Source organism: Aulonocara sp. 'chitande type north' Nkhata Bay, linkage group LG3 (assembly GCF_057382095.1).
Source record: "Aulonocara sp. 'chitande type north' Nkhata Bay isolate Kocher_YH1m ecotype deep benthic linkage group LG3, A_spYH_male_GT1.1, whole genome shotgun sequence".
NCBI classification, from domain to species: domain Eukaryota; kingdom Metazoa; phylum Chordata; class Actinopteri; order Cichliformes; family Cichlidae; genus Aulonocara; species Aulonocara sp. 'chitande type north' Nkhata Bay.
The window spans coordinates 1,449,270-1,572,709 of NC_141346.1; the positions used below are offsets into that span (position 1 = coordinate 1,449,270).

General features: G+C 42.9%; 6 protein-coding genes, 2 long non-coding RNA genes and 1 pseudogene across 8 annotated transcripts; 6 read left to right on the forward strand and 3 right to left on the reverse strand.

The window, feature by feature from the left end:
• The first annotated feature begins 9,581 nt into the window (after nt 1-9,581).
• Nucleotides 9,582-27,314, forward strand: LOC147333436 (protein NLRC3-like). The gene is made up of 9 exons (XM_086267132.1): nt 9,582-9,948; nt 12,144-12,222; nt 12,380-12,572; nt 12,691-14,470; nt 16,495-16,665; nt 18,149-18,322; nt 20,476-20,652; nt 26,163-26,336; nt 26,843-27,314. The coding sequence occupies exons 1-9, from the start codon at nt 9,830-9,832 to the stop codon at nt 26,856-26,858; spliced, it is 2,883 nt and encodes a 960-aa protein (XP_086123258.1). The 5' UTR covers nt 9,582-9,829; the 3' UTR covers nt 26,859-27,314.
• Nucleotides 27,315-41,787: 14,473 nt separating this feature from the next.
• Nucleotides 41,788-46,054, forward strand: LOC147333437 (uncharacterized). Its single transcript, XM_086267260.1, has 2 exons — nt 41,788-42,869; nt 44,914-46,054. The coding sequence occupies exons 1-2, from the start codon at nt 41,788-41,790 to the stop codon at nt 45,971-45,973; spliced, it is 2,142 nt and encodes a 713-aa protein (XP_086123386.1). The 3' UTR covers nt 45,974-46,054.
• An 8,857-nt stretch (nt 46,055-54,911) lies between these two features.
• LOC147333438 (uncharacterized) lies at nt 54,912-56,403 on the forward strand (annotated as a pseudogene).
• Nucleotides 56,404-78,599: 22,196 nt separating this feature from the next.
• Nucleotides 78,600-82,162, reverse strand: LOC147333439 (single-strand DNA endonuclease ASTE1-like). Its single transcript, XM_086267249.1, has 4 exons — nt 80,942-82,162; nt 80,649-80,853; nt 80,256-80,418; nt 78,600-80,175 (listed from the first exon to the last, which is right to left on the reverse strand). Exons 1-4 carry the CDS (start codon nt 82,142-82,144, stop codon nt 79,464-79,466), a joined length of 2,283 nt encoding a protein of 760 aa, XP_086123375.1. The 5' UTR covers nt 82,145-82,162; the 3' UTR covers nt 78,600-79,463.
• Nucleotides 82,163-88,651: 6,489 nt separating this feature from the next.
• LOC147333440 (uncharacterized) lies at nt 88,652-90,130 on the reverse strand. Its single transcript, XM_086267649.1, has 2 exons — nt 89,708-90,130; nt 88,652-88,861 (listed from the first exon to the last, which is right to left on the reverse strand). The coding sequence occupies exons 1-2, from the start codon at nt 90,089-90,091 to the stop codon at nt 88,652-88,654; spliced, it is 594 nt and encodes a 197-aa protein (XP_086123775.1). The 5' UTR covers nt 90,092-90,130.
• A 2,917-nt stretch (nt 90,131-93,047) lies between these two features.
• Nucleotides 93,048-94,332, reverse strand: LOC147333441 (uncharacterized). The gene is made up of 2 exons (XR_015125529.1): nt 94,241-94,332; nt 93,048-93,316 (listed from the first exon to the last, which is right to left on the reverse strand). It is a non-coding gene; the product is annotated as an uncharacterized LOC147333441 (long non-coding RNA).
• A 3,943-nt stretch (nt 94,333-98,275) lies between these two features.
• On the forward strand, nt 98,276-99,716 carry LOC147333442 (uncharacterized). Its single transcript, XR_015125527.1, has 3 exons — nt 98,276-98,413; nt 99,253-99,322; nt 99,473-99,716. It is a non-coding gene; the product is annotated as an uncharacterized LOC147333442 (long non-coding RNA).
• A 3,545-nt stretch (nt 99,717-103,261) lies between these two features.
• On the forward strand, nt 103,262-106,918 carry LOC147333443 (chymotrypsin-like protease CTRL-1). Its single transcript, XM_086267389.1, has 6 exons — nt 103,262-103,338; nt 103,879-103,899; nt 104,148-104,352; nt 105,257-105,513; nt 105,598-105,716; nt 106,177-106,918. Exons 1-6 carry the CDS (start codon nt 103,281-103,283, stop codon nt 106,615-106,617), a joined length of 1,101 nt encoding a protein of 366 aa, XP_086123515.1. The 5' UTR covers nt 103,262-103,280; the 3' UTR covers nt 106,618-106,918.
• Nucleotides 106,919-107,063: 145 nt separating this feature from the next.
• Nucleotides 107,064-109,123, forward strand: LOC147333444 (uncharacterized). Its single transcript, XM_086267375.1, has one exon. It carries the CDS (start codon nt 107,933-107,935, stop codon nt 109,082-109,084), a length of 1,152 nt encoding a protein of 383 aa, XP_086123501.1. The 5' UTR covers nt 107,064-107,932; the 3' UTR covers nt 109,085-109,123.
• The last annotated feature ends 14,317 nt before the right edge of the window (nt 109,124-123,440 follow it).

Here is a 123,440-nt window from a genome sequence, read left to right on the forward strand (position 1 = left end):
CGGATTTGGTGTGTGGTAGTAACAGGTAAATGAACATTTTTTAAAAATTATTTGAATATATATGAGTGCCTATGTATAAATACACAAACAATACACATATGCTTTCAACTGTGTAATTTAAGTGATCTAGTAGCTCTGTTTTGGAAGTTCAGTTAACGCTAGAAATGTGTTTTGGAGTTTGTACGTGCTTTGTCTCTGGGGGCCACCGCATATATTTATATATAAACATATAAATAAAACCACATTTTTTACATTAGTAATTCCTTTTGTGCATAATTTTATATTATTGTTAATAATAAATAAATTAAAGCTGGTACGGAGCCGAAAGAGCCGGTTCCCTAAAAAGAGCCGGAAATCCCATCATTAATGACATGGGGTAAAGGAGAGAGAGGGAGAGTTAGCTATGGTGTGTTGGGGGAGGGGTGACACAGGCTGCAGCTCTGGGAAAAAGCTGCTCTTTAGTCTGTTTGTGTGGGTTCTGATTGGCCTGTATCTCTTCCCTGATGGGAGGGGTACAAAAAGTCTGTGACCTGGATGGGTTGGGCCCTTGATGATGCAGCTAGCTGGCTTCTGCAAACAGCTAGCATAGACCGTGTGGAGCAGGGGTGCCCAATCCAGGTCCTCGAGAGCTACCGTCCTGCAGCTTTTAGATGCATCCCTACTCCAACACAGCTGAATCAAATGGTTTGATCTCTTCAGCATGCCATCATGTTTGGCAAAGGCCTGATAACAAGCCATTCATTTGATTCAGCTGTGTGGGAACAAGGATGCATCTAAAAGCTGCAGGACGGTAGCTCTCGAGGACCGGGATTGGGCACCCCTGATGTGGAGATTCGGGAGTTTGGTTCCAATGATCTCCTGGGCAGTTTGACGGTCTGGGTCAGAGTTCGACGGTTTCCTGCAGTGCAGCTGAAGCACCACACTGTGATGCAGTGACAGAGGATGCTTTCTGCTGTGCTCCTGTAATAGTTTACTAAGAGCCTGGTCGGCACATTTTCTTTTTTAAGTTTCCTTAGGAAGAAAAGTCTCTGCTGTGCTTTCTTCACTGAGTGGGATGTGTTAATAGTCCATGTGAGATCTTTTGTTATGTGTAGGCCCAGGAATTTAATGCCATTCATCCTCAACTTCCTCACCAAGTATGTGGAGGGGTGGTCGTGTTGTTTTCTTGGCTCTTCTGTCTCTACAACCATCTCCTTTGTTTCGGCAGTGTTCAGAACCAGCTCGTTGTTTCCACACCCTCTGATTAGATGTTGGACGTCCTCTCTGCAGTGAGACTCGCTGTTGTCTGATATCCTTCCCACTATTGTAGTGTCATCAGCAAACTTCACTGTGGTGTTAGAAGAGGAGTGGATGGGTTTGAATAGAGTGAAAAGAGCTGGACTGAGAACGCAGCCCTGCGGGACTCCTGTGTTCATGGTGATAGCAGATGATGTAAGGCTGCCCACCCTGACCTTCTGTGGCCTGTTTGTGAGGAAATCCAAGATCCATGAGCAGAGTGTGGTGGTTAGTCCCAGGTCATTCAGCTCGTTTACAAGTTTGTGTGGCACAATGGTAAATGGTAATGGTAAATGGACTGGTTCTTATATAGCGCTTTTCCACTCTTCTGAGCACTCAAAGCGCTTTACACAACTTGTGCATTCACCCATTCGCACAACCACAACTGACATTCATACACATTCATACTCCGATGAATGCATCGGAGAGCAATTTCGGGTTAGTATCTTGCCCAAGGATATTTGGCATGCAGACTAGGGGAAGCCGGGAATCGAACCACCAACCTTCCGATCAGTAGATGACCTACCACCTGAGCTACAGCCACCCATGGTGGTGTTAAATGGCGAGCTGAAGTCTACAAATAGCATCCTAACATATGTATTGGGATGCTCCAGATGAGTCAGGCTGGTGTGAAGTGTGATTGAGACTGCATCCTCTGTTGATCTGTTCCTGCAGTAAACTGTAGGCTGTCCAGGTCAGCAGGGATGTTGGTGTGTGGAAGAACGAGTCTCTCAAACACTTCATGGTCATTGGTGTCAGAGCGACCGGGCGACAGTCATTCAGACATTTTACTGACTGTCTTTTGGGCACAGGAATGATGGTAGTTGATGTGAGGCATGTTGGGACTACAGCCTGCTGCAGAGACAGATTGAAGATGTTGGTGAACACCCCGGCAGCTGGTGGGCACATGACTTCAGCGTGCGTCCTGAACCCTGTCTAGTCCTTTCATCATCTGTTCTTCTTTAAACAGCTGACTCTTGTTGAGATGAAATTATTTGAAATGCTTCAGTTCTCTGCTTTATATGAACTAAAATGCCACGTAACCATATATTGTAGTATTAAGTGGACACGGCCCTGAAAATAAAGGCATCAGGCTACGTGTCCTTGGGGGCTAGAAGGCTGTAGACTCTCGCTTGCCTGGGAGAAAGTAGATAACAGGGAGCATCTTCTAGTGGAAAGTTACTGGGACACTGTTGTTTAGACTAGAATGAGCTGGGAATAAAGACTGTTAGGGGTGTGTCACCATGCAGGACGCATCTCCCTTCCAGAAGTAACTTTGTGAGAGAATAAAGTGTGAAAGGGTCGACTGAGCAGTGTTTTGTCTTCCATCGGCTGAAGGATCAGAAGAACTCTGTGAAGTGTTGATATTTAACACTCTACATTAAATCTAACAATAAAATATCTGCATTTAAGAGGAACCATTTTCAGCAGAAACAGTGTGTTAATACGTGGAGATCCTGAATGCTGCTCTAACAATGATCAGATTAGATGTTCAGTTCTCTTCCAAACCCCTGCTGTCTATTGCCAGTTTGATTGTCCACTCAAATAAAAATCAAAGCCTTCTAACATCTGTTTGTTTGTATTCAGGCATACATGTGGAACAGGCTTTCTGTGCTATTACTGCCACAAATGTCAGTGCACTGGGGGAAACAGCGCCCCCTGTTGGTGTGGCCGGTTAGTCGAGGCTGGCTGCAGAAATGACTGTCAGTCTGCTGAAGCTACACCAGAGTGTGCTATGTGGAGTGGTGAAGCCATTTGTACTGAGCCCACACTGTTATATTTCCACTCAGGAAATAAATCTGCACAGATTCCTTGTGTTCTTTCCCCGTCGTGGGATCAATAAAGTCTTATCTTATCTCTTCTTTAAAAATGCAACACAACGCAGAGCTGAGGAGTTTATTTGGGCCTGTTACAGTCGGCTGAAGCACAAACTGCTTACACATGTGACCATTGTTTTGTGTGAACCTTTGAAGTACAGACTAGTGTAACTGAATATTGAGAAAGAGCCGCGTCAGTAAATCCAGAAGCTTTTTACCATCTAAAGAAGTCTTTGTGCTGCTGCAGATGTCAGTAAATCTGACCCTGAATGTTTCTAACTCAAAGCTGATGTTTCCCAGGCTGCTCTCCTTTGAATGAGCTGCAGAGATCAGCAGGGGGACAACATGTGCTGAAAGAAGATTCACTGAAGAGGTTACTGATAGAAGACACGAGGTTCAAATGCAGCCTGTGTTTGAAGCACAAAGGAGACGCCTGCTGGAGCAGCTGGAGTCCTGCACACACTCTTCACTATACAAACACCTCCTACAACAGGGGTGTCAAACTCCAGGCCTCCAGGCCGGTGTCCTGCAGGTTTTAGATAACATCCTGGGTCAACACACCTGAATCAAATGATCAGTTCATTGACAGGCCTCTGGAGAACTTCATCACATGTTGAGGGCGTAATTTAGCCTTTAAATCAGCTGTGTTGGATCAAGGACACATCTAAAACCTGCAGGACACCGGCCCTCGAGGCCTGGAGTTCCACACCTGTGTCCTACAACATCCACTCTGACTGCTGTGTTTGTGGAAACACTCCAACACACACCGCTTCACATATGAACGTGTGTGTGAAACACTGCTGACATTAAACACGAGGGAGGATTGATTCACAAACACACAACAACATTTACACACACGTGACCTCTGCAGGACGACACACGCCTGATTGAATGATTTTCATTCACTGCTGTTTCTGTACAAAGCAACACTTTGTTTCTATTCTGAGTCACTTTGTTTGTTGGATTTCAGTCGCTTTCTGCTTTAATTCATGTTAGAATCAAATGTTTTTCACTTCCTGTTTGCTGAAGTGGATTTTCAGCTGGTTCCAAACCAAAGGCTTGTTTTAAAGAGACAGTTTCACTGGGATTGAGGGGACGACGTGTTTGCAGTTTCTAAAGAGTTCATGTTGCTAACAGCTCAGCGCTCTGCAGCAGACGCAGGCTGGACTTTAAAATGAACGGGACCATCTGCAGACCAGGTCCAGCAGGGCTTCCACAGATCCTGTTAGAAAACGTGCTTTTCATTTGCTGCAGCCACAGAAGCTGATGAAGATTTCAAATATCATCCCAAAGAAAACTCCAAACTAGTCCAGTCATTCACAGTGTGCAGGAATATTGATGGTCCTACTGGGAGCAGCACCAGTATAAATGTCCCACATGTTTTATAGGATAAAGGAATTCCTCTGGGTCAGTGGAAGAGAAGGCAGCAGATGGAGCTGCTTACAGCTCAGATACCAAACACATGGTCTCCATCATTAGATAGATTTAGAGTATATTAGGTGAACTTTATTTATCCCTCGGGTGGTTTAAAGGGAGTTTTCCCTTCCCACTGTCGCCAGAGTGCTGCTCATAGGGGGCATATGATTGTTGGGTTTTTCTCTGTATCTACTGTAAAATATAAAGCGCCTTGAAGCGACTGCTGCTGTGATTTGGCAATATCCAAATAAAATTGAATTGAATACTGAACATGTCACACCTTAAACACCATGGGATCCACTCTCAGTGTTGTGATTTCCATCCACAAATAAAGATGCTGCCGGCTGAGTTGGTTTGAGCTGTGACTCGTCCCCAATAAGCCAAACTGAGCCTACTTGTGTTTGTGTGTTTATTTCAAAACACAAGTAAACTTTTCACTTTCATTCAAACCAAAAAGCACATCTGGTCCTCTCCTAAACTTCTCCCGAACAAATACAGGCGTAGTCGGAAACTAGTGATGGCCCGCTTGAAGCTGGCGCTCCGGAGCGTGTGCTGAAAAAAACAACACACTGGTTCAGAAGCACTGTGTCGAGGCTTGCTTCGTTTGGCAAAAGTCACGTGACCAGTGACGTCCGAAGCTTCATTACGCACGTAACTGCTTCGGTACCTGATTCAAACGGATATAAGGAAGTGAATCATCCACGGGATTCGTGGAGTGTGTTGATGGTGACAGAGAGCGAAGAGGTGATCATTCCACTGACAGATATGGAGCCAGCGAGGAAGAGAGGACGTTCTGGCGTGTGGGAATATTTTGAGTTGATTTTGCTCAATTCATTTTATCTGCCGAAGTGAAAAACCTGAAATGTCCAAAATCATGTTTTCATAATGTAAATATCATTACAGCATATGACTTTAGGAACACTTCCATGTGAATTAAAGCTGATGAAGACTACAAAAATGTATTTGACACTATACGTACATTACATTGCTACAGTTTAGAAAATCATTTTGTTTATTGTTTTTAGGTGATAGTCTGCAGGACCCAGGAATACCTGCATATCTACCAGCTTGCAGTGTAGTTCCTGCACTCCACAGCCTCTTCTGTTCCATGCAAGTGGATTTTCTCCAGGGCAGGAGAAACTATTTCTAAGAAAAGAAACAGACTCAGCCAGCGCACAGTAACACTAATCCTCTTTTTAAATGTAAATAACAAAAGGGCTAGCTTACATAGATCATGTTTTTACTTTGCAAGTTCTTGATTAGGGGTGGGTTTTGATTATCGCTTTTCTGATTACAATCCATGCTAAATTTCATAACTCTCTGTTTACATCTCTAATTAAGTCTCACATGTGTCAGCTTTCTCTTAATAGATACGAAATTATGGATATATACTGATACATGACCAGAATTGTAATATTTCTGACTGAGGCAAAACTTTCCAGATTCCAATCAAATTGAATCCTGTATCGAATCAAAATGATTCTACAAATCAGTGACGATGCAGCCGTACTCAGCTTCCTAAGCATTTTCCCTTTCCAGTTCACAATCAATCCCACCCCTAGGTCAAAAATATGTATAGGACAATTGGCCTCATCTAATATTTTGTATGAACCTGTCCAGCTGTCCAGTGATTAAACGACAAGTAGATGGAGGCAGGACTCCACAGCAGGGGCATACTCCATAATGTGCTGTGCGTTATCATATGTATATTATATATATTGCTCACTTATTGTATTTACCAACATAAAGGAGTTATGAGCAAAGAAAGGCCACCATAGTGCATGTTTAAATAGGGAAAGTTTATTGATCAAAATGTATTACGCAAATACGCATTACATTTTTTTCAGCCCCCCAATCGAGAAAACAAAACCAATTACATGTTCAAAGCAACGGAACGGTGGCCCAATATCAGAGAGAACTCCACTCTTGAGTGAGCAGCGATGATTGAGCAGTCCGTTTTATTTTGCAGATTCAAGCTGCTCTTCTAAATATTCACCACCAGATGTCACCGGAGAGGACTGTGTTGAAAAGCTTCGAGTAATGAACCGTTTTTCAATACAAGCTTCAGTGCTTCGGAAAGCTTCATTTGGCCATCACTATCGGAAAGCATTCAGTGTGGATAATTTATTTATTCTGCCGGCTTCCCAGGTGCACAAAAAGTTATTTACAAAGAAAATAGAACTGACTTAAGTCAGCACAACAAACATCTATATACAAAACACAGTCTGCATGTTACCCTCTCTGTAACAGCTCACTGGAAAAAAGACAACAGGTGGGCCCTGACCGCCTTCTCTTATACCCCATAGCCCCTCCCACTAGGCGTAATAGTCATCTCTTTATTATTTCTTTTATCAAACCGTCTTTCCCCCTCAGCTTATTTCCCGCTGTATTCCTACAATACATATATGTATATACAGACATTTATGGCCACTTCCAGGCAGCCTACAGTGTTTCACAATAACACCAAACAAACCAAAAGAATAATGCAGTTCACGTGACCCTTCAAGCGGAACACCATACCATCGGCTTGCATAACCCCCGTATAATCGGCGATCACAGCGAGTCTCCGCTACCGGCTTTATTGAAGGTAAGTGGGAAAATATGCTGGCCACCCTCTGCGCTGCTCAAAATATACCTCTCACCCCTTTTTGTTTATCTGCCCGGTCGCCGCAGCCACGGTAATTGTAAAAACTAATGGTGGTGGTGCGTGTATGCGCCCAGATCAGCTGTCGGCGGCTCGGGACGGTGTAACTCCGTCACAGCATCTATGAACTTATATCATTTGAGAATAGGACCACGCCCTCATGCAATCACCTGAGGTGCAGGGAAATCTAAACACCTACGCTACCACTACAAAGACACAAAAGATTCACTTTGGCTCTCACACTCAGTCTGCCCTTTTTATTCATTACTTCAACAGGTTGAAATGAGCTTTGAAGAAACATCAGTTTAGTGCTGAAACATTCAAATGCTGCAGGAAGAAGAACAACAAAGTGATGACATATGTTTGTGTTTTAAACGGGAAAACTAAATCACGACCTGCAAGAGGTTTAGGAATTTCCGAGGTTTATCTGAACGCAGCACAGCGTTTCGATGCTTCCGACTGTCCGCAAACGCCGCATTAGGCTCAAAGTTTACTTTCACTTCCTGAACTTCGTGGAGTGGCGCTTGTTGTTGGTGTGAAGAAACTGTAAGTTTGCTTCATTTCCTCCTTTAACAGTTTGTCTTTAGGAACTTTACTGTTTGTTCAGCTCATGTTGGATTTATTCACACAACAAACTGTGTGTGTTTCAAATCAAATCAAATCACTTTTATTGTCACATCACATGTGCAGGTACATTGGTACAGCACATGTGAGTGAAATTCTTGTGTGCGAGCTTCACAAGCAACAGAGTTGTGCAAAATACAATAACGTAAACAAGCAAAATACAAGAATGGCTACATCTGAAACTAATAAATATATGTACAATATATAATAGTATATGCATTTCTGGATGTGTATACTAAATGTTTTTCTACGTGTGTGTGTGTGTGTGTGTGTGTGTATACACATTTTTACAAATTAAATAGAGTAAACAATAATAATTATATAAAATATACAGAGTGAGACATGTGCAAAACAGTGGCATTACTGTACAGTATGGAGTGCATAATGTTGAAGTTCCAGTAGTGAAGCTGAGGTGTCTATGAAGTGTTCAGCAGTCTGATGGCCTGATGGAAGAAGCTGTCTCTCAGTCTGCTGGTACGGGACCGGATGCTGCAGAACCTCCTTCCTGATGGAAGCAGTCTGAACAGTTTATGGCTGGGGTGACTGGAGTCCTTGATGATCCTCCCCGCTTTCCTCAGGCAGCGCTTCCTGTAGATGTCTTGGAGGGAGGGAAGCTCACCTCCAATTATCCGTTCAGAGCACCGCACTACTCGCTGGAGAGCTTTGCAGTTGTAGGCGGTGCTGTTGCCATACCAGGTGGTCATGCATCCAGTGAGGATGCTCTCAATGGCACAGTGATAGAAGGTCCTGAGGATGCGGGGGCTCATGCCGAATCTTTTCAGTCTCCTGAGAAAGAAGTTTGTATTGTTTGTATTAAAGTCAGTGTGGGATGTTTTCCTGGCTAACATTAGCTGTGTACTTGTGTCAAGCCAGCCTCCAATTCGAGACTTGCAGTCAAGCCAGCCTCCAGTTTGTTTTACGTTCCCTGTGTATTCAAAGTATTACGGGAATGGATGTGGAAACCGGATTTCAAAATAAAAGCCAACTTCGAGTGAATTAACAGATATGTTAAGAACATAATAACATATAATTTAGGCTTCTTTTTTTTTTTTTACAAACTCTAATGTTAGATCTATATGACACAGCCTTGTACCCTAATTGTGCCCTGTCATTATCAACGCCATCTTATTTTGGATTTCAAAGTAAAAGCCCTGTGAATCTTCATTTTTGAACTACTCTTTCAATGACTTCATAATGCTCTTAAACATGTTTGGGGTTTGTACAGTAAAAAATATCACATTTTGCCTAATCGGATTTTATGTTTTTTTGTCTGATTTTATATCAGTTGTGCCAGTACAGTTAGTCAAAATGAAAAACTAACTGTAAATTCAAACACTTTATGTTGTGCTGAAAAAAAAAGATACTAAACAAGGCAAAGCAAACAGTTTTTAAAGGTGAAATATAGAGGTCAAATCAAAAGTAGGTAAAAATGGCCAGTTATACCCTGGACCCCAGAGGGTTAAAGCTGAGTAAATGCTGACACCAGACCAGCACCATGATAAACTGAAAGGCTACTGAAATTGAACAGGTCACAAAGTGATGAGCAGTCAGGCTAATTACTTTTTGAGCAATGACCAACACCGATTACAACCAAGAGGAAATACATCTAACATGAACAAACATTGACCCACAACATGCAGTTATTTTGCACAATTGTCTTTCATATGCTGCTCAGTGATGGTTGTCACTGTCAAAGCAGAGCTAGTGAGAGTCAGTAAAACCCACTATTGATCATGTGCCTCATCACAAGTGGGTCAGCGCCCCTCTCTTTCCCTTGAGGGTTTAAATATCTGGGACTCTCCACCATTTGGTTTTAGAACTGCAGAAGCTTCTCAGATGAAACATCTTCAAGAAACTTAAAGAAGTCTCTTTTCGTTTCAAGCTCCTTAGATAACCATGACCTGGATGACTGAGAACCTACAGACATGTTGACCTGGTTTCTAGGTTACATGACAGGTCAGAGGTCACTGACTGTAACTCAGTTACTCCTGTTAATGTCAACTCACTGAGTGTTTGTGGTTTACCTCTCAGACCGACTGAAGTCCACAAGAAGATGATGATGAAGGAAGAGGAGGACAGAGCAGAGTCTGCAGGATCCAGTTGTCCCTCTGTGAGGAGTGACCAGTCCAAAGATAGCAATCCATACTTCAGTGCTGAACCTGGACCAACGAGGTCAGAGAACTGTGATGACTCCTTTACATGTTTTTGTTTTCCTGCATAAACGTGACCTGAAACATCCCGAGATTTTCACAAAGAAAACAATGAAAGAGAAAAGATCCAAATGTTCGACTTGGTCATTTGCTGTTTGGGGACAGTGATGATCATATCTGTGGGGAAAGTGTGACCTGAGTGGGTTCATGTTTGCCTTTAAAGAACAGAGGTGCTCATCTTGAATAGACAGGTTGTTGAGAGACATCAGCTAGAAAAAGCAGAGGAAAGAATATCAAGATTTATTTTCTTGATATTCTGAAAAGAAATAGTGTGAGCGTTCTTGATTATGGAAAAAGTCATTTGGACATTAAAAGAAAGAAGCAGGTGATCAGAGAATGGTAGTTTGTCAGCTGTGCAGTTGGAAGGAGTAAGTCCTGTTATGGGAGTTTTCCATCTAAATAAAGCCTGCAGACAAACAGTGAAGAAGAAGAAGAAGAAGAAAGCGTACTTTATTGTGAGTGGTAGCTAAGATCCTTTAATAAAAAAAGAAAACCCCGAAACCCAAGCTTGATGCGCAGAGAAAAGCCATCGCAGGGCAGATGATCGGCGAAATCCCTCACTGAGCCTAGCGTGGCCCTCAGTTAAATACCTCTTACAGTAACAATAGGCAATAGACAGCTGTTTTCACACCTTTGATCTTCCAGATGTGAAAAGTCGTTGGGCTGTTGCCACGTCTCCGGCAAATAGAAAAAGTAAAACTGACGGTCTTTTAGGAGATCCTGGACAAGATGACCTTTGTTCATGAGCGAACGGATGTTAAGCAGGCCGAAGTTGACGCAAGTACTGTCAGACTGTGTGAGAGTGCTAGGCGACCTGGTCAGGTTAGCCAAAACATTGTGGTCAACAGCCCTGCCAGGGTTCTGTGAAGGGTGGCAAGAGGTGGACCAGAGAGATTGTAGTTGCTTAGAATTATCTTGATTAAAATACCATGGATGTAACTTCGGCAAGAGAGGAAAACAATATCCGCATGGAGGTGAAGAACAGCAGGCGGTGGAGCAGCCAGGGAAAAGCAGAGTCGAAGGAGCTCATCAGCTGTGTATTGATGGATTTCAGTACAGGGTTGAAGGATCGATGACACAAGGATCCAGGCCCACACAGACAGTGCATAAATCCTGGGAGGCCACATCATGAACAGGAGCAGAGACACAGATGGGCCGTATGGACACGAATAGAACAGGAATCCATTGGAGGGAGTAGCTGGGATGCCGGGAGAGGATAGCAGTGAGTGGTGATAACAGTAACAGGAGAAAAGGGTAGCAAAACCAAGGGGGCAAGTAGCAGGTAACAAGGTACAAGTAGCAGGAGTAAAGAGCACCAATAGCAATAAAAGTAGCGACATGGTTAGCGATGAATAGTGGGAGCAACTCGCACGAGCATTCACTCGACCAAAACCAGAACACACATACTAAACATGAACTGAAGGTGAGTGGAAATACACCTAAACTCTGGAGTTGGCTCCAACTAAAACACTAACACAATGCACCACGCTCAGGGGCTAAGAAATTAAATTAACTCACTATGACGGGCAAAAACTTCAAAATTACTAGATACTATACCAGAATATTACTGTAGTATGCTGTGAACAAAAGCAGAACTGTGAAGCACTAATCTCGACTACAACAATTTCAGTAAAAGTCACATAACATGAAAACCTGAGTCACACTAGGAGTGTGGCAGCAGAGTCCAAAGGAAGAAAGGGGGAAGCAAGAGGCATTAATCTTAATTTTACAGGTGGAAGATAGGCATGGGGGGAAGTAAGGTCCGTGTGAGGCTAAACCAGACCAAGTTCTCTCACTGTAAAGAACCTGGCAGGGAGGCAGGCAGGTGAGTTACGCCAAACCCAACAAGCAGAGTAGGTTAAAGTTACGACCATCCATCACCTCCCTAAGAGTAGGGTGTCTGGAGATCTTCAAGTCTATAATGTACTCTCTGTGAAGGTGCAATAAAACCTGGGGCCTACTTGTGATAACATTCGACATGCATGCATACAATTGGTGTCAGAAGTATCTTGCTATACTAAAATGATATGATACATGGGATTAAAAAGTCTGCCCCCACAGTCCATAAAAAACTAACAACTAAAATTTGAACTAAAAAAAAAAAACATTAAATTTTTTTTTTAAAAATTCCAGAAATTCTTCATCATTTCTCCACAGAGTGGACCAGCAGAGCTCAGAGGTTCCCAGTGGTCAGTCTGCCCAGCAGCATCAAACAGACCTGAACTCCATATTTATGGTCTGTACATGTACAACAACTACTTTTACATCTATTCACAGTCGTCTCCATGCTGCTCTTTGTAGACCAGTGGATCGTCAGTGTGTCCAACATGGATCTGATGTTTGGCTCCATGATTTCAGTCTGATTGGGTCGCTCATAAAGTATTCTGTTCCAGCTGCTGGAGGACAACATCATCACTTTTGTGAAGGACGAGCTGAAGAAGATCCAGAAGGTTCTGAGTCCAGATTACCCAGAATGCTTAGAGAGTCACAGGGATGATGATGAGGAGAAGAGGAGCAGCAGAGAGGCATTTGTGAAGATCACAGTGGACTTCCTGGGGAGAATGAAGCAGGAAGAGATGGCTGACAGTAAAACAATTTCTAAAAATATGTAATATGATGGATAATATTTACTAATGTCTCCATGTGTTAAGTAATTTCTTATCATGCGTATTGTGTAAAACACAAACTTTTTTTTTCCATTTAGGACTTTCTGCTGCCGCTCATCATCGTAGCCTTAAATATAGGCTGAAGAAGAAGTTCCAGTGTGTGTTTGAGGGCATCGCTAAAGCAGGAAACCCAACCCTTCTGAATCAGATCTACACAGAGCTCTACATCACAGAGGGAGGGACTGCAGAGGTCAATGATGAACATGAGGTCAGACAGATTGAAACAGCCTCCAGGAAACCACACAGACCAGAAACAACAATCAGACAAGAAGACATCTTTAAAGGCTCACCTGGAATGGATGAACCAATCAGAACAGTGCTGACAAAGGGAGTGGCTGGCATTGGGAAAACAGTCTTAACACAGAAATACAGCCTGGACTGGGCTGAAGACAAAGCCAACCAGGACATCCAGTTCATATTTCCATTCACTTTCAGAGAGCTGAATGTGCTGAAAGAGGAAAAGTTCAGCTTGGTGGGACTTGTTCATCACTTCTTTACTGAAACCAAAGAAGCAGGAATCTGCAGCTTTGAAGACTTCCAGGTTGTGTTCATCTTTGATGGTCTGGATAAGTGTCAACTTCCTCTGGACTTCCACAAAACTACAATCCTAACTGACCCTAGAAAGTCCACCTCATTGGATGCGCTGCTGATAAACCTCATCAGGGGGAACCTGCTTCCCTCTGCTCGCCTCTGGATAACCACACGACCTGCAGCAGCCAATCAGATCCCTTCTGACTGTGTTGGCATGGTGACAGAGGTCCGAGGCTTCACTGACCCACAGAAGGAGGAGTACTTCAAGAAGAAAGTGAGCGACGAGAAGCAGGCCAGCAGGATCATCTCTCACATCAAGACATCACGAAGCCTCCACATCATGTGCCACATCCCAGTCTTCTGCTGGATCACTGCTACAGTTCTGGAGGATGTGCTGGAAACCAGAGAGGGAGGACAGCTGCCCAAGACCCTGACTGAGATGTTCATCCACTTCCTGGTGGTTCAGGCCAAAGTGAAGAAGGTCAAGTATGATGGAGGAGCTGAGACAGATCCACACTGGAGTCCAGAGAGCAGGAAGATGATGGAGTCTCTGGGAAAACTGGCTTTTCATCAGCTGCAGAAAGGAAACCCAATCTTCTATGAATCAGACCTGACAGAGTGTGGCATCGATATCAGAGCAGCCTCAGTGTACTCAGGAGTGTTCACACAGATCTTTAAAGAGGAGAGAGGACTGTACCAGGACAAGGTGTTCTGCTTCATCCATCTGAGTGTTCAGGAGTTTCTGGCTGCTCTTCATGCCCATCTGACCTTCATCAACTCTGGACTCAATCTGCTGGAAGAACAACAAACAACCTCCTGGTGGTTTAAACCATCTCTCCACCAGAGTGCTGTGAACAAGGCCTTACAGAGTCCAAATGGACACCTGGACTTGTTCCTTCGCTTCCTCCTGGGTCTTTCACTGCAGACCAATCAGACTCTCCTACAAGGCCTGCTGACACAGACAGGAAGTAACTCACAGACCAATCAGGAAACAGTCCAGTACATCAAGAAGAAGCTCAGTGAGAATCTGTCTGCAGAGAAAAGCATCAATCTGTTCCACTGTCTGAATGAACTGAATGATCATTCTCTAGTGGAGGAGATCCAACAGTCCCTGAGATCAGGAAGTCTCTCAACAGATAAACTGTCTCCTGCTCAGTGGTCAGCTCTGGTCTTCATCTTAATGTCATCAGAAAAAGATCTGGATGTGTTTGACCTGAAGAAATACTCTGCTTCAGAGGAGGCTCTTCTGAGGCTGCTGCCAGTTGTCAAAGCCTCCAACAAGGCTCTGTAAGTACATTTGCACTCTTGTGTTTAATTTATTGGTGAAATAAATTTAGTAATTCTTTCTATCTTTCTATGAATTCATATCCTAAAGTCTTGAAATTTTTTCCAATACAACTGAAACCTCTTTGATGGCTCAAGAACTCATCAGTGTGCTCAAGACGTTGAATCCTACATAAACTGTGATCATCACTGCTGCTGTTGTGTTATCAGTCTTTGTTTAAACACCAGGGCTGTACGTGCCTAATGTTACAATACTTTATATTCACATACATGCTCCTAGATACATTTCTACTGCAGGTCTATTTTTAGTCGTAAATGTTAGGGAAACTCTTGCTTTTACATGCGTGGTGGATTTCATTAAACAAAGCATTTGAATTACTCAGGGATTCATTGCAGCCATAGAAATATCCTTATGTGACCAATGGTAAATGGTCTGTATTTGTATAGCGCTTTTCTAGTCCCTAAGGACCCCAAAGCACTTTACACTACATTCAGTCATCCACCCATTCACACACTGGTGATGGCAGCTACATTGTAGCCACAGCCACCCTGGGGCGCACTGACAGAGGCGAGGCTGCCGGACACTGGCGCCACCGGGCCCTCTGACCACCACCAGTAGGCAACGGGTGAAGTGTCTTGCCCAAAGGACACAACGACCGAGACTGTCCAAGCTGGGGCTCAAACCAGCAACCTTCCAATTACAAGGCGAACTCCCATCTCTTGAGCCACGATCGCCCCAAGTGGTCGGCGGGGTTATAAACAAAGTAATAAAATGACAACGCCACTCTAGGAAATACAAAATCGTTTAGAAATGAAATGTAATTTAAAAAACAACAACATTTGCACAGGTTCAGAAATGCACACTGAGGTCCGCTCAAATATTAACACAATTTTATTTATTAATATAAAATAAGATGAAAAATCAACAATGACAGAGCACTGAATGCAGTGTCATCTAAAACTGTGTCCCAAATTAAAATTAAAATAAACAGACAACTGGGCCTTACCAGCAGAAGGGACCAAAAAGAAAACCACACAAAAGACCCCCCACTACAGTCTATTCACCCGGTGCTTTACAACAAAGGAAGTGTTGAAAACGACCCACCATCTGAGGTCCCACGGCCGCCGGCAGATCCTCAGTTCACTGAAATAAAAGCACAAGACATGGGAAAAGAAGGGAAATGGGCATTTCAAAAATGGATACATTTGAAAACTGTGCTTTCGCGTCAGTGTGGACAGCGAAAAGGGAGACTTTCTAAAATGATGACGCATGTTAGTCATATGATGCAGTCATGTGACCAATTAAACTAAGATAGTGGAGGGCATTATACAGCAGTCTTTTTGTTTCCTCTCAATTCTGACAACCCTATTAAAGATAAATATCAGTCTATAGATGCTCCAGATAGCTTTTCTTAAAATTCTTTAACTCTCACTCGCTTTTGCAACTTTGTACTTTTTCATTCACTCATTGTTAGTCCATTTAAAAAACGTAGTGCTTTTCCTTGACATTTCCTCAACCACGACATTTTAAAAGAGCCAGAAAGTGAATAAGTGAACGAAAACACCATTCTCAAATCTATCCAGGATAGTGTGGATGTAGCCACAACCTGCAGCACAGTAGTACAAAGTATGGATGGCTGGATGGCTGCAACAACCAGAGTTTTACCTACCTTTGGTATTTCTTGATGGCACGATAGTAATATTTACTGAACACAGGCATCTTCTTATATCTTTTCTGCTGTGAATGTCCCTGCTGTCCACACTTACATTTCAATATCAGGCTCTAAAATGTACAAATGGCTCTGAGAAGATTACATTTCCCATCAATAATGTTTCTACTACATTTACAGTGTGTTTTCATGTCTTCTGAAACAGAAGGTGGAGCAGGTGGAGCTTACAAAGAGTAAATGCTGATATAGAGGGATAGTTGTGTTTTTGTGAAGCTATTTAGATAACCATTAATTGTATTGCTGGGTTTTAAAAAAATGTTTCATTTGACTGATTTAATCAATTCATTTGTTTTTCAGACTGAGTCACTGTTACCTCTCAGAGAGAAGCTGTGATGCTCTGTCCTCAGTTCTCAACTCACACTCCTATCTGAAAGATCTGGACCTGAGTAACAACAACCTGCAGGATTCAGGCATGAAGCTTCTGTCTGCTGCACTGCGGAGTCCACATTGTATACTGGAAACTCTCAGGTCAGCATCCAAACGTTCCCACTGCTGATCATTTAAAGTCCGAATAATATTATTCTATAAACAACCACCTTTCTGGAATTTGCAAGTGAGTATGTTTGTGAAGGTTCTCAGTCATCCAGGTCATCGTAGTCTAAGGAGCCTTGAAAGAAAGGCTTCTGGACTTCTTTAAGTTGCTTGAAGACGTTTCACCTCTCATCCGAGAAGCTTCTTCACTTCTAAGGTCAAATGGCGGTGGGGGCTAGATTTAAACCCAGCGGGAGTAACCCCCCAAAGAGGGACAAAAGGACCCCCTGAAGATCCTCTACCTAATCACATGAGCCAAGGTGTGAAAACGGGTGTGGGTCACAATCAGTCAGGGTTTCGGGTGAGCACATTGTGAAACCTGGCCCCACCCTATCATGCGATTTCCTGAGGTCAGATGGCCCAGGATTTGAGTGGGCGTTAAGGCGTCTGGGAAGGGATCTCAAAACTGGATTATAGATGGCAGAGAGTTGGTGTCATAAGCCACCGCCTCTGTTCAAAGGTGGTCGCTCACAGAGGACATAAATGGCTTCTTTCACTCTTTCAAACCATCTGTCCTCTCTGTCCAAAATGTGAACATTGGCATCCTCGAAAGAGTGACCTTTATCCTTAAGATGCAGATGGACTGCTGCTGCTCCATTGAAAGAGGAGTGTTTGTGACAAAAGAATTTCCCTTGGGATAAATACAGTTCATCTTATCTTATCTTATCTTATCTTATCTTATCTTAAAATGCCCTTAACAATCAGGGTTATCCTGTTGATCAAAGTCCATCACTGAGTTTGTAAAAACACATTTGTCAATCATTATCTTTGGTATATAAGGAAAATGACAACATTTAATCAAATTTCCTCATCACCCTCTTTTGTCTGACCATTTGAATCCCATTTGAATTTCCAATAAAGGACTCCACAGAGTTTGGTAAAAATAATGACAATAGATGTTTGTGTGAAAGTGCGGGAAGCAAATTTGTATGTGATGTTCTTTCAGTGTAGCACTCTGTAGACGGTCCCTGAGCACTGGTCTCACAGCCAGCTGCACATGACGACCAGTGTTGTTAGTCTAGGTCAGAAAATGACTCGTTGGACTGACAATGAGCTTGTAGTTTGTCTGTTTTAATAATGTGACTGGAAAAAGGTGTGGTTGGACTTCGAATATGTCTATTCCTTTCCAACTTCACCTTTAAAAGTGAATCTATGAGGCTTCTGGAATGTAAAACAAATTTTTTCAAGTCTTTTTCATATTTGTATGATAAAAGTACAACTTTAATGTCAAACATTCGGAGTTTTTTCCCTTGTTGTGTTTGTTTGAAGCTGCTTCCTGTTGGCTTCAGCTGTTTTAAGTTTCCATTTTCTAAACTTCTACATTCTGAACCTTCTTCAGCTCTTAGTGGTTTGTGAAACACTGAATGATTTCAAGAACACACTTTGTCTAATAAAATTACATCTTTCATTCTTTATACAGATTGGGGAGCTGTCGGTTGTCAGACATCAGCTGTGATTATCTGGCAGCAGCGCTAAAGTACAACCCCTACCTTATGAGACTCCTGGACCTGAGCTTCAACAAGCTGCGGGATATAGGAGTGAAGCAGCTGTGTGTTCTTCTGGAGAATCCGCGATGCCGATTTGGAACTCTGAGGTCAGTCACCATGCTTTAGTTGTGCTGCGATGAATATGATGTGAAAGTTGTCCCGACACTGCCGATCATAGGTCCACAGAGCCTTATACAGGAAGTCTTGATCCATTCTTTGTAGACTTTTTATCTCTGATCCTCTAAGTCTTACTCAGTAGTTAATGCAGAGTTCTGGGCTGATATGGGTGAGGGGACTCAGGCAGCCTGATAGACTGTCCAGATGTCCATGGCTTCCCTGCTTGTCCTGATACAAATAAACATAAGTAGCCTTTTTTGAATTTTTGTGGAGGAATAAAACCCATTACGTTGAAACATCTCAGCTTGTGAAGGAATACAATAAAGGTGGTTCAAAACTCCAGAATTAGAATTTATGGTTGGCACCCTTAGAATTAAATGGTTAAAATCTGAGATAATGAGATATACCCACAACTTCTCCCCATAATTAAACCTTATGGAATCATAGGGTAATTACACTCAATCAAAAATCAATTTTCAAGAGCGACTGGTTTAAACAAAAAGATTATATTTGTCGTGGTCCTGGGTTGGTTCGACCCAGCATTTTGAGTTTCTTATGTTTTGGTTTATTTTTGCATTATGGATTATTTCTTATTCTCTGGCGATACTGTTTTGATTATAATTATGTTCTGATTCTTTAGCTATCTGATGATGATGATGATGATGATTATTATTATTATTATTATTATTTCTGGTTTAGGTTTTGTTATCTTGCCCTCATGTTTAGTTTAGGTTTTTCCTGTACTTAGCCTCCTCTGCCCGTATGTCCCTCTGTCTGTCCATGGTGTCTCGTCTGGTCCTCTATGTCTGTTAGTTTCCTGTTTTATTCTGAAGGTCCTTGTCTTATGTGAGTGTGTTCAATTTACGTTTCCCCCTGCCTCATCAGTTGTGATTTCCCCTAGGTGTGTTCCCCTCCTGTCTCTCATCCCTTGATTACTGCCTCAGTGTATTTAAGCCCAGTGTGTCTTTGTGTCAGTGTCGCGTCGTTAACGTCTGTTCACCCTCTTACCTTCCCGTGTGTTCTGTTTGCCTGCATGCCAGTTTAGTTATTTTCCAGTATAGTTAGTTTTCTGTTCAGTCACCCCTGCAATAAAGCTGGTTATTCTGGGTCCTTCCTCTCTGCCTGCCTGCACACAGCCGAACCATGACAATATTCATAACAGATTTGTTGATGATAACGGTGTCATTCTGAGTTAGACATACTTTTCGGAAAAATATTGTCTAAACTGTTCTCAAAGAGAATATAACAAATTTTGTGAACTGGTCCCACTGCCTCTGCTTCATTTGATTAAAAATGTTATGATATACAATAATTTCTCATCAGCGCTCCCAAATTTATTGCCAGGGAAATGTCAGCTGTGTGATGAAAATGCAATAATAGATTTATTAGTAGTTTCTTCAAAGACAAAATATGTCATAGTTACAACAGTATGGTTACATTGAGTAAATATCACATCCATTGTGCTAAATGGAGGAACGCTAAGCCTTCTCTTCCTGGTTTTAATAATGATTTTAAGATATTTTCTTTCTTTGCTAAAAAAGACAAAAAGCACATATCCCAAAAAAACAAGAATAATTCCATCTGCTATTCTAAATTTTGACTTATGCTGAGGCTTATATATTGTTAAGTAATGCAGCTGCTTCACTTAGGCTCCTAGCAGGTTGCTGAGTAGACATCTGTGTAGTGGTTTGTTTGAAATCTACCACTTTTTCCTTCAGTTTCCTTGTCAAGAAACAACTTCCTGTTCAACTGAAATGCCTTTCTGTTCAACTGAAATGCCTTGGTTTCTCAGTAATGTGTGTGAGAGCGTTTCAGTAATAACGTCCCTTACGGCATCTCATAGTCGGCCTCCTGAATTTGTTTTCTTTGTTTTGTACTCTGTTTGTTTTTTAATTTCATGCATTAAAGCTTAATCACTCTTCATGTTTTTATGATAAATGTACAACTTTAATGTGAAAAATTCAGATTTTTTTTCTCTTGTGTTTGTTTGAAGCTGCTTACAGTTGACTTAAATTGTTTGGAGTTTCCTTTTTCTAAACTTCTACATCTGAACCTTCTTCAGCTCTGAACAGATTATGAAATACTGAATGGCTTCAAGCACACACTTTGTCTAAAAAACGTAAATCTTTCCTTCTTTGTACAGATTGATGAGCTGTGGTTTGTCAGACATCAGCTGTGATTGTCTGGCAGCAGCGCTGAAGTCCAACCCCTCTAATCTAAGAGAGCTGGACCTGAGTGAGAACAACAAGCTGCAGGATTCAGGAGTGAAGCAGCTGTGTGGTTTTCTGGAGAGACCAGGATGTGGACTTGAAACTCTGAGGTCATTCACCATGTTTTACTTGTGCTGAGATGAATATGATGTGAAAGTTGTGCTGACACTAAACTGCAGACATAAGGCTGATACTGATCCACACTGAGGATCTTCATGGTAACGTCTGTCTTCTTCTTCTCTGGTTTAGTCCATTGACTGCAGCAGAACAATGTTCACATTTCAAACCTTCTGAGAACAAGAAAAATCCTCCACTGGATAATTCACTGCGAAACTCTAAAACTCTTCATTCCACCTTAAAGTCTGAGTGACACTGAAATCCAAACCAAAATGGCAATTTGCTTTACAAACAGCAGTCCAACACAAACATACACACATCATCCAAAACACAATCCAAAATCCAAATCTCCTCCAATGCCAGCATGAATGATGGGAAAAGAGAAGGAGGAGCACTCTGACATTCAGGGTTAGAATGAGTTTCATAAGGCAGACTGTGACGATCAAAGCTGCATTAGATAGCTTACATAACTTAATGAATGAGTGGACAGAGATCATCTGAAGCACTTCAAAGGCTTTAAATCAGCACATTTCTCTTTATTCTTTATCAACTCTGTTAGATTCTCTCAGTTTTCTGTGGAATGAAGTTAACAGCAGGCTAATAATATGCTGACCAATAAGTTTCTATTAAATGTTGTAATTTGTATATTAAAAAGTGCCAGTGCTTTGGCTTAGCACGGCTCAGCTTACAGTTAGAATACAGCTGCTGGATGTGATTACCATGTCATAGTTATCTACCAAACTGCTAACTGGGGAATTTCAGGCCACAAATCCATCCATCCATCCATTCGCTTCCGCTTATCCTTTTCAGGGTTGCGGGGGGCGCTGGAGCCTATCCCAGCTGTCACAGGGCGAGAGGCGGGGTACACCCTGGACAGGTCGCCAGTCTGTCGCAGGGCCAAAACACAGGGACAGACAACCATTCGCACTCACATTCACTCGCACATTCACACCTAGTGGCAATGTGGATTATCCAATTAACCTATCCCCACAAGCTGCATGTCTTTGGACGGTGGGAGGAAGCCGGAGTACCCGGAGAGAACCCACGCAAACACGGGGAGAACATGCAAACTGCACACAGAAAGACCCCGGCCTGATGGTAGAATTGAACTCAGGACCTTCTTGCTGTGCAGCAACAGTGCTAACCACCGTGCCACCGTGCTGCCTAGAGCCTGTGCTCTAGCTGTCATCGGGCAAGATGCGTGGTCCACCTACGCAGGGGAGCAGTCCATCACAGGGCAAACAGAGAGAGACAGAGAAGCACTCTCTCACATCCACACCTACAGCCAATGTAGAAGCACCAATGAACCTAAGCAGCGTTTCACTGGACTGACGGGAAACATCCAACCTCCAAAGAAAGGCCAACAAGCTTCAACCTACAACCTTCTTGCTCTGCCACTTTTCGCCATTTCAATTCAATTCAATTTTATTTATATAGCGCCAAATCACAACAAAAGTCGCCTCAAGGCGCTTCATAGATACAGAGAAAAACCCAACAATCATATGACCCCCTATGAGCAAGCACTTTGGCGACAGTGGGAAGGAAAAACTCCCTTTTAACAGGAAGAAACCTCCGGCAGAACCAGGCTCAGGGAGGGGCAGCCATCTGCTGCGACCGGTTGGGGTCAGAGAAGGAAGACAGGATAAAGACATGCTGTGGAAGAGAGACAGAGGTTAATAACAGATATGAGTCAATGCAGAGAGGTCTATTAATACATAGTGAGTGAGAAAGGTGACTGGAAAGGAAAAACTCAATGCATCATGGGAATCCCCTGGCAGACTACATCTATTGCAGCATAACTAAGGGAGGATTCAGGGTCACCTGGTCCAGCCCTAACTATATGCTTTAGCAAAAAGGAAAGTTTTAAGCCTGATCTTGAAAGTAGAGATAGTGTCTGTCTCCTGAATCCAAACTGGAAGCTGGTTCCACAGAAGAGGGGCCTGAAAACTGAAGGCTCTCCCTCCCATTCTACTTTTAAATACTCTAGGAACAACAAGTAGGCCTGCAGAGCAAGAGCGGAGCGCTCTAATAGGGTGATATGGTACTACAAGGTCATTAAGATAAGATGGGGCCTGATTATTTAAGACCTTGTATGTGAGGAGCAGGATTTTGAATTCAATTCTGGATTTAACAGGAAGCCAATGAAGGGAAGCCAAAACAGGAGAAATATGCTCTCTCTTTCTAGTCCCTGTCAGGACTCTTGCTGCAGCATTTTGGATTAGCTGAAGGCTTTTCAGGGAGTTTTTTGGACATCCTGATAATAATGAATTACAGTAGTCCAGCCTGGAAGTAATAAATGCATGAACTAGTTTTTCAGCGTCACTCTGAGACAGGATATTTCTAACTTTAGAGATGTTGCACAAATGGAAGAAAGCAGTCTTACATATTTGTTTAATATGTGCGTTGAAGGACATGTCCTGGTCAAAAATGACTCCAAGGTTCCTCACCGCGTTACTGGAGGCCAAGGTAATGCCATCCAGAGTAAGAATCTGATTAGATACCATATTTCTAAGATTTTCAGGGCCGAGTACAATAACCTCAGTTTTATCTGAATTAAGAAGCAGAAAGTTAGCGGCCATCCAGGTCTTTATGTCTTTAAGACATTCCTGCAGTTTAACTAATTGGTGTGTGTTATCTGGCTTCATGGACAGATAGAGCTGGGTGTCATCTGCATAGCAGTGAAAATGTATGCTATGTCTTCTAATGATGCTGCCTAAGGGAAGCATGTATAATGTAAACAGAATTGGTCCTACCACTGAACCCTGTGGAACTCCATAATTAACCTCAGTGTGTGAAGAGGACTCTCCATTTACATGCACAAACTGGAGTCTATTAGATAGATATGATACAAACCACTGCAGTGCAGTACCTGTAATACCTACAGCATGTTCTAATCGCTCTAATAGGATATTATGGTCAACAGTATCGAACGCTGCACTGAGGTCTAGCAGGACAAGCACAGAGATGAGTCCACTGTCAGAGGCCATAAGAAGATCATTTGTAACCTTCACTAAAGCTGTTTCTGTGCTGTGATGAGCTCTGAAACCTGACTGAAACTCTTCAAATAAACCATTCCTCTGCAGATGATCTGTTAGCTGTTTGACAACTACTCTTTCAAGGATTTTTGATATGAAAGGAAGGTTGGAGATTGGCCTATAATTAGCTAAGACTGCTGGGTCTAGAGATGGCTTTTTGAGTAAAGGTTTAACTACAGCCAGCTTGAAGGCCTGTGGTACATAGCCGATTATTAGAGATAGGTTGATCATATTTAAGATCGAAGAATTAATTAATGGCAGGACTTCTTTGAGCAGTTTTGTAGGAATGGGGTCTAAAAGACACGTTGATGGTTTGGAGGAAGTAATTATTGAAGTTAACTCAGAAAGATCAATTGGAGAAAAAGAGTCTAACTTAACATCAATGGTACTAAGAGTAACTGTAGATAATATTACATCTGTGGGATGATTATTGGTCATTTTTTCTCTAATGATAAAAATTTTATTTGTGAAGAAGTTCATGAAGTCATTACTAGTTAAGGTTAAAGGGATGGTTGGCTCAAAAGAGCTCTGACTTTTTGTCAGCCTGGCTACAATGCTGAAGAGAAACCTGGGGTTGTTCTTATTTTCTTCAATCAGTGATGAATAGTAAGATGTTCTGGCTTTGCGGAGGGCTTTCTTATAAAGCAGCAAACTATTTCTCCAGGCTAAATGATGATCCTCTAAATTTGTGACACGCCATTTCCTCTCCAGATTACCAGTCATCTGCTTTAGGCTACGTGTTTGAGAATTATACCACGGAGTCAGGTACTTCTGATTTGAGGCCTTAGTTTTCACAGGAGCTACAGTATCCAGAGTCGTACGTAGTGAGGAGGTGAAATTATTAACAAGATAATCGACCTCTGTTGGGGTAGCGTTCAGATAGCTGCTCTGCTCTGTGTTGGTACAGGGCATTGGAGATGATAACAGTGGGTGGATTATATTCTTAAACTTAGTTACAGTGCTTTCAGAAAGACATCTACTTTGATAAAGTCTACTCTTCACCGCTGTGTAATCAATTATTGTAAAAGTAAATGTTATCAGGAAATGATCAGACAGGAGAGGGTTTTCAGGAAACACTGTTAAATGTTCAGTTTCTATGCCATATGTTAGAACAAGATCTAGAGTGTGATTAAAGTGGTGGGTGGGTTCTTTTACATTTTGAGAGAAACCAATTGAGTCTAATAACAGATTAAATGCCATGTTGAGGCTGTCATTTTTAGCATCTACATGGATGTTAAAATCACCCACAATAATTATTTTATCTGAGCTCAGAACTAAATTAGATATAAAGTCTGAGAAATCAGACAGAAACTCTGTGTAAAGCCCAGGTGGATAATAGATGATAACAAGTAAGACTGGTTTCTGAGTTTCACAGCTGGGGTGGACAATGCTAAGCATCAGGCTTTCGAATGAATTAAAAGTCTGTCTTGGTCTTTCATTAATTAATAGGCTGGTGTGAAAAATTGCTGCCACACCGCCCCCTCGGCCTGTGCTTCGGGATTTCTGGTAGTTAGAATGGCTCGGGGGTGTTGATTCATTTAAACTAACATAATCATCCTGCTGCAACCAGGTTTCTGTAAGGCAGAGTAAATCAATTTGTTGATCAATTATTAAGTCATGTACTAACCGAGACTTGGAGGAGAGAGACCTAATATTTAATAATCCACATTTCACTGTTTTACTCTTTGGTTCAGATGTGGATACTGTATTGTTCTTTCTTTGTGATTGTTTATGTTTAAGTTGTTTGTTGCTGGTTTTTAGTTTGTTTTTTGTCATTTCAGCCCAAATCCTGCATTTTCCTGTTTTTGACTACAGACCAGCTACACTAGCACTTTCTCATCAGACACTGCCACCTAGTGGAGGAAGTCTTAGTTCCATTTGAAGCTTCAGATTACAGTTAGTTCCTTTCAAAAGAGGTGGAGGTGGTGGGGCCACAGCACCATCATCACTGAATGCCATAAGACACTAAACCTTTGTTTCCATATGATTAGGACTTCCTGTTGTTCCAAGGAGGAGTGGAACATGTGTAAAAATCTCCCAGTCAGTTTCAGACAATCTCGGGTCAAGTCTAGAACCACTGTGTGCCCAGTTTGAGCTCTCTTCAGTACTGTGATCTGACAGACCCAGAGCGGCCAACACATCACATTTAGAAGCTCCCAAGATGGAGCCACAACACATGTCCAACACTTAGTCTGTCTTGTGGGACCGACTGGAAGAAATGATTCAAGGACTTAGTCACAGAACAGAGATTCAAATCTCCAAAATCCAACTGGCTGCATTGGGGCATATGGTCTGAAAACTCTGCACAGTTTCTTGTTTGAAGCTGTTTCCTGCTGGCTTCAGCTGTTTGGAGTTTCCATTTTATTACACTTCTACATTCTGAACCTTCTTCAGCTCTGAACAGATTATGAAACACTGAATGATTTCAAGCACTTTGTCTAATAAACTTTCTTTAATTCTTTATGCAGATTGTGGAACTGTGGTTTGTCAAAGATAAGCTGTGATTATCTGGCAGCAGCGCTAAAGTCCAACCCCTCCCATCTGAGAGACCTGGACCTGAGAGGAAACAACCTGAAGGATCCAGACGTGAAGCAGCTGTGTGATCTTAAGGAGAGTCCAGACTACAGATTGGAGACTCTGAGGTCAGTAGAGTGATGGAGTGAGTGGGTGGTGCTGTCAGCAGTATTGTACTAAACACAGTCAGTATGAAACAAAGATGCAGTGTTTCCTGTAAAGCTGCAGCTTCTCAGTGAAGCTGTGGGAGGAGAATGGTGACAGCCTTCAGGATTGGACACAAACACTTCCTGTTTCTGCCTTTTGTGCAGAGCAGATGTTTGGCTGGTATTCCACCAGTTAACAGCTGGAACCATCCATCTGGATTGTTGGGGTTCCTACAGAGCTCAGAGTGGAAACACCAAGGTTCTTCTAATGAATGAAAGTCCAAACTCAAACTAGGAGTCAAAAACATTTTCATCAACTTCAATAAAAATCCAAAGATTAGAAAAAGTGAAGCAACAATGAGTCCTAGTACAGTCCCAGCACTGACGTCCCTGCTGCTCTTTATACTGGATGTGCTGCATCACTGACAGCTGATGAAGAGTCTCTGGAAACACTCGTTTATCTCCTCTGCTCTTCCTTCTCTCTGCAGGTGGAGCTGGTTGTAAATAGGATGGTGTGTTGCTGAGAGAGGAGCAGCTGTGTCCTGATGATCCAGAGAGGTTGAAGCAGCAGCAGCAGCTTGTGTGTAGAGACGCTCTGACTGGGCCATGTTACTGGGAGGAGGAGAGGAGAGCTTCATCCAGCAGTGATTGAAAGAGGAATGAAGTGCAGATGACTGTCAGTGCTGCAGAGTGAACTGCTCTGAGAACAGCTCCACTGTCAGACACAATGTAGACTCCAGCATCAGCCCTGTGTGTCCCTCTGGATCTGACAGGATCATCAGTGTATCTGGACTGCTCTGCTGCTGCTCTGTCCTTCTACAGTCTCTGCACAGTCTCTGTCTCACTCTGGCTTCAGACCCTCCTGGATCAAACTCACCTGGAAAGGCTTCCAAACACCTTTGAATAATAAACATCATGTTTTATAAGATAAATATCATGTTTTCATGGATATGTGCAGTTTGAGCCTTAGTGGATGAATCAGTGCTTAATTTTTAATGTGGCTACTAATGATCAATAAATGTGCTGACTGGAATCAAATGAATGACTTGGACTGTATCTGTTCCTGCTTTTCTCTCTTGTGGATCTGATCCAGACCTTTAAAGCAGCCTCAGAAATACCTGGAAACACGGATCGGAGAAGTGAGGTGAGATGAAGAACAGCTGGGAGAAAAGACAACACGAGCTTCTCGTCTGTGACTGAAACCTTTGACTCATTTTTAATCTTTGCTGTTTAACTGGGCAGTGAGGCGGCTTTTAACACAGGAGACTCACATTTGACCTTTAAATGAACCCGTGATCTTTGCTCCAGCACCACTCTGTCCACAAACAGCTTGTGATTGATTAACTGAACTGATCAATAGTCCTGAAGTTTCACAGACTTGATGCTGCACTCTGATTAAAAAGAGCTTTTATTTTATCAAGCAGGGTATAGGTCACTTCCTGTCACTCCTAGCGTGACATTAAGACACATCAAAAATGTCCTGAACAGTGAAATAAGTCCAAATGCGCTCAGTGATCAGATGAAGACAAAAACAACAATGAAGGTGATCCCTGCAGTTCTTCTGACATCCAGCAGAGGCAGCAGTGACTCAGTCCCCATAGACTCAAACTGGTTTGGTCTCTACAGATAATTTCTTCCTTCATGTGTTTTGTATTAATGAGGAGGTCAAAGTCCCATGACCTCATTGTTGCTTCCTGCTTAGAGCACACTGGACTCCCCAGGTGTGTGTTTGTGACATCATCACAACCACAGTGTGTGTGTGTGCGCTGTTGTCAGGATTTGGGACTAAAAGTCATGGACGGGGATTGTGGAGACCGGCCTTCTGGGACATGTATTCGTAAGAGTTTCTCTTTCAGGAGGAGAACATTTCAAAATGTGAATTTCTCGTGTTTGCAGCATGAAATGTGCTGTAAAGTGTTGTAAACTGGTTTTGGGCTGTACTTCATGTAATGCCAGTTTGTACCAGAAGAGGAAGCAGTGAGTCAGTGTAACCTTTATTTAATTAGGCAAAGACCACATTCGTATTCACAGTGGCAGCAAAGAATCTTAAAGCGCTGCTTTCACATCCCTGCATATGTTTCCTGTTGCCCAATCTATTCTCCCTTATCTGATCATCAACATCCTGTACACAAAACTGTCGCTGTTGCAAGTGCCTCTGACCTAAAGTCACCTTTCACAAGAAAATCACAAGAAAATCATTATAAGCGCCTATTCTACTAAAAGATCAGAGAGAAAACAACCATTTTAATCAATTAAGTTTAAACATATAAGCAATTACTCATGCGTAAATTTTATCATAGCCAAAAGCTGCCTAAAAACAACTCCTGTGTGTTTGTCACAGGCTGGGTCTCTGACCCAGCGCTCTGAGTTCATTTTGTATTTGTCTCATTTTAGATATGTGATTAGTTTGTGTCATTCCTATTTAGCTTTAGTTAAGGAAAGGCAGTTATTATTTATTGTTTCCTTGGTTTCTATGTTTGAGTTCTTGTATCGTTCATCACATGTTAGGTCTGTTAAGCTTGTGTTGTCATGTCTAGTTTCAGTGTTTCCTGTTTTATTTTGAAGGAGTCGTGTGTTCTTTGTTCATTGTATTTAGTTTCACTTCCCCTGTCCTGTCATTAAGCTCATGTCAGTCAGCTGTTCCTCCATGTGCTCCCACTTCCCCTAATCACCTCCTGTGTATTTAAGTCCTGTGTTTTCAGTGTGTCATTGTCAGATCGTCTGCTGTGTTTGCAAGCCAAGAAGTTGCGGCAAGTCTCCTCATGGCAAGTCTCCTCATGGCAAGTCTCCTCATGGCAAGTCTCCTCATGGCAAGTCTCCTCATGGCAAGTCTCCTCATGGCAAGTCTCCTCATGGCAAGTCTCCTCATGGCAAGTCTCCTCATGTCAAGTCCATGTTCCTGTAGGTTTTTAAGTTAATTTGGCTCACCCAGTTTAGTTTATTGTTAGCCTTGCATTTTGCCTTTTGTTTACAGTTATTTTGCCAGCCTCAATAAACGGCTCGTTTTCTGTTATTCAAGTCATGTTTCACATTTTGTTTCCGTCTGCATTTGGGTCCACCCTTCGCTCTACACACAGTCAGCCCTGCTGATTGTGACAGTGTTAACACTAACTTCATTTTAAAACTCACATTTCCTGTGTCATAACCCTTTTTTTGATATAGCATTTTTATTTCATTTTGCTCCTTTTCATTATACTTTATCAGACTTAACCAAAATATATGCTTTCCTTCCTTAGGTCCTTCTTTAAAGCAAGAAACTCCTATTCAGTTCCTCTTTCCTGTCACTTGTTGCTAGACCAGCTCAAATTCAGTTATAAGCTAAATGAATGTCAGGCCTTTGGCCTTGCAAGTTTATAGATCCTATGTGTTTGTAAGCATGTGCGGCCTTCTATGCTCTAAGTCTCTTACACAATAGATTGTCTGGACATTGCGCCAAACAAAGCTTAAGACCCTCTGTAGACCAAGCAACAACTCTAAATGAGCACAATCGCAATGTGTATACAAAATCATTTTTACGTATATAATCTTCAGTGTTATTCATTTGGGTCAGCGACACTTGTAACATTCTCATAACAAGCTCTCTCCTCTACCCTAGAAATAAATCTATGTAATATCTGTATGTGTAAGCCTACATTATAACCACTTCTTCTAGAAATCAAAAAGAAATCAAACATTTTCTACTCCTACAATCTTCACTAGTTTTCCTCAAAGCATATCTTTTATTCCCACAGTTTCCCTTTAAGTTTTGTAAACAGCTTCTTATGAACACCAGCATTTTATCTTCTAAACAGGATTCAGTTCACTTTAATCCTTTAACCTTAACATAAAAATAACAATTTCTGCCTCAGTTTTACCATATCTAAATTATCAAAACCCCCAAAAGTTATAACATAATCCTAAAACCCATTAAACCTTAAATCCCTCTCTTTGACACATCTCATGCGTCAAACTCAAAATGCTTCACCCAAGCTTAGGAAATTAAAAGAAAAAGTTTAGTCACATCATCTCTCAAAACAGCTCAGCCATCCTCCTCTCAGGTATATCTGCTCCGACCCTGCAAACCTGTGTTTAAGGAATGAAATCAATTTAAAGGATTAAATTCAGCGTCTCTGCCGTTCTCTTTACCACTACACTCTCTGTCTCGGCAGTGTCTTATTCTAAGTGGGCGAGGAACGAGACATGTTCACTTACCTGTGTGTGAGAGAACTCCCTCAGTGTCCGTGTAGTACTGGTGTAGCACAAGTAGTGGCCTTGTTAGACCTGCTAGTGCTACTTCGTGCCTTCTTTGCATGTGGTATAGGCAGTGTAGTTACCTTTAACCACAGTCTGAGGACAGATGGGAAATATACAAAACATTCCACCACAAAAGAAGATTTCAAAGATTTTAATAGATTAGTTTAAGAATTTGAGCAAACAACAGAAATAAGTGTGTGATAACAACATCTCACTCCTCAGAATTATGTAAGAAGGCTTCATTTCATAATGACAGTAAAGCAAATACAGACAGATGTGTAGAGAAAATAATCACATAAAAATAATAACTGTGCTAATAAGAAAACCCTCCTGATGTCCATAAATACGGTGAAATCAAAGGTTCCTAAAGTTATAAAGTAACATGTCAGGTAAAGTTCTTCATGTTTGAACTTGAACTTGAGTAAATGTGTTTATCTAGTTTCCAACAGTTGCAGCAAACACATGGAGCAACACAACGAGAACACACAGTGAGGTGAAGTGAGTGAAGTGGATCAGGTTTTCACCACTTCAAAACACACCCACACATGTCGGGGAAGTGGGAGGAGCGGTGGGAGGAGCGGTGGGAGGAGCGGTGGGAGGAGCAGTGGTTTGTAATGAACTGTCTGGGGAGGGGAAGGTAACTGTGTCGCTGATCCATTGCTGGTACTGGGACACAGGAGTGTAGGTTGTAGGACGTGCAGAGCATCCAACAAAAATGAAAACTCCACTCTGCAGCCAGACGGATCCACTCTGAGTCCTCAGTGGTGCCCCAACACTAAACTGTGGAAAGACAGTGATGAAAGTTATCAGGACAGATGTGTAACTGTTAGAGGTCGACCTTTGTCACCCACTAAAGTTTGAACTTTGTTGGTAGTTTTGTTACAAACTGCTGAAATAAATTAAGTAACAAATAAATTGATCGTCCCAGTATAACACAGTCAGTAACACTTCATGGATATCAGTCTGTCCACTTAGGAAACATGAACCACTGTGAATCCACTTCAGCTGCTTTGGTGCAATGAAAGTGACGATTCCACAGACAGAAAGTTTCAGGCAGCTCGTTTAAAGGAATCAGTTTCATCAAATAAATTAGAGGCTTTAGAAAAAACAACCTTTGATAAACATGAATATGAATATTTATGGTCAATTACAGCAAAACAAGTAAACCAAAGTGTGACTAAAGGTGAGATTATCTCAGTGACTGTCAACAACAGATTATAAGAAATAAACTTGTGCTCACCAAACATGAAGCTGTCTCTCTAGTACAGATGATGCTGTCTGGGACCCATGGATATCTGGCTTTGCACTCACTGTTTCCCACTATTGGTACGTTTGCCTCCTGCAGGTTATTGCTAGTTGTAGAGAATTTAAACATCAGGCTTTTCTAAAGACTCCAACACAATGCTGTAAAATACAATAAATATTTTATGATTTACCATCAAAGCCGATGGCCCAGCTGCTGGTCTCATTGTTGAAGGTGCTGTTTTGTGAGGCTACGCAGATCGGCCGAATGTAGTCTGTGAAATTGACAGGAGCCGACAGCTTCAGAAGACAAATGTCGTTCTCACGAGTCGACGAGTTGAAGCCAGGATGGCAGGTGATGTTTACCACTGTGCGATTCACTTCATTTGGGTTTGGACCTGAGCGGCTGTTGCGGCCCAGATAGACCACCCTGCTACTGAAATCCCTTCACACTTGATTGGCTGGAATCTAAAGTGTGTCACAGCTCAGGGAAAAGAAAAGCACTGAAATAAAGCACCGAAATGTGCGCTGCTTTTCGGTCTGGTTACTACCGTTTATGTCAGAACCCCCTGACCCAATTCTAACAGAGGAACACGGGTGATGTAGCAGAGACTTGTCCTTCATTAGACTGTGACACTGTGTAACAACTAAAACACACTTCAGTGTTTAAATTCAGTTTGTGAACTCAAACGTGCAGCTGCCACATTCTGAACAGCAGCAGCTGTCAAACTGCTCTCTATGTTTGCAGCTACAGCTTTTAAATAGCTGCTATAAATGTTCATTTTCAGATCTCTGATTGGAGGAGAAGGCAGCGCTCAGTCGGTCATATTGTGATGAAAGAAACATGAAACAGCCCTTTAACATGAGCACTCACTCAGAACCTCAAGCACAAAGATCAGCTTAACAGAGAAAGCCTGCTGTGTGTTTCCTCCACAAAGGAAGTATGTCCACTCGTAACCAGTAACCATAGTTACTTCATAAGTTACACAGGTGACACAGACTCCACACTTCCTGCATCTCTTTCAAAGTAAAAGCGCTGCGTGCTTTTAGTGGTCTTATTGTGAAACATCTGCAGCAACATTGTGTGTAAGAGGTGATGTTGAACTCCAACCACTGAGCCTCTCTCCTTTATTCTACACACATGCAGGTCTGTGGACTGTGAGAGGAAGCTGGAGAACCCGGGAGAACCCACATGGACACGAGGGGAACCAACTGGGGTTCAAACCAGGAAACAGAGACGGGAAGAACATGACTCCACCTTCCATCTACTCACCTGCAGGAACAGTCAGTGCAGACAGCAGCAGCACACACACACCTGCAACAGTACAGAAGTCACTGAGGATCACTAAAGGTCAGAGGTCATGATGAGGACAGACAGGTGTAGGAACATCAGCTCACCTACAGCAGTCAGCAGAAACAGGCCTGAAACTGAAGAACACACTGGCTGTGTCCCAATTCAGGGTCTGCACGCTTGAAGTACGCATTTCAAGTGCGGTTACGTCACCGCCACGCAATGACGGCTGTCCCAATTCGAAGTATACTTCAAATGCATACTCCAAATGCGCCGTCGATTTCCCCAAATATCAAGCGTGGTCCGGTGCACGCTTCGTGGTCCCATATATCCCACAATTCATAGCGCGGCGGTGGATGTGGATAATTTTGCCGCAAAATACGGCAGAAGGGAGCGGCCGAAGAGGTTTTTTTCCCAAATTTTATTGAACTTATAAAGCGAACAGTCAGTCATTCCACTTCAGTTTGTACAGTAGACATACAAGGCAAATAAGGGTAACAATATACAGTGCAATGAAATAAGAAGGATAAATAAATAAAGGATAAAAAAAGAAAAAAAAGGGGGGGGGGGATGTGAAAGACTTCATAAAAACTTTGTACTTGAAAGTTGTGACAGCTCATTCCTTAAACATTTCTGAATGAACTTCAATCAATGATAAACCTTTTTTATTGGAAGTTAATTTAAGAGAGTTTAAGTAATATTCAATTTCAATCAAAAACAAATTAAATGATGGGATTGAGTTTTGGAATTTTTTGGAATATATATATATATATATATATATATAAAAGATCCATAGAGGCTGGGGTCTATCACACCAGGCAAGACCCCAGGTGCAGGCTGTGTAAAGATGCCCCAGAGACAATCCAGCACATAACAGCAGGGTGCAAGATGCTAGCAGGCAAGGCATACATGGAACGCCATAACCAAGTGGCCGGCATAGTGTACAGGAACATCTGTGCCGAGTATAACCTAGAAGTCCCGAGGTCAAAATGGGAGATGCCCCCAAGGGTGGTGGAGAATGACCGAGCTAAGATCCTGTGGGACTTCCAGATACAGACGGACAAAATGGTGGTGGCTAACCAACCGGACATAGTGGTGGTAGACAAACAGAAGAAGACGGCCGTAGTGATCGATGTAGCGGTTCCGAATGACAGCAATATCAGGAAGAAGGAACACGAGAAGCTGGAGAAATACCAAGGGCTCAGAGAAGAGCTCGAGAGGATGTGGAGGGTGAAGGTAACGGTGGTCCCCGTGGTAATCGGAGCACTAGGTGCGGTGACTCCCAAGCTAGGCGAGTGGCTCCAGCAGATCCCGGGAATAACATCGGAGATCTCTGTCCAGAAGAGCGCAGTCCTGGGAACAGCTAAGATACTGCGCAGGACCCTCAAGCTCCCAGGCCTCTGGTAGAGGACCCGAGCTTGAAGGATAAACTGCCCGCAGGGGCGTGCTGGGTGTTATATATATATATATATATATATATATATATATATATATATATCACTGGGTCCTAAGGCTAGACCCCCTATGCTAAGCAAGCCTACCGCAGACATGAGCGAGACAGATAAATATGAAGGCATGCCGGCTCGGACGTCGCCCGGATGAACAAGGTCCGCGTCAGGTGTTGAGGAACCAGGGCACCCTGACGAAAAGTGGGCTACTGGAACAAGAAGGCATTGGTGGGCAAGAGACGAAAACAGGGCGTTGTTGGAATGCTACTACGCAAGTAACCCCGGCGGAAGGGGCTACATGAATAGGATGACGGACCTATGGATTCTTCGATACCCAACATCCACAATGACGGCGAAACAACTAGTAGCTCAGTGTTCCAACATTCGAAAGAAGGGACTGCTCTCACAGCTAGAGATTGACGAGGTACAACACAAATGCTACGGCAAGGAGGAGTCAGGACGCCAGGTCAGGGGGGAGATATCATCACCCCCACCCGAGATTGGGTACATAGCCCCAAGTGCGATAGGAGAAGGATCGTTGAGTGCGAGAGGAACTGACCTGAAAAATAGGATCATGGCCAAGCTTGAAACCTGGATCCCCCGCAGCCGGTTACCAAGATTACGTGAAGTACCCTCAGAAGGTCTGCTAGATGATGTTAATGCAGCACTACGGACAATACCTACAACCACGATTACCGACACTAACAAGCTGATCTACAATACGGCAGCAGTGATCAGTGAGATGCTTGGCTACAAGTTGAACAGCCACAAGGGGCAGTACCCTCCATGGAGAAGGAGGCTAGAGGGCAAGATCAAAGTAGCACGGAGGGAGGTTAGCCAACTAACGGAGTTGCAGAAAGGTGCGACAAAGAAGGTGCATAAGAAATACAGCAAGCTGTCCATACCTGAGGCCTTGGAAACTGCCAAGCAAAGACTCACAGCCTTGGCCAGCCGCTTGAGGAGGTACACCAGAGAGATAGAAGGCAGGAAAATAAACCAGCTGTTCTCCACAGAACCAGCAAAGGTGTACTCTCAGTGGCAAGGGAACAATAATAATAAGAGAACAGCACCACCAAGGCTGGAGACGGAGCAATACTGGAAGAGCATATGGGAGAAGGACGCAACCCATAACGGCAATGCTCAGTGGCTAGTGGATCTGAGGGCAGACCACAGCGACCTCCCTGAACAGGGTCCAGTAACCATCACAGTGGCAGATATCCAAGAAAGGGTCTCCAGTATGAAGAGTTGGACAGCACCAGGGCCCGACATGGTTCACGCCTACTGGCTAAAGAAACTGACTGCACTCCACGAGCGTCTGGCAGCACAAATGAACCAGCTGCTAGTTAACGACAGACACCCGGAATGGCTAATCGAAGGTCGAACGGTCCTGATCCCCAAGAACCCTAAGAAGGGACCGGTCCCCTCCAACTACCGACCAATAACCTGCCTCAGTACCGCATGGAAGCTCCTGTCAGGCATCATATCGGCTAAGATGAACAGGCACATGGGTCAATACATGAGCGGGACACAGAAAGGAATTGGCAAGAATACCAGAGGCGCAAAACACCAGCTACTGGTAGACAGAACAGTCAGCCGAGACTGCAAGACCAGACTGACCAACCTGTGCACTGCCTGGATTGATTACAAGAAGGAAGGAAGGGGGCTGGGGACTGGTGAGTGTCAGCACCACAGTCCAGGATGAGACAACGAACATCCAAGAATACATTGGGAAGATGGCCCCAACTGACCGAGTGCTCAGTGAATACCTCAGGCAGCAGAAACCCAAGAAAGAGGGAGACGAGGAACCATCATGGAAGGACAGGCCCCTGCACGGTATGTACCACCGGCAGATAGAGGAGGTGGCTGATATCCAGAAATCCTACCAGTGGCTGGACAAAGCTGGACTGAAAGACAGCACAGAGGCACTAATCATGGCAGCACAAGAACAAGCTCTGGCCAACACCAGTAGGCGGAAGGGTAAAGTGTCTTGCCCAAGGACACAACGACCAGGACAGAGAGCCCGGGGATTGAACCGGCGACCTTCCGATTACAGATACGCTTCCCAACCCCCTGAACCACAGTCATCCCCAGTGTACAGGAACATCTGTGCCGAGTATAACCTGGAAGTCCCGAGGTCAAAATGGGAGATGCCCCCAAGGGTGGTGGAGAATGACCGAGCTAAGATCCTGTGGGACTTCCAGATACAGACGGACAAAATGGTGGTGGCTAACCAACCGGACATAGTGGTGGTAGACAAACAGAAGAAGACGGCCGTAGGGATCGATGTAGCGGTTCCGAATGACAGCAATATCAGGAAGAAGGAACACGAGAAGCTGGAGAAATACCAAGGGCTCAGAGAAGAGCTCGAGAGGATGTGGAGGGTGAAGGTAACGGTGGTCCCCGTGGTAATCGGAGCACTAGGTGCGGTGACTCCCAAGCTAGGCGAGTGGCTCCAGCAGATCCCGGGAACAACATCGGAGATCTCTGTCCAGAAGAGCGCAGTCCTGGGAACAGCTAAGATACTGCGCAGGACCCTCAAGCTCCCAGGCCTCTGGTAGAGGACCCGAGCTTGAAGGATAAACCGCCCGCAGGGGCGTGCTGGGTGTTTTTTTTATATATATATATATATATATATATATATATATATATATATATATCATAATAATCTGACAATACATATAATATTGGCCATACTATATTTACATTACCACAGTGAGATGACTTTAGTCTCATGAACAACATTAATTGTTATTTACTAACTAATCTTAAATGACTGTTCAGCACAGACATGAAGCCCAACAATCATGTTTACAGTCCCGTGGTCTCAGCCTCAGATACTCAACTAATCAAAGTGATGTCATGACAAAAATGAATGACCAACAAATCATTTTTCTCCTTCATTTCTGTCACACAAAGCTGTATGTAACGTGTCTCGCGGTTAGTATCATGGTTGCTAGGCAACCTGAACAGCGCGACGAAGCGTATACCGTCCCATTTCACGAGCCTCTCACTTCCGCACTTCTCGTACTTATAGTACGCACCGTACGTAGTACGCGTAGTGCGCGTACTTCAAGCATGCAGACCCTGAATTGGGACACAGCCACTGATCAGAGATCAAATGGTCACATGACCAAAGAGAAGCATTTAGACTGCAGTGATTGGTTACTGTTCCCACACATCAATAACCCACAGCGCCCTCCAGTAGTGGAAACACAGATAATACATGTGGAGAAACATGAAGGAGACTCACAGCAGAGGCAGACGCTCCGTCTCAGACAGCCGTCACCTCCACAGCTCCACAGGTCTGCTCCCCGACCTCCTACATGACACAAAGCACACATCAGCACAGGAGGAGCTCCTCATCAACTTCAGAGAAAACAACAAATGAATTCAAAACTCCTAATACTGAAAACTGTGGAGTCATTGTAAATATGCATTTACACTGTAAAGAGACCAGAACGTTATCTGAAAGTGGCGCATCTTGGTCCACAAATAGTAACTAGTAAGCAGAACTTTGTTAGCATGTGTCTGTGAAGGTTCTTAGTCATCCAGGTCATCGTAGTCTAAGGAGCTTGGAAAGAAAAGTGTCTGGACTTCTTTAAGTTGCTTGAAGACGTTTCACCTCTCATCCCAGAAGCTTCTTCAGTTCTTTTTTTTTTTTTTTTTTTTTTTTTTTTTTGCCTGTCCCGTTTGGCTCTTTTGCATCAGAATTATTGTCTAAAGGCAAAGAAAGATGCCCAACGGATTTACTTTACCAAACTGACCATCCCAGCCTTGCCGTAATGGTCCATTTGATTCACCTTTTATTGTTTATTTTATTTTCACTTACTGAATACGGGACAGACTTGACTGGGGGAAAGAAGGAGAGAAAGAAAGAGGGAAAGAGAAACAGCTGAGAAGAGGGACGGGGGAGAAGGGCAAAAGACAAAAACCAACAGAACGGGCAGAGGAAAAAAATGCATATATCAATCACCTGGATCACCTGCTGAGAAAGAAAAAAGAAAGCAAGCAGAAGAGAACAAGAGTAATAGAATAAACAACATCACAATGATATATGGGAATATGACAGTAAATACTAAATGTTAAACATTATTGTGCAGCACATAAGATCAACAGAACACAGTGTGCTTTGAGGTAGGAGCCAAAAAGGGTGTAGTTTGTGGGTGTGATCACCCGTGTGTACACCTGTGAGCATGGACGCGCTTGTTTTTTGTTTTTTAAAAGGTTCCTTCATGTAATAATCTGCTAGAGGGTGTGGGGGGGCCACAGCCCCGTCCTCCAGGGCGTGAAGCAGGTGTGGAGCTTCTTCAGTTCTAAGGGTCAAATGGTGGGGAGTCCCAGGTTTAAGCTCTGTGGGAGTTTCCCCCCAAAGAGGGACAAAGGACCCCCTGATGATCCTCTACCTAATCACAAGCCAAGGTCTGAAAACAGGTGTGGTGTTAAGGCGTCTGGGAAGGGATCTCAAAACTGGATTATAGATGGCAGAGAGTTGGTGTCGTAAACCCCGCCTCTGTTCAAAGATGGTCGCTCACAGTGGACATAGATGCTTCTTTCACTCCTCTTTCCAAACATCTGTCCTCTCTGTCCAAAATGTGAACATTGGCATCCTCAAAGAGTGACCTTTGACCTTTAGATGCAGATGAACTGCTGAGTCTTGTCCTGTGGAGGTGGCTCTTCTATGTTGTGCGCTTGTGAAGTGGCTGTTTGGTCTCTCCAATGTAGAGGTCTGGGCATTCCTCGCTGCACTGTACAGCAAACACCACATTGTTAAGTTTGTGTTTTGGAGTTTTGCTTTTGTTATTTGAGTGACTGAATCAGGAACTCTGCCTGCTTTTGTTCTCACACTGGGTTTAATGAAAGAAGATTTCTGTTTGTCCATTAAAGTTCTTTGTTGTGATCTTTTAAGGATCCTGTGATGATCCAGAGCCTGGCTTGTCTCAAGGAGTCTCTCAGTGACCTGAGCATCAGCTACAGCTCTGCTGGCCTCTGTGTTCACTCTGCAGGAGACGTGGAGACCCGAGCTCACCTTCTGCAGCACTTGCAGTGAGGGAAGGTGAATCATCCTTTAGCAGGACATCATTCAGGCTTTATTAGCATCACTGTGACTGTTATTGTTAGGTTTAATGTATGTGTTGTAGGTCGCCATTTAAAAAGCTAGAATGCTTCTGTTTGCTAGCTTCTAGTTCATGTTCTTATACATGTAATACATTTATTACCAACATTAGAGTTTATCCGCTGGTCATTCGACATGACGAATGACTTCTAAAGTCTTAATCCAGCTCCAGCTCAGGATGCTGTAGAGTCCCGTCAGTAACACTTTTGGTCTGCTAGTAAAATGTAGTTCTATTAATCTGCGCTCGATTACTCTTGAACCGGAACCGGATGTGAGTCCCAAAAAACTGAATTTTGGAACAGAAGTTGAATTCTAAAACTGAAACTAAATTGTTGTTAAAATCCTTTTGTAGAGGATAAAATACAGTTTCAAAGAAAATGAATTGATTTTCAACATATAAAATTCAATTTCAATTTAGTGACGATCATTTTCAAACCAATACATACATACAGTCTCAGGTGCTGTCTGATGGGTATGGAGCTGCAGTCAGCAACAGTAATGGCCTTAAGTTGTTGGGTCAAGGATCGTCCAGTGTCTTGATGGAGATCTAACTGGATCCTCCAGCTCAGAGCTGGTGACTTTTTTCTTGGGTTTTCCACTTGGCTTTTTTGTTCCACAACTCTCAGGATCATTTAAGAAATTTCAGATGACCGTCTTACTGCGTCCCACCTCAGCAAAGATGTCGCACTGTGAGAGACCCTTCTTATGCAGTTCAACACCCCGACCACTTTCAAAAAGGGTCTTAATCACAGAACATGTCATATAAACTGAACAGTTGCAGTGTTTCCTGATTTCCAGTTTAGTTTTTAGCTTTAGTTGGAATATTCCTCCTCTGCCAGGCAGCCTCAGGCTGAGATTCACCCTGTCACATGTTTTTTGGGTTTTTTGCACGAATGCATGGTTCCATCTCTCAGACTCATGCAGTCCCAAATCATCACACCCTGCTTCACTGTCAGGATTCTGCATGTGACACTCTCGGACAGGTTCAATTCTATTATGCTATTATGCTGGAACTTTTCTAAGACAATCAAATTTGGACTCCAGTTTGCTCCAATTATTCATCAGAGTTCTTTAGGAACGTTTCAGTCTGCATTTTTGTCCTAAAGAGCAAACAACGTTTTTATTTCGTGGACACTGTCCTTCACTCTGAGGGACGTTCATTTTCACTGACAGCCCCTGGATGGTCTGGATCCCTGCTGTGTGTGGATTCATGTTAAAATATCACCACGACTCTGATTTCTGATGCAGCTGCTTTTATTTGGTCAGATTTTCCATCATGTCACAGTCTGACGTTTTAATTTTTCTCTTAATTATTTTTCATGTGACTCACTAATGCAGACAAAGCCCTGAAGTTCAGTATGAGTGTCTAGTGTTTATTTTGGACTGTGCTCATGATATCAGGCTAACACAGGAGTACCCAGTTTAGTTTCATTTTGTGTTTCTACTTTTCTTTTCAATATAGGCCGTGTTAAGCTGTTCTTGAATGTTCATGAGAAAAAAAGCCTCAAGCTGTGAACTCAGTGATGATGAAATTACTGTGATGTTGTGAAGGATTTGACATGTAGCTGATATCAGTACAGAAGTGTACTCACTTCTGTTCCTGAGCCCAGAGCCTCATGTCAGAGATAAAGATCACAGATGCAGGAACAAACTGCAAGTCTCAGTGGGCGGAGTCAGAACTCCCCATTGTTCATTCGTCTTAACTCGTTCCTCTGAGCACGTTCAAACTTCTATCCACTTTGTTTTTCTTGAAGGTGGAGGTTTGAATCCAGGAGTTCATTCTGAGCTGCTGTAGTTGCTCATCAGCTTCCCAGTGAACCTTTTTAACCTGTGAGGGTTTCATGGTCTGTTTTCTAAAGAGTTCATTCGTTCTACTCAAATGAGGAAGTGGGAGGAGACGAGGTGGTCAGTGTGTCAGTAGAAACTAAAAAGAAGAAGAGCCTGTTTCTTTGATTTACACCGCTCAGTCTTCATAGAGAAGGTACAGTTGCATTTTCTTTTCAGTTTCACTTTTGCTTTTTTGTATATTGAACTCTGATAATGATAAATGAGGATTATAGTAACTTTACACTGTGCTAATATTAGCTCTGCTTGTATGTTGCAGTCATGGCTGCGGCGTCGGCTCTGGTGTCTGAGGACAGTCTTCTTTGTCCCGTCTGTCTGAGTGTGTTCACTAAACCTGTGTCGATTCCCTGTGGACACAACTTCTGTATGAACTGTATCACAGACTACTGGAGCACCCTGTCTGTACTCCAATGTCCACTGTGCAAAGAGACGTTTTACACCAGGCCGTTGCTTCGGGTTAACCCTGTCATTGATGAAATGGCAGAAAAGGTTAAAAAATCTCTTCAAGAAATGTTGTTGAGTTCAGCTGAACGAGCAGGACATGAAGACGTGCTCTGCAGCATCTGTGCAGGGTCCAAGGTCAGAGCCCTGAAGTCCTGTTTAATGTGTTTAGTGTCGTACTGTCAAACACATCTGGAGCCTCATCAGAGGATTTCAGCTTTGAAGAAACACAAGCTGATCGATCCAGTTAAGAACCTGGAGAGCAGAATATGTCAGGATCACGGTGAGCCTTTGGAGCTGATCTGCAGACTGGATCAAAGGTTTCTGTGTCGGTCCTGTAAATGCAGTGACCATAAAACACATGAAACAGTGAGTCTGGAGGACGAGGCTGAGATGAGGAAATCCCAGCTGAGATTAGAAAATAACAGCATGGATCAGATGATCCAGGAGCGTGAGCAGAAAATCCAGGAGCTTCAACAGTCAGTGAAGACCAGCAGAAGTAAAGCTGAGGAGGCGTTATCGTACAGCAGGAAGGTGATGACCGCTTTGGTGCAGCACATAAAGACAGAGTTCACCAGACTGTCTGAGGCGATCGAGACGAAGCAGGAAATAAATGAGACGGAGGCAGAAAGCTTTATTGATGAGCTGCAGGCAGAGATTACACACATGAAGAAGAAGAAGCTGCAGTTTCATGAAGCTTCGCTCATCAGAGACCCCTTCAGCTTCCTGGAGAACGTCCTCCCTCTTACCTACAATAAGCCCCAGCTGCAGGACTGGTCTGCTGTGACTGTAACTAGTGACCAGTTTATGATTCAGGAGACCCTGGCCGAGCTGGAGACAAAAGTCAGAGAAGAAGTCAGCATGCTGTGTAATATCAACTTCAGATGTGGGAAACAACAGAGGTATGATCTGAATGTTTTGATGACTTGATCCAGATACGGGTTCTCCTCGAAACACAGTGAGGTCACGCAATCAAAATCAGTCAGTCCCTTCATCTCGACACCCCTTTTTGTACATGAACTTTTGTTTATTTCATAAAAATAAAGAATAGTTTATCTCATATCTGAAAAATCAGTAGTATTATACATGGGGTGGCTGTAGCTCAGGAGGTAAAGCAGGTCATCTACTGATCAGAAGGTTAGTGGTTCAATCCCTGGCTCCTCTAGTCTGCATGTCTAGTATCCTTGGGCAAGATACAAACCTCAAATTGTACTCCGATGCATCCATCAGAGTAAGATGTGTAGGAAGCTCTAAGACAGTGCTTGTGAGAATGGCTGTGATTGGGTGAATGTGGCATGTTGTATAGAGCACTTTGAGTACTCCGGGAGAGTAGAAAAGTGCTTTCAGTCCTTTCACCATAAAGAGGTATTACATAATAAAGGGACTGTAGAGAATTCTTGTGTTTGTCTGTTAGAGAAGGAGCTCCGCTGGCTGGTTATTAAATAGTGCAGAGGGTGGTCAGGTTTATGGACTGGTTCTTATACAGCGCTTTACTACTTGACCACTCTAAGTGCTTTATACAACGTTCCTCTTTCACCCATTTAAGCTTTGTTGTTTTTGCTACCTAAGAGCTCACTCTGATTGTAACATCGGAGAGCAACCTGCGGTTCAGCATCTTGCCCGAGGATGCTTTTGGAAGTCCAAATCCTTCTCAGAATTATAATCCAACACATCAATTAAAATCATGATGAGGAGGAGGAACAGAGTCAAATCCAAGTCCAACATGGACGATTTCCGGTGCTGCTGCTGAAATTTCCAACAGTGAACTTCTGGAATCCTTTGAACTGCCCTTCTCGCAGGACACTGGAGACTGACCCAGAATGCCTCCAGACATCCCAGTTTACTTTTTAACTTTCAACTCCCCGCACCTCCCTCTCTCTTATATCTAGTCAAACAATCAGGTGTTTAAATAAGATTTACTGACCTTTAGCCCGTCCTTATTATCCTCTCCATCTCTAAGGCAAAGGTTATTCAGCTCACATTTCATTAGCACATTAACATGAGTCCTTTTAATCCAAATACTTTTCTCTTTAAAACTCAATACGTTCAATAAAGGCCCCTTTTTTACTAAATCACACACTTTAAATGTTGCACATTCAGAGATCTCCTGTGTGCTGTCTCATTCACACACACACGCTCAAAGTCACTCTCAAATAATTTTTACACAGGCTTTCAGCTTGCCTGAGTTAGACCTGCTGTAATTGCCCAACTTTCTGTGAATGGTACTCATGGACAATAATCAATGGTCATGGCAATCATAAACTGACCTCGCAGCCCATTGTTTCTTCAGCAGTGCTGGTTTCAGTCATTATGCAAATGTACTGTTTATAAGATTTGGGGAAAGCTTCAGTCAGCTGAGACTGAAGAAGTCACTTGGACGAGTGACGAAACGTTTCTGTCCAGATGAACAGAATCAATCTACGGGTGATAAATCCATATTTGAATATCAGTTTCTTTTTGAGAGTAGAAGATGACTGATCTCTAACTCAGTTCCTGTGACCTTAAATTGATTATTTATTGATTGATTCCTAACAGACGCAGAGGAGTTTTGATTTATTTTTTTTATCTGTTTATTTGAAGGTCAACCATGTTTTCGTATTTTATTCAATTTTATTATTGAAGCTTCCCTGTGATATACCTGTTCATTTATATTCCTTCTCACATGAATTATATACATTATTATTATTATTATTATTATTAAACTTAGTAAGACGTCTGGCTTCATCTGATTTCTGTATTTTGATCACATAAATGTTGAGTTTTGTCACCATACATGTTTGTGTCTTCAGGTTTTGTCTCATTTAAACGTCATAGTGTTTGTAAAAGTAAAGTCTGAGCTGTACAGCAGCTGCATCAGTACAGATAACATGATAATCACAGACAGCAGTACTCATAAAGACTTCTGCATTCACTCTGCCCTCTGATTGAAACTCTGCTTTGGTGCAGGACGAGTAACGTCTCAAAATACAAGGACATCATCTCCAGAAGTGATCTGATCAGTTCAGGACCTCCTGCTGTCTACCAGCTGAGAGCAAAGAAACAGAAGTTTGGAACAAGAATGACTGTTGGAGAAAAAAGACAAGACAAGCCAAACAGAACCATCTTACTTGTGGGAGAAACAGGAGCAGGAAAATCTACTCTGATCAACGCTCTGCTCAACTACACCATGGGAGTGAAGTGGGAGGATAGAGTCTGGTTTACGATTGTAGAGGAGGAGAAGAAAAGTCAGACATCAGATGTGATGGTGTACGAGATCTTTGGGTTTGAAGATGAAACTCTGCCCTACTCTCTGACCATCATCGATACTCCTGGATATGGAGACATTGAACACGGTGGCATCTTCAGTCACAGATTATTGAACTTGCTGGATGGAGTCCATGAAATTCATGCAGTGGGTCTGGTGATGAAGGCAACAGAGAATCGACTGAGTGATCGACTGATGTACGTCTTTGATTCAGTGATGTCTCTGTTTGGAAAAGATGTGGAGCAAAACATCATAGCTCTGATCACACACTCAGATGGAAGAAAACCTAAAAATGCTTTTAAAGCTCTTGAAGATGCAAAAATTAAATGTGCCAAAAATAAGAAGAATCAGTCTGTTTACTTCTTGTTTAATAACTGCCAGCTTGAAGACGAGGCAGAAAAATACCTGAAACTAAACTTTGAAAGCTCAGAGAGAGGAGTGAGAGGGTTCACAGCTTTCCTGAAAGAAAGTACACCTGTGCAGCCAGAAGTGACCCCTGAAGTGTTAAAGGAAAGAATCAGACTGACAGCCTGCATCCAAAACCTGCAAGAAAGAATCAGATTCACTGAAGTGAAACAGAGAGAGATGAAACAGACTCGGGAAGCTCTGCAGAAGAATGAAGTGGTCACTCCATGTGTTGTTTTTAAACATAAAGAACCTATCAGAGCAGAGACGTGTGGGCCGGGTTTGAAAGCAGCTGTCAGCTGTACAGTCTGTGAGGAGAACTGTCACTATCCTGGATGCACGGTGCCCGTAAACTGAACTCCTCCTCCTGCTGTTTAGATGTCCTGCCAACAAGTTTTTTCAAAAAGGTCTCAAAGACTTTAGAGTCAGACCTGTTACAGATCGTCAACTTTTCTTTATTATCAGGTGTGTTTCCAGAATCACTAAAAACTGCTGTAATCAAACCTATACTGAAAAAGGACAATCTTGACAAGACACAAATGAACAACTACAGGCCGATCTCAAATCTCCCGTTTTTAAGTAAGATCATTGAAAAAGCAGTTTCTCAACAGCTCAGTTACTTCTTAAAACAGAATAATTGCTACGATGCCTTCCAGTCAGGTTTTAGACAGAACCACAGCACTGAAACCGCTCTGACCAAAGTGTTTAATGACATATGTCTGAATACAGACAGCGGAAAAATGTCAGTCCTAGTTTTACTGGATCTCAGTGCAGCATTTGATACAGTTGACCACAACATATTACTCAAACGACTGGAGAACTGGACAGGTCTTTCAGGAACTGTACTAAACTGGTTCAAAACATACGTAGAAAACAGGAAATACTTTGTATCAATAGGTAACTTCACATCTGAGCAGACAAGTATCACATGTGGAGTTCCCCAAGGTTCCATCTTGGGACCCCTTCTGTTTAACATCTACATGCTCCCACTGGCACAGATTATAAACAACAACAAAATAAACTATCACAGCTATGCAGATGACACACAAATATATATCACAATGTCACCAGGAGACCGAGGCCCTGTACAGGCTCTTGGTAAATGCATTGAGGAAATCAATGACTGGTTGTGCCACAATTTTCTCCAGCTAAACAAAAACAAAACTGAGGTAATAGTCCTTGGCGCCAAAGAAAAACGATTACAGGTCACCAGAGAACTTCAATCTATACATCTAAAAACCACAAACCAGGCGAGAAATTTGGGTGTAGTGATGGATGCAGACCTAAACTTAGAAAAACACATTAAGACAATAACAAAGTCAGCTTACTATCACCTCAAGAATATTTCAAGGATAAAAGATCTGATGTCTCAACAGGACCTGGAAAAACTAGTCCATGCATTCATCTTTAGTAGGCTTGATTACTGTAACAGCATCTTTACAGGTCTACCTAAAAAATCAGTCAGACAACTACAGCTCATTCAGAACTCTGCTGCTCGAGTCCTCACTAAGACCAAAAAAGTGGACCACATCAGTCCAGCTCTGAGGTCCTTACACTGGCTGCCTGTCCGTCAGAGGATAGACTTTAAAGTTCTGATGCTGGCCTATAAAGCTCTGAATGGTTTAGGACCAAAATACATCAGTGACCTCCTGACCCAGTATGAACCTTCCAGATCCCTCAGGTCATCTGGATCCGGTCTTTTATCAGTTCCCAGAGTCAGAACCAGACACGGAGAAGCTGCATTCAGCTTTTATGCTCCTTATATCTGGAACAAACTCCCAGAAAGCCTCAGATCAGCTGAAACACTCAGTTTATTTAAATCCAGGTTGAAGACTCACCTGTTCTCAGCTGCATTTGAATAAAGCACCAAATCCACACTTTAAGCTTAAATTTCAAAACTTACATTTAACTACTGATTTTATCTACTGTTCTGATTTTATCTGTTTTGATTTTATATACTGTTTTGTTTGTTTGTTTGTTTGTTTGTTAATTAGTTAGGTTATTTGCTTGTTTTAATCAATTTTAAATCATGCTTTTTATTTGTTCTTGTTTCTAATGTCTCTGTAAAGCACTTTGAATCACCTTGTTGTTGAATTGTGCTATACAAATAAACTTGCCTTGCCTTGCCTTGCCTTGCCTTAAATCACTGTGAGGTCTTTAGAGATGGTCTCTGCACGTCATGCACCAACAAGTGTCCTGCATCAGTGCATGTGAAAGAAAAGTGGAGATATGTGACCAGGATAAGGAGCAGTCAGAAGAACAAAACACGAACAAAAAAGAAGGACGTTGATTTTCTTGAAAAGGAAATGAAACTGCTGACAGCAGAGAAGTCCCAGTTCCTGGATGAGTCCTACCAGCATGTAGTCAGACTGGAGCAGATCGCTCTGAAAGCTGATTCAGCGTCCACTATTGTCCACTTGGACTTCCTGATTGAGAAGATGAAGGAGAGAGGAGACACAGACAATGTCCAGAAACTGGAGGAGATGAGAAGGAGAGAGGATGAAGGAATTAGAGGAGCTCTGAGGTATGTAAAACTTACAGCACTCACAGAACAGTGACTGGAGTTTATAATTACTAAGTATAAACTAGGTGTTTAATTATCAGAGAAAAGTGTACAGATCAATATCACTGCTGAAACACATCAGTGATAGTTTATCCTGGGTTTATTTCACTCTTAGTGTTCAAACAGTTTCTCTGCTCAGCGTGACACAGTCATAATAAACTACATTTCTGTAATCGATGAAGAGGAGGAAAAAAAAACTGATTCTCATGGCTGGATTTGAATGTTAGCTATGGAAATGTGTCTTTTATCATAAAGAAACTGAAATCAATCAGTGTTTTGTGTGAGAACATGAAAACAAATACAATATAGAGAAATTGACATCTGGTTTAAAGGATGGAGAATTACACAAAACGTCTTATACTGAGGTAAAACTACAATGATGTGCAAAAAATCTTTAGTCCAGCATCTCATCCCCAAACTTTGATGGGCACTTCAAACTTTTCCAGCTGGGAACCATGGCCTCAGACTTGGAGGTGCTGCTCTTATCCCAGCCCCTTCACTAAAGACAGAGGGTTACAGCTGGAGGTTATTGTTCAGTCATGGACTATTTTAGTTAATGGAAAGATATTTAAAATAATTTTATATAGAGTCCAATTATAAACATAAATGTAAAATATAAATACCGTATTTTTTGGACCATAAGGCACACCAGATTATAAGGTGCATTAAGCAAAACAAAACGGTCCGATAAGTCAAACTTCCCTCAACTCATTCTTCTCGCTTCCTCCACTTCTGTACCATTGATCCATTAATGTTGAATTCTCTGGCAGCTGCTCTATTCCATGTTGTTGCAGTGTATTAATGACTAACCTCGTATTGTGGATGGATTATCTCAGTTGTTCTCCTGACTGACGTTTGGTCCGTTTACAGCATCCCCTTAACCTTTATCGAGTGGAAAAAAGTTAGCGTTCATCCTCCAGCGCCACTGTGCTAATGTTATGCTAACATAGCTGTGTCGCTAGCGATCACGTAGCACATAAATTTATGTACCAGCTAGCCTAACTTCAGTAACCCTACAAATGTCACAGAAAGTGTTTAGTTTTCTGTCTTCATTTATGCTGGAAGTGATAGTGTTACACCCCTGAAAACAGGGAGTGATTTTGACTTGCTTCTCTCATGCAGTCGTTTATTGCAATCAAAATGAACATAAATGTTTCACATTCTGTACTGCTTAATGGCACGTGGTAGAAGGAAAAGCTAAATAATAATGTAACACAGTAAGGGGAATTGTTGAAAAGAATACATCAATGGGCCAATAGGCTCGACTATAGGAGCACAGGGGTGTGTTTAAATGAGACACAGAGACAAGATTTTAACTCAAAAGAACCAGACGACTTTAGTGAAATAAACCATAAGGTTGACAAGCACAGGTTAAAGACACTTTACAATGGTAGAAAGGAAACTTACAAAAATTAAAAGAAGAGTAAAACACATAAACTACTAAGCAATGACTTGGCCAAGTGTTACTTTTGGTTTTCAGTGTTGGGTTTCAATGTTCGGGTTTCAATGTATGGGTTTCAATGCTTGGGTGCACCCTAGTAACCTGACTCCTTAACTCTTATACAAACAGATTACACAAATCCAATGTACATTCAAATGAAAATCTCACACCAAAAAATTCCCAGGGTTTGAAAGAAAATAGGGGTGAGAGAACGTCAGTCAGTGGTCTCATGTATAACCAGCTGTGTGTGAAAGTGTGAGTGATACAGTCCTACCACACCGCAAGGTGCAGCAGATCATCAAGTGGAAAAGAAGCGAATCTCAGTCTGTCCAGGTGGGAAGGCTCGCCATCTATTTCACCGGAGGAATCCACCTCAGGAACAATTCAGCATACAAAAAAAATCCTGACCTGTCAACAGACAGGGTCAGAAGAGCAATTCAAATATTAATTACCGTACTTTCTGGACAATAGAGCGCACCTGTATATAAGCCGCATCAGCTCTATTTTTAAAAATTAAAAAAAAAAAAGATATACAAGCCGCACCCGGCTATAAGCCGCAGATATCTATGATTAAAAAATAGATATTTACTGCATGTACAGAACAATCTTGTACTGCAAATGTACATGTATGTACCTGAACAGATTCTTTCCGAACAATGCCTTTTAACACGGCAGCAACTTTGCTGATTAAAACAGAACCAAGAGAAAATAACCGCTATTTATTTACCTCCATTTTTCCTTTATTTGAAACCACAAGTCACTTTAATCATCTTCGCTGAAACCCATGAAGTCGTCTTCTTCAGTGTCGGAGTTGAACAGGCTCAGAAGCGCTTCATCACATCTGTCTCCATCAGTCTCGCTCTCCGTGTCACTGTCATCCTCCGGTGAAGTTGGCTCTGAAGGTGCGCCGCTCTCTTCGCGCAGCAGTCCAGCCTTTCGGAACCCATTGGTGTTGGTGGTTCTTTCACAGCACTCCACGCTGTTAGGATCCACTGACAGACATCAGAAAAGGATGCTTTTCGCATGCGGCCAGTTTTTGTGAATGACTTTTCACCGCTTGTCATCCAAGTCTCCCACTCAACCCGTAGTGCAGCTTTAAATGCCCGATTTACACTGATGTCCAGTGGCTGCAAAAACTTTGTTGTACCTCCAGGAATCACAGCTGGAATGGAGTTTGTTTTCTTGATCGCTGCTTTCACAGAATCTGTGATGTGGGCCCTCATGCTATCCAAAACAAGCAGTGCTTTTTTCCAGTGAAAAAATCCTCCCGGGCGCTTCCCATAGCACTCCGTTAACCATTCCTTCATTAGACCTTCTATCATCCACCCTTTGGTGTTAACTTTGACCACTATGCTTTTCGGGAGTTGTTCTTTCGGCATAGTTATGCGCTTAAAAATCACCATTGGTGGAAGTTTTTGTCCAGATGCCGTGGATGCCAGAACGCAGGTGAAGTGCGTCCTCTCATGGCCTGTTGTTTTCAACAACATGGATGATGCACCTGTCTTGTTAACGGTCCTGGTCAGAGGCAGATCAAATGTTAAAGGTACTTCATCCATATTGATTATGTCGTCTGGTCCGATGGAGTTTTCTTGTATCTTTTTTTCAACGAATTTGTGGAAGTTTTCAACTTTTTCCTGATAGTCAGGGGGGAGTTGCTGACAGAGAGTGGTCCGATGGACAGGTTTTTACATTTCATAAATCTGAAACACCATGACGGCCCACCTTTGAAATCTTTAATATTCATTTCGCGGGCGATTGTTTTGGCTTTCAGTCGGATCTGTACAGTGGATACACCTCGGCCACCTGCTCTCTGTGTGTTCACCCATTCCTCCAGGACATTTTCAAGTTCAGGCCACCTGCTTTTATGTCCTCTGAAAGCTTTTCTCGACTTTTGGCATTGCATGAGCTCTTTCCGCTGTCGCCTCCAACATCTCACCATAGACTCATTGACGCTAAGCTTGCGTGCAGCAGCGCGGTTTCCCTCCTGGATAGCAAGATCGATGGCCTTCAATTTAAAACTTGCATCATACGAACTTCTTCGTGTGGTTTCCATGATGAAGGGGCGAGGTATTGAAAATAATTACCAGTTGGTAATTTGTTGTGCGTGTTCTGTCTGCTAAAGAAAAAGTAGTGTATTCTTCTTTGCATTGATTTTTCATCTATCTTGTTTTTTATTCTAATTCTGGTTAGAGTCCCCCTAGTGGTGGAAGAAAAATCCACAGAATAGCCGCACCTTTGTATAAGCCTCATGGCTCAAAACCTAGGAAAAAAGTAGCGGCTTATAGTCCAGAAAGTACGGTATGCTGTTCTAGGTATAATTCACAACTTAGGATTTTGTTGAAATCACATTCAACATCAATTTGCAATTAAAACACTCAAATTTGCAAAAATAAAACATCTCTCTTACACAAACTATGCATTAAACCAAGTAAAGTCAGTGCATATGCGACAATTATTAATCAAACAATTGACATTAATTCAGTTTCTCAATGATAAAATGTGAAACAGACGTGAACTAACTAGACATACAACATGTGCTCACCGATCTCAGTGCATCACGGCCGAAAACAATGGTATGGTTTCTCTCGGTCGGAAAATGCGGGGCTCTAAATAAGGTAACAGGACATTTTGAAGTATGACCAATTCGCGTTGGTCGCGTCTATTGCGTTTGGTGTGAATGCACCGTAAGACTGCAACTCTGCTTCCTGGTCCCAACTCTCCATAGTCATTTTTTTTTTCGGGGGGTTAATAAGTCTGTCGATATTTCTAGAAATGAGAGCTGCTCCATCCAAAGTGGGATGGATGCCGTCTCTCCTAACAAGAAGCCCACATCGTTTCTGGGACACCACTCAGACAGCCAGCAATTTAAGGAGAACATGCGGCTAAACATGTCACTCCTGATTGGGTCTGATTGGGTTACACACCGATTCAATATTGATTTTAGTGACCTCCAATTGACGTAACCGGGTGTCATTACTGCCGACGTGAATTATAATTTTACTGAATTTACGTTTACCCTTAGCCAGCAGTTTTAAATTTCATTCAATGTCACCTGCTCTGGCCCCTGGAAGACAATTGACTATGGTTGCTGGTGTCTCTAGCGTCACATGTCTGAGAACAGAATCACCAATTACCAGAGTTTGACCCCCGGCGGGTGTGTCGCCGAGTGGGGAAAAACGGTTAGACACATGAACGGGTTGGTGGTGTACCTGGGGCTTCTGTTTAGGACTATGCTTCCTCCTCACGGTCACCCAGCCGCCCTCTTTCCCCAGCTGCTTGGGGAAAAACGGTTAGACACATGAACGGGTTGGTGGTGTACCTGGGGCTTCTGTTTAGGACTATGCTTCCTCCTCACGGTCACCCAGCCGCCCTCTTTCCCCAGCTGCTTGGGAACAGCTAGCGGGGCCTACGCTATCTTCGGCTGCACCAGCTACAGTGGCCTGGCTAGCTACGGGTGAATGAAGGGTGCGAAGCCGAGTCTCCATATCTGTAATCCTGGCCTCCAGAGCTGCAAATATGCTACATTTGTTACAGATATCATTACTGCTAAAGGAGGCTGAGGAGTAACTAAACATCTGACACAATGAGCAGGAAAGTGCAGGAGGGACTGGGACTCTCTAAATCTGGGACTCTTCACCATTGACCCTTAGAACTGAAGAAGCTTCTCAGATGAGAGGTGAAATGTCTTCAAGTAACTTAAAGAAGTCCAGACGCTTTTCTTTGCAAACTCCTTTGACTATGATGACCTGGATGACTGAGAACCTTCACAGACTTATCTAAAAGTTTTTAGTTAAACTGCTCTGCAGATAAGCTACTGTGTGTTGGAACAGGAACAGGAAGTAATACTCTACCTCTCCTGCCGTTAGCTTATTGGACATTATACAGTATAACACTGGGGCTCAAACAACTGAGGTTGTTTTGTATCTATGTGCACAAAACAACTGTAATATAATGCTTCTAAAGCTTACAAGACATAGAAGGGCTACCTATTAAATATATTAACAATGTACAGATTGTAAATTTATCAACTTTTAAACACTTTTACCTGAAAACAGGGGGAAAAGAATCACGAGATTTTTCATCATTTTGACTTGCTTCACTCATGCAGTTGTTTATTGCAATGAGGAAAGCGCACGAAAGCCCCCTTGTCAGAATGGAGACACTACCAATCAATCCCAGAAAAGGCTTACTAGCCGATCAGTGATGTGCAGATGGCATCTCTCTTGAATAAAATGAGAACCATTGGTGTAACATGAAAAAACTTGTCAACAATTTCTTTACTGTATTTACATTATTTTTATCCTTATATCAACTAAGATGAATTAGTATTAACTGTATAACCCTTTTACTTTCAGTAGTCTTTCAACCTGTCACAATAGCAGAGCTTTATGTTTTAATGTTTTCAGAAATCTCTCAGTGAGAACATCGTATATCATGTTTAGGTGGAAACTAGTGAGCTAACTTCTTGCTAGCTTCTAACTCAGTTAGCTTTAATAAATTCTGTTTCGTGTAAACTTATTTGTTACACCTGGTAAAGCAGCAACGCTGATCATTTTATTAAAGATGAAAGAATTTAGACAGTTTTAACTCTCAGTGATGCTGCAGTGTTTGTTTGACTTTCGGACCTGAAGAGACGGAGTTTAGGACCCAGATTACTCCGCGACGCTCCTGACAACGGTATCCGTAACGCTCCAACAATCCATCAAGCAGTGCAGCTTTGTACCTTACCAAAGTCGTACTTAAACACTTTTTGACAGATTTTTGAGGGCCATGTACCACATAAAATTGGTTCAAGGTCAGTAAACACAACCAGAATTCATACATAAGGCGCACTGATGATTTTTGAGAAATTAAAGGATTTTAACTGCTCCTTATAGTATAGAAAATACGGTAAATAAAAATAAAATAAATAAATATAAAGTTTCACTTTCTCTACTTTGATGCCAGATGTTTAAATCTGCATAGAAAATCACCCCAATATTCTAATACTTACAATAAAAACTAAAAATGAAATTAAAACTGTATGAATCCAGGGCAGCAACAGCTGTGGCTCACCCAGATGATGTCATGCCAACCCAATCAAAGGTTGAGGGAAAATAAAAGTATAATTAAAAAGTAGCAGTGTGACCACTAATGCTTTGGTAGAGCAGACAAAAAAAAAGAATCTATTTGGACAAAATAAAAAAAGGTTTAATTTTATGTGACCTTAGATTCTGAGCAGAAAAGCCTCAGCTCAGTTTTCAATGTTAAACAATAGGAACCTGTTCATAATGTTTGCATGTGTACTGAAGACATTCTATGCTTTTCTGTGCAGGATCAGTTTGATCTCATCACCACATGAAGACATCGTCTCAGACAGTTTTCTCATCAGGTCAGGACCTCCTGCTGTCTACCAGCTGAGACCGAAGAAACAGAAGACTGGAACTCTGACAAGAATGACTGTTGGAGAAAAACGTCCAAACAAGCCGAACAGAACCATCTTACTGGTGGAAGAAACAGGAGCAGGAAAATCTACTCTGATCAACGCTCTGCTCAACTACACCATGGGAGTGAAGTGGGAGGATGAAGTCTGGTTTATGATCGCAGAGGAGGAGAGAAGAAGTCAGACATCAGATGTGATGGTGTACGAGATCTTTGGTTTTGAAGATGAAACTCTTCCCTACTCTCTGACCATCATCAATACTCCTGGATATGGAGACACCAGAGGGATCGAACATGATGACATCATCAGTCACAGATTATTGGACCTGTTTCAATCGAGGATGGGGTCCATGAAGTTCATGCAGTGGGTCTGGTGATGAAGGTGAGTGATAATCGACTGAGTGAGAGATTGAGGTACGTCTTTGATTCAGTGATGTCTCTGTTTGGAAAGAACTTGGAGAAAAACATTGTAGCTCTGATCACACACTCAGATGGAAGCAGACCTGAAAACCCTCTTCAAGCTCTTGAAGCTGCAAACATTAAATGTGCCAAAAATGAGGACAGTCAGCCTGCTCACTTCCTGTTTAATAACTGCCAGCTTGAAGAGCGAATGGAGGAAAACACAATTTTTAGAAATTCATGGGAACTTACACAGACAAACATGGATCATTTGACAGATTTGTTGGGAAAATCGAATCCTCAGAAACTGGTGAAAACAGCCGAAGTGTTAAATGAACGAATAAGACTGAAAGCCTGCATCCAAAACCTGGAAGACAGAATCGAGCTGGCTGACCTGAAACAGACAGAAATCAGACAGATCCGAGAAGCTCTGAAGCAGACAAATCACAGAAATAAAATGGAAATTGAGAAAATATTGAGTCTTTTGGAAAATCTTGAAAAGGAAATGAAAGTGCTGACAGCAGAAAAGGAAAAGTGGCTAAGTGACTCCTACCAGCATGCTGTCAGACTGGAGGAAATCGCTCTGAAAGCTGATTCAGCATCTACTGTTGCCCACTTGGACTTCCTGATTGAGAAGATGAAGGAGGAAGGAGACACGGAGAAGGTCCAGAAACTGGAGGAGATGAGGAGAGAGGATGGAGGAACCAAAGAATCACAGAGGTACAAACTTGGTCAAACAACATCAGCTAGCAAAAACATTGGGAGACCCTCCCTCTGGTATAAGTGAAACATGTAAAGAAGCATCAGGCAGCTGTGTAGATTGCTTTTTTTCCCTGATACTGCTTTATGCTACATGTTCAGATGTACACCATGTGGTTGTTGTTGTGGACACGAGGGAATATCAAGTATACTTTCATATTTTATCCAGTTATTAAAAAATATAAATTCTCATTTATAAAAAAAACCCTTTCAGTTATTGCTTTTTCTTTATTAATATACCTGTATTTCACAAAGATACCTGTACTTATGTAACAGCATATAACAAATATCACTACATAAATAAAACATTGTTATTGTGCAGAGCAGGTCTGAGCTGTCTCAAACTGTACGACTGAATCTCGTTAGAAGTTCATAGGTTAGAAGTTTGTAGGTCACGATGCAGGTTCTCACACTATACGGCCCGATGCTCTGATGCGACCTGAGTGCTCACACTGTGCGTCCATAACATGAAGGTTATAACCAGTGTTGGTCAAGTTACTTTTAAAAAGTAATCAGTAACTAAACTTTCAGCCCAATTCTACTTTTTCTGCATAATCCATCATACAAAATGTAATCAAATGGAAAAGTCTCTTTTTAACTTGTTTTATTAGTTTTAATCTTTTAACTTTATGCATCAAGCAAAAATTTAATTATCTGCAACATTCTCTGACTTGAATAAATTAGTTTAACATTTAAACCTATTTTCTGCACATCCCAGCACATAAAATAAAATATTTTTTGTGTTTACACTCAGTCTTTCAAATAGATGCAAGTAAAACACAGCAGAAAATAAATAAAGTCAAAGACTCAGCGGTCCTGTTGCTCTATTTTCACCTGTAAAGCAGGAGTGGGGCAGGCGGAGGTTTACCCTGGTGCAGGTGTGCAGCGGTCAGTGGAAGAATCCGCGAGTTTCTCTGTGAGTTTCCCATTACGTCGTAGCTACTCGGTGCTTGTTTGGAAGTTTAGGGGTTTTTTCGCTGTAAAAAGAAGTTTTCTTCCCACGCACGATGGACACTAATGTTTTTGTCACTTTTTATGGAATCAAACTCAAAGTAAGGTCAGTACTTCCACGCTTTAAACGCTGCACGCTCATACTCTCTCCCGCACTCGATATGTGATCCACTGTTGATCTGCACACAGCTGTTGTCACGAACGTCGCACTCGCTTACGTCATGAGACATTCTCGCAAAAAATCACGGTTTTAGTAACGCAGTAACGCAGCGTTCCTACGGGAAAGTAACGGTAATCTAATTACCGTTTTTGCGATAGTAATCCCTTACTTTACTCGTTACTTGAAAAAAGTAATCGGATTACAGTAACGCGTTACTGCCCATCTCTGGTTATAACACAAAATCTGTCTCTTTCACTCACACAGACACTCATCACCATCATCAACTTTGCTAAATTGCTAATGAAAAACATTGACCAGGCAGCTGTGACTGAGCAGCAACGTCCATCCAACTATTTTCACAGTTGTTGTGGTCGTGGTTGTGATGGCTGATCAATCAGTTTGATCTGTTTGATTATTGATCAGTGATGTCAGACTGGAGTCAGTGTGATGTTGTTGTTGTGTGTTTGAGACTTTTAGTCTCATGGTCTCTGCTGCCGTAGATCCTCTGAACTGTGTCAGAGGTCTCACTCTGGAAGAAACTCTCAGCACTTTCCAGCAGCTCCTCCATCATGGAGGACGTTCCCTCACTGTAACAGGTGGAGGAGAGGAAGCACAGGTGGATCCTCTGAGGAAGAGGAGCGTTCCTACAAACCACATGATCACATGACCAGAGGGGCGTGGCCTTCAGTGGTAGTAATAAAGGAACAGATTTGAAGGCTCCAACAAAGCAGACCTGTGATCACTTTGACTCAGTATGATGGATTGTTTGGATTTGTCTTTGTTTTTCTGGCTTTTCTTGTGTGTCTGTGTGTCTTTGTGTGTTGGATGGAGTCATGTGACCTGCCCAGGGACGACACATGAGCAGCTCAAATCTGCAGGTTTCCATCTTCTGTTTTTATCCTGATGTCCATGAACATGAACTCTGTCCCTGTCAGATAAATCCAGATAAAAACAGCCGGTTACATTAAATCTGATCCAGTGTTGTTCTTCTTCTGTGGTGTTTGTGATGGAGCAGCTGCTCCTGATGTGTGTGAAGTGAAGATCTTTGCTACAGAAAGTTACATTTAAGATGTTTAATGTCACATACAATGAAGTTTAGGACTCATTTAAACCAGCATGAACTAACAGTTGTACAAGGAAAGGGAAATAAATGAGAAGGAGACTTGGAGGGCCACACATCTGCTGTACCCTCATACATCTGCACTGAGAGTGTAGCAACAACAAAGACTGTGAAAGTGTTCCCAAAGCAGAAGCCATGGCTCAACAGTGAGGTGCAAGCTCTACTGAGAGCAGCGCCTTCAGATCAGGAGACCAACAAACCTACAAAGAGGCGTCTAATCTAAAGGCATCAAAGAATCCAAACGCAGATTCAAACAGCGCATCGAGGAACACTTTAACACAAACCACTCCAGAAACATGTGGCAGGGGATCAAGACACTCACTGCTAAAAGGACAATCGCACACAAACAAACTCCCCGCACATCACCTCACCTGACACCATAAAGCAGTTCTTCATGACCAACAAAACAGTGACACCAACACCTCTCCTGCGTTACAGAGAGGGACGACGCCCCCATCCAGCTGGAGCAGCATCAGGTCAGAGCCACACTGTGCAGAGTCTATGCGAGTAAAGCAGCTGGTGCTGACGGTGCAGCCGGTGGAGAGCTTAAAGCATGTGCAGACCAACTAGCAGAGGTTTTCACCACCAACTTCAACCTGCTACAGTCTGTAGAAGGCCAACAGGTGGACAGAGGACGCCATAATTACAGCTCTTCACACAACCCTCACACATCTGGACAGTAGGAAACACGTACGTGAGAATGCTGTTTGTGGACTTTACCTCTGACTTCTTTTCCTGAACCAGACCCTGCAGGATCCACCTGAGGATCCCAGTCCTGGACCCCGTTTCTAACCAGGAGGATCCCAGGCCTGATTATTGCTGATGTGTTATAAATATTCTGGTTTTATTCTCATTAAATAAATATGTGTATAAATATGTGGACTCATGTTTCAGTCCTGGACGTTGATGCTTGTTTGTTTGAAAGGACACAGATGGACCTTGTCTCCTTCTTTCCTTCCTTTTTGTGTCCTCTGTGCTTCATCTGCTGCGCTTCACTCTGTTACTTTGGACTGATTTCACTCACACTTTGTTTCCATGGTTTCTTTGCATCACGCTGACAGCACGTGAACAACATGACATGTTTGATCTCAAAGAAGGAGCAGCATCCTCTCTCCACCCTGTTTCTCCATCTTCTACATCACCTGATTCATTCCAGTTTCTCTGCTTTCACTTTGATTCCTGAGCGTCTGTGATGAACACACTATCAGCATCACTGACATGTTTCATCATTTAAAAACACTTCCTGTCACTGTGGTGGTTACAGTGACATCATGCAGTTTGTGCTTTGACCTCCAGAGGGCGACAAATCAGCACAGACAGAGAGCTCCATTCAAACTTTGCTGCCATCAGGAATAATTCTTCAAATATAATCATCAGTGTTTGAGCAGTTATGATATCAGGGACAATCTAGACATGTGTGACGATACTGAACATGTCACATGACACACCTTAGACATCATGTGATCCACTCTCAGTCTGCACTTTCATTCATGACTTCAACAGGTTGAAATGAGCTTGGAAGAAACATTCAGTGATTGCATTTGATTTCAGAGCCCTGCTGTTCCCCATCTGCCCTGTAGGTGGCCTCAGTGTGTTCCCACTGTTTCCAATCACCTGACCTGTCCTCCATCAGCACACCTGGTTTCTGCTCATCCTTCTTCATGTACAAGTGAAGACAGAAAGTGTGGCTGGATCTGTAGACTGGAAACAGAAACTCATGTGAATATTTGTAGTATAAAAAGGTTTGTTCCAAACAGAGTAAGAAGTCTGGATTGCCTATATGTCAAAGGAGCTTACAAAGAAAAGCGTCTGGACTTCTTTTAGTTACTTGAAGATGTTTCACCTCTCATTCGAGAAGCTTCTTCAGTTCTAAGGTCAAATGGTGGGGAGTCCCAGATATTAACCTAGTGGGAGTAACCCCCCACAGAGGGACAAAAGGACCCCCTGATGATCCTCTAATCGCCTGAGCCAAGGTGTGAAACTGGGTGTGGGTCCCAATCAGCCAGAGTTTCGGGTGAGTTCATTGTGAAACCTGGCCCCACCTTATGATAAGGTGGCCCCACACCTTGGTGGGGGCCAGGCCAGATGTCAAACTAAGGATGTCAAACTAAGGAAAAGACCAACAGCTAAACTAAACTGGGAAAAGCTAGAGCTAAACATGCAAACTATGACAAATACATGAACCTGAGCAGGAGCGGGAAGATATGAGAAATCCAGATATGTGGCAAGATAAACAGACGACCTGACACTAAATAAAGGGTGGAGGGTAATGAGGGAAATGAGAACACCTGGGGAACACAGTTGACACAAATAAACCTGAATGCCACAGCGGAAGCACAACTAAGCTGGAGGTTTCTTCCTGTTAGAAATGAATTTCTTCCCTCCCCCTGTTGCCCAAATACTTGCTAATAAGGGGTCATCTTATTATTGTAGGATCTCCTCGACACAAATGTTGATGTGATTTCATGCCATCGAAATAAAACTGAACTGAATTGAATGAAACAGCAGATTATCAAATAATTTGCCGTTGCATGGTTTCTGGACTGGTGTCACTCATAGGAATAATTTTCTGTTGAAGAAGATGAGAAGATTATGAAACACCCCCTGGATGAACTTAATGGGTTGAAACTTAGTTTTGTTTGACCGTTCAATCAATCAATCAAAGCCTTATTCGCCACATGCAGGTTGCCCTGCAGTGAAATGGGACCCCCCCCCCCGACCTTACACACACAACACAGACATTACATGGGGATACAAGTCGCAGATCGGTAGCGTTACAGAAAAACACTGAAATATACACTACAATGGGAAAGTACAAGAGGAAAAAAGAGACCTCTACTCATGCTGTGCTTCCATGGTAGGACAGCATGAGAACAGGAAACAAAGAAACTCCTCTGCACAAAAAGCACATAATGTCCACAGCACAACTTTGTGAAAGACATGACAAGCCACAGGATTGGGTGGGGGGGAGGAGTAATGCGAAGCGAACACAGCAGCCGCCCTGCACAGCGCTACCATTCCAGCGCAGGCTCAGACCCACTCAACGCACTCAGGACGCACTCAATGACGTCGACTGGGACATGTTCAGAGCATGCGCAGTCGACATCAACGAGTTTACGGAAGTAGCAGTATGCTTCGTCAATATCTAGCGGAGGAGATTATCCCCACTGCGAGAGTCACCACATTCCCAAACCAGAAACCGTGGATGGACAGATCGATCCGCACTGCAGTAAACGCCAGGACCGCCTCCTACAACGCGGGTCTCGCCACTGGCGATATGAGCGCCTACAAAGCGGCCTCATACGGCGTGCGGCGCGCGGTGAGAGATGCCAAACGCCGGTACCGGGAACGTGTGGAGTCCCGCTTCCACCAGGGCGACACACGGAGTATGTGGCACGGACTACGCACCATTACGGACTACAAAGCCAGGGACACTGCGCCGATCAACGCCGACTCTGCATTCACCAACGAGCTGAATCGGTTCTACGCCCGTTTCGAGGTTAGCCAGGCGGCTAATGATATCTACCGCCTGACTACCGAGGACAGTGACGTCATCAGCGAGAGACCGGTGACCAGCATCGCGGAGCATGACGTCCGAGCGGCACTGAGGAGAGTGAACACAAGGAAAGCGGCGGGGCCAGACGGCATCACCGGCCGTCTGTTGCACTGCTGTGCTGACCAGCTAGCAGGTGTGTTCACTTACATCTTCAACGAGTCCCTGGCGAAGTCTGTGGTCCCCACATGCTTCAAAAGATCCACCATCATCCCTGTGCCCAAGAACAGCAAACCCTCATCCCTGAACGATTACCGGCCAGTTGCACTGACCTCGGTAGTAATGAAGGTGTTTGAGAGGCTGCTGAAGAACATCATCTCCTCCTCCATCCCAGACACCACAGATCCGCTGCAGTTCACCTACCGATCCAACAGATCCACAGAGGATGCCATCGCCCACGTCCTACACACCACTCTCAGCCACGTGGACAAGAAACAGGGTAACTATGTGCGAATGCTGTTTGTTGATTACAGTTCAGCGTTTAACACAATAGTGCCCTGCAGACTGTTCACAAAGCTGAGGGATCTGGGACTTAACAGCCGTCTGTGTGCATGGGTGTTGGACTTCCTCACTGGCAGAACTCAGGTGGTGAGGGTGGGCAGGTGCTTCTCCAACAGCATCACCATCAACACAGGAGCACCTCAGGGATGTGTCCTCTCGCCACTGCTCTACTCCCTCTACACTTCAGACTGTGTGGCCACCCATGGCTCCAACACCATTGTGAAGTTTGCTGATGACACAGTGGTGTTGGGTGCCATCTCCAACAACGATGAGGCGGCCTACATGGATGAAGTGAAGAATCTGGCATCGTGGTGCCAGGACAACCACCTCCAGCTGAACGTCAGCAAGACCAAGGAGCTGGTGGTGGACTTCAGAAGGGGTCAGCACAGAGACTACAAGCCCATCATCATCAATGGAGCTCCAGTGGAGAGGGTGCAGTCCTTCAAATATCTTGGTGTCCACATCTCCTCAGACCTGACATGGGCTGCCCACATTCAGGTCCAGACCAAAAAGGCTAGGCAGCGCCTGTATCACCTACGACAACTGAGGAAGTTCAGGGTCTCTCCAAAGATCCTCAGGATTTTCTATACAGGCGCTGTGGAGAGCATCCTCACACAGAACATGACATCGTGGTTCGGGAACAGCTGTGTGAAGGACCAAAAAGCTCTCCAGAGAGTGATCCGTACAGCAGAACGCTGCTGCAGGATTGCTCTCCCCCCGCTTCAGGACACCTACACCAGGAGATGCCGGACTAGAGCAGCGCAGATACTGAAGGACCCGTCCCATCCTGGCAACAAACTGTTCCAACTTCTGCAATCTGGTAGAAGGTTCAGCATCATCCGGGCAAGGACAGAGAGACTCAAGAGGAGCTTCTATCCCCAAGCCATCCGTGCCCTAAACACACACACCCGCCCTCTCACATCATCTATAATTGACTGAGACAGGACTCTTCCAGACACTAAACCAAGGCACAATGTACATTTCAATTCCTTTAAATTTAAATATGTTTATATTGTCTATCCTGTAAAATAGTCAGATGTCTATTCATATTAATGTACAGAATTCACCTGCTTGCTGCTACTACTGCACATTCACCCAGTGTATATATATATATATATATAATGTTCTTCCTCTACACCCCCCCTCCCCCCCCCCCCCCCCCCAATTTTTGCACATGTCGAGGAGCGTGTAAGGCCACATTTCACTGTGTGTTATACTTGTATAACTATGCATGTGACAAATAAAGAACCTTGAACCTTGAACCTTGAACCTTGACCCGCCGTGTTCCCCCGCAGGAAACAAGCATCGAAGGCGTTTGGAAAGCGAGGGGGGATGAGTGTGTGCTTATCAATATAAGTGTGTGTGTGTGCGTGTCCATAGTTCAGCTGAGACAGTGTCCTTCACCCTGCCAGGCTAAGTAAACAGTCTTCCAGCCAACCCAGGTGGCCTTGCAGGGAATGGGAAGGAACAGACTAAACACAGCCGTTATCAGGGTGTTGTTGTTCGGCTCCAGCCTCGAGACCGCCGCTGGCGCCAAAGGGGTATCCGCATGAAGTGATGGTGCTTTTTACTTTAGTGCGAACAGCTCATATGAATTTCAAGCCAGCTCCGATCAGCCAAAACGCTGTTACCATGGTTCCGAATAGGTCGATATCTTCAGCACTCAGGCTCACCCGAGCCCAAACTTCTCGTTAAAGGGTGTCAATTGCATTTAGGGACCAGTTGATCCAATCCATAATTCCTCTTTTAGGTTTTAGAGAGCAGACTGTGAGAGAGTGTTCCAGGGAAAAGTAAAAACACAAGACAAGGACATAAGCGGCTAAGCAGGGAAGATAAGGGAGAGGAGAGGAGAAAAAGTGCGACCGCCTTCGCCGAGAGCCAAACGAGAATATTTATTATAGAGAAAGTTTATTGTCATTACCAGTGTTTTGGGAAGTGGAAAAATATCCCCGATACATAAATGACTTTGTGGATGTGGTGAACATAGGAAGTTGAACAGGATCTAGACTAGACTAGACTGTAAACAGAGAAACTCCCTGGCTTTCAATATTTGCATCGGTCATATTCCAAAGAAAGCAGACAGTGAGTGTGAGAGCTGAGCAGGGATCAGTGTGTTCACACTGGCAGCTACAACAAGGTTTCATTTCAACAGTGAACTATGACCAGTCTGACCAGTTTGAAGGCAAATATACACAGTGATGGAATGCAGGAAGCTGCAGTTAGATAAACAGTAAAGAACAAGCACAAAGACAGTAAAATGATCAGGATCCATTAAAAAATGATGGACTAATTTGATTTGTCTTTATTAAAGTTTTTTCTTGTTTATCTTTTGATAAAATTGGTGTCATTGGAGGAAGTCTGATTATGAATTAAAAAATTAATCAATTGGTTGATGTTTGTTACATCTGAACACAGAAACACACGCAGAGAAATCAAATGCAAATTCTATGCAATGAAATAGGAAAGAAAGGCGAGAAATTTTCCAGTGTAGTTAAATGAACTTCACTGCCCCTCCCACCTGTCCTGCTTCAGGTAGAGTCCCGCCTCCTTCCAGGAAGCAGCTCACCTGTGTGTCCGTGTTTAGTGTCCAGGTGTTGAGGGGCACTTGTTGTTTGTTTGTGTGTGTGTGTGTGTGTGTGTGTGTGTGTGTGTGTGTGTGTGTGTGTGTGTGTGTGTGTGAAGAAACTGTAAATTTGCTTTGTTTCCTCCTTTAATCAGAATCGTGTTTATTGGCCAAGTACATGTGCAGACACATACAGGGAATTTGGTTCTGGTAGATGGTGGCTCTCAAGCACAGCAATGTAAATCACACACACACACACACACACACACACACACACACACACACACACACACACACACACACACACACACGTGTCTATAAAATAACGAATCTAAACTTATATACATAAATACAGAAATGAATGAGGTGGAATGAATACTACAGAATGTACATAAGGTGCAGCTGCAGTCTGGCAGTGGGAGCAGTGTGACAGGTCAACTGTTAAGAAGGGAGATGGCGAGGGGAAAGAAACTGTTCCTGTGTCGGGTGGTCCTGGTCTGCAGGCTTCTGTACCGTCTGCCAGAGGGCAGCAGATCAAAAAGTCTGTGTGCAGGGTGTGAGGGGTCTGTGATGATTTTCCCTGCCCGTTTCCTGGTTCTTGAGAGGTACAGATCCTGGATGGAGGGCAGGGGGGCGCCGATGATCCTTTCTGCTGCCCGTACAGTCCGCTGCAGTCTGCTCCTGTCCTGTTTAGTGGCTGCTCCATACCAGACTGTGATGGAGGAGCACAGGACAGACTCAATGACCGCAGTGTAGAACTGGATCAGCAGCTCCTGTGGAAGACTGTACTTCCCCAGTTGTCTCAGGAAGTACATCCTCTGCTGGGTCTGTTTGAGGATGGAGTTGATGTTGGTCTCCCACTTCAGGTCCTGGGAGATGGTTGTACCCAGGAACTTGAAGATCTTCACAGTCGACACAGGGCTGTCTGATATGGTGAGGGGGAGCAGAGTTGAGGGATGTCTCCTGAAGTCCACCGTCATCAGTTTTAAGAGTGTTCAGCTCCAGATTGTGCTGACTGAGTACCAGCCGCTCAACTTCCTGCCGGTATGCAGACTCATCACCATAACAATTTGTCTTTAGGAACTTTACTGTTTGTTCAGCTCATGTTTGATTTCTTCACACAACAAACTGTGTGTGTTTGTATTTCCGGTCTCTCCATTAAAGTCAGTGTGTAAAGTTGTCCTGCCTAACATCAGCTGTGTGCAGCTGAAATCTGCTGCTCTATAGTTCTGTTAGTGTGATCAGAGTCTGGGAAAAAGTTGATTCTGTTCATCTGGACATAGTGTTTTCAGTGGGAGAAATGTTTCATCACTCATCCAAGTACAATACAATAGAGTTTTATTTATTTTGCTCATTTAAAAACCCAAGTGCTTCACGATAATACGGAGGAACAACATAAAACAATGAACAAAGTATAGATGGGGCACCAGCACAGACAGAAGGCAGCCACTAATTCAAGCCACTATTCCAAGCGACTTCTTCAGTCTCAGCTGACTGCAGGTTTCCTAACCTTATCAACAGAACATTTGCATAATGACTGAAACCAACATCACTGAAGGAACAATGGGCTGGGAGTTCAGTTTGTTGATCATAATATGCAAATTCAAATGACCATTGATCAACAACCACTCATCAAAGCCCACTGATCAATGGCCATGAGTCCCATTCACAGAGAGTTGGGGAATGGCTGCTATCACAGCATGTAAGATGGTGACAGATGTACCCTTAGGCCCCTCCTCGATGAGAGATGGTCTTTCCCCTTTCATGTAAATGGCCTCCTTGACTCCTTGACTGTAAAGTCTCTGTCTGACACTGGCTTCCGACCCTCCTCGATCAACTCACCTGGAAAGGCTTTCAAATATCTCTGAATATATTTGAATACAGAAAATATTTGATATATACTTTTGATGTACTTATGCGTTAGATGTTGTAGTTGGTCACTTGTAAATACAGTCTGTGAGCAGCTATGAGGTGAAATATCTCTGTAGAAAGACTACGTTTTCACACTTATGTTGGTTTTTCATATATTCACAGAACATTAATATATTTTGTTGGACAGTTTGTTGTCATTACCAGTGTTTTGGGAAGTGGAAAAATATCCCAGATACATAAATGACTTTGTGGATGTGGTGAACATAGGAAGTTGAACAGGATCTAGACTAGACTAGACTGTAAACAGAGAAACTCCCTGGCTTTCAATATTTGCATCGGTCATATTCCAAAGAAAGCAGACAGTGAGTGTGAGAGCTGAGCAGGGATCAGTGTGTTCACACTGGCAGCTACAACAAGGTTTCATTTCAACAGTGAACTATGACCAGTCTGACCAGTTTGAAGGCAAATATACACAGTATGGAATGCAGGAAGCTGCAGTTAGATAAACAGTAAAGAACAAGCACAAAGACAGTAAAATGATCAGGATACAGGTAAAAATGATTCAGCACATGAAAAAAGTGAAAATCTCAGATAAAATAATTATTGTGGGTGATTTTAACATCCATGTAGATGCTAAAAATGACAGCCTCAACATGGCATTTAATCTGTTATTAGACTCAATTGGTTTCTCTCAAAATGTAAAAGAACCCACCCACCAAGCAGTTTCAGCTGAACAGGAAGTTGTTTCCTGACAAGGAAACTGAAGGAAAAAGGGGTAGATTTCAAACAAACCAATACAACAGATGTCTACTCAGCAACCTGCTAGTAGCCCAAGTGAAGCAGCTGCATTACTTAACAATATATTACTCTCAGCAGAGACTCTCAGAACTCTGTGAAATGCGACAGCTGTGGAGCAGCAGCCTGTTACAAGACTGTGGTCAAGTGAGCCCTCACATGCGAAGTCACGTTCAAGCTAGCCAGCCACACCTACATTCTTGTTGCACTTAGCTTACGTATATTACGGTACCGGTGCCGACTGGCTTAGAAAACAGAGTGTCTTCTGGATACTGTCATGTATGTATGTAGCTAATATTTCAAAACTCAAAGTGGATTGAGAAGAAAAATAGTGAAAAACACCAGTATCCAGAAGACACAGAAGACACAGAAGCCAGTCCTGCAGAGGTAATTGGGTTTAGCGCCCTCCGTCTCCACTGTGTGAGGTCTCCCTCCTGCAGCTCCGTTGGCATTTTCAGGTTGTTGTGGTGGGTCCAGCTGCTGCTGCGGTTGGTCAGGGTCACGTCGACGAGGGGAGAGCAGGAGTCCAGGTCAGCTTCGGCTTCCAGGGCCTGCAGAGCAGCCTGTAATGGGGCTTAAGTAGAAGAAGAGACATGGGTGGACGAACAGGAAAATTATGTGCTATTTGGTATATTATACCTCGCCTCTGTCAGTGCGCCCCAGGGCAGCTGTGGCTACAATGTAGGCCTTTCATCACCATGAATGGCTGAATGTAGTGTAAAGCACTTTGGGGTCCATAGGGACTGAGTAAAGCGCTATACAAATGCAGGTCATTTACCATATTATACGGAGAGGGGAGAAGCGCCGGCCCAAGCTCTGTGTCAGATCTCCCTCCCCTTTCTTCTCCTTCTCTCATATCTCACTTTTAGGTGTTTCTTTAGGCACTTCTTCTGAAGCTGCTTTTTCATTTCCCGCTACACCTTCTATCCACACTATCAGACACCTTTTTATTTAATAAATATAGTCATCTCATCTTTTCTGTAATCTAATCAGTTAACAGGACAGCAGAGATGCATGTTTAAATCTTATCACAGAGGAGAGTTTCCTCCCCACAGTAACTCACTCATGTTGCTTAATCAGCAGAAAACATTCCACAGTGTTACTTCCCCTGGCTAGTCTAGGGGGCTTGAAGGGACAAACATAAAGGTAAATAGTGAAGGAGGAGCTAAGATCATAATTTTAAAAGTTTATTTCATGCTAGTGTTGAAATTCTGGTTCAGACTGAGGATTAACTCCAGGGAGAGCCATGGCCAACATAACAAACAAATCTTCCCTGATATGAAAAAAAGAAACTTACCTAACTCTCAAGAAAACAAAATATACAACCTATAACCATAACCTACCTGACAACACATAAACAAGAGAAAACAGGGTCAAAATAAAAGCTCTCCCCTACAGGCAGTCTGAACATGAACACATACAAGTCACAAAGGCATGCAAGCCAAGCAGTCACAGAGCCTGCCTCTCCTAACTCCTCCATTTGTTTAGTGGCTGTCTTCCACCCAGAGCCACTATCTCCCCTTCCTCTCTCACCTTCACGGCCCACTGCCTTCTCCTCTCCTAGAATGTGACATGGTGCCTTTCACACACACACACACACACACACACACACACACACACACACACACACACACACAACCTTTGATAGAAGTAACTAGTGTGTGTGGGGTCAAGATGTGACCCTGTGAAGACTCCCCAAAGCTGGTGCCAGGAGTCTAGCGGTCCATCTAAACATAAGGCTCTTAGCCCAAAGCTGACACAGCTACGTTTATCCTACCATAAAACAATAAGAGCAGGTACGACCTCTCACCTGCTCCCAGGATGTGGGTGTGAATGCCAGAACACTCTGGAATGCACACAAAGTCTTTGCAGACAACTAAGGATCAACCCTCTACCAACATGACATTGATTATAAAACTCTAAGCATATATGAGTAGATATTTCTAAGCATGAATGACAATCAACAATACAAATCTAACAGATCCTGGTGTTATTTGTCTCTCAGAAACAGTTCATAACTTCAACTCATCCATGTCACCTAAAAGGTAAACCTGTTTCTCCATCACCTGTTCAGCTCTGATGATTCAGTAAGGACATCTCCTGGTTTCATCTTCATGTTTCCCTCTCACCACATATCCAAACCGACATCATGACCAGCAGCTTTACAGCTGTGGCTCCAGCAAACATCAGCTGATACTAGAAATTAATATTAAATAAATTCTAACAACAGCTGATCAAGCTTAAACGTGCTGCTGTTGTTTAGCGCGACATCTGCTGGTTTCCTCTTTCTGGCGCAAAGTGGGCGATAAACAAACAAGAGAGAAAAACTGATCAGCTGATCACTGATCAGTTTCATGATTGAAGTAGCAACAGGAGAGGGAGGGGGGAGAATGAGAGAAGAAGAGGCAGCTGTGCAGCGTAAACACAGAATAACTCCAGCTTTGTGCCTTTTCCATTGTAGCTGAAGTCCGGGACAAACTGTTCCTTTTCACCTCAATATTATAATATTTTCTCTGAATACGAGACGATTCTGTTTGTACGGGACGGTAAAAAGGCCAGCCTCCACCACTTGCTAATGTTACTAAATCTGTGGAAGCTCTGCCACAGCCACCACCAAGCAATTTTACACATCTGCTAACCAGAACGCTGTTTACTCGCATGTGACATCATTCCCAGGTCCGTGTTCCTATTTTCAAGGTAAGTCGAACGCAACACATGAAGTAACGAATAACGAGCCTACACAGTAAAATTCGGAGTGTTAAAATAACACTTAAAGAGTTAAATTTAACACTGGTCCGAGTCTATTTGGAAGGCCACCCTGGAATGTGCAGTTTTGTCTCACAGCAAAATGCCACAGATGCCACAAGCAATGAGGGAGCGTGCAATTGGCATGCTGACAGCAGGAATGTCAACCAGATCTGTCGCCCGTGCATTGAATGTTCATTTCTCAACCATAAGCAGCACATCCAACCGGCCTCACCACTGCAGACCTCGTGTAACCACACCAGCCCAGGACCTCCACATCCAGCAGGTTCACCTCCAAGATCGTCTGAGACCAGCCACCCAGACAGCTGCTGGAACAATTGGTTTGCACAACCAAACAATTTCTGCACAAACTGTCAGAAACCATCTGAGGGACGCTCAACTGCATGCCCGTCGTCCTCATCGGGGTCTTGACCTGACTCCAGCTCGTCGCCGTAACAGACTTGTGTAGGCAAATGCTCACATTCGATGGCGTCTGGCACGTTGGAGAGGTGTGCGCTTCACGGATGAATCATGGTTCACATTGTTCAGGGCAGATGGCAGCTGAGAATGTCCCAGTTCTTGCATGGCCAGCATACTCACCGGACATGTCACCCATTGAGCATGTTCGGGATGTGCTTGACCGGCATATACGACAGCGTGTACCAGTTCCCACGAATATCCAACAACCTCGCACAGCCATTGAAGTGGAGTGGACCAACATTCCACAGGCCACAATTGACAATCTGATAGACTCCATGCGACGATGTGTTGCACTGCATGAGGCAAATGGTGGTCACACCAGATACTGACCGGTTCTGGGTCCCCAGACCCCCAATAGCGCAAAAAACTGCACATTCCAGGGTGGCCTTTTGTTGTGGGCAGTCTGAGGTACACCTGTGCACTACTCATGATGTCAGATCAGCATCCTGATGTGGCACACCTGTGAGGTGGGATGGATTATCTCAATATAGCAGATGTGCCCACTACCACACATTTGGACTGATTTGTGACCACTGTTTGGGAGGAATGGTTAACCTTGAGTCGTGGTCAAGTCTTGTCAGCTTTAGTCAGCTTTTACCAGTCAGTCAGTTTGTTTCTATTTCCATTCATTCATTCATCCATTCTTTCTTTCTTTGCTGATAGTGGAACCCATCGTCGCATTTAGAGCTCCGCCCTCAGCAAAATGACGTCATTTCAAAAAGAAGAAAAAGAACTTTAGATCAGATTACCTCGCTGAATCCTTTTTAGGCAGCGACTCTCATTTTCTAATTGTCCCAAATAAGTGGCTTTCTCCAGAGCCCATTTTAATGTGGAGAAACTCACTTGCAACGGTTTTCTCGACATGTTGTGTAGCGCTTTTAATTCCCGTTGTGCAGATCTGCTTAAAGAAAAGAAATTGACAAACAGAAATCAGTGCACTGTTCAAAAAATTAAAATAAAATGAAAGATAAAAGATAAAACTAAAAAACAAAAGTAGATGAAAAAACAGAAGCCCGGTCTTGGGACTTGTCACAGAATATTCTTTCTCTTATAGGTGAGAAAACACCAAATCTAAAACTTGGTGCCATGGTAAGACCTTCCCCATACTTCAGAAACAGAAACAAAAACAAACAAAAATCTGCCAGTTTCACTCATTTAAGCTCTGGCTGCAGGACTCTGTTCACCCTGCTATCATGTTCCCCAAAATAATACTAATTCAGTCGTCTATGTATCAGTTCTCACCCCACTCAATAAACCAGGCAGGATGATGGTAACAGTATTATCTACTTAAAATTGTGTTTGATCCTAATGAGCTTCATTCCGTGTGTGTGTGTGTGTGTGTGTTAGTCGGGTTAATACATTTTCTATTTCTATGTATCCTTTTATGTACACAGCAAATCCAGCATGTCCAAATTAACACTGTCGGATTTGACTTCAACACTATTAAAGTGTCTATATGGGTCCACACCAGAGAGTGTTAATTTAACTCTTTTTGGAGAGTTGGTACGTTAACTCTGATTTAGTGTTAAACACCAAATCTGTCTGGAGTTGATAATTTAACACTTGGTGTTAAGAGTTTATATATTAACTCTCAAAGAGTATTTTAGTTTAACTACGTAAGAGTTATCTTCTAATTCATTCTAAAAAGCGGGAATTTTACTGTTCTGAACTTCTAGAAATTTCTTTTGGAAATAAACATTTACTAAAAAGATGCAATGTTTTTGAAAAACATTTATTCTGAACTGTGCACCACAATTTCAAAACATTTTCTGAAACATGTAACGGTATACATGTTCTCACTTTCATTAGAATTGTGTTTATCAAAAGGTCTGACATGGTAAATGCAAATAACAGCATCTCATCACTTATTTCTTCAATACAATATGCATGTCCTTCATTCATCCCTTTGTGGAACTTCAACGCACTTCTGCTCTCCCCCATATTCCATCTTCACAAGCATATCCTGTGTGGAGATTGAATAAAAATTAGTTGACACTAATTAATGGCACAAATAATCCAGTAAACAATTGCAGCACAGTAAAAAAAAAAGGAATCCTCTTTGAGCCATTACTTGTGTAAAGTATTTTCCTAAAAGACAAGGACACAGGCAACAGGTAATACTGAACTAAATGTAAAACCTCAACCTTTTTCATTTTTACCTAAACCGTGTGCACAAAACTCTGGAGGGATCTATGCTAACGTAGAAACCAGTCAGGACGTCAGCTACTGCTGTTTGCTCGTGTTTTTTATGGGCGATCGTTTTCAGGCTTCAAGTAGCACCATTATACCAACATTTCACATTCTAGACATTGTTTTAGGCGTATTTGACCAAAAGTTTGACTGAAAATTCACATGCAAGCTTTTTTTCAAGGCTGTGGTATTTGCCCGCAAACAATACCTTTCAGCTAGCTAAAACAGAATATTATGCTATCAGCGAGCAACATGGCTAATGCCTTTCACACAGCTTCGTCTCAACTCCAAAGAGCCACAGAAGTAAAAGCTAATAGAAATAATTGAAACAATCTTTGAAAGAATGACTTACCAAGCATGGCAAACAACTCAAATATGTAGAGCAAAATGTTCTGAAACGGCTTCACTTCAGCTTCGATTGGAGCCGTGCTGGGGGCGGAGTCTGTGAATTTACTCTGTTGGTGTCATAGCCCCTGTAGGAGTTCAGAGTTAAGAGGTCAAGAGTTAATGTTTCCATTGTAACACCTCCAGATTTGACAGAGAAACACTCATTTTTAACACTCGATTTTAACTACTATCATTTTACACCTCAGAGTTACATTAAAAGAATGTGACTCTGCTTAGAGTAAAATTAACTCTACTTTTGCAAGAAGACTATTAACACCAAAACATTTAACACTTTTGAATTTGCTGTGTACCTTCCCCCTTGATTCTGAAACAAAACTCCGTTCACTCCAAATTTTGTTTCAGGAGCATCTAAATGAAAAACTCAGCTAAACCCCAAATGCTTGCAGGTTACCATCGGCAACCACGCTGTGTGTTGTTAACCCCTTCTACAAGTGCCCTCTTTGGATGTGTGCCACTTTATGTATGATTTTGTGTTATGTCTGGTGCATATTATGTGCATGTGTGGTGTCTCTTTCCATTTTTCTAACAGTACACTTGCATACCTCAGTGCTTGTCTTCCTCCCCCTTTTTTTGGTGGTCTGGACACTGTGTCAATCCTCCACTTCCAGGCAGTCGCTTGTCTCCCTGGATTCCTTAACCCAATTTGATTCCCCACACTAAAACAGCCGCCTCTGTCCTCACCTGCTCTTTTCTCTCTGTTCTTCTCTCCCACTTTGCAGTCCAATGGCAAACAGTTCTCTTCACCTCTTGTCCCGTGTATCTCTTTGTCCCACTGTACATGCTGTACAGTGCAGCGAGGAATGCCCAGACCTCTACATTGGAGAGACCAAACAGCCACTTCACAAGCGCATGGCACAACACAGAAGAGCCACCTCCACAGGACAAGACTCAGCAGTCCATCTGTATCTTAAGGATAAAGGACACTCTTTCGAGGATGCCAATGTTCACATTTTGGACAGAGAGGACAGATGGTTTGAAAGAGGAGTGAAAGAAGCCATCTATGTCCACTGTGAGCGACCATCTTTGAACAGAGGCGGGGTTTACGACACCAACTCTCTGCCATCTATAATCCAGTTTTGAGATCCCTCCCAGACGCCTTAACGCCCACTCACATCCTGGGCCACCTGATCTCAGGAATTCGCATGATAAGGTGGGGCCAGGTTTCACAATGAACCCACCCGAAACTCTGGCTGATTGGGACCCACACCCAGTTTCACACCTTGGCTCAGGCGATTAGAGGATCATCAGGGGTCCTTTTGTCCCTCTGTGGGGGGTCACTCCCACTAGGTTTATATCTGGGACTCTCCACCATTTGACCTTAGAACTGAAGAAGCTTCTCGGATGAGAGGTGAAACGTCTTCAAGTAACTTAAAGAAGTCCAGACGCTTTTCTTTGCAAGCTCCTTTGACTACGATGACCTGGATGACTGAGAACCTTCACAGACATACAAACTCCGAAGCACGTACCAACTCAGAAGCACATAAAAACTCAAAGCACGTACAAAAGACAACAGAAGTGCTCCAGGATGCTGGGCGCAGTGTTGAGCTTTTGTTACCTCGTGGCTACACAAGCCAGCAAGTACCAACGACCGGATTTGGTGTGTGGTAGTAACAGGTAAATGAACTTTTTTTTAAAAATTATTATTTGACTATATATGAATTAGGGCTGGGCAAAACGATTATTTTCCTAATCGATGAATCTAGCGATTAATTTTTCGATGCATCGATTAATCTAACGATTCATTTTTCAATCCGATTTGATTTCGATTAACGATTTTTTCCCCCATTATTTGACTTGTATAGCAATTTCACATTTACTAATTTATGTATATAAATGAAAAACACAAATTTATTCATTTGAAGACCTTTTAATAAAAAAAGAAATTGCAAAATAAAGTTGTAGAGGTCGTACAATCAATACAATAGAGATAGCATTTAACAAGAAATGAAATGTGCAAACATACATAAAATTAAGGAAAAGTTAACAAAACATTTCAAATAAATAGCAACAATGGTGTCTTTAAACAAACAAAATGTAACATTCACTTTGCTTTCTGCCAAAAAGTGCTCTTCATTCACAAAACAAAATCCACAACAACATTGTACTACAATCTTCTGTTTTTAACAAAAAATTAAATGTTTTGCAAAACAAATATAACAAAGGAAATCATAGCAAAAAATTAATAATATACAAACAGCAGCAATGGCGTCTTTGAACAAATAATGAAATGACAAGCTACCCCTAAGTAGGACTCTGTGACCAGACTTGTCCAAGCATCAGTGGTAAGGGAGATTTTGGATGTTTTGGAGGCTTTTTTTTAGTTCATTGCTTAGTCTCTGCACTGAAGTTTCATACTTTCTCTTCATCATGCTTGTAAAATGACGCTTAGACGGCAGAGTGTAACCTGGTTGGAAAGTGGTCAGCATTTCTTTGAATCCCTCACCCACAGCAAGTGGTCTCTTGTCTTTTAAAATCATAGCTAAGACGCTCTCAGTAAGTACAGCCACCTCCTGGGGGGTGCATGGTGTACTTCTTCTCTGACAGTAGTCCTCCAGACTTTTCTGTTTATTCCTGAAATCATAAATCACACACAGCACAGATGAATTCGAATAATTACAAAATAATTATATGGAAAGCATAATATCAAAATAATTTGATAAGGATCTGGTTGTTATATAATATATATATATAAAAATATAAACCATGTATGTGCCTTACTGTTATGCCATGTGCTTTCATAGCATAACAGTAAGAGGTTAATGATAATCCCCAATGTTGAACATATGATATGCAGTAATCATGATGGCTGGAAAAGATAACGTTTAAACAGCCAGGGCTGATGGCACCTTTACTGGTGCACTGCTTTCTAGTCATTAGATGGCATAACTTTGACCTATAAGATCAAGCTGGAGAAGCATTATGTATAAAAACAGCGTTCAAATAGGATGAAACACATTAAATTTGACAAATCAAGAGTTCATTGTCATTTTGCTTTTGCAAGCACTTTAACAATGTTGTAATAGTGTCCACGACGGCTACGTTTAGCAGGTGGTGCATTATCCTTGTTAACATTTCTCTTTCGGCCAATTCGCTGTCTCACATTTTTGTCTTTCGCCGATTCTGATAATCAGCCTGCGTGCATTCAGACTCATTTTGCCAGCATGGGCCACAAACAAAAACAACAACAACAACTAAACAGCAGCTGCTATATGTTACTGCTAAGCAGCTTAAATGAGTTTTGCATTTACGGAGGTTGGGTGTTTATCTCTGTCTATGAGTGAGTGTACGTCTACGTGGGGGGGTCTGGATGAATTAACGGGTAAAAACTAGCGTTAGTAAAAGAGTTGAAAACTTACGGTGGTTTGTCCTTTGCAGAAGCTGCTCCTGGATGCAGTCGTTTGAGGTGCTGGTGCATAGCCGTCGTGCTTTTATGATAGGCCATTTCCACCTCACAAAGCCGGCAAACGACTGAATCACTTCCTTTTCTGTTAAAATGTCCCCATACTGTAGAACTGCGTGTTCGGGTGGAGTGATTTAAGTTGACTGCAACTGCCTCACTCATGATTCCGCTACTCGCTGCCGCCATGTCTTTTTTTTAAAAGTGACGACGCATCGACGCAGATTTTTTTACGTCGACGTATTTTTTGCGTCGACGTAATCGATTACGTCGACGCGTTGTCCCAGCCCTAATATGAATGCTCGTGTATAAATACACAAACAATACACACATGCTTTCAATTGTGTAATTTAAGTGATCTAGTAGCTCTGCTTTGGAAGTTCAGTTCATGCTAGAAATGTGTTTTGGAGTTTGTATGTGTTTTGTCTCTAGGGGCCACCGCATATATTTATATATAAACATATATAAATAAAACCACTTTTTTTACATTAGTAATTCCTTTTGTACATAATTTTATATTATTGTTAATAATAAATTAATAAAGCAACAAAACAACCTGAAGAGCCGGTTCGGAGCCGAAAGAGCCGGCTCTCTAAAAAGAGCCGGAAATCCCATCACTAAGTGGTTCCCAAACTCTTTTGGCTAGGCCCCCCTTTGTTTTACAAGAAAAAATGTTGCCCCCCCCCCCTGCTCACACGCACGCACAAACACATCCTCCAACCACACACGCCCATATTTTGCTCCATTGCTGTTTATTTCACACCTCAAACATTTAGTAAACAATTAAGCAAATACAAGTAATCTGCAAAAAATTACAGGTGGTAATAAAATAAACTACACACAACGTCAAAGGCTTCCATGTCACGCTGTGCGCCGCATTATTGTTTACATGAGATGAATTGCAGAATGGCAGATAGAGACAAAATACTGTTAATCTGACTGTCTGCAGGTTTTACACGCAGTTACTGTCCCTCCATTTACAAAGGCAGAGGCGTCACGGTGGGATTATTTTACATGTAGTTGTTTGTTTGTTTTTCCTGCGTAATAATTCAACATTGCTGTCAATGCATTTTTCAAAAAATGCCTCTCTGTGCAAACTGGCTTTAAAAACATAAACATCTGTGGGATCCTGTTTGTCTGTGATTTGAACCGGGGGAACAAATCGTGGCAGGATCAGCCTGATGTTATTTGCTGTAACTTTACTGTATAAAGAGCAAACATCTCCAAAATGTCAGGAGTAGATAGTCATTACAACAAGTGTTTGTGAACTAAAAATCAAGAATGTGGGATCCTGTTTGTCCGTGATTTGAAGAGCCCAGCGCTGCTCCCGACGAAGGGAAAACCAATTCTGTTGCAGAGACCTACCTCGGCACCTGTGCAGGTGAAGCCAAAGGGCAGATTTGCTTCACCATATTTTCTAGTCTTTGGCTTAGAATGAAGTTGGTTTGGAAACATATTCAGCGATGCTTCATCTCCTGCTTTGTGTTTGTGTGGGCGCCGTGCTAGCAGAACAAGCCATGTTTTTTTTTGTTTTTTTCCCTTTTCATACCGCACCCCCCCTGCAATGGCTCTGTGCCCCCCCCCCGGGCCCCACACTTTGGGAAGGTCTGGGTTAGTGATTATTAATATCTGTAACTTTATTCAAATATATTTTACAAAGTCCTCTAAAAGATTAGCAAAAAAATTGAACATTAAATTCAAATCACAGAGAAACAGTTTCAGTTGATTTGTGAAGTTATTTGGTTGTAATAGTCATTTGGCCCAAACGTCAGATTATATACAGACAATACATATATAGTACCCAATGTACATTATCGTACTAACCTAAATCACTAAACGCCCTAAAGTTATACTTGAAATTCTAACATAAAAAAATGCTAACCCAATATATGAAGTCAGTGACAACTAGAAATAATAGCACCTCGATTAAAAGTTTGAAAAATCTACACAGCGTTCCAAATCAAACATATGTTAGTAGCAAATGTTGTGTTAGAGTCCCCTGAAGACAGAGAAAGATGTTAACATTTTTAAAGTGCTTTGAATATTATTCCAGATTTGTGGACCTCTACTTGGTCATACTATAGACAAAAAATAATACAAAGAAACAAAAAAGGTCTTATAACAGACACATTAAAGTGATGGTGAGATCCTTGTCCTTTATTTAAAATCAAGGTGTTTCCTGCATGTGGACGTCTTATGGCCTGAGCTCTTATTGGCTGTTGTGCATGTGAGTTATACCTGAGTTCCTGTGCAGGTGTGGGGTTAACGAACACCGGCTATTAATGTCTGCCTCATTTCCCTGATAAATTCTTCTTTCCTCTCTCAGCTGCTCATTAAACAAAACTGTGTCTTAAAACTGTGTCACTGCATTTCTTTGTGTTCTTAACTTTTACTGTAAAAATAATATATTCAGTAAACCACATTTAGCTGTTTTGGCTCTTTAGTGTTATGGAGTCTGTGAGGACAGGGTTTGGGGAGTGGGTGACAGAACGAGGAACTGTTCAGAGACCCTAACCCTGCTTTCTGGTTTTAACGTAAAAATTCATCCAGATGTCTAGAAATTAGAGCTGCACCATCCAAAGTGGGATGGATGCCATCTTCCTCAATAAGATCAGGGTTTTCGCTGAAGGTTTGCCAGTTATCTATAAATACCACACTGTTTTCTGAGCACCACTCCGACAGCCAGCGGTTCAGTGACAGCATGGTCTCATTGGGGAGGGGACCAGAGAAAGCTACAGTATCTGACATTGTTCTGGCAAAGTTACAAACAGATGCAATACTATTTTTAGTGTCCTCAAATTGCTGTAGCTGCATATCATTACTGCCAACATGAATTACAATCTTTCGAAATCTATGTTTAGCCAGTCTCAGATCAGCCTCAATGTCAGGTGCTGTTGCTCCTAGAATGCATTTGATCATAGTTCCTGGAGTCTTTAGCTGCACATTTCTGAGTGCAGAGTCACCAATAACCAGATTTGATTTCATAATGTGTAGATTGCCTAGATTGATTATGAGATCTTGATCTAAGTTCTCCTCTTCCTCGGTCTTCTGCAGTTGTTGGCATTCTTCCTCACTTGAGGACCCCTCTCCAGTACTTTTTGAATGGTTTAAGAATGGTTTAAGATTAAGAATGGTCTTTAAATTTTTATATATTTCCTTCTTTTGTCCATTCAGTGTTTTCTGTATTTGTTTAATCGTGTCTTCATCTGCCAGCCGATGAAGGAGAGGTCCACAGTAAAGTCTGACAAAGCAGAAAACCACAGTTAAAGTTAATGAAGTGGGTTAAACATCTGTGGAGCACATCATTGGTCTGCTGTTTACCGTGCACACTGAGGTTCTGGTAGAGGGGAACACAGCAGCTGGTTCAGGTGGAGGCTCTGCCTCATGCAGCACTGCCATTGGCTGAAAGCATGAGCCACACGTGGCTGCCAGTTACGCACACCTTCATCCTTTAAAGCTTTCATCTTCCTCTCAAACTCGTCCTCTACAGACAAAGTAAGACAAAGTTTTGGTGCCCAAGAACCAGAGACCAGCAGCAGTTTCTCTTCTTGTTCAGACTGATGTGGAAGCATCAGTGCTGCTGCTGTCACACAAAATCTGTTTAGAGGAACTCTGAATACAGGAACTCTGACTACAGTCCATCTGCTGACTGCTTCTTACACCAATAAATGCATGTCATTGTAGATATCCATCATGTTACCCAGTGAGACTAACCTGGACCATCGGGCTCACACACTAACCACAGCAGGAGAGCATGGAGGCAGTTTACAGTTTCAGGCTTTGGGTGGTGCTGTAGCTTCTTAAACCAGAAAACAGTCACACAGACTGGCAGCTTCAGCTGGTCGGGGATGTTTTCTAAGTCTGAAGTCTGAACCTGCAGAGCTTCCTCAAACACCCTGCGACGCAAACGCTCAGGAGCCTGCACAGATAAGATGCTCACATGTACCACAGAAACACGTCTGCCTGTCAGAGTAATTAAACACATATTTAATGATTAACCTCAGTACCTCATTCAGACACTGTAGTTTCAGTTGTTTCTGTTCATCACTGCTGGGAAGTATTGATGGGACACGGTAGTATTTGATCTCTTCTCCATCCCTGCCATATTCAGTAATCTCACCTCCTGTTAACAGTCCATAGAAGTACTGTCTGATGCGGTAAGCAGCTGTGTAACTACTACTCTGTGAAAAGTCCTCCACAAGTGGGGTCAGCAGGATTGTCTTCCAATCCACAACACTTGTGACAAAAGTGGTGAGTTCTCCACGCTCAACTTTTTCACACACCCATGGTGGCAACTTAGAACTTGTTTTTTCTGGTTTAACATATTTTTGAATGGCGAGTTTGAATGTTTGGTTCTCTTTTTTACCAACATGATTTAAAGCTTTACTCAGAGCACGTTCTCTCTTCTGTGAGTCGTCCAAGCCATCCAGGTTCACTTTACTTAAAAAGCCGAGCATACCATCCAGTCTTTTAATGCTTTTCTCACCAGGTGAAGATGATTCCTTTGCAAAAGTGCCATAGTCTTCTAATCTTGAATAATTATTTCCTGCTATTGAAGCAAAGACTGGCATGAGAGCAGGGTCCAATTTAAAATGCTCACAAAACGTTGAACGTGTGTAGATCTTAGCAGGAATTTTTCCATCTTCTACTTTTTTCCACTCAAAGTTGTTGAGATAAAGGAAACCTTTGTGCACATCAAAGATGTAAAAATCTTTGTCAATGGACAGCACAGCACATTGTTTCTGATTTGCAGCAGAAACAACCTCAGGGTCTGCCTCTCCTAAACACACTTTAAACTTTATGCCTTTTTCCCTTAAGATTTCTATGAAGACATCTTTGACCAGAGGTGGTAAGACACTATATGTCTCTGGTACAGTGCCGTCAGGCTCTGTCTCTGCTACTGTCTTTGCTTTTTTCAGTTTATATTTTAGACTAGACACATTGTGTTCATGCTTCTCGGGCCCTGAGCCTCCATCCAGGATGACGTACGGATTGACTTCACAGTCCTGCAGAGTCTTAAAGAACTTGCAGACCTCATGTTTGAATCCAGGATAATCCCCTCCACAGCGCTGGTCCAGCTTTGGATCGGATGTATAATACAAAGAATAGTACAGAGCATTACCATCAATGATGAGACCTGTTTTTTCTACCTTAACTTCTTTGCAGAGACACAAATCATCTATCATTTTCTTTAATGTTGAAACCTCCATGATTCCTTAAAGTGTGGATGAAGATGAGCGGTGGTTCTTGTGCTAATGCCCTTCTGTCTGCAGATATTTGTACACCTACTAGAGTCCACACCCACACCGACACAGCGAGTCAAACCTGTTTGGACTAATTTAACATACCTAACTTGCTCTTTTGGTTTCATTTCTTTATTCTTCATGTTGTGATTTTCTGTTTCATTTCACTTTGTGGAGCAAAATCAAATGTGTTTCATCAGCTTTCCAGCTGTTAATAATGCAAAGGTACTTTGTGTCCATCACAAAGGCTCAACTCTGCCATGAACTGGAAACTGCTGCAACTCGAGCATCACCATCCACAGTGAAGCCAGTGTTATATAACCATGGACTGTGAGCATGCTGACTAAGAAAGAAGCAACTGTTCCAAAATCGACATCTTGAAGCCCGAGTGAAAGTCGCAGCTCCTCGTCATGGACGAGTGAAATGTCTTTTGGAGAAAGATTAAATGTGTCATGGAGAGTGGAATGAGAGGACTCAGGCGCGAGACTCCTTGCGAAGTGATGGTGAATTTATTTACAGTGAAAAAACGGCAACAGTTCGACTCCGTAATCCAAAAGAGCAGTGAAGTGACAAGGTGACTTCTCCCTGACAAGGTGACAGTGCAATATGAACACCGGTGTACCACAAGGCTGTGTGATGAGCCCTTTACTCCCTCTTCACCCACGACTGCAGACCTGCCGATGGTTCTAACATTCATTCATTAACATCCACATTAAGGGGACGGCTGTGGAGCGTGTGAGCAGCTTCAAGTTCCTGGGAGTCTGTCACGGCGAGTGAGAGGAGCCGTGTGGAGGAGGAAAAGGAGGATCCAAACGCAGGCAGTCGTGAAGGTGTAAAAGGTGATTTATTGAACACAAAAGGAGAGGCAAACGGCAACACGGAGAACTAAACTATACTGGGAAACAACTAAAACTACAAAGCACAAACCTGAATGAGAACGAGCAGAGGAGAATGATGATGGACAGCAGGGAGAACACACGGGTGAGACATGGTAGATACACAGACGGACCAGCAACAACAATGACGGAAGACTTAAATACACAGAGAACCACAGGGGAATTACACACAGGTGGTGGACACAGCTGGGAATAATCAACAAGACGAGACAAAGGTAAAACTGAACACACTCACATGAGACGCAGACCTTCACAATAAAACAGGAAACAAAACACACTTTACTAAGACACAGACTAGACAGAGACAGACTTGAAATGACATATGAAACTAAACCCACATCTTAAACCCAGATAAACAGAAACATGGAACTCTAATAATAGACATAAACATTACCATAACACGACAAGAGAACAAGAACACAATCCCTGATGCAAACTTAAATCAAAACACAATAAACTCAAAATACTGGGTCCAACGGACCCAGAACCGTGACAGAGTCCACATCTCCAAGGATCTCACCTGGACGACCAACTGCTCCAAGCTGGTCAAGAAGGCTCACCAGCGCCTCTTCTTCTTGAGGACTCTGAGGAAGAACCACCTGTCCTCAGACATCCTGGTGAACTTCTATCGCTGCACCATCGAGAGCATCCTGACCAACTGTATAACAGTCTGGTACGGGAACTGCTCTGCCTCGGACCGGAAGGCGTTGCAGAGGGTCGTGAAAACTGCCCAGCGCATCGCCGGAGCACCACTTCCTGCCATAAAAGACATCTACAGGAAGCGGTGTCTGAAAAGGGCTGGGAAAATCATCAGAGACCCCAGTCACCCATCACATGGACTCTTCACCCTCCTGCCCTCTGGGAGGCGCCACAGGAGCCTCCGGACTAAGACCACCAGGTACCGGAACAGCTTCTTCCCCACAGCTGTCAGACTCCTGAACTCTGCCTCCTGACATCTGACCCACGTTAAACTCATGGACTGAACATACACACACACAATGGACAACTGTACCCTCAAACACAATAATAACATGGACTGAACCACCACTCACAACCACCAGCACTTTATATAGCCTCTGTAGAAACTATCTACACCCTCACTTATCTTAACTGCACTACTGTATAGCTCTGTGTAAATAATCATTCTGTACATTCGATAATCTTTAACCCTACAACTGTTTACAACTTGCATAGTTCCCATTTCTGTATAGCTGTATATCTCAGATTTCTGTATATTTTTATTTCATATTCTGTATAGTTTTTCATATTTATATCCTGTTCATAGCCTGTACATAGCTTGTACTCACTACAGCCTGTACATACTTATAGTTATAGAATATTCACAACATACTTCATACCGTGTACATTATAACATACCATAATAGACCCATTTCTGTAATATACTCACATATCTATATTATTGCTAATATATATTGTAATATATCTATATCACTAAAGCACTTCTGGATGGATGCAAACTGCATTTCGTTGCCCTGTACCTGTGCATGTGCAATGACAATAAAGTTGAATTCTATTCTATTCTATTCTATAATAGTCCAGTAGACCAACTCCCTCTCTTGCAAGCTCCTCTTCCGTTCCCTGGATCCTGGAGACTCTCTTGTTCACAATCGTGAAACACTAAATCGCAGCTGCGCTACCTGGCTTAGCTCAACGTTCCAGCGCTGGCTGTCATCCAACCAATAGGTCTGCTTCGGGATGGCAAATGATTAGTAGCAGCTGGCGAAGTGATTAAGCGCACATCTGGCGACTCCAGCGCGGGACACTCCTCCCGGGTCAGCTGCCGTTCCGTGCCACAGTTCCTGGAAGTACATGTTCCCACATCACAACAAAGAACACACACACTGGGCGGAGAGGAGAAAACCGCACACAGAGTGTACACAAACACAACCCAAACTGGCAGATCGACCGGTGAGGACCTTCTGGCCATGACAAAATGAGCAGATGAAACAACAGCCGAGGGAAAGATGTATTGTCTGGTAGTAGTAATGTTTTCTAAGTGGGTAGAAGCATTTCCCACAAAAAGTGCAGACAGCAGTGCTGTGGCAAAAGGCCTCCTGTCAAAAATCATTCTCTTTTTTTTTTTTTTTTTTTTTTTTTTCTTAAATGACATCAGAAACAGCAGTATGCGACATTACGTGATGGCAGAGCTTCAGTTCATCCTTTGTCATTTTTTTTTTTTAATTTTTTTTTATTTTTAAAAATAGGACAGGGGGAATGAATGAGAGAGAGAGGGGGAGAGAAAGAAAGAAAACCCAAGGGGAGAAGAGACGGTGAGAAGGGGGGGGAAGAGAGACAAAAAAAAAAAAACAAAAACAAAAAAAACTCCTGGGTCACCTGTATGGAGAAAAAAACAAACAAACAAACAGAGGAGACAGCAAACAACAAAGAGCAACATAATAATAGAGAAAACAAAGCACCATCACAATAAACTAGCTAGTCATAGATATCAGTATTTACTAAGTAATAAACGATATTGTGCAGCACGCAAGATAGACAGCGCACAGTGTGCTTTGAGGCAGCAGCCAAGAAAGCTTTAGTCCGCGTCTGTGAATACCCATGTGTGCATACCTGTGTGGATCAGCATGCTTGCATTCCAAAGGTTTCTCCATGTAATGATCTGCTAGGGAGTGTGGGGGGGCCACAGCCCCGTCCTCCAGGGTGTGAAGCGGGTATGGAGGAGATCAAAACTCCAGACATCCAGAGGCCCCCAGAACACAAGAGACCATGGAAGACCAACAGAGGGGCAGCCGCGCCACTGTTCCAGTAAGAGCTGAGGAGAGTCCCAGATGAGGGCTCACTCAGCAGCCGCGGAGCAGAAGCCAGGGGGGGTTGCAGTGACGCGCCCGTGAGCTCCGCCGGCCCCCAGCTGCGCCTGAGTGACCGAGCCCTAGGCCGAGAGGCCGGGGGCACCCCACCTCCAAAGGGGCCCGAGCGAGCCCCAGGCCCCAGGCCCCGACAAGCGGCCGCCAAGGAGTGAGCCGGTGTGTACCCGGACGCCCACCCCCAGACACAAAGAACCACCAACACACCGACACCTGAGGGAGTCCGCCACCGGCAGGGGAAGTGGTGGTGGGTGGAGATAGGCCTCCAAACCTTGGAGGGCCTGAGGTGTCCCCAGAGAGGTGGCGTCTGATACCCAACCTGACATATAGACACAGACATACAGGCACACACAGACACAAACATCCATTCCCACCCTCATGCTCTCATATGCACTCACTCCACACTCAACCAACGTGGAGACAGACATAAAGAGACGCTGTACACACAATCACACTCCCCAAGCGTACTCTACAAACCGGGTCTAGGTACCCTTGCCCCTGGAGGGGGGAATTGCACCCAGACCCAGGTGGTGTTACCCTTTTCCCTGCGGTGGGGAGAGGCAGACCACCCCGACTCCGCAGCAGCAGGGAGGCCCCACACCCCAGACCGCAGTCGGACGGCCAACTCCTCCTACTAGCCCTCCCGCTCCAGCAGGCCGCAGAGAATGGGGGTGGGAGAAGACTCCAAACCTCCCTCCACCCGCTCATTGTAGTGTTGATGCATATGTGTTCTAAGGTGCAATTAAAACCCAGGAGGGCATGGAGCTACCTGCCAAGGAGCAGCAGGTAAGCGCATAGTCCCTCCTGCTAACCCTCAATGACTAAGTGTATTTAAAATTGAGAGGTGGGCAACGACGTCAGGGGTGAGGTATACACCCTGATGGTGATTTGGACTCCGTGATTGTGCCCACCCCCAAGATCCTATATGTATGTGTAATGAGAGTGTGAATAATGTGAATGTCTAAGTTGTGGGATAAAATTGAGGCAGAGGCAGCCAGAAAAAAAAATCATTCTCGGGTGGGGTATCCCGGGAAAAATCACAAGTGACAGTGGCACTCACGTTGTGAACCTGACATTAAAGAAAATCGGCGAGCGACTAGGTTTTATTGATCCCAGTTCTTTTATTCTTCTACTGGACAGACTATAAGTTAATCATCCAGTCAATCAATGTGCACGCCAGCCGACTCCCGTAGCCGGCATGCATATGGCCGCTGTCCACGCCGACGGCAGCAGCAAGAAAAGAAACCTCGCAACAGGAACAGACGGTAAAAGCAAAGCAGCAGCACTTCAGTTAGCGTAGCGTTGTGTAAAACTAAGGCCCACACTTCTGAGTAAACAGCGTCATGAATCATGAGCAGAGTGGCTCATAGGAGGCTTCTACAGCTACGACCTAAAAACAACATCTGTTTACCATCAAGTAAGGTAATGTACACAGTTCACAGTATAGTGTTTTTTCTATTGCAGTACTATTGTGTTGTTGTTGTTTTATTTGCTTTACCTGTATTCATGGTACTGCAATGTACAGTATTGAGTAGGTCTATTTGCGTTTATGGTTGTTTGGAAATGTGTCCCCTGTAAATGTGCCTTCTGAATAAACAATGGAAATCAAGGACTGCAGTGTTTTATGTACAGCAGACTAGTGTGTTCCCCCTGATCTGTGAGTGTTTGCATATGGTGCAGGTATGTGTCATTTTGTCAACAGAGTTACATTTTGACAAAGGAATGTTAGGTTTTGACAGCAGAGTTTAGGTTTTGGGAGTGGAGTTTCAATTTGGCACAGATGTGAATGGTATATTTCCCAGTGTTGTGTCATGTGTACTTGTGTGTACAGTTTTGGCACAGCGAGCGGGGTTTTGCAAAATGTGTTCAAGCAGTGGGCAAAAACTGTAATAATCACCATATAACAGGAAAATCAAACAAATACAACAATCAGAATTCAAATCAAGTCCCCAGATTTTCCCACTTCTGCTTAATAACAGGGTTATAAGTTTATAGTTTTAAGATTATAGTTCGAGTACTGTGTTTGAGTATAAAGGAACAAGACGAGATCATGAGATCAATGTGTGTGAAGAATAGAATTTGTTAACAAATAAAATATGATGAAACTCGGTTCTCCTCAATGGAACTGTTTAGTCAGACACATTGGTTAAAACATGAGTTATGATTTCCCATAAATGCCACCCTTCTTAAAAATGATGTGGCAGTTGGAGAACATGCAGAACTGGTTCAGTGTCTGCGTGTGAATCCTGTTTGTTGAACCAGTTTAATCTGAAAACAAAGTGAGAGTGATGTGTGCAAGTGATAGCTTTAACTTAGTGACCTGTGAAAAGATTGTCAGTAATGCTAAGAATGTGTAAACAGATCGATGAATGAATGAGTGAGTGTCTCAGGATGAGCTGACAGAAAGATTAAAAGTCAGCTGCAGGAGTTTAGCTTCATGACTTCACTGAGATTAAAATAAATAAATAAATCTTCAGAGCAAACACAAACTCAGAATATGAAGAATGTTTTAAGAACATAACACTTTATCGTCATCGCCGGCATGTTTTGTACCTTAGGCTCATCACAGACAATCATATCCAGGTAATATGATTACCTGCACTAAAGTTACTGTAATAAAACAGCTCAGAGTGAGGGTGTCAGGTGGGAAACTGTTTTCCAGATGTGATTGTTTCTCGTATGGCCATGATGACCTGTATAGTGCATATACATCCATGGATGTTGTTATCTGTTTCTTACCTGTGTGTCTCACACATGGCCTGTGGCCTCCAGATGAAGTGTCCATCTCTGTAAGCACAGACGGCATCCGGGTCATCAGACACCTCAGGATAGTCTTTGAAGCGTTGGTTTTTGTATGGGCTGTGGACCAGCACAGCATACATCACTTCCTGTTTGTACAGCGACGTTCTGAGAACACGCATACAGGGCTGCTTCCCCGAACAAAACTGAAAAGAAAAAAATGTTTTAGTGGAAAACTCACAGAGACTGTGTCTATAAATTATCAGCCTGAGGCTCAGAACATGGACCAACAACACTAAACATGGTTAGCAGATTATCAGTCACATAACTTTTATGTCAAGTGGCAGTGTGAAGCAGGCAAGATCGAGGACCCAAAATACTGCCTTTCAGAGACAGGACTAAATCAAAAATGCAGCTTTATTGCTGGGTTACAAAATTCATAAAAGCAAACTAGGAGGAAACCAGGAACTAAACAGTCAAGCAGAACACACACCTGGGAAGATCATGACACCGGACAGAGGGAGACCGAGGCACTAAATACACAAGGGAATCGGGGCAAAAAGGACACACCTGGGGAAGCATGGCTGAACATAGTACACACAGAACCAGAGACTGTCAAAAACAGGAAGTATGAGACACACGCGGCAACACAGACTGACAAAACCCAACGAACAGAGGGAGGAGATCGAGGGATAAGAGTCACAGTGAGACACACAGTAAAACAACTGAGAAAACAGACATCTAGACAAACATGAAGACAGGAATGACTTAACTGGGGGAACGCTGAGGGAAAGACACAGAGTCAAATACTAACCAAAATAACCTCCCTAACATCTTACTGTCTTTCTGTCTTTTTCTACTTGTTGTTGTTTTTGTTTTATGGAAAATACGCTGGAGTCTGTTTCAGTCTCAGGTGATGGATGGACTGGCTACTTAAATAAAGAAGAAATTTATTGAATTTTTATCTTTGACATTTACACATCTCAACTATAAGAAAATAATAGTAAACACCTGTAAATACAGGCATTAATATGAACTGAAGGAGTCCGTACCTGCTCGCTATAGGCCTTCAGCACCTCCTGCACCGTGAAGGTGAAGCGATACGATCCATACCTGGACTTCTCACTGAACGCTGGAGAGGAGGCAAACTTCTTCAGGAAGCCCGGCTCTGCATGCATGTTGGTCTTCTTCAGGAGCGTCTCCTCAGCTGATCGGATCTCCTTTTCTCGCACAGCCAGACTGAACCACACCAGGGACAGTCCATCTGGATCCTCTGAGCCATTGTTTGGATCCTTGAAGCCTTCATCATTCTTGATTCCTTGTAAACTAAATCTATGCGTGTCGTGTTTTAGATAAGATGCATGAAACTCTGGTGAAAACTTTTTAGGTCCAGGGTATAGGGGGATGTTGCTCTTGCTGAGATATTTCTCGTACATATGAGTATCTTGGGCTTCATTTTTCAACTCATTCAATTTCAAATGAATTGGTTAAAACATGAGTTATGATTTCCCATAAATGCCACCCTTCTTAAAAATGATGTGGCAGTTGGAGAACATGCAGAACTGGTTCAGTGTCTGCGTGTGAATCCTGTTTGTTGAACCAGTTTAATCTGAAAACAAAGTGAGAGTGATGTGTGCAAGTGATAGCTTTAACTTAGTGACCTGTGAAAAGATTGTCAGTAATGCTAAGAATGTGTAAACAGATCGATGAATGAATGAGTGAGTGTCTCAGGATGAGCTGACAGAAAGATTAAAAGTCAGCTGCAGGAGTTTAGCTTCATGACTTCACTGAGATTAAAAAAAATAAATAAATCTTCAGAGCAAACACAAACTCAGAATATGAAGAATGTTTTAAGAACATAACACTTTATCGTCATCGCCGGCATGTTTTGTACCTTAGGCTCATCACAGACAATCATATTACAGTACTATATAGAGTACTCTGTTTATAGTAACCATTGTCCTTAATGTAAATATGTAAGAAAAATTGTGTATGTTTCTGTTCTGTGTCCTGTTTGTTTGTATATTGTGTCTTTCTAGCTGCTGTTACAACCAAATTTCCCCTTGTGGGACAATTAAAGGATTATTCTATTCTATTCTATATCTGTCACGGTTTGTGGAGACAGACCGTGCGGAGATGTGTGTGATGGACCCAGGTGCGAACACAAGTGAGGATACGGGAGTGAACTTAAACAAAAGTGAGCCTTTTATTGTGGCTGATGAAAGAAACAAACAAGAATGAGGGCAGCACAAGAGCAGTAGCTAAACAGAAACCTAAACTGGAAACATACTATGGTAAGGCTATGGCTGGGGATACGAAACACGGGGGGTGGGAACACAGACGACGCGACACAGACTACATGAAACACAGAGACTAAATACACATGAGGGATGATCAGGGGAAGTAGCCACACATGGAGCACAGCTGACACAGATAACCATAACGAGACAGGGCGGGGTGAACATAACATGACGTATACGGGCGCGAGAGTCACAAAGTAAAACAGGAAGTACACGGGGGTTCAAGCAGGAGGAGAGAGAGAGAGAGCACAGGGAGAACATAGACATAACGGGCAGGGGAAACACAAAGAGAGACGAGGGCTCATAAATACACAGAGGGGCACACAGGGGGTAAGAGTCACGAATGGAAAACACTTAGGGAACACCACAACAGGGCAACTCAGGAAACATGGCCTAAATAAGGAACGAAATACAAAAATACATTTGAACTTGCCTTTCAAGGCAAATTGCGCGAAAAAAAACAGTAGCTCTCACAATAATGACAATGTCTGAAAGCCAACAAAAATACATATGTTTTCATGTACAGTATAATTTGTGTGGGCTCAGCGAAAATTGAGCGAGCAACAGGAGTTTGTTCGGACATGAAGAACAGATTCAGAGCTTACCGTGTGTTCACACCGAACGCGATGGGCGCGTGAAAAAATCCCCAAACGCCCCTAACTTGACGCCTGCACATTCGCAACCTCTACGCGTGTCCAAGAAAAATCCCTCGCACCCCAAAATATCATATTTTAACGCGCGTGAACTGGAAATGTGTCAGCTGCCGTTAAACCCCGAAGAAGAAGAAGAAGAAGCAGCAGCTGTGTCCCAGAATTCATAGCGCGGCCCAGCGCAGTTTCCAACAATGGCGGCAGCTACTTAGTTTTAACTTTACTCTTATTATTCTTTCTGGGTCACAAAATAAACGTTTAACATATTTTCAGGCGAGAATGTAGCTGTGTAAACCTCAAATATCTGCTCAGTTTATCAGGACACCACATATTTTCAAAAGCGCTCCGACGTTTTCGGAGACGTCTGTTACCCACTAGCTCCATAGCGAGCCGGGGGCTAGGCTAACTAGAGCCGTGAGAACACCGGACTCCCCGCAAATCGTTTTCAAACCCACCGCCGTCTTTCGCTACTCAGGTTAAACATGATATATAAGTCACTTAGATAACTTAAAATGTTATTGTTTGGCTTTCTTTTAGTATTTTATTTGTTCCTGAGTAAATCGGTTTGGCTGAGATTAAAGTTATAGTTTTTACACAGCTGAATAAACGTCAAGCAGACAGCTGATTATCAGAAGTGTGAGATGCTGAGAATTTACTCCGGTGTCCTGTTATATTTTAGATAGCAAGGAGTTTATTAAACTTCACCGAAACAATCTGCAAATGTCATTAAAATTTAATAAACTATCATCTTGTCTTTATTTTTAGTTAGCACCTTAAACACTTAAAGCTGTAAGCTAATGATAGTTATATAAGACCAGATGCTGCTGGTGCAATAAGCTGTAGTTTTACGTCCAATGGATGATGATCTGATTAGTCGACTAATCGCAAAAATAATCGGTGACTAGTCGACTATCAAAATAATCGTTTGTGGCAGCCCTACTGTCTAGTGGACGACTTCATGGCTGTGCCTTCACCTGGAGACTGGCGGTCCATCACAGAGGGATTCCAGGAGCGCTGGAACTTTCCTCTGTGCTGTGCAGCTCTGGATGGGAAGCACGTCCAGACAAAGGCACCCCATATATCATATAGGAGACACACACATTGATATGCACTAAATATTTATTTCATTTCTTTTTTGTGGTGCCCAAATTGATGCACCTGCCTGATTTTGTTTAAACAATTATTGAACACTTTTTGTAAATCCAGTAAACTTCTTTTCACTTCTCAAATATCACTGTGTGTGTCTCCTGTATGATATATTAAACTGACATTTTTTATTGTAACAACCAACGATTTATACAGGAAAATGATGTCTATTAACAAGGTTGCCCAAACTTCTGCATCCCACTGTATCAGTATATTTTGTCATTAGTATAATATGAAATAACTTCTACATGTGTCAAGTTGTGTGCCAACATTTGCTGTGTAGTAGAACTGAGACATTAGTCATTATAAACATTTATTTGAAATAATATTAAAATTCTCAAACAGAAAAACATTAAACATAAATATATAAAATATAAGAATTTACAGAGAGACAGGAATAAAAAGGACCAGCTGCTCTCCAGAGCAGGAACAAGGCTGAGGAGGAAATGCTCCATTGGAGACTGGTGTGGACTCTTCAGGGACACCAGGATGGCCAGCTCCAGCGCCGATGGACCGTCCTGGGACCCGTCCCTCATCTGCCTCGGAGCCGTCCTCCTCTGTGGGCCTGTAAAACAGCACAAAACACAAAGAAATGAGAAGGCTGCTACTAGATTTTAATTTCAACATTGAAAAAAAAAACAAAAACAGGATATAATCAGATTGGTTGTAGATATTTAGTAAAGGTGATCACAAGGCAATCCCACCGACTAAAAAGGTATCAGTGCTTGCTGTACATATCTGTGGGTGCAGCAGCAGGAGCTCAGGGACTGGGCAGCCAGGAGAAGCAACAGGGGATGCTCTGCTGCAGAATCAGTTGGTTCTATCAATAAAGTATTAAATGTTAACAGGTTGAATATAATAATCATAGAGTAGACAGTGGTCCCTCATTTATTGCAGCAGGGGTTCTCAGAATAACTAGCCCCTGGCCACGCACTTTATACACTTTTTTCCACACACACATGAACATTGGTCACAGTTCTCACAATTGATTCTCAAAGTGCAACCCTTTGTAGATTGCAAAACGTAAAAGTATTATTATGCCGCGGTTTGTCTTCATCTGCCCGCCACTTTCGTGCGCCTTTTTCCCTCGCGGTGCAGGTGTGTATTTCCGAATGAGGCTCATAGTTATGGGTGTTTTTGTGCTGTTTTTTCTATTGGACGTGATGGTTATCAAAACCAAACGTGATAAATTTGGCAAGCGCAGGAGACACGACACGGAGGAGATTTGTCAATCAGGCTGCAGAATGCAATGCTGTACGGTGCAGAAAAAAGGAAATAAAAAAAAAGAGGCAGTGACGGATGAACAGCGGGACCACTGTGTGCTGTTTATTAATAAACAATAAAATATATTCTTAAATGACAACATGCCTAAAAGCAGAACGGTATTTGTACATCAGTGGGAAAATAGCGGTGGCTTGCTAGCTTTTGTGCGGCTTCCCCGGGTCAGTGAAAACTTTAGAGAAAACTGAAGAGAAATGAATGAACTTACCAGGTTGCCCGATCTCTTCACATATCTTCCTCCAAGCTCGGTCCTTTATATTCCTGTCTCGGTCCAGTAAGCAGCTGGTGTCATACGGCTCCGGGTTGTTTGCTACGGCATTGATTAGCCTTCCTTCTATTGAAGAATAAAGGGCTTTGGCTGGATCTGCCCCTTTGAACTAGGTAACAGCCACGTCACCAGGCTCCTGATTGGTTGTCGCGGCGCGATTTTACGCTGGAGTTCAGATTTTTCCAACTCGAGCGGGGGACGCGAAACGCGTGTATGCACAAAATGCAACACATAAACTCACGCGCATGGTTTTTTTCGCGAGTCAAACGCCTGAAACTCCCTACACTCACGCGCGTTTCTGGCGTTTTGGCGTTTTGGCGTTTTGGCGACGCAAATCTGCTTCCGAATTTTCGCGGGAGCCGCAATCGCGGGTCAGCGCGCCTTTCCATTGACTTTACATGTAAGCCTGACGCTCCGCCTGCCTCTATCGCGTTCGGTGTGAACACACCGTTAGAGTGCGCGCACTCTTGCAGTCAGTCTATAGCAATGATATCAACCCATACAAATCCTCATAATTCATGCAAAAGTTAAAAATTCATTGTAGGACAACGGAAAGAGCTGAGTTGGAATGAAGTACATTTGAAAGTTGGAATGATGGTTGAAGGTGAAAGTATGTAGAAATAGTTAAGCTTCAAAACCATGCCAGTTTGAATGTTTTATGGGATGTCTGCCATTCATTTCAATGGGAGCAAAAATTGCATGAAAAAATTAATATTTCAAAAAGTACAACAGTTATAACCAACAAAAATAGTGCAGGAAAGAGCAGAATTGACAAAAAAATGTAAAATTTGAATGGTGAAAATAGCACACAAACTGTGGTACTAGTTAAGCGGAAAAAAAAAGTATGGATCAACTTGAAAAAAAAATGGCTTACAGCATTCACACAATAATAAATCTGATGAATAGTAATGCTGTTTAATCAGCATCCACATTAATTACTTGTTTGTGTGCACAAACTTACAATATGCACGGTTCTAGAGTGCGACCAATGTGGTTGCAAATGGGACCAAATTTTTCAATGGTGCGACTAAAAAAAATATTTGGTCGCACTGTTCGGGTAACAAAAAAAAAAAAAAATCTGCAACTCTCCGTGTGGTCAACAACAGACACACATTTTGCCCCTGTCGTGGACTAAACCAATCAGAGATAGTCAGGGGCGGGACCTCTCTGATTGGCCGTGGTCCAGTTGAAAGTCCAGTTGGAAGTGGGAGGTGAGTAGCTTGAATAAAGCGATATTATTCATTAAATCCTGAATCGACTTTTAAATATAACTGTGTTTTGCCAGAAACGCCAGATTCTCAGATTAAAGCTCACAAAACCATTTCAACAACAACCAAACAGCAGATGAGAGCAGGTACACGGACTCCACACAAAGACGCAAACACAGACCCGACGCATCAGAATCAGCTTCGTCTTTCTCGGCTTTCTCACCCGACGGCCCGCAGACGGACACGCTGTCGGAGCTCAGCGATCCTGATGCGTCCGGTCCGCGCTGTGTTTACGTCTTTTTGTGCTGATTCTGAGCTGCAGGTTTTGTCTCTCCAACCAAAATCCACCGAGCCAGCAGCAAAAGAAGCAGCAAACTGCGCTTCACACATGATCGATGTCGTCATGAATTCCCTCTGACTTTTGCTGTTTTGCTTCCACCACGATAAAAATCACACTTCCTGCACAGCAGAGAGTTAATACCCTACAGCTTATGACAAAATTTGATCCGAAGTGATTGATGGCCCTAATCACGACCTTTTGACCTCCCGCCCCTCCCCCCCGGAAGCGTGTAATGAGCGTGACGAATCGCATCCGGAGAAGGGGGGTGGGAAACCCCCCGCGTGACGAATCGCATCCTGAGAAGGGGGGGTGAACCCCGGAAGCGCGCCATCTGTTGCTAAGCGTGTCGAATTGCATCCTGAGAAGGGAGGGGGGGGAAACCTCCGGAAGCGCGTCATCTGTTGTTGGGAAAAAAAAGTTTTTAGAGGGGAGGGGGAAACCTCCGGAAGCGCGCCATCTGTTGGAGGAGAATAAAAAAGCAGAGAGGTGGAGTCCGTCACAATTTCTAAGGCACAGACACAAGATGGATTTCCTTCTGCAGCCCAGCAGCGTTCCTGTGTCCGATGAGATCTGCTCTCCCAAAGAAGAAGGCTTTGAATATGACATATTCAATCTCGATCCGGACCTTATGACCCTACCGGAAATACTCCGGAAGTGTCTAGTCATTTTCAGACCTGTTGCGTCATGTTCCCTAAGCACAGCGGTGATGCAGCAGATGATTCTGTGATGTATAGAGAGACAGAGCGGGTGTAATTTTACTTTCTTAAGCTGCACCGGCGTTTGTAATGGAAATAAAGAGTGACTTCCTGTAGAGATTTCAATAGTATTTTATTTTCCTATAATACAGACGCTGTAAAAAAACCTTTAAGATACACCATAGCTTGTGATGAAAAGAACTTTCTATCCGCTTGTAACCTACAGGCTGCCTATGTGTAAAAAACGAATAACTATCCCTTAGTGAATACTACTTTTCCTTTTGAGAGACTGAAAAACAAACCATAATTGCAGCGACAGGCGATCTTGTTTCACACACACACACACACACACGCACACACACACGCACACACACACACACAGACACACACACACACACACACACACACACACACACACACACACACACCCCGCGGGCCAAGGAGGAGTTTTTTTCTTCAATACTTTAACAATAAGTTTTCTCAATAGATAGAAAATGATGACGCTGAGGAGTCAACATCCGATATTATCATTGCTTGTAACCCGGTAAATAATTTCGTACATCTCCCCATAAAACAAGTCTTAGTGGAAAAAAGCTCATATTCGAATAAGTTTATTAAAGCACCCCCCTCTGTGGGAAAGAGTCAACCATGAGGCGAGTTTTGTCAACAGCAATTGTCCATTTGGTAAAACAAATATCCGTCTCAAAGTCATATTTTACCGTTGCAGAATGCGGAAAACAGAAGGCACACACACACACACACACACACACACACACACACACACACACCGCGGGTCAAGGAGGAGTGAGACGGCAGAATAGTTTTTTTCTTCATTACTTTTACAATGGGATTTCTCAATAGATAGAAAATGATGACGCTGAGGAGTCAACATCCGATATTATCATTGCTTGTAACCCGGTAAATAATTTCGTACATCTCCCCATAAAACAAGTCTTAGTGGAAAAAAGCTCATATTCGAATAAGTTTATTCCCCTCTGTGGGAAAGAGTTTTTTTCTCAGAGTCAACCATGAGGCGAGTTTTGTCAACAGCAAGAACAAAGCCAGACAACTGTTGCCCATAAGGTAAAACAAATATCCGCCTCTAAGTCGTATTTTACCGTTGCAGAATGTGGAAAACAGACAGCGTTCACAAGAAGGCATTCAAAAAAAAAGGAAATTGGATACCCCAACTCTCCCGACTGCACACACACACACACACACACACACACACACACACACACACACGCTTGCATAGATAAACTCTGAATATAGTAGTGGGACTTCAGCTGTTTATGTAACTTACTATCTTAAGACTTTTGTGTCTACAATAATTAGTTTCCTTGGAACCAGATCCCTACCTGTTAATAATTCTCCACTGTACCCATGGTTCAGAAAATTACAGTCAGCCTGCCAGGGACACGTCACTCAGAGAGCTTTTAGAAACATGAGAGGCATCCATACATTTAGAGCACGGGCCTGTTATCAGAAAAAAGTACAAGCCGGAGTTGAATGGTGTTCAGTTTCACCTTCCTTCCTGTTGCTCTATGACGTAGTTTGAAACAGAAACCACAAGTGAGTCAGTCTCGGGTCGAGGTTAGGATTTCCAAAATCAGAGTTCACACACATGTAGCTCTTGATCATATATGTTCATATGTTAACAGTCTTTTTCTTCCCCTTCTTTATTTCTGTGGGAGTCAGGTGGCAGGAGCTCTGTGGTGGTATTTCATCTCCAAAGGCATTGAGTATCTGGACACTGTGTTTTTCATCCTGAGGAAAAAATTTAACCAGGTCACCTTCCTGCACGTCTACCATCATTGCTCCATGTTCACGCTCTGGTGGATTGGCATCAAGTGGGTGGCAGGAGGACAGTGTGAGTAGCTTACAACACAGCAGACATCAGCTATATGATATATATATGAATTTATCAGCATTGCTGTTGATAAAGCCTTCACCGGCTCTGTAGTTTTGTGGTTTATACTGGGTGAGGGCTGGGAAGAGACACAAATGCCTTGGTGGATGCTTCAGGAAGCTAAACCAAACATGTGGAGCTACTTGTCTATAAACCTTTTATTCACTACTGGTTAATGTATTCATTATTGTTGTTTGTTGAGCTTATTTTTTTTTATAATATGCATCTGCATATTAACAGCCATGCTAGCAACTCTGTAAAGGTATACCACAGGCAGAGGAGCACTTTGAGCTAAGTGCTAATGCCAACAAGGCAACATGTTGAGAGTAATAGCATTTAATCGCTGAAGTTTACTATTGGGTACAATGTTTATCATGTTCACAGTATGTATTTAGCATGATAACACGCTATCACTTGCTAATTAGTAAACACAGGTGCAGCTATATGTATATTTGCAAGTAGATGATTGTGACTGAGAGTAAACTGAGTCTGAACACTGATGAGGAAGCTAGATGACAAATTTCACTGAAACCCACAAGCATAGTATCGTCATATGTAGCTTGGATAGTTTAATCTGGATTCATGGGCCCCTGGACCTACACTTGTTTGTATCTCCCACCCCCTCAACTATTGTCTTTTTATTGGATACAGACAGCAGGAGTTCAGAGCAACTCAGTTTAAGATTTTTTTTAACTATAGTAAGCAGAACAAAATTAAAAACTTATTGTTTCTTCTACTGCAGCATTCTTTGGTGCACATATGAATGCGATGATCCATGTCCTGATGTACCTGTATTACAGTCTTGCCTCCTGTGGACCTAAGATCCAAAAGTACCTGTGGTGGAAGAAGTATCTGACAATTATCCAGATGGTAGGTTGATTTCCAGGGTGGCTGATTTTGAAATTAAATATACTGATTGTAGGGATCATTTGACTGAAAATCATTCTTCTTGCTATGAAAGAACGGTGAAAACACAATATGGTGCAAAAGCATAACTCTTATTCTCTCTTTGGGGCTCAGATTCAGTTCCATGTCACCATCGGTCACACGGCCTTGTCTCTCTATCTCTAAAGACAGAGCACATATCTGAACCACTGGAACACAGAGGTAAGAGAAATCTGTGGAGATACATGCGAAGGATTAAACTATAAATTAGTTAATATTAGATTATTTCTGCCAAGAAAAATGTTGCCTGAGTTGATGTAGCAGTAATCTTGTTTGCGTTGGCCATGTTTCTTTTGGTTTGTGTTACCTTACCTGCTTTTCTTTCATACTCTCTTTAGGTAATAAAGCCACATCTTTACCATGAAGCTACCTTTGGCTCTGGTGTTTGCACTCACCCTCCCCATCATCAGGGCTCAGGTTCCCCACTGGGGCCCGTGTCCAGAGCCTGCTGTTCAACCCCCCGTCAGCCTTAAACAGGTACCAGTGACGATGCAGACTGTGCAGAATATGCTGAACACATTAGGCGTGAATGTCATGAGATACTTCTTCTCTCGCACAGTTTGAAAAGGAAAAAGCTGACACCACAAACATTATCAGAGATTTCTGTTAAACGAGAATTTATTAATATAAATATTGTTTTCATGTGAAAAAATAATTTAATTTATTAAAAGTACTTTTTATTTATATAGTTTATAATATATATATATATATATATATATATATTTTTTTTTTTTTTCAGCATTTCAGCATAATCTTTGTTGTAAGTCAACTCAGTACCCAAAGTATTGTGTAAGTAAAGCTTTTCAGTACCTTTAATAGCATAGAAATGTGCATACATTAGTACAATAACTGAATAAATGAAGACAGACTTTTTCCCAGAGGGGAAACTTGGCAAAACATTGTGTTTAATTACTTCCTCAGCTGGTGTAGAGTAGGTTTTTATAAAACACATACCATATATCAGAGTATGTAGATTTATTCATAGTCTGCCGACCCCCTCTTCTTCTTCTCTGTGTTGGTGTTCGTGTGCGTGTGTGTGCGTGTGTGTGTGCGTGCCTTAGAAGTCAATTAATACATTAGCCATACTTAAAAAACATCTGAATTTCATTTAGAACTGAGATTCTAAGTTGTAAGCAGAAATCTTATGCACAGCCAGAAACATGTTTCCCCACTTTCACAATGCTGAGGTGTCAAATCCACAACCCCCAACAAATGGTTTGTTACACGCGGGTGTGAAGGGCAAGCTTTACTTACACAGCCTCACACACACTAGATTTTTAAAGTTTTTGGGTACAGTGGTTTAGCCACAGATGCAACATCCACTTTTGATAAAGATCCCTCCACCTGTTTATTTCTTAAGAAATTAAGCATCTTTATTAAGCTCTTATTTATAATTGTCTACACAATAATAGACACCGTGTGCTCTGTGACATTATAGTCTTCTACTGCTGCTTCCATCGGTTTGCATTTTAAACTCCCAGCCTTTCAGTTTGTTATGAACGACTTTATATCACAAAATGTTAGAAATATAAAGTGATCCATGCGACTTTTTTATTTTTTTTATTTTATTTATTTTTTTATTTTCTGTTTGATGGAAGGACTTAAGACACGAGTTATTTAAACAATTCTAAATGACAGTGTGATGGCCATAGCACTTTATGCGGGTCAAATGTGTTAAGGATAATGTTTATCAATGTAAAATTGCAAAGAACTTGTGGATAGATTATAACATTTTGTAAACAGTTACCTCAGAAGCTGTACTGGTAGATCTATGTATGTAAGGTAAAACTATCCACAGTACTTCCACTTAAGTAGCTAAACACATAAAGTCACCCTTACCAATAATCCACTGCTCCTTGAAAAAGTAGCACAAACAGACAACTGATTGAGCAATGATAAGTAGAGCTACCCGAGGCCGAGACTCAAGCAGAAGAAAATTAAAAGTTGTTGTTTTTGTGGCTCGAAAAATTAAAGAAAGTATGTTTAATAATTCAACAAGACCCGCACCTTCAACACATGTACATTCAAATTTTGGAACAGGCTCAACATTGCTGCTGTTCAATAGTTTTTATCCGTTTGAAAAAGTCATTTTACGGCTTTAATGTTTCCAGCTGATAAGGAGAATGAGTGCGTTTCAAATGTGCGTCCAAAGGCTTTAAACATCTGCTTTGTCTGTAACGACAGTATCAAACTACAGAGCATTGTTTTTACTAAAATTCAACATTTTCAGATGAAAATTTGGCTACTTTTTTTTTTTCTTTACTGTAACACCCACCTCAATGCCATTTTAGGATATTCTTGGTGATCACATTTTTTCATATTTATGCTTTTGGCACTGAGGGTATCTAATACGCATGTTGTCACTGTGTTTGTACTACCAGCTGTGAGGGCTCTGCTTTTGCTTTGAGCAGTCTGTTTTTATTTTGTCTCGTGAGTGTGTGTGTTTTTCAAACGAGATCCTCGTCAGTTTGATTTTGTTACCACAAACTTTGTGTGAAGTTCACAACAGAGGTAAAGAGATTTAAACACCCCAGTTTAAGGAGGCAGGCAGGGGTTGAACCACCTGCACAGGGCTGGTGAAGCAGAGAGTGTCGGGGGGAGATGTGCAACAGAAGCAGAGGGAACATTTTACAAGATGATAAATGGCAGATTTAGATGATTAAGGATTTGTTGACAAGATTAAAAGACACGTCCGTCAGAGTTCAACAACATTACAGTTTGATTAAATAAAAAGTTTTTAAACTACACAAGGGTCATTTTCTCCTCTGATAGTAAGCATATTAAACATGTCAAGAAACCCCATGAGAGCAAAGCTGTGGGAGCTCTGGTGGACCTGCTCAGTGTGTCCTTTGGTGTGTGATGCTGGGTGCTGGCAGTGTTTGGGTCAGTGTTGAACTTCCATGAAAGAGTGCCGTGGTCAGTGCTTTCTACTCTGTCTTGGTACAAAACTGACATTTGATGACATTACAGCAAACTAAATATGACTTTTTGAGCACCTTCCTGCTTTGAGTAGCACTTTCTAGAGCAGAGGTCTCAAACTCGCAGCCCCCGTCACTCCACTGGTGGCTCGTATATTGGCGTGAAGAAATATAAAGCAGTTTAGCCGTTGAAGAGACTTTTTGTTTGTTGTTGAGTGCGACGTTAAAATGTTCTTTAAATGATTTAGTATGAACAGAGAGCGCAGACATTGCAGAGGAAAAACAAAAAGGAAACCTGTCTCAGGGCTTTCTGATAGAAACAAATAAAATGTGTCGCCAGCTGCTGCACCCGTAAGAGACAGAAAACCAAAACAAAGATACGACACCTGGGACGGACACCCAGCAGGAGATGGAGGGAGACCCCGGGGACAATCCAGCCCCCGCATCCCAGGGAGGGGCTGAAGTGTCCAGAGGGGAGAGGTGACCATGTCCCACTGGGGCCAAGGGCCAGCCAGCCCCTGATCCACCCACCCACTAGTGACCCACACAAAGACATAAAGACCCATGTACACACACTGCCCCCCCTCTCTCTCCTGTGGTGTTAATTTAACAGGATTATTTGTAACCTACAAAGTGTCATGTTTGCCCCAAAGTGTGCGTAACAAATCCCAAAAACATGACGGCAGTAACAAACTGATCAGGGCTGATTGCAGTCTGCAGACTTTACCTGCTACTGTAGGGTCTACCTTACAGCATAAAGCAGCACCAGCTGACTGTTGCTGTGATTGAAAAACCTGCTCCAACTTTCAGTGCCTCGAGCTTAACTGCAGTCCAAACAGCACAAAGACCAACGAGTCTGACCGCATTCTTTGGTGGGGCCCTGATGACTTCTAGAAACAGGTGGAGCTGAACATACATCTGACATATTTAAAGTCTAAGGTGAGCTGAAACAGCTGCAGTTAACCATGGCTCTGCAGCAGTTTGTGTGCTGCGTCACTGTGCTGATCATTTTCTTCTGCAAAGGTGAGAAACTGTTTGAATTTCCTTCCTCTCATTGCTGAGGTTTTATCAGGGCTGGAAGAAGAACGAGATTAATTACAGGTACGAATGTTTCTAAACGAAATGTTGCTGCTGGATACAAGGAAAGAGTCCATTTAGCATTAATGTCATTCAGCATCGTATTTAATATGATAATGTAATGAAGTCACAGTCACCGGACGTCTTCACTCTTTATTTGATATCAACAGCTTCTTTTACAGACGTGTTGTTGCGTTCGTTAGTTTACTTTGTTGTGTTGGATTTCTAACAGTTGATGATATTCAGCAGAGAGTAACTTTATATTACAGTTACTGATGTTTGAGTAAACTGAGAACATGTATTTGATGAGGAACACCGATGCCAGAGCTTTGATGCCAGAGTAACGACACAGGCGACTCTGACCTTCATCAAGGTTGTAACTGCAGTCAGCTTTAAAGTGTTGTGTTTAGTGTGATCGGTTCTTCGAGTTGAAGAAAACCATCACTGCTCACTTTCACAGGTTTGTCTGTGTTTTCTCATTTTCAGGTTGTGACTCACAGCAGCCCGGTAAGCATCCAAAGACATTTAACCCGTCTTCCTTCTGTCAGCTGGACAGCAATGAGCACATAGAAAACTGAAATGATTTTTGTTCTGACACAGAGGAGGGACGTCTGTGGATCACATGTAAAGCACAGTCTGATGTTAGAGTAACTTCCACATGAATGTCAGAGCTCAGGATCTCCCAGCAGAGCGTTGATCAGTGTTTTCTCTCTCAGTGGTTTTAATGTTTAGCTGTGCTCTCTCTGCTTTGTCAGCATGTGGCAGCAGGGCTGTGAACAGCAGCTTCACAGGAGTTGGTGACGCTGCAGCAGGAAGTTGGCCCTGGTTCGCTGATATAAGAGTTGATGGAGGGCCTTCATTCATTAATGCTGGATTTCTAGTTCTGCCTACCAGTTTTGGGTTTGGAGGGTCTCTGATCAACGACCAGTGGGTGCTGACAGCTGCATCCACCATGTCACTGTGAGTCAGTGCTGCCAGTTTACACTTTGTTGAATATGATGATGAAGGTGAAGTGTAGCATTCATGTGCACTAGAGATATTTTTAATATTTCCTCACTTCTTCTAACATTTAAAAACAGCAGCTGCTGCCCAAAGTGCTGAACTGCAAAGTTGTCTGCACAACAATCAAACCAGACGCCACATTAGTTTAATCTAAACTATAAAGTCATTTCATAGATGTCCTTGTATTTGAGAAGCATTGATTTTTCTGTCCACTGATGACAGAAGATGGTTAGCTTAGCATAAAGCTGCTGCTATTACAAACAACTACACACCTCTGTGAGGCTCGTTAATGAACACATGCTGGGAAACTGAGACTGGAGAGAAAAGTGAGGAAAAGTCACAGTCATGTGTTTTGTTTGTGTGCAGCTGTGATCAGCTGACCTCACTGCTCAGTTCAACAACATGTAAACAGATGTTACATGAGCTCTGTGGCTGATATCCACACCCTGCACTCTGTAATGCTGGCATTCAAAGAGACCTTCAGGATCAGCAGAAGTTGACTTTGATGTCTGGTAATATTTTGTGTCTTCCTGGTGAATACTCCAGCTGTACACTCACCCACAGAGACACAAACTGCACACGCACAGTTTGTGTGTTTGCTGATGCTTGTTGAGCTCGCTCCTCTTCTCAAACACTAGATCTCCATGCAGCACCTGAAACATGAACGCACTCAGTGCTGTGGATGAATCTGACCATCAGTGTTAATTACTTATTCATGTAACGAGCCAGCAGGTTCAACCACCTGTGCACGCACACACACAGAAACACACACACACAACAAAGGAAACTCGTGGCATCGACTGCTTTGCCCTGTGCTGATGATCAGCATGAGGCACAATAAAAATATCTGTTGTGTGTGAAGGGATTTCAGTAGCAGGGTGGTCTATCTGGGCCGCAACAGCCGCTCAGGTCCAAACCCAAATGAAGTGAATCGCACAGTGGTAAACATCACCTGCCATCCTGGCTTCAACTCGTCGACTCGTGAGAACGACATTTGTCTTCTGAAGCTGTCGGCTCCTGTCAATTTCACAGACTACATTCGGCCGATCTGCTTAGCCTCACAAAACAGCACCTTCAACAATGAGACCAGCAGCTGGACCATCGGCTTTAATTTCTTTGGTAAATCATAAAATATTTATTGTATTTTACAGCATTGTGTTGGAGTCTTTAGAACAGCCTGATGTTTAAATTCTCTCCAACTAGTAATCAGCAATAACCTGCAGGAGGCAAACGTACCAATAGTGGGAAACAGTGAGTGCAAAGCCAGCAATCCACGGGTCCCAGACAGCATCATCTGTACTGGAAGGATAGATTCATGTTTGGTGAGCACAAGTTTATTTCTTATAATCTGTTGTTGACAGTCACTGAGATAATCTCACCTTTAGTCACACTTTGGTTTACTTGTTTTGCTGTAATTGACCATAAATATTCATATTCATGTTTATCAAAGGTTGTTTTTTCTAAAGCCTCTAATTTATTTGATGAAACTGATTCCTTTAAACGAGCTGCCTGAAACTTTCTGTCTGTGGAATCGTCACTTTCATTGCACCAAAGCAGCTGAAGTGGATTCACAGTGGTTCATGTTTCCTAAGTGGACAGACTGATATCCATGAAGTGTTACTGACTGTGTTATACTGGGACGATCCATTTATTTGTTACTTAATTTATTTCAGCAGTTTGTAACAAAACTACCAACAAAGTTCAAACTTTAGTGGGTGACAAAGGTCGACCTCTAACAGTTACACATCTGTCCTGATAACTTTCATCACTGTCTTTCCACAGACTAGTTTTGGGGCACCACTGATGACTCAGAGTGGATCCGTCTGGCTGCAGAGTGGACTTCTCATTGTGCTTGGATGCTCTGTAACTCCTACAACCTACACTCCTGTGTCCCAGTACCAGCAATGGATCAGCGACACAGTTACAGGGACACCACCAGGCTTTGTTACCTTCCCCTCCCCAGACAGTTCATTACAAACCTCTCCTCCTCCCACTGCTCCTCCCACTTCCCCTCCCACCGCTCCTCCCACCGCTCCTCCCACTTCCCCTCCCACCGCTCCTCCCACTGCTCCTCCCACCGCTCCTCCCACCGCTCCTCCCACTTCCCCGACATGTGTGGGTGTGTTTTGCAGTGGTGAAAACCTGATCCACTTCACTCACTTCACCTCACTGTGTGTTCTCGTTGTGTTGCTCCATGTGTTTGCTGCAACTGTTGGAAACTAGATCAACACATTTACTCAAGTTCAAGTACAAACATGAAGAACTTTACCCGACATGTTACTTTATAACTTTAGGAACCTTTGATTCCACCGTATTTATGGACATCAGGAGGGTTTTCTTATTAGCACAGTTATTATTTTTATGTGATTATTTTCTCTACACATCTGTCTGTATTTGCTTTACTGTCATTATGAAATGAAGCCTTCTTACATAATTCTGAGGAGTGAGATGTTGTTATCACACACTTATTTCTGTTGTTTGCTCAAAATCTTAAACTAACCTATTAAAATCTTTTGAAATCCTTTGTGTCTGTGTGCGCCTGTTCGTCTGTGTGTATATGTCAGGTCGGGTCTTAGACTCCACCTCTCTGGGAACTCCCAGGCCCTCCAAGGCCTGTCTCCCCTCACCACACTCCCTGCCGGTGACTGATGCCCTCAGGGGTCGGTGCATTGGTGGTTCTTGGTGTCCGGGGCTGGGCGCTCAGGTATGTACCGGCTCACTCCCGGTGGCTACCTGGCGGGGCCTGGCGCCTGTTGCTCGGTCAGGCCTCCTCCGGGGTGCGGGGGGCCCTCGGGCCTCCGGCCTCTGGGCCTGCGGTTTGGTTCACTCTGGCACAGCTGGCTGCCGGCAGAGCCAGCGGACACGCCGGTGCAGCCCCCTCTAGCTTCTGCTCGGTGGCTACTGGGTGACGCCTCGTCTGGGGATCCTCAGCCCTTCCCATGAAGGTGGCACCGATGCCCCTCCGGTGGTCCTCCTTGGGCTCTCGCACTCTGGGGCCTCTGGTTGTCTGGGGCCTGGATCTCCTCCATGCCTGCTTCATGCCCTGGGGGGCGGGGCTATGGCTCTCTACATCCTCTTGCAGACCATTACATGGGGAAACCTTTTGAATACAAGCGCGCTGATCCACACAGGTGTGCACACGGGTGCTCACTGCTCGTAGACTTAAATCACACCTCTCTTGGCTGCTACTTCGAAGCACATTGTGCGCTGTCTGTCCTGCGTGCTGCACAACAACATTGAATATTTAGTATTTACTGCTGTTTACACTTAGCTAGATTAATGCGATGGTGTTGTGTTTAGTATGTTGCTTTGTTTTTTTTGCTTGTTTTCTATTCTTCTCCTCTCAACAGGTGATCCAGGAGATTTTTTTTCTCCCCCTTTCTCACTGTCCCTCTCCCCTTCTGTTGTTCTTTTCCTTCCTCTTTCTCTCTCCCTTTCCTATCCCTCACTCATGTCTGTCCCGTCTGTAACAACTGAAAATAAAAAAATAAAATAAATAAAAAAATAAAAAACAAGACGAGGCAAAAAGTACAACCTGATGACTCAAGTGATACCCTTATATGGCTTTGGGATCCTTCTTTACATCCTTTACATCATACATAAGCTGACATGTAGGGGGAAGGCTAATAAACCAGGGAAGAACTCTGCAGTAACCGTGGGAACCAGGACGAACACAATCATTGCTAATGAGCTTGCCAGGCTGCAGGAGAGACTTCTCCAACCTGAAGAGATGATGGAGAGGATTGTGTCCAGGAGGAACAATAGTTCTGGGAGTGGTAGACGAAGGAGGAGTAAAACCACCACGTCAAAAAAGGAGGAGAAATTACTCAGGCAGCTGAGACAGATCACACAGCCTATTCAAGAGAGCAGATTGGAGGGAGCCTCCCCAGAGATGGAGGCCGAGGAGGTCCCATACGGTGCAGACTGGGAAGGTTACCCAGAGGAGACCTACCCAGAGTATGATGAACCCTGCCTCAGACGTGGGTTTAAGACGGTTAAACTAGAGGAACCCCCCACACAGCCCACCGCTGGGGCCCTAGCAGAGAGGATGGAGCAAGAGAAGGAAGAGGTCATGGCAAGGAAACTTTCCATAGTGCGAGAGGAAGAGGAAGAAGATGAGGAGGACACAGAAGCACAAGATGATGAGGATGAAGAGGAAGAAGAGGAGGGAATAGAAGAAGCTATGGCAGTAGAGGAAGACATAGATGAGGAAGAGGATGGTGAGGAGGAGGCAGAGAAAAGGCACTTGCTCCGTCCTCCATCATCCCAGCCAGGTCCTGAAAGAACGACAACAAGAGTTGGTTTGGAGGTGAAGAAAGAGCTGCAGTGTAACAATAGCAGGAAGAAGCAAGTCAGCTTCAGCGAGCACAAGGATGTCTTCCACTACCCTAAAGAGGACACTTACGAGGATGGGCAAGAGGACAAGGAAGATCAGATGGAGGAGGAGGAGGACGAGGACACAGAAGTGGAAGAAGAGGAGGAAGCTGATGAAGATGACCCAGTGATGGAGGCAGAGAGCCTGCAGTTCAGCTGTGATGGCAGTTCAAATCCAGAGGAGGAAGCAGAGGAGGATATAGAAGGCAATATTTTAATGTCAGCAAACGTGGAGGGGGAGGGTCGAATCTCTGCAGACACACCCAAGGAAGTCGGGGTGAGCGGCCTGAGGATGCGGGACAGGAGGGAGACATAAGGACTTTTCCTGCTTCTGAAATGCATTTGAAAACAGACAGTGAACTCAGACTTGTGTTACTATTACTTCCTTATATGTTTAAACCATGAAATCCAAACAGAGGCATGCAGTTGTGTTCTTAAGTGATACTTTTGTACAAATAAATGTTTCCTTTGAAAAACCTTTGAAATCTTCTTTTGTGGTGGAATTTTTTGTATATTTCCCATCTGTCCTCAGACTGTGGTTAAAGGTAACTACACTGCCTGTACCACATGCAAAGAAGGCAGGAAGTAGCACTAGCAGGTCTAACAAGGCCACTACTTGTGCTACACCAGTGCTACACGGACACTGAGGGAGTTCTCTCACACACAGGTAAGTGAACATGTCTCGTTCCTCGCCCACTTAGAATAAGACACTGGCGAGACAGAGAGTGTAGTGGTAAAGAGAACGGCAGAGAGACGCTGAATTTAATCCTTTAAACCAGGGGGGTCCAAACTCTGGCCCGTGGGCCAACTGCGGCCCGCGGTCCTTTTTTAATTGGCCCGCAAGTAATTTTATAAATAGAATAACATATGGCCCGCACTTCAACTTTTGCTTGATTGTATTGCACTTCTTAGTTTTAACACCAGGGGGAGCTACTGGTGATCAAGGCAGTTGCTCCACCAAAAAGGACAATCACAGAAGAAATGTACCCCAAGTTACTAAACAGGTCAAAACCAAAGAAGCGAAAGGTGGATGGTGAGTGCAGAAAATTTCAGACACGGTGGGAGAGTGAATATTTCTTCAAAGAATTCAAGTGTGTCTGTTTGATCTGCACTGAGACTGTGGCAGTTATGAAAGAGGATAATGTACGACGTCATCATGAAACCAAACATCAGGCCTGTGCATCCGACACTGGTGCTGAGCCAGAGCAGAAAGCAAAGGGTAGCTCTCCTGCAGGGTCACAGCAACAGTATTTATTTCATGCTCAAAAGGTCCAGGAAAAGGCTCCGATAGCCGCTACGAGGTCGCCCAACTCATCACAAGACATGGCGAGCCTTTTTCAGATGGAGACCTCATAAAACACGGCCTCGTTAAAGTCACCGAAATAATGTGGAAAAAGTGCAGGACTTCAACAACGTCAGCGTGTCCAGAAATCCAGTCGTGCGACGCACTGAAGACTCGTCGGCCAACATTAAACTGCACCTGTCTGATAAAGCTGTGCTTTTGATGTTTACTCCATCGCAGGCGATGAGAGCACCGACGCCACAGACGCCGCACAGCTGCTATTTTTTTGCGGGGAGTGGACGAGAGCACGAGCGCTTTAAAAATATATCCCACAGTACCCGTGTGTTAATGTGCAGGTACACGTGCTTCAAATATCAATAATGTGCATCAATTCTGTCACTACTCTGCTTTTGCGCACCGAGGGAACATGCATTCTCCAAAACCATGTGACTATCACACCTGTCAAACAGTTAGACAGGAACTGAGCTTTTATATCAGGTACAAGAGGTTTGCAGAGCAGCTGATCGAAGAGGGAAACAAGGAAGCAGAGAGGAGGAGAGAGGAGGCAAAAGAGGAGGTGCAGAGGAGAGTGAAGGTGGAGACAGGAGGTGCAGAGCTTGGGCAGGAGACAGGAGGTGCAGAGGAGAGTGAAGGTGGAGACAGGAGGTGCAGAGCTTGGGCAGGAGACAGGAGGTGCAGAGGAGAGTGAAGGTGGAGACAGGAGGTGCAGAGCTTGGGCAGGAGACAGGAGGTGCAGAGGAGAGTGAAGGTGGAGACAGGAGGTGCAGAGCTTGGGCAGGAGACAGGAGGTGCAGAGGAGAGTGAAGGTGGAGACAGGACGTGCAGAGCTTGGGCAGGAGACAGGAGGAGGTGACAGTGGGTCAGATGAGCACAGAGAGAAAGGTGTCATGGTCCTGGGTCGGTCCAGCGCTTTAAGTTCATTAGTATCATTTTCCAGTTTATTATCATGATGATTATTATTGTTTGAGTTCTACGTCTTATATTCGGTCTGAGTCTGAGTCTGTATATCCGTCTGTCTATGGTGGCCCCCCGTCTGTTTGTGAGTCTGTTTAGTTCAACGTCTGGTTCCCTGTGTCTGAGTTTCCTGTTTTATTGTGAAGGTCTGTGTCGTATGTGAGTGTGCTGAGTTTATGTTTCCCCTGTCTCGTCAGCTGTGATTTCTCCCAGGTGTGTTCCCCTCCTGTCTCTCATCCCTTGATTACTGCCGTCTGTGTATTTAAGCCCTGTGTTTCTCAGTGTCGCGTTGTACCCTCGACTTGCTGTGTGTTTGTAATGTCCTGGCCTCCAGCACCTCGGTTTAGAGTTGTGTGAATCATTCCTCCAGCAATAAAGCTGCGTTTTCAGTAGTGATGGCCAAATGAAGCTTTCCGAAGCTTGTATTGAAAAACGGTTCATTACTCGAAGCTTTTCAACACAGTCCTCTCCGGTGACATCTGGTGGCGAATATTTAGAAGAGCAGCTTGAATCTGCAAAATAAAACGGACTGCTCAATCATCGCTGCTCACTCAAGAGTGGAGTTCTCTCTGATATTGGGCCACCGTTCCGTTGCTTTGAACATGTAATTGGTTTTGTTTTCTCGATTGGGGGGCTGAAAAAATGTAATGCGTATTTGCGTAATACATTTTGATCAATAAAGTTTCCCTATTTAAACATTCACTATGGTGTGGCCTTTCTTTGCTCATAACTCCTTTATGTTGGTAAATACAATAAGTGAGCAATATATATAATATACATATGATAATGCACAGCACATTATGGAGTATGCCCCTGCTGTGGAGTCCTGCCTCCATCTACTTGTCATTTAATCACTGGACAGCTGGACAGGTTCATACAAAATATTAGATGAGGCCAATTGTCCTATACATATTTTTGACCTAGGGGTGGGATTGATTGTGAACTGGAAAGGGAAAATGCTTAGGAAGCTGAGTACGGCTGCATCGTCACTGATTTGTAGAATCATTTTGATTCGATACAGGATCCGATTCAATTTGATTGGAATCTGGAAAGTTTTGCCTCAGTCAGAAATATTACAGTTCTGATCATTTAAAATATATATCTATAATTTCGTATCTATTAAAAGAAAGCTGACGCATGTGAGACTCAATTAGAGATGTAAACAGAGAGTTATGAAACCTGCAGCTGCAGAAGCCAGCGGGAAAAAAGAGGCAAACACAGCGCGGACCTGACGACGCACCAAAATCTGACAATAAACAAAATGATTTTCTGAACTGTAGCAATGTAATGTACGTATAGTGTCAAATACATTTTTGTAGTCTTCATTAGCTTTAATTCACATGGAAGTGTTCCTAAAGTCATATGCTGTAATGATATTTCCATTATGAAAACATGATTTTGGACATTTCAAGTTTTTCACTTCGGCAGATAAAATGAATTGAGCAAAATCAACTCAAAATATTTCCACACGCCAGAACGTCCTCTCTTCCTCGCTGGCTCCATATCTGTCAGTGGAATGATCACCTCTTCGCTCTCTGTCACCATCAACACACTCCACGAATCCCGTGGATGATTCACTTCCTTATATCCGTTTGAATCAGGTACCGAAGCAGTTACGTGCGTAATGAAGCTTCGGACGTCACTGGTCACGTGACTTTTGCCAAACGAAGCAAGCCTCGACACAGTGCTTCTGAACCAGTGTGTTGTTTTTTTCGACACACGCTCCGGAGCGCCAGCTTCAAGCGGGCCATCACTAGTTTTCAGTTTATTCCCGTCTCCAAGAGTCCGGCAATTTTGGGTCCACCACTTCTGCTTGCCTGCCACACAGCCAACCATGACAAAAGGCTGCACATGGATGAGCAGGTAAAAACAACACAATAATTGTGCGTGCAAGCACACACTGTCAGAACACTGAACTGATCTGTGATTGGTTCACAACAGTCAGACACATGAGCAGCTGAGAATGCAACGATATATTCATCCATTTATTTAACAATGTCAATAATGTGAATGTGCAACACAATCTGGCAGTACAGCACTATTATAGAAAAACATTCTCATGGCTCCCATCAAAGTATATCAGCAATAAAGCTAATAAACATTATCCAAAGTTAATCAAATATATTTACAAAACTCATTTAACCACAGGTGTTGCGCAACAGATTCAATAAGCTCAATGGAATTTAACTCAATGCAAAATCTCATAGGCCGTTTAGACATTTCATCAGAAAAGTAACAAAAAACATCCAAAACGGACAAAACTACAAAAATCTAATCACTCGTTCAACTCTAGATACGTTAAGTCAACATTCGGCCATAATGGAATAAACAAAAACAACAATATTCAATAAATAAAGCTAGTAATTGCACTTGCTGTCGCTAGCCTAGCATGAGCTTTCCGGCGTTTTAGGATGTGCGATCGCGGCTCCGCATTTTCATTAATTGTGACAAAACAAACAACTCACCGTTGAGTCGATTGTGAGGTGGTGTAAAGATGAATAAATCGGCCGGGTTACTGCACGCTGTCAACTGGTCTGTAGTGTAAAATTTGTCTGACAAGTACGCCAACCCCAGGGACAACAGCAGGCGCAGGGACATGCAGCTGATTGACCCGGAACTTATACAGGGTTCATTCCCGCCACAATAAAGGGACTGGCGGAAGTGGGGTCAGAAGTTACCGGGGTTACACTAGGAAGCCGCACAAAAGCTAGCAAGCCACCGCTATTTTCCCACTGACGTACAAATACTGTTCTGCTTTTAGGCATGTTGTCATTTAGGAATATATTTTGTTTATTACTAAACAGCACACAGTGGTCCCGCTCATCCGTCACCAGTGTTGGGTGTAACTTACTTACCAGACAAAGAACAAAGTAACGCTCTAATTAAATTACTTTTCCACTGAAAAAGTAGAGTAACTGATTACTGTTCATTTTTAGGTATTTTAATCACAGTTACTTACAATGTACTTGCGTTACATTGTAAAATAATTAAACTCGCTGAATATCATTATTTAATTTCATTAATTTATCTTCTAAACGTAGAAGTAAACTCTGCTCTTTAACATGGCTGTAGTGCAGCTGCGCGTCATTTCACGCCAGTTTGCTGCACAGTCGTATTCTAAAGCAGAAGCTGTCTGACTCGGCTGAAGCGAGTGGCTGTTTCATGACATGGACATATTCCCGTCTCTTCACTCTTCTGAAACAAGCAGACAAGAACATTACAGTAATATGTAAAACTATCGGCCGCTGTTAATAGTAATCTACTGAAGCGCCTGACACGAGAGCATAGACGAACACTTCTGAGCGATCCTTGTTCATCATCCATGGATAACACCGCGGCAACTCCTGCTAAGCAGCAAAACCTGGTTTTACTTCAGCAGCACAGAAAGCACCTGAAGGTGAGCTTAAAGAATGATTGCAGGCTACACTGTGGAAGAGATGCTGCCGCTGCGTACTGTAGTCTCCGTCTTTAAAAAATATTTATTATTTAAAGAATTTCTATTGTTTGTCCACTCAAGGTTTATATGGAATTTATAAAGTATTTAGTTAAATTACTTATTGAGTAATTAAGTTACTTTTCTGACACAGTAATTAGATAAGTATTTTAAATACAATATTGACTAAGTAATTAGTAATTGATTACTTTTTTTTAAAGTAACTTACTCAACACTGTCTGTCACTGCTTCGCTTTTTCACTGATTATTTTATTGCACCGTACATCATTGCATTCTGCAGCCTGATTGACAAATCTCCTCCGTGTCGTGTCTCCTGCGCTTGTCAATTTTATCATGTTTGGTTTTGATAACCATCACGTCCAATAGAAAAAACAGCACAAAAACACCCATAACTAGGACCTTCATTTGGAAATACACACCTGCACCGGGAGGGGAAAAGGTGCACAAAAGTGGCGGGCAGATGAAGACAAAACGCAGCATAATAATACTTTTATGATTTGTTATCTACAAAGGTTTGCACTTTGAGAATCAGTTGTGAGAACTGTGACTAATGTTCATGTGTGTGGCGAAAACAGTGTATAAAGTGCGTGACCAGGGGCTAGTTATTCTGAGAACCCCTGCAATAAATGAGGGACCACTGTATATACTTTTTCTATGATTATTGTTTAAAACATGTTAACATTTAATACTGTATTGATAGAACCAACTGATTCTGCAGCAGAGCATCCCCTGTTGCTTCTCCTGGCTGCCCAGTCCCTGAGCTCCTGCTGCTGCACCCACAGGTATGTACAGCAAGCACTGATACATTTTTAGTCGGTGGGATTGCCTGTGATCACCTTTACTAAATATCTACAACCAATCTGATTATATCCTGTTTTTTTTCGATGTTGAAATTAAAATCTAGTAGCAGCCTTCTCATTTCTTTGTGTTTTGTGCTGTTTTACAGGCCCACAGAGGAGGACGGCTCCGAGGCAGATGAGGGACGGGTCCCAGGACGGTCCATCGGCGCTGGAGCTGGCCATCCTGGAGTCCCTGAAGAAGCCACACCAGTCTCCAATGGAGCATTTCCTCCTCAGCCTTGTTCCTGCTCTGGAGAGCAGCTGGTCCTTTTTATTCCTGTCTCTCTGTAAATTCTTATATTTTATATATTTATGTTTAATGTTTTTCTGTGTGAGAATTTTAATATTATTTCAAATAAATGTTTATAATGACTAATGTCTCAGTTCTACTACACAGCAAATGTTGGCACACAACTTGACACATGTAGAATTTATTTCATATTATACTAATGACAAAATATACTGATACAGTGGGATGCAGAAGTTTGGGCAACCTTGTTAATAGACATCATTTTCCTGTATAAATCGTTGGTTGTTACAATAAAAAATGTCAGTTAAATATATCATACAGGAGACACACACAGTGATATTTGAGAAGTGAAAAGAAGTTTACTGGATTTACAGAAAGTGTGCAATAATTGTTTAAACAAAATCAAGCAGGTGCATCAATTTGGGCACCACAAAAAAGAAATGAAATGAATATTTAGTGTATATCAATGTGTGTGTCTCCTATATGATATATGGGGTGCCTTTGTCTGGACGTGCTTCCCATCCAGAGCTGCACAGCACAGAGGAAAGTTCCAGCGCTCCTGGAATCCCTCTGTGATGGACCGCCAGTCTCCAGGTGAAGGCACAGCCATGAAGTCGTCCACTAGACAGTCCCAGATGGACGTCGCTGCCTGGGGGGTGATCTGACACACCGACTCTGTAACTGAACGCTTGGTGCTGAAGGAGTCCGCGGTGACAAGGAACCTGGACAAAATTGTTCAAAATCAGTATTATGTGTACTGCAGTTACAAAATACATTATTCAAATTCCAAAATACTTTGGTGATGTCAGATTTAAATCACAAAACTTAAATCTTACATAAAACATTTTGTAATTATAAGGATAATTACAAAATGTATATTAGATCATATCTAAAACAGTTGTGTTTTATTTTAACTTTAACATATCATAATTTGATTGGTAGCAACTTTCACAACTACAGTGAGCCAATCACTCATAATTCCTAAACATGTCAATCAGGTAGGAATGAAGTGAGACATTAATAGAAATAAAGAGTTGTATGTTGACATGTAGCCCTTTCCTTGCTTAAATCATTAATATTTTTGAAAAATTAATCTGTGATAAGACAGCTTATCAAGATAGAACCATGTAACTAGAGATGAACCAAACAGTTCACAGTTTTATCTAACTCTGTTTTAATAAAGGCTGTGACCCCTGCTATAGAGTCTGACAGCTGCAGGGATTATATACAAATATTCAACTATCCCAGAATCAAACCAGGTCTAAATAAAAAGGAGTGAGTATCACTACAAAGGTTAACTCAGTGGTCCTAATGTTACAGTTTGATATCAGCAAACACCGAGCACATACATTGATGTGACACCACAGCCATGCTATCATTCAAACACTGATAACAGCATAAATCGAATTAAATCAGGACTTGATGAGAGCTTCTGAGTATCACTAGAAATATTATAAACAGTCGTCTCCGTACCACAGTTTTCTTTCAGTAAACACCGACAGCATTCATTGACTCAGGGCTCTAGAGTGCGACCAATTTGGTCTCAAATGCGACCAAATTTTTCAGTGGTGCGACTAAAAAAAATATTTGGTTGCACCTGTGCGACCAACTGTTCGGGTAGCAAAAAAACAAACAAACTCTGCAACCTTCCCTGTGGTCAACAACAGACACACATTTTGCCCCTATCGTGGACTAAACCAATCAGAGATAGTCAGGGGCGGGACCTCTCTGATTGGCCGTGGTCCAGTTGAAAGTGCAGGTGGAAGTGGGAGGTGAGTAGCTTGAACAAAGCGATATCAATTCATTAACCCTTTACAGCCGATCGGAGCGGGCACGCTCTGTTTTGCGTAACTATTTTTAAATCCCGGTAGCTCTGCAACCACATAAGCTAGCGCAATCATTTTTTTTGCATATGAAACTGGAGGAGTTGTACTTACATCTTATGCCATCAGCTTGTCCTAGGTCACAGTTTCCTTCCACATATAGCTTTGCAAAAGCTGCATAAAAATCACTTGCAGCAACAAAAACATGATATTCCAGAAACACGCTTCGCCGATCCGATCAGCTGTTTGTAACACTTCCTACGTCCATCAGCGCGAACTATCACATGACCGCATGACCTGCCCGAAACCGGAAGTGACGTCATTTGTGACGTCAAATGTAGTTTTTTTTACCATCGTGGCCTCAAGAGCTTATAAGTTATCCTTGACTTCATGACTTTCTGTGTCGTTTCTGGGATGCTGAGGACTCATATTGCACTGCTGGAAATAGTTTATTTTGATGCATATGCTGTTATTTTGCAAATTTGCACTATAATATTTATTTCCGTTTTTCCTGCAGTATATAAAAATTGGTGTATTTCAAAAATAAAACTGTGAAGACACTTAAAATAAATTTCCTGTGGTGGGAAACTAGTTTGTGCAACTTTTTTGTATTTACAGTTTTGAGGGATAAGCCTCTTAAATTTCTCTAACAAGAAATATATGTTAAAAAAACAAAACCGATTTTCAATTTTTTTGTAGTTTATTGCACTTTTTTGCAATTTATGTAATTACTATGCACCTAATGCAGACATATTATTAAAGTTTGGGCTATAATGGTTGTATTGATGTATAGCAACTTGAAATGCTCCAAAAAATGGCTCCACAGCATGTAAAAATATAATGTAAGCTCTGGCGGACTTGGTTCTATGGTAGGTCTTAAAGGGTTAAATCCTGAATCGACTTTTAAATCTAACTGTGTTTTGCCAGAAACGCCAGATTCTCAGATTAAAGCTCACAAAACCATTTCAACAACAACCAAACAGCAGATGAGAGCAGGTACACGGACTCCACACAAAGACGTAAACACAGAGCCGATGCATCAGAATCAGCTTTGTCTTTCTCGGCTTTCTCACCCGACGGCCCGCAGACGGACACGCTGTCGGAGCTCAGCGATCCTGATGCGTGCGGTCCGCGCTGTGTTTACGTCTTTTTGCGCGTCACACCCTGCAGATGTGTCTGACGTAACCCTAACCCTATACTGCCAGCACCGGAAACGTGCTCGTCATCTCCGAGCATGAAGTAAGGAGAGCCTTCAAGAGAGTGAACACCAGGAAAGCAGCAGGACCAGACGGCATCCCAGGTCGTATCCTAAGAGACTGCGCATACCAGCTAGCTCCTGTGTTCACTGAGATATTCAACATCTCTTTATCTCAGTCGGTGATCCCCACATGCTTCAAAGAGTCCATCATTGTTCCTGTCCCGAAGAAACCCCACCCTGCTTCTCTCAATGACTATCGCCCTGTAGCCCTCACCTCAGTAGTGATGAAGTGCTTTGAACGCCTGGTCAGAGACTTCATCATTTCTTCACTACCAGACACACTGGACCCACTACAGTTCGCTTACCGTCCAAATCGTTCCACAGACGATGCCATCTCTCATCTCCTCCACACATCACTCACTCACTTGGACACTAGAAGGGGGAATTATGTTAAAATGCTCTTCATAGACTACAGCTCTGCATTTAATACCATAATTCCCTCCACACTCACCACCAAGCTGGAGCATCTGGGACTCAGCTCATCTATGTGTCAGAGGATCTCCAACTTCCTAACTGGCAGACCACAGGCAGTAAGGATGGGCGGACATGTCTCAGCCTCCACCACTCTCAGCACTGGAGCCCCCCAGGTGTGTTCTGAGCCCCCTGCTGTACTCTCTGTACACATATGACTGTGTAGCCACTACCAGCTCCACCACCATCATCAAGTTTGCTGACGACACCGTCGTGGTGGGCCTGATCTCTGATAACAACGAGACGGCCTACCTGAAGGAGATTAGGAATCTGGAGAACTGGTGCCAGAGGAACAACCTCCTTCTAAACGTCAGTAAGACAAAGGAGCTGATAGTGGACTTCAGCACTAAGCAGGAGAGGAACTACCAGACCCCCGTCATCAACGAGTGCCCAGTGGAGAGAGTGGACAGCTTCAAATACCTCGGAGTTCACATCACGCAGGACCTGTCATGGTCCTGTCACATCAACACCGTGGTGAAAAAGGCCCGTCAGCGTCTCTACCACCTCAGACGCTTGAGAGACTTCCAACTGCCCTCCAAGGTGCTCAGGAACTTTTACTCGTGCACCATAGAGAGGATCCTGGCGGGAAACATCTTAACCTGGTTCGGGAACAGCACCATGCAGGACAGACGAGCTCTACAGAGGGTTGTGCGATCAGCTGAGCGCACCATCCGCTCCGAGCTCCCTGACCTGCACTCAATCTACAGCAGGCGGTGCTGGACCAAGGCCAGGAAGATGGTGAAGGACCTCAGCCATCCCAACAACAGACTGTTCTCTCTGTTGAGGTCAGGAAAGCGATTCCGCTCCCTGAAGACCAACACAGAGAGACTGAGGAGGAGCTTCTTCCCGCAGGCGATACGGTCTCTCAATCACACCACCACACAGTACTGACCCACACATATGGTTCTTACACACACACTGGACATTCTGGACTTTGTTTTCACTTCATCACTTAAATCACGTTGCTGTTATTGTGTATATATTTATTTATACTTCTTGTGTATTTTGTTCAGACATTCTTATATAGTTCTATATTGTGTATTTTGTTGTACAGTTATTTTATTTTCAATTTAATTTATATATTTTATCTTATTCTTTCCCAGTGTGTTGTACAGTTATTTCATTTTTAACCTTAATTTATATTTTATTCCTTCCTAGTTAAATTTACCCTTTTTAATTTTTCATATTTATTTCCTATCTTATTCATAGCCTTTTCCTTTTTTGTTTTCTTTAGGTCACGAGCAGTTGTCCAAGCATTTCACTGCATATCGTACTGTGTATGACTGTGTATGTGACAAATAAAAATTTGAATTTGAATTTGAATTTGCTTGAAGTGGCCGAATTTGGCTACAATAGGACGTGGTCTCCCGCTTCCTGTCTTCGGAGCCCCTATGCGATGCACTCTATCAAACCCTATGTTTTTCACCGTGTCCTCCGGCAGCTTCAGGTGGATTTTAATGAAGCTTCTCACGGTCGTTTCCGGGTCCTCTCCGGCAGACTCTGGAATACCAGAAAACACCAGATTATCTCTCATGCTACGGGCTTGTAAATCTATAACGGTCTCTTTTATTTTTTTATTTTCTATCTTTAATTGGGTCACATTTTCGGTCAGAGATTTGACCGAGTCCCGTAGCGTGGTGTTTTCCACAGAAAGTGTTTCCACCTGCTGCTGGCTGAACTCCAGGGATTCTTTCAGAGATTTAAATTCCCGGTGTAAGATCTCCACCAGGGACAGCCTCGCATCAAAACTGGACAATTGCTTATCGATTGACTCCAGGATGTCGACGATATCTTTGCCAGCAGGCGATGTTGTTCCGGGGGAGTCTGCCGGGCGATATCTTTTAGATGACGGCGTCTCAGCTTTGGCCGGGGAAGACGCGCTCTGGGCCTTCTTCATTACTAAATCTTCGAAGCACCGGTCGATGTATTCTTGGAGAGCGTCTAAACTCTCCTCGTTGTCCTCCAGGGTGTTAGAGATGATAGGACAGATGTTGTTAGTTATATGACAGTTGGTTAGTTTATTTGGCAATACTGACGTTTAAAGAAACTTAAATTCTACGCTACCATTCGCTTTTTTTTCCCGCCAAATCTCCGGTGTCTGACGTCACCTACAACATGGGTCGCTTACCTTTTCCCGTTACTTACCTCTCCTCACTTCCATTATTTATCTAATGTAAGTGGAGTCATAAAATCTTGTGGCAGATATGAGAAGACTCCTTGGGCATCATTTACTCCTATGTACAAAGACATGTTTTAATGTGTGCAACAAAAACAACAAACAAATAAATAATAAATAACTTGTATTTATGTAGCACCTTTCTAGACAGAATCACAAAGTGCTGCACATGAGATAACAAATAATAAAGGGTAAAACAGACAATATAAAACAGGCAGAAATTGAACCAAAAACAGTTTAAAAAGGTGAGTTTTGAGTTGTTTTTTCAAAAACAACAACCGAGTCCACAGTTCTTAATATCTCAGGGAGAGAGTCCACAGTGTCGGGGCCACAGTGGCAAAAGCTCTGTCACCATTAGTTCTCATCTTAGTCTGTTTTACAGCAAGTAAGCCCTGATCAGAGGACCTCGGGGACCTGCTGGGGACATCGGGCTGCAGCAAATAAGATAACCTTTAACCTTTATTAGTCCCACACGTGGGAAATTTGGGAAATAACTGCAACATGAAAATTATTGTCAGATTTATAAAATGTGCTCCAACCTGTTTTGTTCTTTCCTTGATGCATGTTAATGAATCCAAATGAGTGAAAATCAGTGTTCACCATCTGTAACCTGCACACTGTCACACACTCTTATTGGTCCAGATAAAGAATCATGCTTACCTCGTGGTAAGATGGGTAAATGGTGAGGATACTGTAAGAGAGCGTGGTTAAGAGAGGGAGAATAATAACTAAATAATAAGCGAGGCTTGGCTTCAAATAACAAAGGTCTAAATATTGTTTCCCTGAGACACGCTGGCTCATGTAAACTAGCAAATAAATAAAAAAGAAAAAATAATTTCAATTCAATGTTACTTATATAGCACCAAATCAAAACAGCAGTCGCCTCAAGGTGCTTTATATTGTAAGTGCTGCGAGATCGATCAACTTTAGACCAGACAACAAACTACGGAGGCTCCGGAAAAGTGCAATCAAACGATGAGTTTTATTGTCACAGGAGAAAACATCAACATATGTCTTCTGACCAAAATACATGTTGTGAATACTTATAAAGCAGTGGGGTACACGCCCCCCCATGGCGTCAATGACAGATTAAAATATGTTCCAGACATTAGTCACAGTTACTCGTACATCTTGTACATCTTTTAATAGCTATAAGCAGACATAGAACTTCTCTTTTCTATAACACCTTCCATACAAGGTAATAATCTTAAGCCCTCAGGGTCTCTGAGGCTAATTATTGACTCTGATCATCTGTTACCAAGTAGAATAAAATGCAACAGGTTTGCAACAAGAAGCTGGAAACCTTGGGGCCTCTGCTCAGGCCTATTCCTAGATTATATGTACTGTAAAACATGTTATTAATACATTCTTCATAAGGCAAATTATATGGTATCAATAAAAGAATCTCTGAATCTCAACATTCCCTCTTTTGACATTCCAACAGGAATGTCACCATACTTCCTATTGTATCACTCCCTGCCCCACTCTATGGGTTCCAGGTTCATCTGGTAGATGCCCTCAACCCAGCCAGGGTTCGTAACCTTCGCCACTATCTTTACCAACAATCCTCTGACACAAGGAATGATACAACAACCAGCGATGACCAATATTCCCAAAAATACAGCCAATGAGCACATCACTGATATAGCCACACCTTTCCATTGACCAAACACGGATGTCATCCACGATGCCAGCGGGTTTTCAATACCTGAGTGCTCATGCATGGTTTTAGACAACTTTTCCGGCCCTCCAGAGCTCGGGTTACTGAGCCATCTGGGGCAGTATTGTTGTTCCATTGCGTCCCTGGTAAGGCTAGAGAGTCTCAGCAAGTTGTAATGAACGTAGTTAATGCGGTCATCATTCTTATTAGGCGTTATCCAAAGGAATATACTTTCAAACCCTGAAGCTAGTGGGTCTGCCAGCTTATACCCGTTTGGAACTCCCCTGGGCACTCCTATGGAGTCTATCCTAGTCGGAGAGTTTAACCGGGGGTCATATGCATGTATACCCTGGGTCCCTCTTTTTACCAAAACATGTCTCTTATGTCTGGCTGCTAAGGTACGTGTGTTGTGTTGCTGAATAGTCTTTACCTGATTTCCAATCAGCATGAGCGGAGCTCCCAGTCGCACCATCGCACATGTCCC

Coding starts and splice junctions, on each gene's coding strand:
- LOC147333436 (XM_086267132.1), top strand. CDS start 9,830: ATGATGATGAAGGAAGAGGAGGACAGAGCAGAGTCTGCAGGATCCAGT. Junction 9,949..12,143: donor GCTGAACCTGGACCAACGAG/GTCAGAGAACTG, acceptor ATTTCTCCACAG/AGTGGACCAGCAGAGCTCAG. Junction 16,666..18,148: donor TGTATACTGGAAACTCTCAG/GTCAGCATCCAA, acceptor TTCTTTATACAG/ATTGGGGAGCTGTCGGTTGT.
- LOC147333437 (XM_086267260.1), top strand. CDS start 41,788: ATGGCTGCGGCGTCGGCTCTGGTGTCTGAGGACAGTCTTCTTTGTCCC. Junction 42,870..44,913: donor AGATGTGGGAAACAACAGAG/GTATGATCTGAA, acceptor GCTTTGGTGCAG/GACGAGTAACGTCTCAAAAT.
- LOC147333439 (XM_086267249.1), bottom strand. CDS start 82,144: ATGGAGGTTTCAACATTAAAGAAAATGATAGATGATTTGTGTCTCTGC. Junction 80,419..80,648: donor GTGTGAGCCCGATGGTCCAG/GTTAGTCTCACT, acceptor CTTTGTCTGTAG/AGGACGAGTTTGAGAGGAAG. Junction 80,176..80,255: donor CCAGAACCTCAGTGTGCACG/GTAAACAGCAGA, acceptor CTGCTTTGTCAG/ACTTTACTGTGGACCTCTCC.
- LOC147333440 (XM_086267649.1), bottom strand. CDS start 90,091: ATGTACGAGAAATATCTCAGCAAGAGCAACATCCCCCTATACCCTGGA. Junction 88,862..89,707: donor TGAAGGCCTATAGCGAGCAG/GTACGGACTCCT, acceptor TTTTCTTTTCAG/TTTTGTTCGGGGAAGCAGCC.
- LOC147333443 (XM_086267389.1), top strand. CDS start 103,281: ATGGCTCTGCAGCAGTTTGTGTGCTGCGTCACTGTGCTGATCATTTTC. Junction 103,900..104,147: donor TTGTGACTCACAGCAGCCCG/GTAAGCATCCAA, acceptor CTGCTTTGTCAG/CATGTGGCAGCAGGGCTGTG. Junction 105,717..106,176: donor GAAGGATAGATTCATGTTTG/GTGAGCACAAGT, acceptor GTCTTTCCACAG/ACTAGTTTTGGGGCACCACT.
- LOC147333444 (XM_086267375.1), top strand. CDS start 107,933: ATGACTCAAGTGATACCCTTATATGGCTTTGGGATCCTTCTTTACATC.